The 119,703-nt window shown below is 41.1% G+C and overlaps 2 protein-coding genes across 2 annotated transcripts; one reads left to right on the forward strand and one right to left on the reverse strand.

Moving 5' to 3' along the window:
• Positions 1 to 5,160: 5,160 nt before the first annotated feature.
• On the forward strand, positions 5,161 to 28,137 carry CEP83 (centrosomal protein 83). The gene is made up of 16 exons (XM_081878343.1): positions 5,161 to 5,490; positions 7,292 to 7,550; positions 8,885 to 9,035; positions 11,045 to 11,137; positions 13,135 to 13,266; positions 14,004 to 14,255; positions 16,182 to 16,313; positions 20,562 to 20,676; positions 21,591 to 21,735; positions 22,139 to 22,288; positions 23,662 to 23,737; positions 24,734 to 24,891; positions 25,887 to 26,016; positions 26,896 to 26,999; positions 27,179 to 27,356; positions 27,931 to 28,137. The coding sequence occupies exons 2-16, from the start codon at positions 7,402 to 7,404 to the stop codon at positions 28,120 to 28,122; spliced, it is 2,157 nt and encodes a 718-aa protein (XP_081734469.1). The 5' UTR covers positions 5,161 to 5,490; positions 7,292 to 7,401; the 3' UTR covers positions 28,123 to 28,137.
• A 2,532-nt stretch (positions 28,138 to 30,669) lies between these two features.
• On the reverse strand, positions 30,670 to 91,250 carry PLXNC1 (plexin C1). The gene is made up of 32 exons (XM_081879444.1): positions 90,161 to 91,250; positions 76,419 to 76,547; positions 75,071 to 75,205; positions 72,655 to 72,755; positions 71,482 to 71,596; positions 69,610 to 69,855; positions 69,328 to 69,451; positions 67,444 to 67,519; positions 64,734 to 64,821; positions 64,561 to 64,623; positions 59,604 to 59,740; positions 58,355 to 58,534; positions 55,922 to 56,009; positions 52,875 to 53,075; positions 52,557 to 52,748; positions 51,104 to 51,197; positions 50,282 to 50,383; positions 49,200 to 49,303; positions 48,494 to 48,541; positions 47,205 to 47,329; positions 45,634 to 45,832; positions 44,051 to 44,197; positions 42,756 to 42,933; positions 42,042 to 42,145; positions 39,303 to 39,354; positions 38,169 to 38,212; positions 37,961 to 38,068; positions 37,354 to 37,517; positions 36,979 to 37,126; positions 34,976 to 35,116; positions 34,400 to 34,474; positions 30,670 to 32,446 (listed from the first exon to the last, which is right to left on the reverse strand). The coding sequence occupies exons 1-32, from the start codon at positions 91,151 to 91,153 to the stop codon at positions 32,312 to 32,314; spliced, it is 4,836 nt and encodes a 1,611-aa protein (XP_081735570.1). The 5' UTR covers positions 91,154 to 91,250; the 3' UTR covers positions 30,670 to 32,311.
• Positions 91,251 to 119,703: the final 28,453 nt, after the last annotated feature.

Here is a 119,703-nt window from a genome sequence, read left to right on the forward strand (position 1 = left end):
TGTTTACTTGAAACTTTCTTTAGACTGACATCTCTGCATTTTCTGTTCCTGGTCCTATCTCAGTTCCATACCAAACAGCTAAGATAAATCTAACATTTAACAGCTCACATTATTTTAGATTTTGATGCCACCGAAACACCTTCCAAACTGCAGAACAGAATTATATTCCAAAAATCTATTATCTGGCCTAGAAGAAATTAATCTTCAACATTTATCCAAATACACTGTCATTATTTCTGTGTCAGATGTAGCTTGCTGTATTTATATTGCTGCTGTAATTAGCTAGCATCTAAATGATAAAGCAGAAGAATTTAGCAGTGCTGAACAGCAGCAGCAGGATGTACATTCAGGTTTGTAAGGAACAAAACCATCACTGTTAATTAACTCCGTGTATAATAATGATCTTGCCAGGTTTGTATAATCTCACAGCATTTAACTGAGATTGCACAGACTTGGTCCAGGAATTAAATGTAGCTGCATAAAAATATTAGGTCACAACTTGCCAGCACAGTTCACAGAACCCTAAAGTCCCTTGTAAAATTTAAAAGCACTTGCAGACCTGGCTTTAATTTATTGCAATAAGGACATGCCTAATTGAAACCAATGTGATCATTCCAAATGTAGGAACAGAGGACTCCTGAGTCAGAGGTAAGCCACTGTAGGAAGGGGGTATAGATAGATAGACATGCAAGACAATTGCTGGGTACCTGAAGAAATCCATTACCAGATTTCTTCTAGACAACAACTTGGATGAAGGAAAAAAGTGAGAAGTGGGAATCCAATAGAATTCATGCCCAGATACAGATTATAAGCAGAAGTTGGGAGCCATTGTAGCCAATACTGACTTGGCTAAGGGGAAAAGTGCATTGCAATCTGAAGAGGGAGAGAGCAGAACACTTTTAAAGCATTAATATCTTAAAAAGGAGAAATACCTATTGCCCTTTGGCCGTTGTTGTTTTTTAATAGAATCTTCAGTTACTTTAAACTTTCCCAGGCCTTTTGCGGTAGCACTGATTTTGCTGGGCAGTTATACTGATGCCAGTGGAAGTCTCCCCAAGTATTACTGGAAATTGGTAAAGAGGCTTTGACAAGTACAAGGACCATAGCAGACCATTGAGCACAGATGCCCCCTTCATTCCCCTCCCACCCCCCCAAAAAAACCCTTTGCAGTTTTTCATGAGCAACTTCTGCAACTGCAGAGCATGCTAATAAAAGGCACAGATGAATAAGGTGGTCGTAACATTCAAATTGTTAGAGGGATGCAATGCAGAATTTGAAATTCTGTGTGCAAGCTTTCAGTGAAATTGATAACTCTCCTTAAGCCAAAATAATAGTATATAAATCATTTTGTTTCAATTGACTGAAATGGGAATCACTTGATTTTTAATGGAGTGCTTGAATTTACACCTGATCCTAAGTATATTTATTTTGAAGAAAGTTCCAATGATGTCAATAGCAAACCATTCCTCTTACAAACACAATTTATGCTGATTTGTTAATCAGATTTTCACTTAAACAAACCAACCTGGAAGTTACTTTTCCAAAATATTAAAATAGGAATGACCGCACCACCATCAAATAATTAATCTACTATATTAGTAATTTGTTTGGTGGTATTGCAGTAACCATAACTGGCACAAAACCAGTTGGTTCTAATCAAATTTGTACACATCAAAACAATGATCTCTCTTAGAATGTCAGGTCCCACATTTTAGGATTACTTCATAACAAAGCTTTGTTTTAGCCAAACCCAGCTTCTTTGTGGGTGTACTAGTCAGAGGTTCACTGAAACATCCAAGGAACCAAAGTGAATTAAGAGTATACTCCCTTGGAACTGCCTTTCGTATTCACTTTGTGACTTCTTGTTATCTTTATAAGACTTGTGTCTGCAAACATGCATGTGTTTGCACTCATATCCTGTTTATGTGTATGTGTAAAACTGTAATGTGTGATGCAGATCTGAGTCAAAAGATTTAACTGCTACAATTTTTTTCCACAACAGAATCATGAATTCTCATTTACCTTATCATCACCATCATTATTTTGGCCTTGTATAGTGTCTTCTTCATGGAACACAAAGGTGCTTTTACTTTGTCAAATTCTCAATTATGCTAGGTCTTGCTACTTCACTACTGAATATATTTATATATAATTTTAAACATCAAAAATCCATACTTTATGTTCTAAATATAAATCATCAATGTATTTTATAAGACTGTTTAGCTTCTTAGAAAGAATTTAATGCTAAGAGTTATATATTGCACTGTGTCAGTGTCTGCCTGGTTTGGTTATAAATGAAATGATGTGGCTATAGAATAAGGATGTGCAAAGTAGAACTAAGCAGATAGCATGTTTACATGTTAGCTAATTCTGCGTTAAAAAAAGATTATAGATTTCAGGCAGAACCTTTCAGGTTCCTGAAATACTCATGGAATCTTTCATGTCTTGAGTTATCGTACAAATCTAGGTTTAGAATCTTTGTTCTCAGTATGAATTAAAACACTGTACATACTGTTTGCATGGTGACTGGTTGAGCTGTCATGTAAGATTTTAATTTATTGCATATGTTTAGTGAATTAAGTTGTTCCTCAGACTTTTCCTTCCTCTTGTTTTTGTAAGTAATGCCAATTAGGCACTGTGGGGGAAGTCTACTTAAAAGTCTTCAGAACAATCCATTTTCACTGAATGACAATTTTGTCTCCGTGTATGTAACATACAGTGTAACCATACCACTTACATTTTGTGTGGCACTGTGTAAATATAAATGTATTTGCATTCTTTATTGTGTTCTGTAGATTTCATAAGGTGATAATGACTGACCCAAGGAGCCACCTTTTAAAAAAACAAAATAAAGGTTTTTAAATTTAGTTGTTATTATGCTGGGTTTATTTAAAATATGTCCACTATAAATTATACCACTGTACTGGTTTCACATGACACTTTCACAATGTCATGTGAACATCCACGTTCACATGACATTTTCTAAAATGCCTATGTATCCTATACTTTGTTATTAAACACTACTGTTTGAATGCTATTTCTCAAACTAGTTTCACACCAGTTGGAGTCCTTAAGCCATTTCTAACTCATTTCTAGCAAAAGTGTTAACACCTTTGCATAGGGTGTTATGCTTTGTCATATGCCCCCAGGTGTACAGTGGTACCTTGGGTTACAAACACTTTGGGTTACAAACTCTGCTAACTCGGAAGTAGTAACTTGGGTTGAGAACTTTGCCCCAGGATGAGAACGGAAATCGCGCACCGGTGGTGCGGCAGCAGCAGGAGGCCCCATTAGCGAAAGCACGCCTCAGGTTAAGAACAGTTTCGGGTTAAGAACGGACCTCCGGAACAAATTAAGTTGGTAACCAGGGATACTACTGTATAAACAAATGGAAACTATTTGAAGTCAGTGCTGATGTGAACAGTTGGGAGGTGGGGGAGTAGCTGTGGTCCCTTGTACATGGCACACTATCTGGCCACCATGGTTACTGGCATATCTCCATGTATGTTTCCCTCCAAAATATAGGGTGTTTTCTATATGGGCACATCATGGTAAGCTCAGAAGAAACAGGTCTGAGGGTCTTACATTTTATGCACGTTGAGATCAGGAGCATGGGTGTAGCGAAGGTGGAACAGGGAAGGGCAGCTGTCCCCTCTAGAACAAGTAAAACAATAGAAATACTTAACTAACTAACCAATCAGGTAGGTTCCGCCTCCACCTAACAAAAGTCCTGCCCTTACTAACAAAAATCCTGGCTATGCCCATGATCAGGAGTAGGTTATCTTCAGACTCAACTAGATTTTTAAAAACCAAACACACCCTCGAATTCTTACAATTGCTCTCAAAATGGCTAGTTCGAGCGATCCACTGGTGTTTCTGAGAAGCAGTGCCCTCCATGCACCTGCTCAATGAATAGTGTAACAAACAAAAACCTGCCCTTATTCCCTTATGGGGAACACAAGAGCCCTTAATAGAGTCCTTTGTAGGTTCTCCATCGGTCGGAGAAAATAGCAGGCCAACCAGAGAATATTGAGAAGCAAAGCAGCTGGTAAGCCTGATCTTTATTGTACTGTTGCAACAGGGTGCTCTCCTCACACGCAGGAAAGGAGGAGGACCCAGAACAAAGGTGTGCCTGCCCTTTATATTTTAAATTGCCCGCCCTTGAGTCCAAGACCACCCCCAGAAACATCATACATACATCACAAGAAGGAGGTAACTCAAGACCACCCCTCAGAAACATCATACCTACATCACGGAAAGGGCTGTAGCTCAAGACCACACACCCCCATACATCATAACTACATCACAGAAAGGGCTGTCTACAACATAAATTTGAGTGCATTGTTTATCTCCTGTCTGGCAGACCTGTTAACGTTCACTTGTTTGGATACCCTGGGGAGCCTGGCCAGTCTTTTGTAATAACAAATACTTAGTTCCTGAGCCAGGTCACAGGCTCACCCTATTCATACACAGACATACCCTTAAGACAGGATTTGTGAAAAAAAAGACAATGGGGAGGCTTTTCCATTTTCCTTCGACCTTGCAGAGAAATATTTGAGGTCAATTTGGGAGGGACAAAATGGTTTCAGCACTTTTTCTGTGGGGTTTCAGACATGTGGTTTATATATGCAGTTATGAACATTTTATCTATCTATCTATATCTATATATGTATATGTATATATATGACCTTATTTTTTTTTATTTCAATAGTTTGATCCCTACTAACATTATATGGAAACAAAAATTTTTGACTGCATTATTCATGTTTGGGGAAACATTGCAGTATACTTTATAACTACTGTACATTCATTCCAAAACGACCTTTTCCATATCTGTGGCTAGAGTAGCCTAGGGGGACTAACTGTAACTACAAATCTGTATCTCTGATTAGTACAAAACAGGTGAATGGCGTGCGTTCTTCTTTTCATGAGATCTGAAAACGAGTTAACGTTGCAGGATGAAACATGTACAGCTCTTTTGTTTTTCCTGACCACTTGAAACTTAGGAAGGCGCTACCAAACGGGAACGAACAGATTTGTTTCAAGCATTACAGCTTCCTCTCAATTTGTGGGATGTTTCTGTGCCTGCTGGGAAGGAGCTCCTATTTAATTCCATGGGGCTGACTCCTAGGAAAGCGGGGTCGGTCAGGACTGTACCCTAAAACTCGTGCCCCGCCCCGCCCCGCCCCGCCCCGCAGTATTGGTTCCCTCTCATCAAAGGTTAGTACACTTCGTTTTTAAAGAACGCAAGAACCGCCTCCTCCGATTAAGAACGGTCTCTACGTCGGGCGTAATCAAGCAGCGCTCCTGAGAAACGGACAAGCTAAGGGTTAACACAATTAGCCCCGCCCACTTTTGCCTTCGCGCGCCGCCTCCCGCCTCTTGCATCTATTGCACCGTGGCAACCACGCTTCCGCATTCCCGTGCTGCCCCGGGGCTGGCGAAGACATTGTCCGGTGGGTTCCAGGCGCCAGCTGACAAAATGGAAAGGTAGGCGAGCATACGGGTCCCGGGAGGGCTCAGCGGAAAACGAGAGGGGCGGGGCGAGCGGAGCCGAAGCGCCATTTTTAAACAGCCGAGGCAACCGATGCTCGCCTGAGGAAGAGAAGGAGGCAGGGCTGGGCCGGCGGGGCAGGGCTGCTCCTGAGGCGGTTGGCGCTGCCCGTTTGCTTCGCGGTTCTCGTTCTTTCGACGTGGGTCGGTCAGCCGCTTTCCTTCGTGGGGGCTGGAGGCTTCCCTTCCCCGCCCGCCTTTCGCCTTCGCGACGGCCCTCTGAGGTAGGCCGGTGAAGGAAGACCGGCGCCTCCCCCCCAAAAGCCCAGTCCCAGTGAGACGAAACACGGAATATTGCCATCCAGGGCTATTTCTTTTCTTTCCCCCCCGAGCAGGAACTTTGTTCCCGCACCTCTCAGGTGGGCGCCATTGCCTTTATAAGGGAGCAAGGTCGGCGTTCACGGTGAGTTCCTCTTTTTCTACTAAAAAATAAATAAATACTGTACAGTAATGCCACTCCAGATAGTTTCACCGGCCAAAGGGATTTTTTAAAAATACCGCCAAGGTGCTCGTAAGGTAATGCTGGCTAACCGCTCTAGTTCTGCTGCTCTTAAAAGTTGCCTGCAATTTAGCTGCACTGATTTAAGCAGCTCTTTAGAAATAACCGCTCACAGTTTTATAAGCATTTGGAAACTTAACCACAAGGGGTCAGTATAATCCAAATGTATTACGGTCTTCTATCTTGCACAATTAGCATCTATCCTAATATTTATTCCGGTATATTTTATCAAGGCTGTTAATAGTAATAATAAAACACAAATAATAAAAGATATGGTTTGAAAAACGAATCTTTTAAAAACAGGGTGAGATCCAATGAGGAGACTTAGTCTCCCCCCCATCTGTTTTGGGGAGCTGTGCAGGGTAGGAGAAATCCCATTGTGCAAGCAGATTTACACTTTTGGATGTCACCCAGTAATCATACAACAAATAAAACTTCAACACCTATACACACTAGATGTGTAGTTAATTTTTTAGCATGTGACTTTATTATAAGTATTAAAATTTGTGTTTCAAATCCATTGACCTTTTAATTGCAAGACATTTTCTGGCAACCCCAGCTCCTCAAATTTTATTTAGTGGGCATGCTTTAAGCTCTGGTGTAAAGTTCTTTTTACTAGTTTAATGTTTGTGCTTAGTTTTGATTTATAGCCTATCCTGTGCCAAAGCCTGAAGGCTTGTATTTTTACTATTAATTATTTTCTCTTCCTCAATAAGTTTAGGCATCATGTGTCAAATAAACCAAATGTTAATTGTTTTACAAAACAATATTAGTCATATCGCATAGCTAAAACCATTGGTAGCTTCAGTTTAGTGCCTAGCAATGGCAGGGAAGATTTTAGCAAGGCATTCAATGCAGGCAAAGTGTTGAATATTATGCTGGTTGTAACTTGCATCTGTCACAAAGTGGGATGCATTATCCTCAGAGGATATTGCACAGTTTGGCTGTCTTCTGTATAATCCTTCGGAGTAAACAGTCCTGCGGGAACAGAACTTTTGCACCCAAAGAAAAAAATGGTTTAGGTAATGGGGAAGTTTATGCAGTGCTTTCATAAATTAACTTTGTTTAATGTGGTTGATTTGAGAATGAAATCAGATTAAAACACACACACTATATATATGTATTTTCAAAGATACCCTTGTCAGAGAAATAATGAAGCTTTTGAACATGTATTCAAAGCAGAGCCTTTTTAACCATGAATCCATTGACTACTAATTGGGTGCTTTTCTGTTTGTACAGGTAATTTGGCCTCAAGGGATTCCCTCAGGAGAGAAAGAGGTCTCTATGACGGTGGCAGGCTTGTGCTGACAGCTTTATTAACATTGTCATCTCATTAACATTCAGTCAGAATGGACACTTTTCCACATATCCTTTCATCAGTCGGTGGAAGTGGAGATCTTAGCTCACAAGCAGAAGTACAAAAACTGTTAAATGATGAAAGAATGCGGTGTGAACACCATAAAAACAATTACCAAACTCTTAAAGCAGAACATACAAGGTATAGTATGCTTTCTTTCTTTTTGATGTTGAGCTATTTAATTAAATGTTTTGATCATGAAAATAAAATATAAGTTTTCTATAGCTAAACTAGTTGCAGTACTAATCAGATGTTAGACGACTAGTATTCAAGTTTAGCACACTGCTACAAACTTTTACTGGGGAGTAGGGGCTAGTTTGGAGGAACTTGATGACAACAGGTGGATTTGCATGGTTATGCCACAACCACCAAGGATGGGTAGACAATTTTTGGCTGGTACTCCCTCCTCAATGTGGAAAAGGCACCATTGCCCAAAGATACACAATGCACCTTCACACAGTGACGTCCTTTTCTGTGCCCTGGTATTTCCTGAGGGGACATACTGGGTGGGCATGTGTGCTGTTGGACGTTGCCTTCAGGCAGTGGCAACCAGCTCTTCCATCTGCCCAACATTATTTCTTTGGCTGGTATGGGCAGTGTACTGTTGAAGCTTGGCAAAAGCACACAAACTATTTGCCAAATGGAGCAGCCTCCATGCAGTTCTGTTTCACTTTGCCATTGTATTGCTTCTAGTTTCTGTGAATTGGGCCTCAATTTCTTGGGATGTTGAAATTTCAGTTATTTAGGGAACAATTCTATCTCTTCTCTGCTTGGTAGGGCTTTATGGAGTAGCAGGTTGGCAGATACAGCTCTCCTGCACAGAAGGTGGAGAATTGGCAGATTACTGTGCCAACCTGGAGGTGACCGTCATGTGACTGTAGTAGGGCCTGCTTAGGATCCAACATATCCCAGGCCAGTTCAGCCCTGCCCCTGGAAAGTTCTGTTTTGGAGATCCACTGGTTGCTGCCAGTAGGAATCCTACTAATGGCACTTCCACATTTTTGGCAGGTGGGAGTGGAACTCTGTGCCAGATACAGGCTGCCAGGACTAGGTAGAGGGGCACTTGCACCCAATCCACTTCCCCCCAGCCCACCACAAAGTGGGGGTTGTATTGTTGTGCTAGTGTATTTAAAAATATGTACAATGTTGATTTTTTGTTTGTGTGTATTGGCATTTTCAGTATAAAAAACTTTCTAACAGGAAGAAAATGTCAAAGCTGCCACCCAGAACACCTCCATGGTGTTGCTGCTCTTACTTCTTTCAAACCTCTCCTTTTCTGTGCAGTCTTTTGGCACAACTCCCTATGTGTCATATTAACTGTAATTAAGCCTAAGTATGTGTAACTGAAATGAAATGATATGCTTCCCCTGTTTATCCTACTTCCCCTTTCCTCTCCTTCTCTGTTATCCTCAATGTGCCAAGATATAGATCAGTAAACTGAAAAGCAGATACATTGTAAAATGATTTCTTTTCAGGCTTCAGAATGAATATACAAAATCACAAAATGAGCTCAAACAGTTGTTACGTGAAAAGCAGACAGTTCATGATAAATTTCAGTGTCTGCTCAGTGAATTCCGAGATGAATTGTTGGATAAATCAAAAGAAGTAGAGGAGTTAAAGAAGCAGGTACGGCCACAATTCTTTCTGTTAAGTTACGTTATTCATACACAGTATCTTAATCCACGTTGCTAATTATGGCTGATGTTCCTGTTAAACTGTTACTGGTATCTAAAGAACTGCAATTGGGGATATAGTTCTTACTTTTCTTACCACATATTTCTTTTGTGGTAGTACTGCTGTTGTGACCTACCTTAGATCAGCCATGACCGGATAGTGAGTCCCAGCCCACCAGTTGAAGACTGGCTTCGATCATGTAGGAATACTTTGTGACTATTTTTCTCTTCATTCAAAATATCTCCATGCCATACTCTGCTCAGTTTCAAAAATTAATTTGACATGAGGCATGAGAGGTGCCATTTCAAAAGAAGTTTAAAGACCCCTTTGACTCATGTAACTTGTTTAACAGTTGTCTGGAACATGACATGCACTTTTACTACAGTCGTACCTTGGGAGCTGAATGCCTTGGCAATTGTACATTTTGGCTGCTGAAAGCTGCAAACCTGGAAGTAAGTGTTCCAGTTTGCAAACATTCTTTGGAAGCTGAACATCCAGTGTGGCTTCCGATTGGCTGCAGGAGTTTCCTGGAGCCAATCAAAAGCTGCGCCTTGGTTTCCAAACATTTTGGAAGTTGAATGGACTTCCGAAACGGATTCCGTTCAGCTTACAAGGTATGACTGTAATAGCTTGCAGGGAGCATCTGATCCATTAGATGATTTTGCCCAGTTTAAATTGTTTTTCTCAGTTGATTAGAGGAAGGGCAGGGTGTGTGAAATATAATCTGTCAAGAAATTTTATGTCTCCTGGAATATTGTACACTCTTATTTTTCTTCTTTGGCGATCACTCGTAGCCGAGTAAGATTGTCTTCCATGAACACGGTCTTAACTGTGACTGGAGGCCAATTCTAGATCCACACGTCCTTCCACAGTGGGGACATAGGTTTCCGGACAGGACATTAAGAAGGAGTGATACTGTATTTACTTATTTGTGTATATAGTTTATATCCAATTTATTCTACATAGATATATGCTCTTAAAGTGGCTAAAAGAGTTGTAAGAAATGAAGTACAATATAAAGTCATAAATAAAGCATGCAAACTAAAACAGCAATAGCCAATTTAAGTAGAAGGTAAAATCATTCATGTCTAAGTTAAATTAGTAGTCCTAAAATGCCCAGAAAACCATGAATGGCACTTAAATTATAATAATGAGATGTTTTTGGTCACTGGTAAAAAAAATATGCCTTTCTAAAGATTTCATCCATATTAAAATGTTTCCCTATCACATGTTCATGAATTTGAGAATATTATTTATTAATAACTTAATTCCACTCTTCTTTCAAGCAGCTCACGGCAGCTATGGCGTTTATTTATTTATTTAATTTTTACACCTCTTTATTTCATAGAATTCTATTAAGTGGTTTCTCTCCCCCCCACCACCACCCCCAGCATTTATCTTAATAACAACCATATGACTTACAGTAGGTTGAGAGACAAGTGCCCAAGGTCATTCAGTCAGTTTCATGACTTGAGTGGGGATTTGTACCTGAGTCTCCATAGTCCTAGTTATTCATACTGTGTCTCAACACTGAATTTTTATTAGTTGGGTAGACTGTATACTATAACAAATATGCATCTATCTTTGATCTGTGTTAGGAATTGTGCAGTGCCGTTTTATACATGTCTATTCACAAGCCAGCTGCATTGAGCTGAACATACCTTACTTCCAGGTATGTTTAGGCCTGTAGATTTAGTTTGTATTTTCCTTTGATTGAGTCATTTTGGCAGTTGCCCAGTGATGAAAACCTTGTTGTAATAGCAGTGTTCAAACAGATCCTATACCTTTTTATTTTTGCCAGTTCCAGTACTTTAGGAATATATGCAGCATAACAGGATAATATTGGAGTGTTTCCATCCTTAGGTGGGGGAACGCCAGGTCTTTTAAGTGGCGGCATAATCTTCATAGAGGCAAATAATGAAACTGTTGCTTTCTTTTTATGCATTTCTTCGGACATGTAGGTAATTACTCCACAGAAGTTAGAGTTGCTTAAAACAGAAATAAGAGACAACATAGAAGCACCTCTGAAAGAGAACCTTCGAAAGCTCGATAAAGTAAGTAGAAACAAAGTTTTCTATGAAATGAAAGTTTTATATCCAGCCTTTTCTTCAAAGTATAAAAATATTTTTAGTTAGCTGGCTCCATAATTAGTTACAATTTTTCTAACCAAAATATATTTTCCTATCTACTGTTACTTATATTTGATGGACAGGAGAGGTCAGTGTTTATCTTCTTTCTGATAACATTTAAATACAAGCTGATTAAATAACAAGGTGAGCTTAAAGACCCATGGATCAAAGTTATCTTGCCATGAAGCATAACAGTTCGTTTTAATTCAGCTTCCCTGGTTGAACACAACAGCAAGCATATGTCTGTAAAAGTGAAATTAAATTCTGATAAAGTCCTCTCCCTGGCTACATAGGAGAGGGAAAGTGTAGTGTGTAAGCCTGTTTTGCTCAGGCACCTTCTGGCTCACTTATGTCATGCTAAACTGGGTTAGTGCAAATGCAACCATGGAATGCCTCCTGTTTTGTGTTTAAAGAGGCTGGAGATAGGATCTTACCCACTGCACTATTAAGCTTTTGGGCCCATGAGCATCACAGAGGCTGGTACAACCCTTCAGTGACTAAAGGTAACAATAAGAGAAAGAACAGGATTCTCTTGACAGTGGCTCAGCTATCTCAACTAGGGCTGGGCGATATCTGGTTTTCAACTATTACCAGTTAAACATTGTGATATTTCGCTATATCACGATATGTGAAATAAGGCTGGAGCTATGTAGAGGTGAACATGGCAATGTCCTGGCAGCTGCTACTACTTATGGGTCTAACTCTAAAACTGAATTTTTTTTACTTAACATATTGTTACAACTGTTATGTTATAGTACTACTGTACCAATAGTAGCACAGTTTTTGTAAAATTAAAGTTATAGAAGTAATTATTAGCATAGATATCAAAGCTTCCCTAAAAATTTAATTACATTACTAAACAAGAAAAAGCAAATTCAGTGTCACACTTTTAGATATTCAGATACCCTTGGTTGGAAAACCCAGTGTTTTTTGCCGACTGGTGGCTGCTGCTTCACAAAAACAAATGCACCACATACACCACCAACGGATGGGGGGGGGGAGATATACATAGACACTTGCACACCCACAAGCAGTATGCACATGCAGATGGAGGGGGGAATGACAGAAGATGGTCAAATGCCAAAGGAAGGTGTCTGTTTTTACTAACCCCAGTTTGTTTTTTACTGGGGGGAAAGGGCTCCAGAATTCTGAACCTTGCAGGCTTTCCCTAAACCAACTACCAGCCTGGTGCCTTTAAGCAAGAGCCTTGAGGGAAGAAGTCCCTGCTTGCTGGCTGGATGGCTGGGGAGACAGAGAGCTAACCATTTCTCAAAGTTCCAATTGGCAATATCTGCTTCGCGATACTTGACTCAGCCTGTAGTAATTTGTAGTGAATTGCTCCTCCTGCATGAGACAGGGAAGGTTGACTGACAGTGACTGTCAGCTTTGTTTGGTGATATCTGCTGGGCAATATTTGAGTCAGCCTGCTGTAGTGATTTGTAGCTATTTCTTGTTGCTGCAGGAGGCAGGGAATAGCTGACTGAGGTGGAGTTAGCAAGTGCTGCACACACAGGAAGAAGCATTGGCTTCCTGGTTTTTCCAATATTGTGATTTTTTTTAATACCACACACACACAATATGTGATAAATTGCAAAGTCATTAAAAAAACCTGTTATCATGATTTGATATATTGATTTATAGCACAGCCCTAATCTCAGCTGTTCTTCCTGGCAATATGACTCCATTGCCGCAATGGTCACTGGCAAGGAGCATTCACCGTTGCTTCTGGAGCTTAAGCCAAACAATAGTATTACTGTATTTCTTTTGATGCAACTGTAAATGTTGCCATCAAAAACAATTAACAATTGTTGACCTGTTTTCAGTTTACACCTGATACTTACTAAACATCTTGTGTGTTCATTTTTTTCTGCATGGGTTTGCATTTTTTATTCACTTTAGTCACATATGTTCTTCTTAATTAGGAAGCAGAAAAATGGAGAACAGAATATAACAAACTTCGCTATGAACATACTTTCCTTAAATCAGAGTTTGAGCATCAGAAAGAAGAACATGCCCATATTTTAGAAGAGCACAAATTAAAATATGAATCTGAGGTAAGGAAGAATATTTTAATATAAGAAAAACCATAACATTTGAATATGAATTTAATCAACCGTAATAAATTTGAACCCTGCCTAAAGCATAATCAGTCAGGCCTTCTGCTTCATGAATGTCTTAAGAAAAAGGAGGAAATATGCAGTTTACCATATGTTAACTTTAGAGTAAGTCTTGCTGCATTCAGCCAACTTACTCCCAAGTAAATGTGTGTAATTCTGCAGCCTTACAGTTGTGATAATGAACTAATTGCATATTTCATTGTTCTACTGTTCTTAATCAAGTGAAAACATCTTAGAAAATGTGTTGATATTTTTCCTGACTAAAAAATTACCTCAGGTGTGTTATTGGTTCCAGTTTTATGGGGGACACATTTCTGTCACTTTAATTTTTCTGTGAGAAAAGGGCCTATAAAACATAGTGCTCGTTTTACCAATGTATTGCTTATTTTGAATGAAATGAAAATGTGTTTTCATTTTAGAACAAATATATTTACTTTTATGTGCTTTTCTAGTACTTCTGGGCTTATCAACATAATGTTATATTTAAATACACTTTGACCAGTTCCAAGCGCAGGAACACGGTTCGCGCACGGTGGGTTCTCATTCCCTCCCTCCCGTCTGCATACACGGTTGTGTGTGGACCTGGTGCAAGGAATCATTGAATCTTTTGGGTTTTCTGAAGTCACACTCAGACTGGAGTGGGCCCATAGTGTTGTCTGTTCATTTACTCATAGATAACGAGACTTGGCAAAGATAAAGAAGAATTGCATAATCAGCTGCTTAATATTGATCCTACAAGAGATGGCAAGCGCGTGGAAGCACTATTAAGAGAAAAGGCTCAACTAGTTCAGAAATTAAAGGGTTTTGAAGCAGAAGTAGCAGAACTAAGAGCTCAGAGGGAGAACTCTGGTATGCAAGCAGAAAATGTGCAAAGAATACAGGTGCGACAGTTAACTGAGATGCAAGCTACAGCGCGATCCTTGGAGGTAGGAGATTCTGATTGTTCTTCCTACAAGACATAGTAAAGGTGTACACTGTGTGTTAACTTAAACAATGAGAAACTCACATCAAGCCATCAATGAGCTTGATTCTTCCTAATCAGATTCACATTTCCCTAATAGTAATAAGATTACTTCTTTGCAAAGTAGTTCTGAAAAATATGACAGATTTATCTACAAAGTGGTTTGAATCATGATATTTTGAATAATCATTGCGGAGTCTACAAGTTTGAACTTTTTACATAAGATTAAAAGTGGAAGGATATTTTACTCTAGTAAACAAACCTGCCTGTAGAAACAATAAATAAATATATAAGCTGAATAATACACTAAGGTCCAAAACATTCAATAAGCAAATTCTACAAATGGGTCCAGCAACAATATCTTATACAGCTGTTCAAACTTATTAGGAGACTAGAGGTTGTGAGGGGGAATTTCAGGAGACTTGTATAGTACAGGAAGGTAAGTTTTTGTTTTATAAAAAACCCCACCTCCCTATTCTAATCACCCCTCGCCAGATCACCATATTTTTCCACCTATAAGACGCCCCCTTGTATAAGACTCGGGGACTCGGATTTAAGAAAATAGGGGAAGATGGCCCAGAGTATAAGATGCCCCCTAATTTTTGACATTTTTTGGGGGGGGAAAAACCTAGTCTTATACAGGGAAGAATACAGTACTTTCTATAAGCTGTTTGCAGCTTGAGTAGACCAATTTCCTCTTCCCCCACCTTCAGTTTCCTATTTTCTTTTTCTTCAAAGGATCCCCTAGCATTGTGTGTGTCCAGGAAGTTCACAGGTTATTGTCAGGCTTTAAATGCAACTTGCATATTCTGTGAAGCTGGGGAGATGTCTGGGTAAATAGAAACCACTTCCTTATTTTTTATGACCCTGTTTTGCTTGCCAGCTGATAGCAAATTTATATGTCTGAGTGCCAATTAGAGAGAATAAATGGGGTCTGCAGGGCAATGCTGCAGTGTTATCCCCACCCATAAAAGCAGTTCCATGATAATGGCTTCAGACAGGACCACAATACCTCAAGAAATGCATCTTATATGAACTGACCCCGACCCTGAAATCATTATCTGAGGCCCTTCTTTGGGTGCCTTCCCCACATAAGGTCTGGAGGGTGGCAACACAAGAACAGGCCTTTTCTGTGGTGGCTCCTTGTTTGTAGAATGCTTTTCCCAAGAAGCCTCACCTAGCACCTTCATTACATATCTTTAGGCGGCAGGTGAAAATGTTTCTCTTCAGCCAGGCATTTGGCTGATTAGTATTCTATGCCCTCTAAAATGTCTTTGTGGGAGATGATCATTGGTTTGTTTTTGTTTTTAATTATGCATTTTGTGTTTTCATTTTGTATTTTTATGTTGTGAACCTCCCTGTGATCTTCAGATGAAGGGCAGTATACAAATTTTAAAAATAAAATAGGTGCACCAGCTTTATATTCTTGTTCAGGTCTGAGAGGGAGAGAGACTGTTTTAGGATAGGAGATGAGAGGACATTCCCTTCCCCCTTTCTGCTGCTGTGCTGCATGTTGCTGAAGAGCTGCCAGCCCCAAACCTGAGCATTTTATAACTTTGCAATATTGTGATGTAGTTCTGGTGCTTGAACTAGCCCTAGCTTCCTAGGGGAGCTATTTAACTTCAGAGCAATAAGCTCTGAATAAGCTAACCATCTAAAATATGTTAATGCAAAATGACCCAGAGAACTCAAAAAGATTTGAGACCTCAGACGCTTACTCACTAGAAGTAATGGCACTGATTTTATTGGCCTCTTGAAACCAGTTCATCAGTCCCAGACAGGTGGCAAGGTTTTGAGTGAAGGAACCTTACTTTTGTGCAAATAGGTTTAGAACTCTGCTTCAAGATTCATTTCTGTGAAGCAATTTAAGATTTCCTTTCTTAATTTTAAGGCTGAAAAACAATCCCTTAAGCTGCAGCTGGAACGCATTGAAAAGGAACTGCAGATGAGCAATGAGCAAAATACGCTCTTAAGAAGCAAGCTACATAAAGCTGAACGAGAGATCAGTGCCTTGACAACTAAAGTAAGTATTTTGATGCTTTCAAGACAGTTTTTTTGGAGATGTTACCAGAACCATTATCACTAATTGTATCTTTGGAGACAAATTGTCTCTATTACACGGCTTTATTTCTCTCCTTTTTCATAATTCAGTGTTTGAAAGCCATGTTCTTATTGTCCTTGGATTTTTCTGTTGGCATGAAAACATAGCATTTTGTTTTTGGCACTGTTCCGTAAAGCAGTAATGACATCCACAAATCACATTTAATAACACTTACTATTGTGAAGATAGGAGGTTGTCTTATGCCACATCAGACTGTTGGTTGGTCTAGCCCAGCGCTAATCAACTCTGAGAACTAGTTACTTGAGGTAGCAAACTGGACAGAGAACTTCTGGCCTAATCTTTTCCTTGACATGCTTGTTCTCTGTGTGGAGGATAAATGTGCTGCGAGCTTTTAGTCATCTACAGACTGAAGTGATAGTCCAGAAGCAGTTTTACTGTGACCAGTGATAAACATGGCTGCATGGGCATTAGCACTTGCATGAGTGGAAGTTCCTTGCATGTGAAAGTGGGATCAGTGACTTTTTAAAAAATCCACCTTGGTTTTTAAGATGTAAGGCATGCCTTCTCAATAGGTATATAAACAAGAAATTGCTGGATCAAGTTAATATAAATAGCCAGTTCTTTCGCTTGCGATCTCAAGATTCTCACTCTTTAAATGATAGTGGGCTTTTATTTCTTGGATGGGGAGAATTGTAGTTTCATGTTCTCAGCCTGAAGCTTGTGCCAGATCTCACCTGTGATAACAGCCTATTTCTTAGAAAGCACCTTCCCCCTCCCTCTCAATTCTGTTTGGGAAAGAGGGAAAAATAAGATGTCTTGCAGCGAGTCTAAGCTGCCTAAAGAGAAGGGGTGGAGATGGGATCCAGATTAAGATAGTAGTGCTTAAGTCACAATGGGACTTGATTTTAGTGGGAACTAAGTGCAATTGACTTTGTCTGGATCCAACCAAGGACAAGTAGAAAAATGCAAGTAGAAGCAAGAGGTTATGGAGACATGGGTTAATGGAACCTGATATATTCAGGGTCAAAGACTGTGGCAACAGAGAAAAAGTACTGGGGGGGGAGTAGCTGGTAAAGTGAATGGAAGTATTTGCTTTCATATTATGTTGTGTATTTTGCTTTGCCAAATTTCATATTGTTTCCTGTTCTGGTGGAGCCACTTTAAACCTGATACTTACAACAATATAGAGATAAACAGCATTAATAGCTGCTGAGTGTCATGCGCCCAGAAAGTGGCTTTCAAATATTTACATATTTTGAGCCTAAAATAAGTATATTCCCAAATAATTTCTTACGTTAGAGCAGGACACTTCCCCTGCAGCTATGTAAATGGCTTAGAGAAATTGTTCCTCATATTATTCTGTTTTCTTCCTTCCGTGAGGGCAATAGAAACTATGTTTTAAAGCACAGAAGTACGAAAATAGAAACTGGGTAACCACAAGATGACTGTTGGAGATTGTAGAAATGATAAACTGTGATCTTTCATCTTAACGGCCTTCTATGTACGCTGATACCTGCAGCAGTAGCTATTATTAAAGAAGCCAGGGATCCATATGATAGAGAATGGAGCTGCAACTTCTTCAGTGTGGAATAAGTCTTATTGTGAGAATTAAGTATAAAGGAAGTATAATAGGGACGCGGGTGGCGCTGTGGGTTAAACCAGAGAGCCTAGGACTTGCCGATCAGAAGGTTGGCACTTTGAATCCCTGTGACGGGGTGAGCTCCCGTTGCTCGGTCCCAGCTCCTGCCCACCTAGCAGTTCGAAAGCACGTCAAAGTGCAAGTAGATAAATAGATACCACTCCTGCGGGAAGGTAAATGGCATTTCCGTGCGCTGTTCTGGTTCACCAGAAGCGGCTTAGTCATGCTGGTCACATGACCCGGAAGCTTTGCGCCGGCTCCCTTGGCCAATAAAGTGAGATGAGCGCACTGTAATCTTGAAATGTCACTGCCAATTACTGTGGACAGTTCTGAGCTAGATGTAGCAGTGGTCTGACTTGGTTTAAGGCAGCTTCATATGATCCTGATCAGCAGTGATACAAAAACTAACATTTTTAACTAGAATAACCATTGATGACAGATAGACCAAGAAGGTCTAACCTTGTGATGTGTAAGTGACAAATGGAGTTTCCTTTTTACTTTAAGAAAATCAGTGTCTTAACTGTAGTTGCTTAATCAAATACTAATTCTTAAAACTTGTGTAGCTTCTACACTAGCGGTTGTGATTACATTTGACATTGAAAAGCGCTTTCTCCTACTGCTTAATTCTCAACAACCCTGTAATTACTGTACTAGGAAAGTTTAAACTAGAATTTCGGTTCATTTCAGACAATGATTGTCTTCAATGTTTTGATTTTTCTATTGAAAAAACATTCTTACTTACAAGGCAGGAAGACAGCTGCTTCGGTTTTACATTGTGTTGGGTTTGTGATGAAGCACGTTGAAATTTCTTCTCCAAGGTTAGCTATTTGCAAGTGACATATAGGAGATAGATGATCTGCCACAATACTGAGCCAATTATACCAGGCCAGTGATTTTAATGGCATAGTTAAGACTAGCACTTCTCTAGCATGAAGGGTTATGTTGTCAAGGTGACAGATTGCCTCGCAGAACATTGAACTCAGTAAAAAGAGCAAGTTGCCAAATTGTGTGCATCCTCTGTGTGTCTGTTTTAAAATCTCTTAAAACACTGTAGATGTGTTAGACATCTGAATGCTGGCTTTTAAGGATGCTCTTTTATGTTAACACCTTAATGATAGTAGTACAGGCAGGTCCCAGTTTCTGAACAAAATGTGTTCCCAGGAAATCACTTGTTAGAAAGTATTTGCATAACAAGCTGACAATTTCCATTCTTTGCTATGGAAATATTTCTAATCTGTGGTGTCTCTCCCTGTTCTGCTGTGGTTACTTCCTAAAATGGCTGCTGCCAGCTAGCAGAAGAGAAACAAAGGAAAAATTGAATTGTCCAGTCTCTCTCTTGATTTGTCCACTCTCCCTCCTTGCACCACCACCACGGTTTCTGCCTGAAAATGGCTGCTGCCGACCAGCAAAGCACAAACAAAGGAACTAGACAAACGGCCTGTTTGGATATCTGAATCAGCCGTTCACATAGTGAGGTTTGAGCATAATTATGTTCAGATAACTGAATTTGTTTTGATAGCAGTATCTGCAGGTATTGTATCCCAACTGATCAGCACAGCTTGGAATGGATTGAGTGCATTTCTCAGCAGTGCTCATAAATGAGCATAGCTGTATAGTATTTTTATTAGAAATGAGGTTGACAGTTTCATTTAAACATTGACCTAAATGCTTAAGCCACTTGGAGCTAATTTGCATGGCTCCAGGAAATAGGTTTTTCATGTGAAATTGGTTTGCATGTGTCTATGTGCACAAGCATGTGCATGCAAGCAAGCCCTGGTTCAGACAAAAAGTTTTCATGTGCAGAGGTATCTTGTTACAGGTTGTATATATGTATCAGGTGTACATGTGTATCAGTTATTGCCTAGTCTTCAGTTCTTATTAATATCTGTTGCAAGTTACATAATAGCAGATTGCAGTATTCATTAATATTTGTTTGAAATTTTATCTAAGAATTCTCAAATAATATTTGTGTGTGCAAAAGAGAGATGGAGACCCAGCTTCTGTCAAATTGGGTTTAAGGAAGTTGCTGATCAGATGAATGCAGTCTGTTACAGGTACATGACACTAGATTCCCCTATTTGGTCGGACATTGATGAACATAACCTGAAAGCTTTTATGGTCTATTTTTAATCCCCCCCCCCTGTAATTCCCTACTTTGGGAATTAATTTATTATCTTTAATATACTACCTTTCTACCAAGGCACCCAAGATGCCTGAAAGAATATAGTGTTGGGGTCTGACAGACCTCTATAGGGATGGTGTTCCATTGTATGAGTGCCGCTGTTGGAAAGGCTCTGCTCCTAGTGATTTCCCTGCCACGTCTCATTTGGCGATGACACCCAGAGCAGACTGTGTATTTTAAATGGTTACCATTTTAAAAATATTTTTCATAAATCATTTCAGCTACCATATTTCTAGCTCGGGGAACTTCCTCCTATGGAAGTAGGAGAAAACCTCAGAATCTTTCATCCAGAAGAAGATAGGAGGGATTCTTGCATGATTTTATCCTCCTTGAGCAGAAAAACTGTTCTGATCAAAACTGGAAATTGATAAAACATTATCTTCTATAGGTTGAAGAACTTAAGCATTCACACAAGTTAGAAATAACAAACATCAAGCTGGAAGCGGCAAGAGCTAGGACTGAGATAGAAAGAGAAAGAAACAAGATTCAAAGTGAAATAGATGGTAAAACTTTATTACTTCAGTGATTTGTTATTGCCACCAATTATAGATACAGATTTTTGTCTTGGAGAAAAATTTAGAACAGTCCAGTAAGTACTGTTGTGCAGCCATATCCCTTTCACTGGGATACTTTCATTTTAATGTGTCACTTTCAATAAGCTGCCATGGTTTTTGTCCAACATGTAGCCCCACTGCACCCAGCTATGTGCTCATATACCTGTAAGCTGACATAACAGAAGTAATCATGGATATAATTATTGTAATTCTTAAATTCAGTGGGGGCTTTTCGCCATAACTGTCATAGCTTTGTGAATATTTAATTTTTAATGTGATCTTTTTCTGGGGTTGGAGGGATATTGTAGCATTTTAATGATAAAGTAAAACATGAATATATTCTCATATTGCAATAATTGTGTGAACCCTCTCTTAAATGAGAATTGTCATCTTGTAACTATCCATTCATCATTATTTATACTTAGATGCTCCCATTAATGCCAGTAGAAATAGCGTCTAATTTTAATTCTGTAAATGCATGTGGAATGCATTTCTGGTGAAGTTTGAACACATTTAAATGTCATTGATTTTCCCACAGGTGAAAGTTAAACAGAAACTTAACCTTCCTTCTGAAACTTGTGGGACATAGGCTGCAAAGGAGTGTGCGTGTACCTGGGAGTAAATTTCACTGAACCCAGTGGGATTTACTTCTGAGTAAATATTCATTGAAGGTTCTTAGCCTAATTCTATAATACTTCCCTAAAGCTACACTGCTTTAAGTAGTGGGAAAGTTGTGGGCAAAGTTGTACTTGAATGTAGGAAAAATGAATGGTGGCTTACGTGAGTGAGCAACAGATTCAGTTTTATCAGCTTCTGTGTAGTGATTTTCAGAGCTTTCAAATACTGTAAATGTTTAAAAACAGGTTTACACTCAGATAATGAAATACGTAAGAAAACACTTGAGCAGCACAAGATGCTTTTAATAGAAAAGGATCGTGAATTAGTACGCAAAGTACAAGCTGCAGAAGAAGAAGGCTTCCAAAAACTTGCAGCATTACAGGAGGAAAAGTAAGTATGTTCTTGTATGTTTTCTTCTCTTGCTCAAAAAGAGTTTAAAATTGTAGCAACTTCCCTGCCTATGAATATAGTCGTTGTGCATTATGTTCCAGCTATAAAATTGCTGCTGCTAGTTGCTATTGCTACAGTGGACAGGGTGTTTTAAATGCATCTCACATTGCTTCAGTATCCTGAATTCACTCTTGCCCTGTCCAAGGAAGCTGCTGAATTAGTTGTGCCTGGTTATGAAATCTGTAGACGGGAGCTTGTGCTGTTTCTGCACTAATCATGGAACACTGAAGCTATACCAGCCGAATAAAAATGTTCTCTCTCACATATATATGTTTGTTTGTGATATGATTTAAAAAACAAAAATCTGTTTTTCACAGCTCTTAAACACTCCATAATGTTTCAGGTTAGAACTTGAAGCCAGATTATCTGAACTGGAGAAAATCAAAGTGGAGCAAGATACTCAGAGGCAGTTGGAAAAGGATGAGTACAAAGAGAAGTTATCTGCTCTGCAGGTGGCAGAAGAATCCAGCAGAAGGGAAATCAAGGATCTTAGGTAATTTGTAGAGGTTTTAATTCTATTTAGGAATTGGAGTTTTTAACACTTTATCAGAAAGTGTTATTGCCTGCTGAACAAAGCTCTTGACACTTCACTGCTTGTGTCTAAGCTGGGCTGATGTTTTTGTTTCTCCAGAAATGGGTTTATAGAAATAGGTATTTAATTGGTAGACCCTTGTTTTGCACCATTTCTTTGCCAGCTGAAGCATGCTGTTGCCTAAAGCTATTCTTGAAACTTCTACATTTGTTCACAATTACACAGTATGTGCACAATACGCTATAAAATACAGTGAAGAAACATAACTATTGATTAGATTTTTGGGGGCATTATATCTTATACAAACATATATTGCTAAAAATTGTTTGGAACCAGTCCTCAATACATGCATTGTTACTTCCATTTATTTCCTCAACATCCTTTCTCTCCTGCCCTTCAAGTTTGTCTTTCCAGTTTCAATATTCTCTAAACATTCTATCTGTTAAGAACTTTGTCTTGTGAACTTTTTATATATTCAGCCATGAATTCATACCCATTTACACTCTGATGCACACAACACAGAGAAAATCAAATGTGTCAGACAAGGTCACAAGGAAAAGGAAAGGAGTGATTAAAAGAAAAGTGGGAAATTCAAGTCAAGCATAGCAGCAGGTGGTCTTCAGTTTTGTGGCCTTTTAAACTTTTTATCTGTCAAAAATGTCTATACCTCTTCTTTGTATAGTCAAATCCATTTAACTCTTAGTGTCCAGGTATCAATGTATGTTTTTTATACTATATTTCCAATATGTAATAATTGCCTTAATTTAAATGCCAGTTTTACCGTTCTAATCTTAAGCATTTTGTACCTTCTTTAAGTTTGAAATTGCTGGGATGTTTCATAATATCATCACTCCATAAGACTACTTTCTACATTTTCCTAGGAGACTTAGCATGCTTAGCCAGTTCTCAAAATTCAGCAGTTACTGGACATTTTCATTATATATGTTTCAAAATGTTTCCCTGGCCCCCATACTTCCAACAGCTATCAATATTAACCCACCATTTATTAAAACATTCCATTGCATGCTCAGTGCATTCTGTGTAGAATATTCTGCTGAATTCATCTTAAGTATATATCCAAGCCTGAGAGAGGGACAGTCTTCTCACATCCATAAGCTATTCTGGTAACCTCTTTTCACAGAAGAGCAGGATAAAAAAAAATTCAGTGATAAATATAAAGTTAATGCTGGGGAGTCTCTTTCCAAAATGCTGGAAATTAGTTTTTCATTTAATTCCATAGTTCCACTCTTGTGTCAGATTTTGTTTAATTTAAAAATGTCCATCTAGTGTAGACCTTTTAAAAATCACAAATCCCACTTTGTATTCATTTATAGGCTAAAGATTCAACAGCAAACTATTCATTCTGAGGAGCTTGAAAAAGAGAGAAGTGAAAATGCTAATCTAAAGGGGGTAAGGATCCAACATCATGTTCTGTCATCTTCTCAAGATAGATCACGTTACTTTCCTTCTTTAATTGTAGCAGCTTGTACTGAAACCAGCATATGATAACAGGTTTGCTTGTCAGTAGTGTCTGGCATGCAGATGTGCATTGCATCTGAACAGACTTCTTTCGTTATCATGCCAAGTAGCTGTTGTCTTATTCTTTATGAATCTCTCCTGTTCCTTTTTAAAGTGACTATCATCACATCTTATGGCAGTGAATTTTGGAAGTTAGCTATTTATATGCTGTGTGAAGAAGTACTTTCTTTGCCCCAACATGTCTGCCAAACACTTAACACTGGGTGACTAGAGTTGTTTTCCTGTGGGACTAATTTGTATAGGTGACTCCTACTTGCTCCAGGCCATGCTAGATTGTCTTTAATGCACCTTCTGTGGAAGGCACTAACTTACCTCCAGTTCTGCTCTGAGGAAAACAACTTCCACAGCTTATTTAATATGCGAACTTGCAGCTGTGTGCATATCACTGAAAAATAATAAAATACTTTTAAGAGATGCAAAAATGGCACACAGGGAAAGAATAAGAAAATGGCACAAACATGGCATATGCGAGGAGGGGTGCAGGAGAGCAGGAAAAAATGACCAGCAGCCTTCATGAGAGTGTTTGGGTGCAGAAGAGGTGGTTGGAGAGGGTGATTAGAGGAAGCAGAGAGACTTATGGAGAGGGTTGGAGAAACGATGGAGGCTTTTCAAGTGGTGCTCAGGGTGGCTTTTTAAACTGACTGCAAGTAGGCACTCATTTGTAGACGTCTTCAGTAAATGCACAGGTGTTGAGGGAGTAGGATCTATGGCACATTGGGTTGGATCCTGTAGTATGGCTCCACTTCCTATGTTCACATGTAACTGCTACAGTTGAGTGATGTGTACATAGGGCTTATATGTTGTTTGGTGGGACTTCTAGAGCTTTGATAAATGATTTCATCAATCATTTTTATGTTTCTTTTGCAGCGCATCCAAGATTTGCAACTCCAAGTGGCTTCTCTGTCACAGTCGGAGAATAACTTGCTAGTTTCCAATCAGAAACTGAAGGAAATGGTGGAGAGATTAAAACATGAATGTCAGAATGCGAGAAGTCAAGCAGAAAGGGCTCAGTTAGATTCAGAGAAGTATGATTTCATTTTTAATATTTTGCTACTGTTGTCTCAAGAAAGTAAAGTTCTGTGGAGAGTAAATGGCCCCAGATGTTTATCTTGGGTTCAGTTGCCTATATTGTGAATTTTCTCTATTATGATAGATTTGAAATGTGAATTAATTATGTCTTGGTTTCACTACTTATTTGATAGCACTGATAGCCTGGATGCAATCCCATGTACACTAATGTGGAAGTAAGCCTAATTAAGCACAACATGCATAGGAATGTGCTGCACATTAAGATGATATACATAATGTTGCCATAAAAACACATAGACTGTCTAGGTAGAATTGTGACATAAGGATTTATTAACTAATTATGTCTTTTCTGTAGCAGGAAAGTAATTTACCTTGTTCCATTAAGTGTGAATGTAGCCTGTACATATAGCCATGTACTTAGTTACCTCTTAATCTATCATCTGCCTCTCACAGCAACTCAATAAATACAATACCGTACGCTCACATCTTGCACACAATTAACTTGCACAGTTGTAGTCTTGCATGGTTGAAAGTTGGCTGGTTGAAACTGCTTTTGCATTGGGCTTTCCTGGTGCAGAAAGAGCTTTTAAAATCTCTGGATGCTTGCTGGGCTCTGGGATGCTCTTGCAAGATCTCACAGGAACTCAGGCAGCTCTGTGAGATCTCAGGAGAGCATCCCAGAGCCTGGTAAATGATGGTCAATTTTCTCTCACAGGACTCACAGGGGCCTTTAATTACTTCTACTAACTAATTTATAAGCCCATATAGAAGTACCCCAACATACAGTTTTGTAAATGCTGATTTAGCACTTGACATAGTGCAAGTTTCAGATCGCCTTTCCCATTGTTTATGGAATTGTAAGAAACATACCTTCTAGGTACTCCTGGATTTCATTTAGCCATGTGAGATATACTCAGCACATTCATGAATGTGGTGATTAACTGTGGATTTGATATGCAAGAGCAACCATTGCTTTTTTTTCCCCCTCCAGAAATTTGGAAGACAAACATGTCGAATGGCTAGAAGAAAAACATAAACTTATTCAGCGTATTACAGAGGTAGAACAGAAGTATAACCAGATGAAAGAAAAATTGCACCGGGCAGCAGTCGCTCAGAAAAAGGCATGTCACTTACAACATATATCTGAGGGAAACTTTTTCATTCTGGGTTAGCTAAAATTATGCTTCTATAACAGGATTCTAATTGTAGCCAACATAATGTTTGTAATTTGTAAAACAAAATATTGACCTCTATTGCTAAAAGCTTTTGTGTTTTAAATGGCAAAAAAAAGCTGTGATAGCACTGAGAAATAACCCTAGTTGTGACATCTACCGGTAATTTTTGTTTGTGGTTAGATATTAACAGCTACACACCAAAGCTAATTAGATTTTTAAAATATGTAGCTATATTTTTTTCCTGTGGAAAAATGCAAGTGTTGCAGAAATATTTTCACAGCTTTACAGAATACCAGCGACCTTTCTTTCCCTCTCCCCTCCACACCAAATAAATTAACAGGGAATTTCAGTGACTGAGGAGAGAAAGAAGCACAAGGCTTTGTCCCACTACTTGATGTCCTAGTAGGATGTGTTGCTCTTTCTGTTCCTCTTTCCAAAACATACCTTTTCAGTCAGGGTCTCTGTTTGCATCATTCCTGCTAGCCTTTCCCACTATACAAATGATGTTTGTAATAAAAGGACAATAATGTCTCTCTTTTGGTAATCATAGTTAATTCCAAATGGATATGTCCCCGCCCCCCATAAAAACACCAATTTCACAAATGCTTCCTCCTTTATACTTGATTATTTTTCTTATTGTAACCAGGCTGGTGTGCTCAGTATTAAGTACCTCCATCCCAATGAATATATGTACCTAATTTGAGAATTTGGGGATAAGACTCCAATTAGAGCATATGGGTTAGAAAATGGTATGCTGCATTGGAGGTCAACAATCAAATGAATGTTTATTTCTCTAACTATACATAGTATTTGCCCTATTTGCAGAGGAAGACACTTAATGACAAAAAGCAAAAGAAGTTACTGGAGAAGATAGAGCTGTTGGAAGCCAAGAGAGAAGAACTGGAAACAGAAAACCAGGTGTTAAATAGGTAAATTGAGATATTGCTTGCTCTTGAATTTTGTTATGTTTCAGAGACAGAATGACTGTCATCATTACTTAATAAATTCCAAAATAAATTCTTTGCTGCATCACTTGAGATGGCGTTGGTGGTAAAGTTTGCATGTTTGAAGACAGTGTCCTATTTGTTTCACGTCTTGACTATTTTAGGCAGAATGTTCCTTTTGAAGAACATATTCGCCTTCAGAAAAGGCTAAAGGATTTGCAGCGGAGACATAACGAATTCCGCAGGTTAATTCTGTTTCCCAACATCCCAGTGCTGAATCAAGTAGGCTTATTGTCTTCAACTCCGATACTTGGAGCAGAGGCATCCTTCCCTTTCTTGCCGGTAGGTGCAAAGTTACATAGGCATTCTCAAAGAGATGGTTTAAGATAACAAGAAAATGAGCCTGTAAAACAGGAAGAAGTGTTGAAAGCTTAAAATTCAAAGCAGGTTTCTGAAAGTTTTGGATATGAGAAGATATATAAAACAGCCCCCTGTGGTGGGCTAGACCCAGAATTCAAAGAATTACCTTAAGCAAAGCCAGTAAGTTTTTACTTCATTGCTTTAAACATCAGAGTTCTGTGTTCTATTTATAAAAAAATGCTTCGGGAAGACTTTTGCTTTCAAAAGCTGTTTGCCATATGACATGGATATCTGCTGTTTGAGAAACAGAATCCCAACACCCTCTCATTTGGATTATGGACTATTTCATACACAGGTTATATACTGTATAGGTTTCATTTAAAAAAAAAATTCTGAAAGCCACATTCTCTTTTGACTTAGTGAGCCATACAAAAATATCTAAATAAGTAAACAGAAGCCAGAAAGGCACAAGCACAACATCAGATTGCAATGAAAGTGTTAGTCATAGAATATCTCTCTAAATGTTAAACATAATGGGTTGCTTCTTAATTTCAAGGAGGAACAGCATCAAAAAGAGCTTTCCCTGCTTCGCAAGCGCTTGGAAGAACTAGAAACCACCCAGAGGAAACAGCTGCAGGAGCTTGAGGCCTCTACTGAACGAGCTCGGTCAGTAATAAGCACGGACTCGAACTCTGATAGACATAAGCTTGTTGAAGAGTATGGTCTACCAGCTGGGGATGCCAAATAAACCCTTGACTCTAAAGCATCATATGCTTTTTGTCCTTTGCCAAAAACACACCCAGAAGTGCCTTGAAGTAGAGGATAGTCTGTATCATTTTCTATATTTTTAATTAATTGTTTTTTAAAAGCAACAACAGCAGTAGAATTCAAGAAAAAATGTGTGGTTTTTTTGTGCGTGTGTGAGAGAGCTCTTCTAGTTTGGATTATAGGAGGAGATCCATCATGTTGCACTAAAGATTTTTTTCTGACAAGACTTTTCTCAAGTCACTTAGGGAGTGTAGTAGCTGTGTGGAAAAATCCCCCTTTCCAGTTTGATCATGAAGTTCTCCATCTTTCATCAGTACTGTGAGCTTAAGACTGGCATCATGTAATTAACAAGACTGAAACAACCCAAAACATTATTGGTTGAACCCTAACAACCCGAACAACTAAAGGCCGGTAAAATTCTGGGAATATGATCTCTGCCTTTATAAAGTACTTTATTATCTGCACTTTAATATGATTATAAAGGATATCAGAAGTAACAATATTTTAAAATGATTATGAATTATGAATATATGCTTTTTACCTTTATACAGAGAGATGTGTGCGGTGCAAAACAATTTTTGTTAACAAAAAAGTGAACAAATCTATTATAATATATTTTTGTAAAATCTACTTCCTTGTTGTGTGTTATTTACTTGTAGCAGTGGTGTAAGAGCACTGATTTTCTTATTTTAATATAGGGGTAGATAAATATAGGTGTAGATAATTAAAATATAGGGGGTTTTTGTTCCTACCTAAGTGCCCTTGATTACCATGCAAATAAATAAAAATGCACCTAGTTCCTTTTCTTCGTGCAGCAGTGAAAATACTTTTGTGGTGGCATATGTATTGGAAGTTGCTCAGAGTTTCATGCTGTTCACCTAATGCCAACCAATTTTGGGTTCTGTGTCTAATGGGGAACAAGCCATGCAGAAGAATGGTCATTTTTCTGGTGGTTCTAGATATTATTTCATATCTGAAATAATCTCCTACTGTTTTGGAGACAGACTCAACACTGATTGTAGATGAACTATGGTGGCTCTGCCCCTTCCTGCTCTAATTTAGACAACTCTTGTCAAGCAGTCTTGCATCACAATTCATTAAATTAGTTTTCACAAGCAGTTTGGTTAATCTTAAAAATATCAGGTAATCACAGAGAATCCAAAAGCTATGGTTATTGTTTTGGGCTGTGGTAAATTTTTGCTGTGTCTTGAGTAATTGGGTATAGGGAAGAAGTGGAAGATTTCCTCAACAAACTGATGTCTGGTGGATGAAGAGATCACCTCAATTCCCGAGTCATCGATGAACAAGTAAAAGGAATATTCACAGGTAATCTCTGATCCCTTCACAGGTTGTCTGTAACTTTAATATCAAAGTGCCATGTATGTTGAACTGCAAATATTAGAAGGCAGCAATAAGGTCTAGAAAGCATGCAAGGTATACTTAATGCACCAGGATATATTATTTTAGAACAACTGTGTCACTATACTTGTTTGGCTCTGAATAAGGCTGGGCCTTCTTTCTCAGGTTATGCATATAAATAGGGAGTTCTTTCCCAACTGGAATCTTAAGTCAGACCATGGCTTTGTATAGAATACCAGCCAGATTCCAGAAATAAAAAGGCAAGGCCACATGACCTGGAAATTCCAGAAATAGCAGGCCTAACAATGCTAAGGATGTGTTATGTCTCATATTGTAAACGACATTCTGTGTAGCAATTTGATGGTAACACCACAACCCACTCACTGCATTAGATGCTTTACACTTAAGTAATATAGAGGCCTAGCATGAGCTGATATTAAATGCTTATACACTTCCAAGGTAGCAAAGGGGCAGTGATATTACCAACTTGTCATTGTGCCACATAGCTTGGGACCTGCATGTTCATTGTATACAGATTCCAGAGTCTGTATTTCACTCTGATTCTTTTGGTAAAACAGAACAATCATGCTGGTGGCTGCCAAACCTAGAGCATAACTAAATGGGTTCACTAGTTATTTGGTAAGGACCACATTTTGATGTGATGTGTACTGTCATTTCACAGCCTCACATGGCAAGATCTTCCAGCCTCTCTCGGAAATGGCTGTTCAGCTACATGGAAGAATTTGGCTTCAGTCAGTGATTCCCTCCTTTGCAATTTGGCAATCTGGTAGGGGAAGAAGGGAGAATATGTGTAGTATAACTTCTCCTGAAACTCCCAGTACTCATCCAGAGCTGCCACAACCGAAGGGGAGGAAGGACAAAACAAACCTTAGGCTAGTGGGACTTCTCTTGCTAATGGCAATGACCTGCATTAGCAACTAAAGTATTCAAAAATTGTGATATAAACCTCCAGCTGAGAGACCAGAGAGGTATGGAGAAAAGGTCATTTCATGCCACTCTAGCTGAGTAGAGGTACACTGTTCTTTTCCTTTTGTAAAGCAGGGGTTTTGCTATAAAAGTCTGACATGTGTTCTCACTTTGAGTTGCTTTGAAATGTTGTAGTTTTAATTATATATACACTTCAAGTTAGCAAGACAAGTTAGCAAAGTAAACAACAAATACTTTGTATTTGAAATAAACATCTCATGTAAATATCCAATGTATTTTTCATCAATGCATTTTTATACAAACGTCATTTTCATAGAAGAGGAGTTATTAGATGTATCATGATCAGATGAAATATTTACCTGCATACGTCTGAAAATAAGTTTTGATTGTTTTACGCAGTTTACAATAAGTGTTATAATATGCTTTCATCTGCAGATTGTCACAAATATTCCGTTTCATTTCACTATTTAGTTCCTCTGACTGATGCAAGATACTACGGTTATCAAGCCAATCAAAGGTTCTACAAGCAACAACACAGCTTGACACCTACATTAGTTTCATAAGCTAAGGTAGAGGTTAATATCAGAGGTGCACTTTACAAAGCAGTTCCGTCATGAGAAAATACCTGCATTGTTCCTGGTAAGACAACTATCCTATAATGTTGACCACTGTTTGTGACTCTTCCCATTCATTTGTATTGCCTGCAGAAGTGACCTGCTAATTTGCTTCCCAATGCCAAGATAGTTGTATAATTTCATTGATTGTCACAGTCTGCACTTCTAGCATTTCTAACCTGCCAACTCGGCATAACACTTCATGCTTCTGCTAAAATGGACAGTGGGCCATGAAAGCTTGTGTGTTAGTCTTTAAGGTGACCAAAGACTACTGTAGCTACCCCAGCTGGAAAACGTGATGCATGTACTTGCAAAGCTATGTAGAATTTATTTTGATAATCCTTCCATTTATCTACCATTTAAAAAAATATAAACAACTGCAAGTACAAAATAAATCAGAGCACCCTTTTCTGCCTCAGAAGAAGAGTCAATTAAAAATACCTTAATACTTAGTGGTCCCTGAGTTTGTTTTGAAACTTGTCTATTGTCTATGCAGGGGGAAGAAATGTTTAGAACATACATAGTGCTGGACACAGCTATAGCAATTGAAAATTCCAGTGGGATGTGAGCCAGCCAATCCATTCTGCGTGCTTCTCCACAAGAAGGTATGGAAAGTGTCCCATATCATTCCACGTCTGTTACAAACTATTTTCTTGGAAAGCTGCAAATGACCTCAGCAGGCTGGGCCTCCTAGATCCAGTGGTTATGCTTCTTAAGGCTGCCGCACCCAAGCATCTGGAACATACTGCATGTTTGTGCTCTTGTGGAACTTAGAGAAGGAGGCTGTCTCAGTTCAATGAGGTAAGGAAATTATTTTGGCAAAGTGGGCCTTTGGAGCACTGTGCTGAAAATGAAATGCAAGCAGGTTTTTATAGATTTGTGGCTCGGGGCATTTTTTCAAAAAACCAACAACAAAAACCCCCACATCAAAAGTGGTTAAAACACTGCCAAAATTACTTAATGCTCCCTGGTGCATCAGACCGAAGGTCTCTATCGAGTGCAGCATCTTGCTTCCCATAGTGGCTTTGATCTGGCAAGGGAAATCTGCACATGGCAGCAAGCTTCCAGTCCTATGCGCATGGCTGCATATTTACATCAACAATGTAATGTTTATCCAGACTTCTCTGAGATGTGTCTTGAGTGCAGCTAGGGATGCTCATTCCCATCTGGACTTACAGTTGCTGTAGACGACTAATGCTTGAGGAGAACTTGATGCTTTGAATGCAGTAGCAGTTTTTTAAGTTCATACTAGCTTAGTAAGGGAGCAGTTGATTCATCTGAAATCCACTTGCATTTTTTCTTTTCGTCAGCTAAGGCTTTTATATACAGCAGCTGCTTCTGTGCTTCTTCCAGCCCTCGTTCATTCTCCAATTTATTCAGTATCTATGGAAACAAAAGAAATGTGTGCAGCCTTATTTTAACACATTTTTTTCAGTGTCACAGTAGCTCTGCTTGAGCAAACCACATTCCTTCTAATGCTAGCCTATGCATCTTGTTGTTTATAAGTTTATTGCCAATCACAAGATAAAACACTTCCTCTGACAAGAGCTATCTAAATTAAAAACCACAAACATTTAGTAAATGCAAGCCCAAATTTATGAAAGTAAGCATATCAATGTACAACAGTCATGAGGAAAGATACAGCCAATATGGGAAAGCTGTCCTGTCCCCGTCCTCCAGTGGCATAACAAGGGCAAAGCAGAAATTTGTATCTATAAAATGACCACATCCTTTATTCCAGAGCCACAGACTGAAACATTTTCAGCAGTTGTAATAATAGGGTGTGATTTGAAGGGGCATGTTTATACTAAGATGATTAATCAGTCACACTTTTGTAGCTATGAAATGGGGAGGGGAGTGGCCCAGTTATATGTGGCATCAAAACTGTTTAGAATTTGGATGAGTAAACAGGTATTTATGACAATAAAGTTTAGTGAGACTTGGTCACTCCTTTTTTTATCATATTGTTTAACTTGGGTAAAGGTTCTTGTTTCAGGTCCCAGGTAGCCCTTCCTCTGTTCTCATCAGGCTAATCCTTAGTTAACTCTGTTCAGCTCTGACTAGCCTGACACAACACATTCACTACCCCTGACATGTGGGATAGTTTGTGCATTATTAAAATTGCCATAAGTAAGTTTTATTTTACCTTACATAATTTGACAGTACAGTGGTACCTCGGGTTAAGTACTTAATTCATTCTGGAGGTTCATTCTTAACCTGAAGCACCACTTTAGCTAATGGGGCCTCCTGCTGCTGCTGCACAATTTCTGTTCTCATCCTGAATCAAAGTTCTTAACCTGAGGTACTATTTCTGGGTTAGCGGAGTCTGTAACCTGAAGCGTCTGTAACCCGAGGTACCACTGTAGGTTTAAATAGTAAAAAGACATGCCTTACATGCAGTGGCAGTCCTTGGGGTCTCAAATTTCAGCAGCAACCTGTGCAATGCCAAAAGTTGGCAAGGTCAATCAGCTCCTGCCTTCCATTCTACATAGTTTTAGTGACCTTAAAGCTCCATGCCCAGTGTGACTGAACTAGCTGTACTCCCCTAAATCGGCCTCTGATATATGGCTTATTAGGATGTAATGTCAAACAGTGGCTTGGTTAATATGTGGTCCTGTATGCTTTCTACTTCACCCCACTTCTTTTGTGGCAATACATAGTTTGTTGCTACTTCCAAATTATTGTTTATATTTTCCCTGCAAGTGAGAATTGCGAACCATGGTTTGATCAAGTTTTGCAGTTCTGTTTTGTAGGGGAAGTGCAATACATAGTTTTCTATTCCATCTGCAATGTGAGCACTTTCTCCTCTTGTACAGTAGTGCCCCACAAGACGAATGCCTCGCAAGACGGAAAACTTGCTAGGCGAAAGAGTTTTCCGTTTTGGAGGTGCTTCGCAAAACGAATTTCCTATGGGCTTGCTTCGCAAGACGAAAATGTCTTGCGAGTTCCTCCGCTTATCCGCTAAACTGCTAATAGCGCTAATCCGCTAAGCCGTCAATGGGCTTGCTTCGCAAGACGAAAAAACCGCTAGACGAAGAGACTCGCGGAACGGATTCTTTTCGTCTTGCGAGGCACCACTGTATATTGATTCATTTCCTTTTGTGTCAAACCTGAGGCCTGCTCATGTACGTGAACCAAGCTGAATATTTAGGTCCTGATCAAAAAGTATATGTGCACTGTACATGCTCATAAAGTGGTCTGAATATTTACAGAATTCCTCAGTCAACCACTCAGAAGTTTTGCAGCCCCAGGCACAGTGTAGTATAGATAAAGGGCATACTACTAAACATTTTGGTAACTAGAGAAAGAGAGGGAGTGAAAAGAAGAGGAACTTACATCATCGTAATATCTTGCTATGTAGTGGTAAATTTTAGTCAAGGCTGCAGACTCATTAAATTCATTTTCATGTTTCTGCGAGGGGGAAAGGAAAACTGGTGAAACAATGCTAATAGCATATGAAATAGTTAATAATGACATGGCTTGCATACAACATTGAGCCAAACCATGGCTGCGTGCAAGCAAGCAGATATATGGCTTTCTGGAGTGAAGATCACAGCCACTGTGATACTCTACTGGACCTGCTACTGCACGGGTGTTATGTCCCAATCTAGGCTCATGGTATTATCTATAGGTTTGGACATAAACACTGTGCCAAACTATGGCTTAATGCCTCAGTAGCATTGTGGGAGAAACACAGTGGCCACAATCTTTGCTCTAGGAACTCATGTGTCTGGCTTAGCACTAGGTGTGAACTGGGTTAATAAATATGCAAGGTGAGGGAGAAACGTTACTAGTGTCTGCAGGGCACCACTGGGATGTTTCTCATTCAAGAGGCCAGTTCTTGCTTTACAGCCAAGGCACAGCATGCCGTCATACCATCTGCATAGGTGGGCAGAAACAATGAAATGATACCTTAGATTCCTGAGTTAAAAATTCTTCTAGCTCCGAAGTGGACAATGAAGGTAAATCCCTAATTGCTTTATAGAAAGCTTTAACCTCTTCTTTGTAAAGTGGAATATCCTTCGCGTAGAGAAGTTTGTTTGTTGGTGCTTCCTTTAAAAAAGAAAACAAAAGACAACTATTGTTATTTCTACACACTATCTTTCAATATAAATAATGTCAGGCTGCCTTACAGTGTCGAACAATTAAAGCACAGAATAAAATGGCAGGTTTACAGCATTGAAACTGTACAGTTGTTAAGATTTTAAAGGCCCCTTTTTGGTAGTGAGGGTTAGAATTATAGTGTTACAGTTATTATCATTTTTCTAACAAAAATTGTCTCTGAATGCTGCAATGGATTGATAGTTTGTTTTAGTTACATTTTTGGTGGTGTATTTTTTTATTACAGTATGATTTGGTGATGGCCCTTGGCTAAGCAAGAAGGATATTAAAGGCTGGGGGGAATAAAAAGGTCTGGCACTGAAAAGACAACCATCTGTGGGGTGAACATCAAGAAGGGCAACTTCCCATTCATCACCAGCTTCACCTCAGACAGCTGGGTCCCTTGAAGGAAGGTTACCCACAGCGTATGGATAGGGGTGTGTGTGGAGTAATGAAGACTATGCCTCATGTTTTGTTCTCTGTTGTCATTTCCTTTTTTAATATTGCAGGTGTTGAATAGGTAAAGGTAAAGGGACCCCTGACCATTAGGTCCAGCCGTGACCGACTCTGGGGTTGCGGGGCTCATCTTGCTTTATTGGCCGAGGGATCCAGCATGACTAAGCTGCCTCTGGCGAACCAGAGCAGCACACGGAAACGCTGTTTGACGTGCTTTCGAACTGCTAGGTGGGCAGGAGCAGGGACCGAGCAACGGGAGCTCACCCCATCACAGGGATTCGAACCGCCGACCTTCTGATCAGCAAGTCCTAGGCTCTGTGGTTTAACCCACAGCGCCACCCGCATCCCACATGTGGAATAGGAGGGTACTAAAAAAGGCTTCCAAATTAAAACTGCATTATACTTGCACTGCAGAACAGTTTTACTGTATATCCTAGCCGCATGCAGTGAGACGCCATGCCTGTGACAAGCCTCCTGTTCTTATAGTCCTAGGCGGGCAGCAAAGAACAGGAGGTTTATCCAAGCACTTAGTAAGCCCCAATTCATGGCTGGTAGTGGTCTCTGTTCAGCCTTGTAGGTTACATAACTTTTACCCACTTTTGGTACAGCAACCAAAAGAAAAAGAAACGTTACAGGAAAACAGCGTTGCCAAGTTTTCAAGGTGTCACAGAAATGTGTCATTCAAGAAACCACTTTATCGCACCCTTTCATTACAAGTCAATAAGGAAAGCCTCTTGGTAGCTTTGAAGTTTCAACCACAGCCACTTGCTCAGCTGCAAAGGGAACTGCATCTTTGGATCAAATTTTAAACTTTCAATGGGGTTAAGCATTAAAATATAACAGAGCACAGCAGTTGCTTTTTCATGAGCAGTGTTGTGGAAGCCTGAAAGATAAATCTAGCACTTCTGAAATTTCCTTTATTATTTCCAGTCTGACTTTTTTTGTGCACTAACCTAAAAAAACTTTAAAATAGGAAATATGTTTCCTGTAGGTTCCATTATCGGGTGTGTGTGTTAAATGTAAACTACTTGATCTCCCACAGCTTCGTCTATTGAGTGAACCTGATGCAGCAAGGATTGTAATACACACAACTCCAGATGCCAGATATGGGCTCATTAACTATGTAACTCCCTTTAGTGTGCATGGATCTAATCCCACAAAGCACTCTGAATGTGAAAACCTGCACACTGAAGTTCTTGCAAGTTTAGGGCATGCATGTGAAGTGGAGTGAATGTTGAATTACAGAAGTAATTCTGGAGTAAAATGATTGCCTTCAATAGGGACAGTACTGTGGAAAAATTGGTTTGGAAGGTATCGCCTAAGGAAAGAGTATGTAAAACATGAAATCGAGATACTACCTTTCCCAGTTGTTGCTCTGATAGAGAAAAGGCATCCATAAATGCTTGTGCAATTACTGACAAACAGCCATCAAGATGTGGAGTCTTTTTGATATCAAAGACAAATTGAGGGTTCTTCAGTATATTCACCCAGAAGCGAAGAGGAAGACTGGCAAGAGAAAAGGCAAACTTCAAATTAATAATGTTCCAGGAAAAGTTTATTAATCCCACTAAAAGTAATTTAACATCAGTGCTTCATGCAAGTTAGCAGCATAATAAATAATCATGTCCTCAGGTGATAGTATAGACCCAATGTGACCTTCACTGCTGAACATACTGCCAGTTCATGCATTATTATGTTTGAGTTTTACATGAAGCACATTCATAAATATATACCTGTTAGTTTTCCATATATGGACCACATCAGGGTCTGTAATTTTCTTATTTTCAGCCTGAGCATCCAAGAAGTCAAAAAAATACTTGACAGCAACTGGGGCTTTATTGTTTGGTAAAGTCCAAATGCTCCTAAACAGCTCTTCAACAACTGAGTGAATTGCAACCTTTGAAAGAAATAAAAAGGCAATGTTTTATTGCTTAGACAAAAGAGTTTCTGAGATGTAAATTAACAAAACAACGAGCTCCATCTATCAAGGACAATTTGTGCAACAAGAATGGAGCTGAACACTTTTCAGTCACCCATTCAAGACTTGCACCATCACTATGTATAAAAGCCATTTCTCAGTGTTCTCTTATACTTCAGATCCATCTCAATGGAAGGGGCAGCTCTGAATGCATCTACGCAATAATTCTCTTTTCATGTAAATGAATGGGGAAGCCCAGTTGAGCTCCATGTGCCAAGAAGAAAAAAAAGATCTATAGGTGGTCACTAGGTTCTACAATCTCATTCTGTGTTTTTAAGTCACATCAGTTAATTGCTGCCTCTTTGTGAAGCTTCTTAATCTTATCTTTTCTGGCCTAGCCTTAAATAAAGTTCAGCACTTACCTTTGTAGAAAGAAGTTTAGTAAGATACATTTCCTTCACTTTAAATTTTTGTTTTCCTTTGTGTTTTGCACCCTGTGTATCTTTGGCTGCTTCAGAATCTGGTATTATCTGTAAGAAAGGTATACACAAATGTGCATGCAGATGCAGTGGTTAAGGGAGGCAATAATATATAACAAAAACATCTAGTTGTCCGATATTGCTGACTTACCAGATGGCAATAGTCGTTTGGGTATTCCCCATCTGAGAAACATGCTTAAAGGGGGAAAGAGAGAATGAATGAAATGCACACAGTGAAAGGGATTAAGCAGTTGCCAAGAAAAAACATCCAGGTAATCCATGTTTAATTATATTCCTGTGCAGGACCCTGAGGTTGTGTAATTGCCACCCTGTGCTCCTTTGGGAGGAAGGGCGGGATATAAATGTAATAACTACATAATGTAATTCCCACCACTCTGTGCAGTAAGAAGACAGGCCAAATAAATTATCTGTATCATTGGCTTTACTGCTCCCTTTTGCCAGCTTCTGTCACAAAATATCATCCCAGCCCTCTGGGAGCAGTAAGAAAAGCAGAATGAAACATCTGCTGTAGCATTCTGTTGCCTTCGTGAAACCAACCCTGCATCAATCCGAACTATGAGGCTGATTTCACAATGTGCAAAATTACAAATTTCTCTTGTAATTTGTTTGTGATTGTTGTTAGCCGCCCTGAGCCCGGCTTCGGCTGGGGAGGGCGGGATATAAATAAAATTTATTATTATTATTATTATTGTGCCTTGTCTACTTTGGGCTTAAAAATGGAATCTCCATATTCTCTGCAAACATACGAAAAAGGGTAATATTATCTTTATGACCTACATATAAGCTTCCCTGAAGCATCCGGCTGTATGCTTAATGCTCTTTTAGACTAATCGGAGCTTATTCCAAAATGGGGAGCCTGTGGCCCATTAAGTTGAAATCAGTCCCAGCCAGCATGGCCAATGGTTCAAGATGGGGGGGGGGAGTTGTGGCCCAATAACATCTGGAGGGCAACAGGTTCCCCATCCTTGTGATTTTCTTCAACTTACTCTTTTTATAGATCATAAAACTGGACCCTTCGCATAAACGGCTGCTTCAGAACTATGGTTCAAATGGTCTGCTATATACTCCTAGCTCTATAAAACCCATTACAGTGGGGGTGGGAAACCTGTGGCTGTTCATATGTTGCTGGGCTACAACTTCTGCCATCCCTGACCATTGGCCTTTCTGGCTGCTGCTGGTGGGCGTTGCAGTCCAACAACCTGTGGAAGGGTCCCCCATCCTGCCATCACAATGATATATATCAGGCTTATATTGGTTTCAGTACCTGATAGATCCGTTTTTTTCTTAAAGATTTTAATAGTCGCTCCATCTGAAATCTGAAAAGGAAATAAAACAGCTTTTGTAATATGCATTTTCCCCCTAAAACTACACGGTTCCTCAAAGTTCACATGATCCACTGCATGTGACTTGTTACTTTGTTCCCAGCTAGCACATACACAGCACAGGTCAAAGAATGCATTATGTTCTGTGTTCATTTCCCCACTCTGAGGCTTCCTAAGTGCAAAGTTAAGAGTAGCCATAGGGTTTTTTCCTATTCTAATGCAGCCAGCCAGCCATGCTATAAAGGCTGACGTTCCTAAAGGGCCTTATATTTTGGGATGTGTGCAGTACTTTTTTTTTTAATGTAATGTGACATGCTTATCTGAAAGCACATGTATCATAATGACTGTTCACATGTCCTGCTAAGGCATAAACTGGTCACATTACACTATGCATGAGCTACGTGCTGAAGCATGCAATCCAGGTTTTCCCATTAATCAAGTGGGACAAAAAACCTTGGAATGGCTGGATTAAGAGGTCCAACCAAAACAGTGCTCAAAGGCTGTTAAAACCATAAACATTCTGGTGAGCCAGGCTGTTACCTATATAATAGGTCCAAAAGTAACCCAGCTGATAGCTGCAGTGCTCAGCAGTTGAATGCTGTGTGTTTGAAAACACAGTGCTTCCCTATTGCTACTCAGTTACTGAAATGACTTGCACAGAATAGGATGCCTTCCAAAAATGGGGAAAAGTGAAACTGCAGCAGCCGGCCCACTGTAAAGCTTATACTTTGCCAATAGAATCCTGCAGTTACACCAAGATTTAGGAAGTGCAAGAAAAATAGATTTTGTTCAGCTGATGAAATGTTTGATGACCTGAAACAAGAAATTTACAAAAACTGAAAGACGAAGAACAGGAAAAACTGGGTTTGTTTTTCTCTTTTACTATCAGATTATTTATCCATCCAGCCAAATATTACCAAGGCCAAATGGCAGTGTCTCTTCCAAATCACAGGCAGCTGTGACTGAAATCTTTTTAACTGGAGATGGTCGTGATTAAAACTGGAACCTTATGCATGCACAGCATAATCTTTACTACTGAGCTATAGGGCTTTCCCCAAATACAAATAAAAGAACACATAGCACAGCCAAGCAGAGGCAAAATGAAGATAGCAAAAACAAAGTAAAGATAGCTCCAAATAAAATCTAATCAAGGGGCATAGGGCTAACAAAAGGGTAAATAAAAATTTAAGTACAAGAATATACATTGTGTATTTTGTGGGTGAGTACTTGAGATGAATTCAAACGGATTTATGGGGAAAGAGCACGGCAACAAATTTCACTTCCCTCTGTGATGACGTGCTAAACGTCATTGACAAAGTGTAAAAGGGAATATACTATATTCAGTAAGGCTTTGAAAACATCTCAGATTACACAATCAAATCAAAGGGAACATAGGAGAAATTTTGTCATTCTGTGTACTTGGCAAGACACCTGGAAAGGCAATGAGTAGATGCAACTCATAGGATGCTGCCTTATACTGAGGCAGACCAATCGTCCATCTAGCTCAGTACTGTCTACACTGATTGGTAGTGGCTTTCCAGAGTTTCAGGCAGGGAAGTCTCCCAGCCCTACCTGAAGAGGCCAGGGATTGAACTTGGTACCTTCTGCATGCTAAGCAGATGTTCCAGCACTGATCTCCTTCCCCAAACCACAGTAAGAAAGAACACGGTAACACAAAGTTCTGCCTCAGACTCAGTTAATTCTAGTGACCCCAGTCCAGCTAAGAGCAGCTATAACTAAGAATGCTGAACTTGGTGGGACTTTGACTTGTGCTGCACATACAATTGAAACCATTTCAGTAACTTGATTGTGACCAATTAAGTCCCTTTGATCATGCTTGAAACTGTTTAGGAACAAGTTTGGCATGCAAAGGTTTCCTTTTTTTCTCATTTTGAATTTACTGTTTATAAACACTCAGTACTAATGCTTTTTCATGGAAATGTGCATGGAAATGTAGCTAGGCTAACAGTGTAATCCTGTGTCTCACAAGTACCACCCCCATCGTTCTGCCCGGACGCTGAGGTCCAGCGCCGAGGGCCTTCTGGCGGTTCCCTCATTACGAGAAGCAAAGCTACAGGGAACCAGGCAGAGGGCCTTCTCGGTAGTGGCACCCGCCTTGTGGAACGCCCTCCCATCAGATGTCAAAGTGATAAATAACTACCTGACATTCAGAAGACATCTTAAGGCAGCCCTGTTCAGGGAAGTTTTTAATCTGTGATATTTTAGTGTATTTCTGGTTTTTATGGAAGCCGCCCAGAGTGGCTGGGGAAACCCAGCCAGATGGGCGGGGTACAAATAATAAATTATTATTATTATTATTATATGGGATTTTCTCCCAGGAAAGAATGTACAGGACTGCAGCTTAAGTGACTTCCTATAGACCCACATCAAGTATGTGATGGCATTAGCAATAGAATCCTGGTCCAGTCTTTCAGCTAAACCATATGACAACTATTAGATACAGTATTTGAGAAGATCGTGGAAGATCATAGAATTTTAGAGTTTGAAGGGACAACAAGGGTTATCTAATCCAATTCCCTGCAGTGTGGGGATCTTTTGTCCAACATGGGGCTTGAACCCATGACACTGAAATCAAGAGTCTCATGCTCTACCAACTGGGCTATCCCAGATTGTCCTTACAAAAGAGAGATCTTCAAATTATTAAGGATTTTTGTTCTTACCGCATAATGTCGTATGGTGTTCAGCTTGGTAATTCCATTTTCCAGAATCTCAGAGGAACTATCTATGTCCAAAAGTTCAGTTGTTTGTACACCTGACTGAAGAGCTGCCAAACAATTAAAACAGTTGCAATTCAAACATATTCTGTGCTTAGATTTTTGATATGCCATTGGTGGCTTGCAAGGCAACCCTATCATATTTTGCCAGTCTTAAAATTCTCATAAGAGGTCAAGATGCTAAAAGTACTTGCACTGATGATGCTGGATTTGTGAACCATTTGAAACCATATTCCATTCCTTCATGGCTACATCAGCTTCTGTATCACAATAGGGTTTTGTGAGCAGCCATTGAGGTGGATCACTACTACCAGTGCTGTACTGGCTATTCCCAATGGATCATTCTGCTTCAGCTAATACTGCAGCAACAGCGACTGTGATACTGTGCTTGTCAAGCATTTAATTTGCCCAGTCCTCAATAGGTTGCTTCATATTACATAAGCTAACTGTAATCCACAAATGACAGAATTTATTTAGTTAAAACAGATTGGTTTTAATGAATTCATAGTAATTTGTGGGTCTCGTCTGTTAACAGCAGAGAAATCTTCAATTGTGGTTTTTCAAAAACCCATTATTAAATTCTGTTCTAAGAGTAAACAAAGGAAAATAAATGCCAGATTATAAATTTTTAACAAATATAGGGCAGTGGCAATGCCTTACCCAAGGCCATTTCATTGAGCTGAAGATCATAAAGAGAGCCATTCTTGTTCAGAAAGACTTGCAAGATCTTCTCTTTGGCTTGCCCTATGGTGTCACAATCCAGGACGTTAACTTGAATTGTCTGAAAAGTGCCTTCACACTCACTTTGTGGGATATTTTCAAAGACAACATTTAATTCCTGAAAGAGAACAAATGTTTAAACACAATGTAATTTACAACCCAGACTTAAAGCATATAAAAACCCTAGGTGAATAAAAAGATAACCATCTGCCACTGAAAAGACCTTATAGCTGGTGCGAAGGAAGTCTTTCTGAAGAGCCTATTTCATAGCCGAGGTGCCACCACTGAAAAAGCACTCTCCTTGAAGAGCCACCTGACTCACTTCGCTTGGAGCAGGGCCTCCAAAGATTATCTTAGTGCTCAAGCAGTGATATGTAAACCACTTGTATGCAAATCTGTGTTAGCAAAACTTGTATTATGTCAGAGGAAATTAATATAGATCTTTCAAAAACATGTTTTCACACTTCACAGTTACTCAATCCCAACTGAACTAATGTGCTAAGTTTGGGCCACAGACCCAATCTCATACCCAATCTCATAAGTTTGGGTTCAATCTCATACCCAAAAACAAGCTGAGTCGACTCAGGCAAGTCAGTAACCTGATCTAGTCATAATGCTAAAGCATAGTTTTCATGTATGAAATAACTGCCTCTTATCTGTTCTGATGCAGGCATGAAATTGTAAGTATCTGCTTCCAGATAAATAAATTAAACAGTATTTTATTTATTTGAACTGGTGTTTTTAGGTATGGCCTATCCAAATAAGCTAGGATCAGAAATCACAATTTTATCTTTGGTTGTTTGGACAAACTATAGATTAAGCTACAGTTTGTCATGGTTCATATAATAAGATAAACTATGGATACTTGGAAACAGAAGTGGGTGCTTCTGATTTTGCAACCATACTGGGAAAGTTGAGGTGAGAGTGTATTAGCTTGAAGCTTGTTAACTGCAGCCAGTATCTCACAGCCTCAAGATAATCCATCTCTAAAAACTAAGTGACCTATCTCACGAATTATAGGTGGTGTGGAGAAAGCAATCTGGCATTTTCTCTCTCCCTCTCATAACAATAGAATCTTTTATGAATGTCAGTCTATGAAGAACCACAATTCGACCGTAGACTACATATGTGAGACCACTTCTTGATCTAGAATTCCACCCCTGCTTAGCCATATAGTTTTTACCATACAAGACTTGTTGGTTTCATTTGCTGGACACACAATTAACAAGACATACCACTGTATTGAATTCAGTTACTTGCCACAGTAACCAGTCTTCATTTAGTGTGTTCAAGGCCTTGCAGGTTATTACATCCACAGGGCCCCTGTTTATTCTTTGATTTAGGGTTGTCACAAGCATATAGAATGGATCCCCAAATGTCTCCTAAGAAACATAATGAAACACAATGTTATTGAAGAAGAAGAAGAGGAGGAGTTTGGATTTGATATCCCGCTTTATCACTACCCGAAGGAGTCTCAAAGCGACTAACATTCTCCTTTCCCTTCCTCCCCCACAACAAACACTCTGTGAGGTGAGTGGGGCTGAGAGACTTCAGAGAAGTGTGACTGGCCCAAGGTCACCCAGCAGCTGCATGTGGAGGAGCAGAGATGCGAACCCGTTTCACCAGATTACAAGTCTACCGCTCTTAACCACTACACCATACTGGCTTATAGTTAAACCCTCTTTTCTTTGCATTTTTCTATGAAGTACAACTTATTTGTTAAACAGGGGAAACAACCAGAAAAACTGTCCTGCTTAAAGTCTGCTGCAAATAATAGGCATTTCCATGTAGGGAAAGACATGAACCCCACATATACCGTATTTTTATTTTTCACCCTATAGGACACAATTTTTCCCCTCCAAAAATGAAGGGGAAATGTGTGTGCGTCCTATGGGGCGAATGCAGGCTTGCTGGAGAGCAAGAGGGGTCGGTGCGCCAGCCCCACAAGCTCGGGGGACAGCGAGGAGGTGGAATGCCGCCATCCCGCTGTCCCCCGACTTTGTTAGAAGGCTGGCGGGGGGGGGGGGGGAAGAAGCCTGCTCCTCCCCGTCGCCAGCCCCACAAACTCGGGGGACAGCGGGAGAGGCGCAGCGCACCTTTCCCACTGTCCCCCGACTTGGTTAGAAGGCTGGCGGGGGGGAGAAGCCTGCTCCTCCCTGTCGCCAGCCCCGCAAACTCGGGGCTTCCCCCGCCCCAGCCCCGTGCGTGGGGGGGGAAATAATTTTTTCCCTTTATTTCCTCCCCCCCCAAAAAAAAATCTTGGTGCGTCCTATGGGCCGATGCGTCCTATAGGGCGAAAAATACGGTAGATTGCATGCTCATCTATTTCTTCACATCTACATATAATGTATGTGTAATGGGAAGCGGCAGCCAGCTGCAGGATGCAGTTATGCATACATTTAGTGGAAGAGACACATGTGCAATTGTCACAAAATATGTTCTACCTGTATGTTTCACATTTTTGCCTATGTACATGTGGCTTCTCTAAAAAAGTATGAAGCAATGTTTGAAATGGTAGGTGCCACAGATGAACCTGGAAAGGCTTCTTCCTTCTCTAAACAGCTCATTTTCCTACTCCTCATCTTTTACCCCAAATATTTATGAGTGCTCAAATGTGGGGTTCCCATTCATTTAATGATTCAAAATAAAACCTGTTCATGCAAATGTATTCCACTGAACTGAAGGGGACTCTTCGAGTGCATGCATGTTACTAAGTACTGAACAAACTGCTAGGCAAGAAAGCTGCTGTACATGCACATCACAAGTGGTTCCTTCTGCATGAAAACAAGCAAGTATAATGAAAAGATACATTACTTGCCCGAAGAAAACTGGAGAGGCAAACAGACATCCAGTTTGTCAGCAGTTTTTCTACCACTGACTCTGTACGCCTTAGCAGCAGCTTCGGTTGTATATTGCTAGACTGTTCCATCAAATCCCTTGTCAAGACCTCTAGAATATGGGTTAAGTAGACTAGGTTTGTTTGTAGTGCGATCGTCAAGAATGATGCAAACAAGCATCTGTTTATAAAGAGAATAATAAATTTAATGACAAAAAGAGGAAGAACTTGAATATAAGCTAATATGTAATTCTGCCTACATCATTACCTAAGTAATAGTAATACTAACTCAATCTATATGCTGCCACTCTCATCTTGGCAGCTGTCACATAAAGTTGAAGGAAATACCAGCACTTCCAAAATAAAACAAAATAGGAGAACTACTAAGAAAACCTGGAGAACAATAAAATGGAGGATACAAAATGCATGATCGCTTGTTAACATAAGGCAGTGAGTATAAATGGTCCACATGACAAAGCTCCAGGAGTAGGTCTCAAATTAAAACAAGACTTGTACTGTCCATAGACCTAAGAACCAAAATGCCACAGTTTTAAACTCTGTCCATCACTCTACAAGTAACCAAAGAAAAGGACACATGGCAGGAACACTGTAGTTATTTTCTAGATATTGTTGGACTACAACTCCCATCATCCCTGACCACTGGTCCTGCTAGCTAGGGATGATGGGAGCTGCAGACCCAAGGTTGGGAAAGGCTGGTCTAGACCATTAAACACTGCTGCCAACTTTTTGTATTATTTCAAGTGAAGGGAAATGATTGCTGGAAGCTCCTATGAGATGAATAACTAACTTGTGTAAATTATGCAGCTAAAAAAAGTAACCTCCAGCTATCTTCAATACCTGGAATTTCACTTCAATGGAGATGAATCCTTAGCTTGGCCTGCCACTTCAACCCTCAAAACACCCCAACCCCATAATTGCAAGGGTTGGAGAGAAGTGAGTTAATTATCTTACTGGGTGCCCCTTTGTATTAGCATTGCCTTAGCTGTCCCCAGTTTTGGTTTCTAGCTATTCCAGCCAGTCAATCTTCCAAGTCATTTAATCCAATAAAGCCCAGAATGTCTATTAGTATTCACAAAACAGAATAACTAACACCAATGAATATGTTGATTTCATTCTACAGAAGAGTGCCTTATCTTAGTGCAATTTGGTCTGCATATTCTGTTTCAATATTCTAAGTTACTGAACTCTTAGCAAGATTCCAATATGTTTCTTTCTAATTCAAGATAATTACACAGACATAACAGTGAAAATTCCTCTGTAAGAATCAGATACAGGTTGTATTCAACCAAGTTTTATTCAGAGTAGATTCACTGAACTAATGAACATGACTAAGGCAGCTCCATTAATTTCATTAAGTACTCTGAACCAAAACTTCATTGCTTACCACCTACATTTTCTTTCCAGAAGTTTGACTAATGAGATTTTTTGGAGCAGCGTGAGGGATCAAAGTCAACAGAAACACAACATTTCTATATGTGCAGGTTGTTCTTTCATGTTTCTACAACTTGAAGAATCTAAGTTCTGTAGCATACCTGTCTTTTACAGAGAAGGTTTTCTGTTTTTCAAGCGTATGAATCAGAGTAACAAGAAAATGCTTATTACAAATTAAGGCGTACAATGCTGTAATGCTTTCATCCTTCTGCTCAGGATTTCTGCTCTGAAATACATGAATTGTATGTCTGTTTCTTTGTTTTTAATATGTTGTTCGTTTTATTATAAATTATAGCTGCAAGCATCAAATACAAAAAAAAATTGTTGTTGAATACAAAACAAACAAACAAAAAGATCTTCAGGCAGGCAAGGTAATATTATATTATTTTAACCAACCACTGCTAGGAACTGCTAGGACAGGGATGGGTTGTCTCCAAAGGATGTTGGATGCCAACTCCCATCAGCTCCAATGGGCATGGTCAGTGCTCAGGGAGATGGAATTGTAGTCCAACAACATCTGGAGGGCCACAGCTTCACCATCCCTGTTAGCAGGTCTTTTAAGATTCACTGTATTCTTTGTTCTCTGAAAATGAAGAGAGTGAGGATTTCAAACTTCATTAACTCCCGTACAGCAAGGATTTATAAGTATCCCTATCAATAACAGCTCAGAGCAGATAGCTATGAAAGCTGTGCAGTGGATTCAGTTTTGTCCCGAGGCAAATTGGGCCTATTTGGAGGGACCTGAGCATCAACTCGGGTTCAGACAGACATGGATCACTAGGAGTTGGGTGGCTCACATTGATCCAATCTGTGACTGTCAGCGGATAGGCAGGTAAGAGGCGTGGGAAGACCTGGCTCTTCTGTCCCCAGACTGCCCCCTGAGCGTGCAATCCTAGGGGAAAGGCACTCCTGGTCTTGGTAGGAGGAAAGAGGCACAAGGACAACTTCCCCCATCCGTCTCCTGGATACATGTTTAATTAGTGGTTTAAAACCCTAATTAAACATTAGTTCTACCTGTGAACGTATTTGAGAATGGATCTGGGGAGGGATAGCGTTCCCTAGGTTGACAGAGTCTTACAATTCCCGAGCAATGCTGGGCACAAGGCTGCCAGTGACATATAGCTTGCCACCTGCCATGCTAATGAACATAATACACACATCCTGTGAACATCTCTGTATGGAAATTAGTTACAGCATTCAGATTTGTTTTTTCTTATTTATAAAAGTTATCTGTTGCATTCTCTGTATAGGAATTGAAAGCAAGATGCAGCATAAAATGACAACAGAAATTCGCTAGAAACACTAAAAGAATCATACTACCCAGTTTTTATTTCTGTTAAACCAGTTGCCTCTTTTGTAAGAGAACTAAAATTATATGTAAAACACTTACAAGGGGTTCACTGGAGTCTTCAATCAAGATAAACGACGTGCCTCCAGCCTAAAATAACAGATTGACGACTATGATGTTGACAGAAGATTGCAAAACAAAAGATTGCAAAATAGATAAGGCATTCAAATAAAAAGCAGTGGTTTGGATTGGCCCATATGGTGAAGCTGCATGCACACAATAACCAAATGACTTTTCAAAGGAAGACCTTTGCATAAACTGCCCCATATTTTTATAAGCAAACTGGATTCACGTAATAATTTTCTGGGTTGAAGTCAACTTTGGTGAACTTTTTAGTAGAATGTCACAGCACCTGAGGTGACCTGGCAGCAAAACAACATGCCCTGAAAATACTTTGATGAATGGCATCTCCCCTCTGCTCCTGTGCACTGTTCTGGGGTTCTCCTAACCCTTCAGAGTGGATTTTGAGAAGGTGCGGGGGCACATGGGGAGAAGAGAGGAAAGTCCCATTGCAGTAGTGTGAGTCTTTGAGTTAGTTGAGTTCAACTCAAAAAATCCCACAAAAGCTCAACAGCAACAAAAACATAACCAAACCCCAAGTCTTAAAATCAGCAAGGTTTATTCTGTCAAGCGCTGCCCTTTTATTATAAAGGTCATTTAACTGTATGCAAAGCCATGAGACGTTTACAACTTGGGTGATTTCAATTACTGCAAAAGGTTTATAACAAATACATAAGCAGTCGTTTACCTCCGGGAAGGAAGTTCGAATAAGAAAGTGTTTGTAGTCAAGGAAGGGGATGGTTCCAAAACTATCAACCACATCCAATTTTTCCATCTGCAGCTCTACGAAGCCTGCAAGAAACAAAGATCCCCTGGAGTGCTGGTTTTTGTAATATAACATTATCTTAATTACAGCTTTCAAAGAGATATTGGAAAGTAGCTATCATGAGACAGTTTTCACAGTATACATTTATCTCTGTACTCATTTTTAATGCAATGGGAAATGTTGATCGCATATGATTTTTAATAGTTATTTATTCATAAAAATAGCAGAGCAGTTTACATATATATATATATATATATATATATATATATATATATATAAAATCTTACAGTAAATGTCATATAAGAATGTTAAAAGCAGAAATTAGCTAACTGCTATGGAAAGATGTATTCTTAGCTGCTTGCATAAACCTGATGGAACTGGAAAGTTTTAAGAGTTGGAACAAAAGGTGCCTGCTGAATCTCTGTTGGCAGAGCATTCCACAATACTGGGCAAATGGCACTAAAGGCACTTAAATAAATATCCCATTTACCTGCACTGTTGAACATAATGTAGCGGTACAAAGAAGGTGGGCTGGCAGTAGTAAATGGCAGCTGCACCGAGGTCAAATTGGGGCCTAGATTCTTACAAGGGGCAGTTGTGGGGCAGCAGTGGAGGGAGAGACACAACACTCTTAGCTATGCCAGTTTGTGCCCATACTAGGTGCCACTGGCTAATCAATACCTGCACACATGGTGCTGACCCAGCCACTTTCTGCTTCCAAAATCACTGCATTATATTCCGCTTGAAAGCAGCTGATCTCTCTTCCCCTTGGCTTCTAGAGAATGATGGCAGCCAATTACTACCATCTGCCGCACCACACAGGCCATCCCTGACATAACCTCATGCTATCACAGAACTGCTAATATTAACATGAAGAAGGAATTCTGTGTGTTATGACTATGGGAAATCACAGAATGGTGATCTACTTGAAGGAATACATGCACTTGATAGATCATGAGGCGCCTCATCCACAAAAGAGCTCTAAAAAAAAATTAAACCCTCACCTTCACGTATTTCTTTGCGGAGTTCACATTCCAGAAGCTCCAGGTGTTCGCTCAGTTTACGATTCAACTGCTTGGATTTTCTTTGGGTCATGAAAATTGCAACTGGGGGAAAAAATTGATACAGTCATACCTCGGGATAAATACGCTTCAGGTTGAGCGCTTTTGGGTTGCACTCCACGGCGACCCAGAAGTAACAGAGCACGTTACTTCTGGGTTTCGTCGCTCGCGCAGACGGTCAAAATGACGTCACACGCATGCGTAGAAGCAGCGAAACACGGCACACACAGACGTGCTGTTGTGTCTTACATTCTGTTCGGGATGCGAACGGGGCTCCGGAATGGATCCCCATTCGCATCCCGAGGTAGCACTGTACTCAATAAAAAGCAGAAATAAGAACCATCAAATATACTAATTTGCATTCTTTTTATCAAAACAAAGGGCAAAAACAGGAATCTGCAGTACTTTGAAAACAGCTGTGTCTCAGAATAGTCACCAAAAGGTAGTAGTGACTGCCACCATACAACACATTGTTACAAAGAAGTTGGTTGCCCCAGTGTGGGTACTGGCTGCTGATGTTATTAGGGAATGACCATCTATGCAAGAACTGTAAGCTTGCATGTATTGGCTACTAAACCCCCCCTCCCTCCCTCCCTCCTCCTCCTCCTCCACCACAAAACAAAGGCAGAAAGTCTCATCCACCACAGATTGCTGTGTCAGGGCTGCTGGGTCTTTCACTTAAGAAACCACCCCACTGACCACCACTGCATGCGCTTACTGGTTTTTAACAGATGGAAAACTGGACACATGAATAGTGCTACTTACCAGCAATGACTACGGGGATTAACAAAAGAAGGGTCAAATATGAATAGTTGTGTGCTTCTTTTGGAACTTCTTGCTTAAAGTTTCCCAGCTTGACCTAGTGGATTGGGGAAGGGGAAATGAATATGTAAGAAAGACCTATATTGATATGTAGTTCTTGGCCCTGCTCGCTGAGTTGTTATCCTTCTTCTGTGGCTGGAAAAAACAGCACACTGCAGCTGAGCTAATACTATGTGTTGAAATCAATAGACAAAACCATAGACACTATTACCTCTCCTTCTAGCACTCTGTTCGCACAGGGAGCTGCAGCTCCAAGCATGACTGAAATAACAATGACTGAGCTGCTATATATAGAAGCGATACAGGAAAGAAGGAAACTCAACAGTGCTATCTAACCCAAGATTAAATCAATTGTACAACACAAGGGAAAAAGGGGGGAAACACCAAAATAATGCTCAACATTACCAATCTACTCCCCACAAAAGACTCAGGGAAAACTAAGATGCAGAAATATTTGCCCCATATTAATTTTGGAGCTATTTCTTTGGGATTTTTTAATGTAAAATCAAATCATATGGTTTTATACCAGCACTTCAGTTTCTAAATTATAGTTACTGCAAGATCATGTTGAAGGAGTATAACACATCAGTATTTGTGCCTGGCATCTGGTTACCTATATTTTGCACTGCGTATTTATCATACAAGTATTGATATAGAAAAATATAATGCCCAAGCGTACCTGTTCTCATACAGTTTTGATCCCCTTTGTTCTCAGTTTAATTGATTTTATATTTGATTCTTGAAAACTGGGCTTTTCTGCCTTTGATGATGAGCTGTGCGCATGCGCGCACACACACCCTTGATACAGCAGGGTGGGGGGACTCTAGCCCAAATGCATTCCCTCATGGGGGAACTTTTGGAGGTCATAAACACCCCCCACTCAGGTTAGTTTAAGTCTCAGTTTTACTGAAGTCTAATCTTTGTTTGGAGTTTACCGCTTTTTGTGGCAACTGGCTGCCCTTTATTCTGATGGTATCTTTACACGGAGAGTCACCCAAGTGTTCAATAATTTCGGGCGGTGGATGTAGGGTGCTCACATTGGTAGTCATAGGACCTTTGCTTTGCGAGACACCCTCTGGAGGATGTTCTGTCTGACTAACCCATGGAACTTATTGTTAGTGCACACTCATAGCTTTGTGCTGATACTCTCTTAATCAAGCAAGAAATTAAGTTAAGGTATTGGCCTTACCGTTGCTAACTGCTATTTGGTAACTGTGAAGGTCACACTGAGAATAATATATTAAAGAATTGAAAATTTTGGTTAAGACTATAAAGTACTTATGTTTCTTTGTTTATTTAATCTCATGGCAGTATTTTCTTCTTTGTTTTATGTTAGATTAAATAGTATATTCACATGTAATAAGAAAAAATATAGAGCCCATAAGCTTTTACTCACATAAACCTTCACACTGGATGTATCAATCTCGTCACTGGATGTCTGTTGGGCTCTGCAGTAGATAGTGCTGCGACTTTCAGTTTGCGAAATATTTTGAACAGTGAAAGTTACGTTTAGCAATTTCTCAGCAGCCATGCAGGACATAAAAACGTCAATCTCACGTTTAGAAATATTTAACCCATCGTTTTTTTTCTGGAAAGAGATGAGAAAATACTATGAAGTGTGAAATACGCACCAAATTCAAAGAATTTTAGCATGTGAATGTTTAAAATAGAAGATTTGTGTTTTCTCTTTATAAAACCCAAACCAGCATCTTACATGTATTTTTAACTCCAAGACAGGATGCATATCAGTTGTCAGTTCATAGTGAATAAATTCAGGGTCAGGTTCATATCGAAATTCAATGCAAGGTATATTTTTCGTTTCAACTTTTAGAACAACTTTTACATTACTTTTCTCAGTATTAACAGCTGGTGTTGTAAAATTACACTCAGATCTGTCACTGCGGCATGTAAATTTCTAGAAAAAGAAAAAGGGGGAAGGGGGGGGGAAATGAGAAAACTATAAAGCACTGCCAAATTGTATACAGTGGTAACTCGGGTTATATACGCTTCAGGTTACAGACTCTGCTGACCCAGAAATAGAACCTCGGGTTAAGAACTTTGCTTCAGGATGAGAACAGAAATCGCGCGGTGGTGCGGCAGCTGCGGGAGGCCCCAATTAGCTAAAGGGGTACCTCAGGTTAAGAACAGTTTCAGGTTTAGAACGGACCTACAGAACGAATTAAGTTCTTAACCCGAGGTACCACTGTATAGTACACATTGTTAAATTGTAGCCCATATGTTGGCTGTAATTCTATGCACAGTTATGATGCTTACATCACAGAATTCCATAGAATTTAACTTAATATTTTCATATACAGTGGTACCTTGGTTTGCATATGTTTTGGATTACAAACACGTCAAACCCGGAAGTGCATGTCCCGGATTGCAACCTTTTTTGGATTACAACCCATTTTTTTGGATTACGAACCATTTTTGGGGGGAGGCCCCATTGATGAAAATGCACCTTGGGTTACAACCTGTTTTGGTTTACAAACGGACCTCTGGAACGGATTATGGTTGTAAACCAAGGTACCACTGTACACAATATTCCTTAAGTAGGATTGCCATATTTTGTTGAGCTTTTTTTTTTTGGGAAACCTCCCCCCAAAATAGTGATTTTAAGCTTTTGGAGCTGTTTACGCTGATTCTCTCCCCCCCCCCCATTCCATTGCCATACAGCCAGGTTTTCTCCTGACATTTTGCCAATTTGGCAAAACTCCCTCCTGACACCATTTTTACACCCAGAAACCAGGAAATGTCTAGAATTTTTCTGACATATGGCAAGCCTACGTTAAGACACTTTGTGCTGGATTCAGGAGGTCACTTTTGTGAACGGAAGGGCTCTTTCATTCACAGAAGCAACTGAGATCCAATGGAGCCTCTCCAACGGAACATAGGTCAGCTATTTTCACGGATTCCGCCCCCCCCGTCCTTCCCCATTTCTCATGCTGTTCTGGACAGTCACCCAACGCTCTGGAGATGGTTTTCAGAACTGGAGCAGGGAGGAGGAACTGGCTTCCTCCAGCATGACTGGAACTCCACTAAGCGGAAGTCTGAATTCAAACCTTATGGTGGAGTACAGCCCTTAAATTGCTTACTCCTACAATAAGCTCATTTATTTCTGCAGAGTAAGCAGTCTAAAAGCTGCAGCTTACTTGCATTTAAAGCTATAAATGCCAATCACATCACAGTCCACTAGACAATTGGACTAAGGCCCATAAACTTTGGTGATAATACACTCGTGTAAAAATCTGGTATTTAGTATAAAATCCCAACAATTATATGTGTGTCTGTTTTTTTAGCTTTTACACATGTGCAGGCATGGGTCCCCAAACAAACATTCTCTCACAGGTTAAGTTCAGAATAAAGCATTCTAGCTAACCAACTGTATGACAATTCTAATTTTTTTTATTTGAACAATTGAATTCCTTTCTGCAGAACTTGGATATTTGATACAGATTGTGTACAGCCTTGCATTTTCTATTACTCCCTGAAAAGGAATCCTATGGTTGATAAACGGGGCAAGCCTGTAATGTTACGCAGGGGTAGACAGATTTCCCCTGTTCAGTCTCTAAAGATATTAATATTGCAATACAGTGGTACCTCAGGTTACAGACGCTTCAGGTTAGACTTCGCTAACCCAGAAATAGTACCTTGGGTTAAGAACTTTGCTTCAGGATGAGAACAGGTGGTGCGGCAGCTGCGGGAGGCCCCAATTAGCTAAAGGGGTACCTCAGGTTAAGAACACTTTCAGGTTTAGAACAGACCTACAGAACGAATTAAGTACCTAACCAGAGGTGCCACTGTAATTGGCTATGGACAGGAATGGTCATGTACTATCTGGAATAATTTCTGTAATTTCCGAATCAGAACATGGATTGTTTGCTCTTCTTCCACAGCTTTGTTTCTTCCCATCCACTATGCCTCATGCACCAAAAATCATGTACATTAAAACAATGCACTTTGGGGGGTGGTGATTTGAGCATGCTAGTATTCCCAGGAAGCTCCAGTTGAACCTAATCTTTCCACTGACTTGCTAATGTTCATTACACTCCCCATTTAGCTGAACACTAGCAAGCATGAGAGGGCTTTATAATGGGAGCTAGATATACACTCTAGCAAGCCAGTCATTTGAAAGTTGAGATAAAACTGAAGCTGTGAAGGAATTCAGGTGAAATTGCGGCGCAACTGCTCCCCTGGAGCCTTCTCTATAGCATTCTTGGCAGCAGGATTTTTTTATTCACTCAGCCTTTTTAATTGCGTTATAAATCCATGCCGTTTTACGCGTGCTCTCCCCTGTAACGATTTTTTATTTGCTGCCTTTTATGGTTTTTTTGTTGCTGCTGCAGTTAATCATTATAACATTGTACTTTCATCATTGTACTTTGTTTGTTTGTAAGCAGCCCAGGAAATATTTATTGATCAGCAAAGCTATATAAGTTCAAATGATAATAGCAGCAAAAAAAAAAAAAGGTAATCAAATTGGCAAAAACCCAAAGACTCTCCAAAATAAGAGAGCCTTTATCCTTCATTGGAAGCCCAAAGGGAGGGGGGTGGGAAAGGGAAAGGGAAGCAAGTTCCAGCAATATTATCTACTGAAAAAGAATACAAATAATACAGGACCAAAACATCATGACACTTTTCAGGAAGGCACTCATTTACCTTTTATGGCAGTTTGCAGAATTGTGGCACTTATAATTAATATAGCCAACATTTTTTTGGGGGGGGGGAGGGGAGGGGAGGGGAGTTCACAACACTTACTGCCAAGTTTTGTCCCCCTCCATCTAAAACAGAAACCATTTCTGTGACATTTAGATGTCTCCCACGTATAGTCATGTTGCGACCTCCACTGCAAAAAAAGGGAAAGGAAATAAGCTTGGAACTTGGGTCTACTTCAAATTTTTTTAAAAAAACAAGTTTGCAGCTCAGAAAACTTTCTACCTCACAGTAAATCAAAAACTACAAATAAAAATAATAATCAAGTTTGCAGCTCAGAAGACATTTTGTTGTTGTTGTTTAGCCGTGTCCAACTCTTCGTGACCCCATGGACCAGAAAACGCCAGGCACTCCTGCCTACCACTGCCTCCTGCACTTAGGTAAAGGTAAAGGGACCCCTAACCATCAGGTCCAGTCGTGACCGACTCTGGGGTTGCAGCGCTCATCTCGCTTTATTGACCGAGGGAGCCGGCGTACAGCTTCCGGGTCATGTGGCCAGCATGACTAAACTGCTTCTGGCGAACCAGAGCAGTGCATGGAAACGCCGTTTACCTTCCCGCTGGAGCAGTACCTATTTATCTACTTGCACTTGGACGTGCTTTTGAACTGCTAGGTTGACAGGAGCTGGGACCGAACAACGGGAGCTCACCCCGTCGCGGGGATTCGAACCGCCAACCTTCTGATCGGCAAGTCCTAGGCTCTGTGGTTTAACCCACAGCGCCACCCACGTCCCAAAGCTCCTTCTCTTACCCCACAGTAAATAAAGAACTACTATTCTCAGTGTATGACTGCAAAGCAAATTTATTCACATACACAAATGTCAATCTCAAGCCTGGCTTAAGGAATGAGTATTTGTGTGTCATGCGTATGACAGTATGATCCTACAGTACACTGCCTTCTCTTGACAAAATTCCTATCCATACTGATTGTGATTGTTCACCTCTTTTCGGAGACTGCCTAGTAAGCAATGTAATCTCCAGTAGGATCTCGTCACATATTTCAGTAGGATTTAAAGCTAACAACTATAGACCACTGGTTTTCATTGTTCTACTTAGGTTTCCAATACAGTGGTGCCTCGGAAGACGAAAAGAATCCGTTCCGCGAGTCTCTTCATCTAGCGGTATTTTCGTCTTGCGAAGCAAGCCCATTAGCGGCTTAGCGGCTTAGCGCTATTAGCGGCTTAGCGGCTTAGAAAAAGGGGGGGGGGAAGTCGGAAAAACTCGCAAGACATTTTCGTCTTGCGAAGCAAGTCCATAGGGAAATTCGTCTTGCAAAGCACCTCCAAAACGGAAAACCCTTTCGTCTAGTGGGTTTTTCGTCTTGCGAGGCATTCGTCTTGCGGGGCACCACTGTACACACACTGCATATATAAGAATGTTTAGCTCTTACAATTCTACTACAAGGTTTGAATGGACTCTTAGCATAATGACTACCAGCTGTCTTCCCTTTCCCTAGTGGACTTCTTCAGCAGTGGTTCTGAAATGGTATGGGAGTCACTCATCGGAGTGGTGATGGCTGGGATGAATGAATTACTGACTGACTGACTGACTGAATCTTTATTTGCATCAGCCACCAACCATCGCAATAAAACAAAATGCAGTATACAGAGGATAAAGGTAAACAGTTAATTACATAAAATGCATTTGGGGGGTTTGGATCAATAGTCCAATAACGGATCTTATTCTAATTGCCTTGTAACTTTTGCTGTTACTTGTTCATCTTGATCTGCCAAGAGAATGGACACTGTAACAGTGGCTGGGCGACCCAGAATGGACAATAATAGAGGGGTGATGGCTGGAAGCTGCTGTCCTTGAGGTACTGTGGTCCTGAGCCATTTAAGGGTTTATAGCACCAGCACTTTGAATTGGGCCCAGAAACTAATTGGTAGCCAGTGCAGTAGGACCAGCATTGATGTAATCTGCTCAAACTGTCTTGCCTCAGTGACTAACCTATTTAGTGAGCTGAATTCTGTACTAGCTGAATTTTCCAAACTACAGAGGCAGTCCTACCTATAATGCATTGCAGTAATCTAACCTAGAGGTTAACAGAGCAGTTAGGCTGTTCCTGTCGAGATAAGGGAACAGCTGGACTCTTTAACTTGGCCTTTGACTGACTGACATCTAATGCCCTTCTAAAATGTGTTGTGGAAGGGGGGGGGGAGTAATGGGTTGTCTTTGTTTTTATTTTATGTTTTTATATTATGTATGTCGTGTTTTTTTCAATTGTAATTTTATGTTGTGAACCACCCTGAGACCTATGAGTACTGGGGGGTATACAAATGTAAATGAATGAATGAATGCTGAGCGGATGGGTGTATTGGTATGGCACCATGAACAGCTGATCTCAATGCCCAGCCACACCCTATAAAACTGAAGGATCTACAAGTGACAATAAGGTCTGTTATGATACTACGTTAACTATTTCACAGTCATATTCAATGTACTACTTTTTATAAGAAGTAAAATAATTTAAGATTACCTCTTCCAGGTGACATTTGGAAATATTCCAGTACATGCAGGGAGAGAGACGTAAGACAGTGTCACAGGGAGTGAACATGGAAAGCCAATTTTCTTTATACATATGCTCTTGGCTTCTTTGCGACTTGGTGGTAAACAGAATTTCATGTGTGTGCGATTTAACACTTTAGTGACAAATATTCTGAAAAGAAGAACAAGATCTCTCAAATTCTCCCCAAACCCAAATGCTGTTTAATTTTAAAGCAGTTTGCAAGCCAACTCTCACTGGAATTCAATATTAACAACATATGGAGCCCAAGGATTCAATCAAAATTCATATTGTAATGTGATTTAGAAGAGGAAGAAAGCATCTTAAGAACTAACATTGCTTTTAATTCCATTCACAGATGTAGAAAATTAAAAAATAAGAATAAGAGTAATCTAGTGAGGGGAAACAGAGATTAGACTATCTATCAAGGAATAGGAGGACAACCTAAAACAACTGGGATTATTACAGTGATTACTAAAGTCAGCGGTGTAGCGTGGGTTGTCAGCACCCGGGGCAAGGCAAGTAATTTGCGCCCCCTAACCCGGGGCAAGGCAAGTAATTTGCGCCCCTAACCCCTAACCTGCCGCCGCTGCCAGCTTCTTCTTGCTGCTGCCTGGGCTGGGGTATTTACGGTAAGGTAGCCACGACGGCGGCGGTGGGTCCGTGTCAGGTGATCTGAGGCGAGTTGCCGCTGGCGCTGCCGCCCAAACTACGCCGCTTGCCCGGAGGAGGAGGGCAGAGAGGCGAGGAAAATGCAACATGGCCCAGCAGCTGCAGCAGCAGTGGCGGCGGCGGGGCTGTGAGGAGGGGCTGCCTGGCGCGCCCTGCGGGGACCGCGGCGAGCGCTGAGAGCCGCTGCCTGTCGGACGCGCGCACAGCTCGTCGGTTCCGCGAGACATGGGGCTCTGCTACAGCCTGTGCCCGAGGCTCTTCAGCGACTCCAGAGGCGGCGAGCGCGCCCCCCCAGATGTTGCGCCCGGTGCGGCCGGCCCCCCCTGCACCCACCACGCTACGCCACTGACTAAAGTTTCACTTTTGGAACTAATGCGACAAAAGAGCACATTAGTGCAGTGTGAATAAGCAAGTCTAAATCACACAGTTAAAAGGCTCCATCTTGATTATATAGTTTAATCACGAGTCCAAACATTTCCAAGATAAATGTCTATGCGGTACAGGTGCATGTTAATTCAAAGATTAAATAATTGATTGTATTTTTACTCACTCCTCTGATTTGCAGCTACTGGTTCCAGTCATTTCCATCAAAACATCTGCATTTGAAAAGTTTTCTCCTCTGACTAGTACTTCACTGCTGCCTAATGTTGATATCCACACTGGTTCAATGGACGTAATGTGCATGGGCTGTTGGAAACAGAGTAAAACAAGATTTCAATATCCAGTCATGCACTTATAAACATGTTTAACTTGTACCTTTCTTGTTAATGGGTGATATTAAGTGTTGTTCCATGCTCCGTAATTTCCACTGGTTTTCATATTCTTCAGGATGGAATATAAAAACCAAAGATAGAAGGGCATAACCAAATCCACAAGCGCCTATGGCCTGGTGGAGACATAAGTCTACAGTATATTGGCCCAGATGAGAGATAGGAAGGAATGGATGGGATGAAATGAATGGGTACAAGCACTGGCGGAGGAAGAGGAGTGCGGAGCACGCAGCCCCTGGCAGCGAGATCCCGGTGGAGTGCCATCGCAGCTACGCCCCTGCCCACTCTGGGCACCACACCCCTGCAGGCAACATGCCCCACCCCCCGGTGCCAGAGCATGAAACTCCACCACTGGGTACAAAAAGACTGTTGGGTGATTGCACATATGGGGACTACATGTTTATATCAGTATTGGGCAGTGTGAATGTGTAGGTTAATAATTTTTCGGTGACTGTATTATGTGATTTTTATAATATTATTTGAGATCTTTTAATGATATGTCATTATGCTACATTTGGATGTTTTTGTATATGATTTGCTTTTGTGGTTCTTATTTATGTTTACAATTAATTATGCTAATTAAAATGTGGAATTGTTTTTTATGGTATTGGTAGTATTGTTTTGAATATGGAATTTGTATTTTTGTATTTTTTTTATATTGATTGCTTATGGTTGGAATTTGTAAACTGCTTAAGATTTTTTGTGTGTGAATATAAACTGGTGTATAAGCTAGCTAAAATAAATTATTGCCCCTACAAACTGTGGTCAAAGAGCTAGCCTTGGTAACCCATGAATTTCCCCTCTCAACCCTTGTCAGCCTTGGCAGTATTGTTCTGCCCGGACACTGAGGTCCAGCACCGAGGGCCTTCTGGAGGTTCCCTCGCTGTGAGAAGCCAAGTTACAGGGAACCAGGCAGAGGGCCTTCTCGGTAGTGGCACCTGCCCTGTGGAACGCCCTCCCACCAGATGTCAAAGAGAAAAATAACTACCAAACTTTTAGAAGACATCTAAAGGCAGCCCTGTTTAGGGAAGCTTTTAATGTTTAATAGGTTATTGTATTTTAGGGTTTTGTTGGAAGCCGCCCAGAGTGGCTGGGGGTACCCAGCCAGATGGGCGGGGTATAAATAATAATAATAATAATAATAATAATAATTATTATTATTATTATTATTATTATTATTATTATTATTATTATGTTTAGTGTCACATATGTGCCCTAGTTAATGCCAACCACAGTTCCCATGAATCTGAATAACCCAGATAGTAACAATGTAGGTGTAATGATAAAACACACCTAAGGCAAGCAAAAAATGGGCAGGAGAACTTATAGTGGTGCCTCGCAAGACGAAGTTTTTTCTTCTTGCGAGTTTTTCGTCTTGCGAAGCACAGTTTCCCATAGGAATGCATTGAAAATCAATTAATGCGTTCCTATGGAGACCGCTTGCCAGGCTGGCGGTGCGGAGAAGGGCTTTTCTCCCCACTGCAAGCCTTCAGGACAGGTACGGGAACAGAGGGGAAGGCGCACAGCGCTTCTCCTCTGTTCCCGGGGCTTGCGGTGGGAGGAGGGTTTTTCCTCCCCACGCCAACATTCAGAACAGCATTCTGAAAGTTGGCGGTGGGAAGGAAAACCCTCCTCCCACCGCAAGTCTTCAGGACAGCCATCCGAAGGCTGGCGGCGGGAGGAGGTCTCTCCGCCCCACCGCCAGCCTTCGGAGGATGTCCGATGACAGTGGGGAAGACGCGCTGCGCTTCCCCGCTGTCCCGGAGATTTCCCTATGGGCTTTCGTCTTGCGAAGGAAGCCCATAGGGAAATTCGTTTTGCGAAGTGCCTCCAAAACGGAAAACCCTTTCGTCTAGCGGGTTTTCCATCTTGCGAGGCGTTCGTCTTGCGGGGCACCACTGTATTCCAGAAAGAAGAAGAGGACGGTGTATGACTGGCATGCTTTGGGTTGCATATAGCTAGCATTACTTATGTTTTGGTGCTAAAAATCCAAAGCGCAACAATAATTTGGAAATGTTTATTAAAACACATTCACATCTATATCTATCTGTGAACATATATTCCACAGAGTTTCAAAAGTACAGCAATTCACCCAGGGCTTATGTACACACACACACACACACACACACACACACACTAAAAAAAAAAACAACCACCCCAAGAAATTAAACGGAGGCTCTGATTCCTCCATTAAACAGAGTGGGAAATCCTAAAAGACAGATTTCCATGAGAACACAAAAACACTCATACCCACAAAATAGCATTGCAATAAAATCACAATGAGAATAATATAGGCACTGCACAAATCATAGCACAAATTTAATGGTATACTTGGATACAATGTAACAATCCTTCATAGCAATATCTATAATTAATGTTTCTAAGTTGCATGAGCCCTCTTTTGAACGACACAAAAAGTTTATAAATTATTAGTTTGGTTCTTTGAGTCTTTTAATCCAAATATTTCATCTATATTTCAAAAGGACTCAGCAACAGTAGCTAACCTTGATGTTAGCTGCTAAATTGCATTTGCTGCTGAAAAGCTAAAACTACCAACAGGAAGTCCAATCTGACATGTGCCTATTGATATGCATCTCTCACAAACCTTAAAACTGCTGAATATGTTCAGTTTTCATAAGAATTAGCAAAAGAACAAACTAAATATTACAATATTCTTTTGTAAGCTCCTCTAGGCAGGGGACTATACTCGTATATGAACACAGATGGCTTTGGACTTCTGTTTCCTGAACTGCAAGTCCCACCTAATTCCACAAAACAATTTAGCTTTGAAACTGGGAAGAATTTAAAATGCACAGTGCTCTAAACAGCAGAGGGAAGAAAAGTGCTATCTGAAGTTTTAAAAAGTAAACAATTTTACTGGGAATGCACAGGCCTATGGGAAAACTTCAGGAAGTTCTTTGGATACTAATAATGTGATAACGTTAAGCAAAAAAATGATATTTATGGATTAAGATTAGATACATTTTTGTTGACCTTACTGTTATTTTGGTATAAAAGATACTAAATCATACTTAAAATGAAGTGGTATGGTAGTAAATGGCTGCTCAGCCCTTTCCCGGGTAGGTGGCATTGCGGCCCCTCACTCTCTGCCACCAGCCCCAGCAACCAGATCACAGGTGCTTGCTGGCCATTTGTGAATTCCACTGGCCAGCAGGATCACAGCGTGAGACTTCCCTCTGGAAAGCTAGCTTCAAATGGGCCACTCAGAGGCCCCCACCTGATGGGGAGTGCCTTGCTGGCTGACTGCTGCCATGCCTGGTCAGGCAGCAACACTTAGAAAAACCCGCTGCATTTGCCACCGTATTAACTAGAAACCTGAAGTACTATGGGAGTACCAAGGGGGGTGAGGCAAGCAGTTGGTAAGTCTTCTGCCAGCGAACTAGGGAGGGAAACCATTTTCAGTGAGTCTCCCATACCCAACAGCCCCCCTTCCTTGTTCCTGTGGCGGAAATCTTACCATCCAGCTCAGAGATTAGTTCGATTAAATCCTCCAGTTCCCCCCATTTCTTAAAAGAAGCAGTTCAGTTTTAATTCACTCCACCCAACACAACATTTGCTTCTACAGTTTCAGCACCATCTAATGCATAATGGCTTATCAGTTTAGCACAGGAAAGAAATCTGATTTGGTGGTGGGTAGAAGAGAACAAGGAAATAGACACTTTCAATAATAACATGTTTAAGTCAGATTGAAACTATGGTGATTGCCTAAAAATACACAAACCAAGAATTGCAAAACTTAATTTATACTATTCACTACTAATAATATAGTCAACTCACTAGCATATTGCAATGTACTTCTTCCCTCAAACAACAGTGTGCTCTTTGGGCAACACCTGTGCTATCCAATAAAGTTTAACGGAAAACACAGTTACAGTTACACAGAAAATCAAAACTACATTTTGACTGCTTTTTGTTCCTATGTATATTTCATCCCAAATCATTGAAGAGGAAAACACGTACAGCAGATAATTGCAGCAGTATGTATTGTACTGTATTCAGCTGTGTATTGTTGTTTTTTAAGCTTGATCAAGCCATTTGCTAGCTGGATTTGGAGAAAAGTGATCCAACAGGATTAGAATTCAACCCAGAGGGTAACTCTGTGAAATGAAATCCTTCCACTAATTATATTAAATGACAACTACTGATTTCTCATAGTGTCGTGGTATCTGACCCAAACACAGCATTGTTATTCATTATAGCACAAATTCCCATGAGCACAAAGGGTAAAAGCAGAAAATGTGAAACACACACACACACACACACACACACACACACACACACACACATCTCAACTATCTATATTTCAGCAGTGGAAAGCGAAGGCAACACAAACATCCCATGGTATTTTACTAGCATTGTTGCTACTGCTCCTAGTCTTATGAGTTATGCAAAGCATTTCATAGCATAAGCAAGAGAGACTAGAGAAGCCAGTGGAATTCTCCTGAGCTTGGACTTGGGAAAGGAATACAGGAGCTCATAAAGGTCCTGTACTGAAGGGGGAATTAGTGTGTCCAATTGCCAACCATCACCCTTCAATGCTTCCCCTTATTTTCCATCATGTCCTTTTAGTCTTCTGCCTCCTTCACACTTGCCATCATATGATTGACAGTGAGCTGGATACATTATAGGAAAAGGTGGAGATGGTGTTAACACATGAGTGAACTCCCCTCCCAATCAATTGTGCTATAACTTATCAGTTTCAGAATATCTGCTGACCTCTGGTCTCTGTGAAATATCTTTCCCATCTGAAGCACTGGTAGTAATTGAATCACAGTCAACCTGAAAAAATTGAAAGCACTTCCTTAGAATATTTTTTAAAAAAACACCATTCGTCAAATAAAAAACTTTCCATATAGTGATTTAAATTCAATACAAGCCAGAAAAATTACCTTTTGTGTACAAGTCATGGTAGAGGAGACACATTTGTTCTCTCTAGTAGACCAGGTGCAACGGGCACGAGACAAACATTCTGAACATCTAGAAATATAAAATAATAGTTTACACAACTGCAGGGATTGGTGAGATCCAGCAGAGAAGGTGTGTCAGTATATAATTCTAGGTCTTAACTAGGGGGCTTACATGTCATAAATATTTATTTAGCTCTACTCAAGCTAAGGCTTTTCATATAGTGGCCTCAGTAACTCAGAACGCTGGTCCTCTACAATTCAGATATTATACTGCCTGCTGAAAACTTGGAAATTTAATTGTAACATGTAAAGTCAATTTGGATCAGCAGGAGAACTTCAAGGGCACCTTTGTCATATTAGGCATGGGAAAGCAATGCTCCATAATGATACTCCTGCTGGATTAGATTAAAAGACCATTGCATTCTGCCTTCCAAAGTGACCAACCAAATGCCCCTGGGAAGCCCAAAATCATTGCATGGAGGCAACAGTCCTCCTTTGCTGTTGATTTTGAGTGACTGATTTCATGCCTCTGAACATGGCAAGTGAAGTGGTTCATTTCTAGAGCATTGCTTCAACTGCTGGCAAAAGTAGATGGCTCATACCATCTGATGTAAATGTTAAGTTGTGGGTGAACATATCAGACGACACAGCGATTCTCCAAACTGCTCTTGTTTATTCACAGGTCAGAACAGAACTGAACTGAAGGGTTCAGCCAGCCTGCTTATATAGAGCTCCAGTACAACATAACTGTAACAACTTTCTGTAACTATCCAATCACTGAACATCACTATCGATCCCTTATATTACTGTAGATAGTATCCCCCTGATGGCCCAGGGTGAGAACTTCAGTACATAACAGTAAAGGTCATATGTTATGCTAAGGTGGTAGCGCAAAAAAATCACACTGTCCATTCCTCCTTGCTATTTAAACTTCCATCATCCCTATGATCTCACTTAAAACTGTAAATCCGTTGAAAGGGTTTTGCCTTGGGGCTAGAGGTTGTTGTGGAGCTGTTCCAAAAACCCTTTGGTTAACACAAAAGGAGTCATGAGTGGCAAGCCTTACTGCACCAATTAATTAGAAATGTAAGCCTTCATGTTGGACCTGCCTTGCCCCCCTACTCACCAACTTCTCAATTCTGGAAAAGACGCTTCTGTGTGAAGCACACAGTAGCTTAGATAGAGTTAATGCACAACAGAATCGACAATGGCTCTTTTTCATCACTATCTGGAGGTTGGCTATGAGTGCTATGAGTTCAGGGAAACAGAGTTGAGATCTAAAGTGATGCTTCAGCAAAAGAATGTATCATGGGCCAAGTACGGTTATAAATCTATGTGCTAATAATAGCTCCAAGCGAAACAACAAGTCTACCCATAAGGCTTATTCATTGCTAAGGTTGCTTCCAGACTGACAAGTGTTATATAAAGATCGCACTTCCTCTACCCTACATGCAGAATGGCAAGACTCTTCAGGTAGTCTCACACTTTGCAAAAAATGTACATCCTGTTATACATCATCCATACTTTTGTGTGTTATATACAGCTATGTAGGTGGGTAGGTGGCATACCCTTTTATCAGGATGTTTATTTTCAAAACACACACACACACACACACACACAGGTTTTCATGTTTACCAAAAAGAGCTTCCCCTTCCTTAACTGCTACTGTGCTAATAATTTTTAAGCTAACTGAAATGGCACCAACCAGAAAAGCAGTGTGATCCTTTTTAATTTATTTAACATTTTGCACTACATAGTTTAATTACATGGTATAATTACACAAATCTAGATTTAAAATGAGGGACGCGGGTGGCGCTGTGGGTAAAACCTCAGTGCCTAGGACTTGCCGATCGTATGGTCGGCGGTTCGAATCCCCGCGGCTGGGTGAGCTCCCGTCGTTTGGTCCCAGCACCTGCCAACCTAGCAGTTCGAAAGCACCCCTAAGTGCAAGTAGATAAATAGGTACCGCTTTATAGCGGGAAGGTAAACGGCGTTTCCGTGTGCTGCGCTGGTGCTGGCTCGCCAGAGCAGCTTCGTCACGCTGGCCACGTGACCCGGAAGTGTCTCCGGACAGCGCTGGCCCTCGGCCTCTTAAGTGAGATGGGCGCACAACCCTAGAGTCGGACATGACTGGCCCGTACGGGCAGGGGTACCTTTACCTTTACCTAGATTTAAAATAAGGGTGAAGATGTTATTTTGACTAAAAAAAAAATAACATTACTAAAAATAGCAAGGTCTATGTACTGAAAAGTAGAGACCTGGGAATAGGCTCAGCTGCCTGAATGATCACCACTGACATTGTTTGCACCAGTCTTCTCCAATCTGGTGCTGTGCAGATGTTCAGCTCCAGCTGCCACACTCAATATGGCCTGTGGTCATCACACAAGATGTAGACCAAAACATCTGGCGGGGAAGGTTGGTCCTACACTGATTGGCAATAGCTTTCCAGGGTTTCAAAAAGGATTTTTCCAAGCCCTACCCAGAGATATAAGGGCCTGAAGCTGAGACCTTCTGCATGCAAAGGGTGTACTCTATCACTGATCTACAACCATATTCCTTCAAAAAGACAGAAGAGTATTTCAACTTAGCACTGCATCTACAGATATGACAATTCAAGAGTGACATGCTAATGTGAAAGCACCCTAAAGAAGCTGTTCCACAACCCACAAAAAGATATGTAAACATCTCTTACGTTTTCTCAAATGAGCAGTCATATTTAAATATTTCTGATAAAGTCTGTGAACCAGAGATGAGTAATACTTGAGCAACTGGAAAGAAAAAGAAAAAGAAAAAGAAAACATTTTGATATATTGGGTACAAGCATATATATGAGTTATTTGGATACAACTGATTTTAAAGTAGACACAAGAGAGTCCCCAGGAATTTTTCCAAGGACGGAAAAGAAAATACTCCAAATAAATAGACAAACATAACTAGCATCAGAGAACAGGTCAACAATTTCTGGCAGTGCTGGTGACTCTGCAATGGCAAGGCCTAGTTAGATTTGGTCCCTGAGCAACATGTATGTCAGGTCTACCCACCTGTTGTTTCTCAATGAGTAAATATGGCATCCAGGGAACTTCCTTCCACTCACTGCTGAAAGTCTTAGTTCTTCGCCTAGCTGCCTTCACCCCCTCTAGCTTTTAACTGTACTCCTCCTACAATCAATTTCACAGTCCACTCACAACTTAAAAAACACAGCCTCCTCCCTCCTTTCAACAAAATGGGTGTAACAAGTCTGGGCTGCTTTGTAGGGTTGGCGTTCCCCATAATAGCTCAGCCATAGTCCTGCCCTCTGCAATATAGCTATTAACATTGATTGACTTTATCTGCACTGGTATTAGCAGAGTAATTTTTAAAATATTTACAAACTCACTTCATATAAAACGTTATTTTATTATTATATCTGTGATAGAAAAATCATGAACTCCTTCTTTGCTGTTATCTTTTGTTCTTGGGCTGGCACACTTGTCCCAAATCACAGCTACCTTAAAATCTTGTATAATCAAATTGTTTTCTATGAAGCAGCAATCACTTATTTACCAGGGAATACCAACAGAAGAAGATTAACAATAAATCAAGGGTTTTGATTATGGGTGTTTTACTCTTGCCTTCTCTTTGACTAATTGGTTAGGTCTCCTTTCTTAAATTTCATTGGCTACACTGGCAGAGGAAGAGGAGTGCGGGGGGGAGGGGAAGCACACCGCCCCCGGCAGCGCGATCCCAGTAGGGTGCCATCGCGGTTGCCCCTCACCCCTGTGCCGGGTGCCACACTCCTGCAGGTGGCATGCCACGCCCCCAGGATGCATGCCACGCCCCCAGGATGGCGCCCCTGCCTGCTCTCCGCCCCCGGTGCCAGAGCATGAAGCTCTGCCACTAATCGGCTAGTATTTTTTTCTTCTTCTTTGTAAAGTTTGTGATTATAATTTCGTTTTATAATGTGTATAAAATAGAGAGAACAACTATAACACCAGATTAAAATTAAAACATGAAAAAACAAAACTAAAAAATAGGCATGTGGAATGAGTAGTTGCACATAAGTTAAAATAACAAAGTCCAAGTAAAGGCTATCAACTTCATCAGATCATCAACTATAGTTCCAGATTTGCCATGCTAGTGACAAGGGACATCTTGAAAATATTTTTTCTGCTGAGTATGTCATAAAGGAATGCCAAATCATATAAAAAATGTCTGAAGAAGCAGGTAAGTTTTTCACAAACAAATGAGAATAGTGCCTGCAATGTCTAACTCATCAGTCAAATTCTAAAATGCCAGAAACTTACTACGTTTTTAATTTTAAAAAATGAAAGCCAGGAATATGTTGATTAAGATTCATTGGGTGAAGAGGCTATCCCCTTTATCTTCCTGCAGATACCCATGCATAGAGCCCACATAAATGAAGAGGTTATGCCACAGATAATTGTATTACTTAATTATTTATTCTGTTTATGCTGCTCTTTTCAGTGGAGTTTCCAAAGAGCTGATAACATGGGTCACGTTCCTCTTGCATGACAATTAGTCTTCAGTCTTCTATAGCAACTTTTTCCTAATGTAGTTTAAATAGTTGAAAACATACACACAAATGCTCTAATCTTGTCAACACAGGATTTGGGATTCAGGGCTGTTTTCAGGAAGTGGTCTTCATCTTGGTGCCAGACAATTAAGACTATCTTCCCCAATCTTGCACACGCAAGAAAAGACTGACAAGTGTGACATGATAAAATAGTAGCCAGGCTTACACCAACCACAAACAACGGCCAACCTCTCTTCCTTTTTCCAACCATCCAACCACAGCAATCCATAACACACTTTCAAAGCTTCCTCTTTCAGAACCAACATGGCTTTATCCTCCCTCCGCCCAAGCACAGTAATTAAAAATCAGGCTAAATACATCCTCACACATTCCATACAACAATACATGACAGGTGTTGTAGGTAAAATATGAAGAAAACTTGCCTTTTCCAACTAGATCAGCAGCCTTAAGGTGACAAGAGCAGTTCATGACATCTTCCTTCACATTCTCACAAAGAATTTTTTTGGTATTCACATCTATCACTCTGCAAGTGAATGGCCCTTCAGAATTTCCAACTGCAGTTACAGAAATCTAAAGGAATGAGAAAATTGATAAGATTTCTTAACCTCTTAGATAGTCTGGAGGAACTTCCAAGAGAATCAGAGTTAAAACTCTCAGGGTAAATGTTGATAGGCTACTTAAAGATTAGATAAAAAGTGAATGGCAAGAAACAATTGAAAATATACAGCCAACTTTTAATTGGCTGAATAGCAGGAGCTGCTGCAATCTGCCCAACTCCATTCACCGCACCCAATGAAGCCATGAGATTTATACAGAACGATTCTCCCACTTCCTTCTCTCCCTAGAATGATGATGAATTGTTACACATGTAGACCATGTTTTATGCAAACCAGAATTCATACCAACCAGTGTTTGTAAATCTGCTTCAAACCTTAGCTTCAATATATGGTCAAGAAGATTCCTGGTTTGCATTAACCATAAACCATATCAGTATGTCTAAATGATGACTAACAACAGAAAGAGAAGAGAGAAATGGTTTCAGAGGCAGGAGGGAAAACAGAAAATGCTCAAGGCTGGCTCTCACTTTGTCACCCACAAGGATGCTGAAGAGCCAACGTTATGGGAGAATACTACCAACAGAAGCCAGAATAGTGTGTGTTTCTTTTTTGTCCCACTGAGTGACCCTGGCTTCTCTCTACTTTCCCTACACACTGCAGTGATCAATGCTTCAGGCAGACTGTCCACCCGGACATGTGAGAGTACTTCAAGCGATTAACAAATCCTGTTTTAAAGTATGTCCGTATTCTTTCTACATCAGTGCAACCCTTCAGAGGTAGAGCATGTTTACAGGAATCCATATCCAGCATAAGGGAACCATTAACCTCTTCACATTATACAACATGATCTAAAACCATTCCAAGCAGAAAGCGGGGAGCATCAGAAGACATCACCATTGCTCTAACAAGGATTCACCTGCACCTTCACAGCTTGGCCTTTCCTTTTTTTGCAAGGCACCAAACAACTGTAGCCACCCAATGAAGTTCGGTTAGGGGTCCCAATCCTGCTGGGTGCATGCAAACTGACACAGCGTGATCTGCAAGTATGGGAGGCTGGGATTCTACCAGTATGCCAAATACATTGGATTCATTATGTAGGATGAACTGCTTGTCTATAGAGATGGTTTGCAGAGAATGTGAGACATGGAAACTTAGGCCAAATACATGCTTTTGTGTACATAAAAATAAATAGGGTTTTGTTTACCCAGGTTCGCCCACAAAGAACCCCATTGTTACACCAGGAGAAAAGTACAGTGGTACCTCAGGTTAAGAACTTAATTCGTTCTGGAGGTCTGTTCTTAACCTGAAACTGTTCTTAACCTGAAGCACCACTTTAGCTAATGGGGCCTCCTGCTGCTGCCACCCTGCCAGAGCCCGATTTCTGTTCTCATCCTGAAGGAAAGTTCTTAACCCGAGGTAATATTTCTGGGTTAGCGGAGTCTGTAACCTGAAGCGTATGTAACCTGAAGCGTATGTAACCCGAGGTACCACTGTATAAGCAGCATAGGATTGGACTATTATGTTTCAGTCAGTGCTGAGAGAGCTCAGCACTGCCAAGTTAAATTCTCTCATTTGTAAAAACGATGTATTAAGTAGTGCAGTTATACTTTAAATGAAATGAAAATGATGTTTAACATACCTCACCTCTGTAATGCTTAGATGTGTAGATTTTCAGGCATTTATCTGTTCCATATGGAATGCTTGTCCAGTTCATTATGTTATTTGAAACTGGGCATTCCCCTTTTAAAGTGCAGCTGAAGAAAAATCCAAATATATGCATGAGAGAAATAGAGAAATCTCTTTCAATTATATATAAAAATCTGCATTATTTGTATCTCCTAGCCAAACTGTGGCCACCTTGACTGAACATTTCTAAAGTGTCTTCTCAGCTCTTAATAGGCTGAGAAATCATGTTCCAGATATTTAGATTTTAAAAAAGATACATCAAACAATGAACATCTATTCCATCATTTCCTTTCAATCAATTTGTTCCACCCTGTTGGCTAGCTATGCAAATTTCCGGGAGATAGAACTGATTAATCTAATCAGATTTTCTCACTTTATTGTTGCTTCATTTCTGTCTTTAAAACCATAAAAATCCAGTCATGCCCATTGATTCTTTCTCATGGCTTGTGATGCCATTGTCCCTTGAAGCCACAGAGTAGATATGAGTTTTGAGAGTCAGTGTTAAAGAACATTTATTTACATTATTTTCCTTGGGACCACTCTATGACTTTTTCAATCTTATGAGAATATATCATTATGTCTTTCTCAAATTTCAAATTAAAAACAGGGTATGCGAACTTAACACAACTATCCAAATATCTGCTTCCTGCTAACTATAATTATAACCACAATTATAGATGTCCTTTTAAGAAGAGCCTTACTGCATGCTAGCTTTAATTGCTAAAACACTAATTTCTTATTTACTGCTCGGCTACTGGCTTGTCACTATTGTGTCTTATCACTCTTTTTTGCTCAAACTTTATAAAAAGATAATTTAGTGCAAATAAATAAATGTTATGGTTTTCTTGTGTTTTAGAATTTCAAAGTTATTTGGCCCCAGGATTCTGTCTTAGACCAGTTAGAATACTAACACAAATATCCTGGGAAGGTTAAGAGAGAAGCTTGAGTTGCCTTTACATTAATATTATTAGCAAGTGTCATTATAGGAAGAGTCACTGCAGACTTAAAACTGATCCAAGATGGCTTTGTAAAAACAACTGTGGATACAGACTCAAGGTATCAAGAATGAAAAAATACCAATAACGAAGCAGTTATTCATATGAGCCTAAGAAGCAAAAATACATACTTGTTATATGAATAACACCATCCACAGTGGGGGTCCATGGCAGTTAAACATTCTTTACAGGAAATATACTTGCTACAATTGGCAACCTTTGTTCTCCAGATCTAAAATAGAAAGGGGGAAAAATCACTCTTGCATGTTTCTAGTAAACATTTTCAAAAATGCAAAATAATTTCCATAAACCCAGGAAATAGAAAGAAAAGCAAATCGGTAATTAAAAAAGGAATTCAAAGGAGTTTCTTACAATACTGCAACAACCTTCTGCTGTTCATGTTACTTCAAGTTAACCTTCTATGGATCCATCACACCACTTTGCTAATTTGGGGGTGTATAAGAGATCATTTGCAAACTGGGCCTGTGACAAGACCTTTGCCAGCTGTGCTCACTTGTACTTAAATTCAGAGCCAACAGGGTGGCATATGACTTCAAAAATAATTTGCATGCAGATTCCCTGCCTGTTACAGCCTTTGTCTCTAAACTTCCGTTTCTAGGAAAGGCTGCTGAATGTGTGCTTGCCCTTCAGCACTTTAAAACCACCAACTTTCTGCACACCTGTTAACATGGTTTTTGGTCTGGAAGGAGTGTGGTCTCTCATAACCATTTCTGCCTGGTTGGAGATTGCTACGGGCAACTGCACTCCACTATTAATCCTATTAAATGCTGCTGCAAGTCTTCGATGCTAAAGTGTGTTCTTGGCAATGTCATTGTGGGCTCTTCCACTCTGGAGTTTAATGTGGATTTGAAGCTGCTTCTCTCTGTCTCTCACTTTTGCAGTCTATATACAGCGTCCTCCTCATCCAAGTGACAGCCTGCACCTCTCCTTGCTAAATTAAGTTTATTTTCTGTCTTGTTCTAGCTGGGTCCCTGGCTGCAAGTAGCCTTCCAGATAACCATGGCTACTGCAGACCCAGAGCTGCAAATTCCAGAGCCAATCCAAGGTCCAATTCCAGGCAAGCAGTGATTTTAACAGAGTTGAGGGGAACCCAAGGTCCAGGTAAGCAGATGGTCAGGATCAGGTGCAAGAAACAGTGTTGGTTAGCAAGCCATTGTTCCAGCAGTTCTCTCAGCCTTGCACTGAGGCTCTTAAACCAGAGGCACCAGAATCCCACCCTAGGCACAGCTGCAGCCTCTCAAGACATCTCTGCAGAATCCTTCTCCTGAGGAGGGTGCTACACCTGAGTAGTCCTTTGCTTATGAAGAAACCTTCTCTACAACCAATCACTCTTCTTGACTAGGAGACAGCTGGTGGTGACATAATATTTGCCAATCTGTGGATAATCCAATAGGAGAAGAAAATGCAATACAAAAATGTGGATATTATGAAGCTTATCATGTGGGAAGTGTCATTGCTTTTAACATATATGGTGACATTTCACTGGATGGTTTCTATTGCCATGTTTACTTCTTCCATTTTGTTTCCATCAGCCCCAAAGACATGTTCATGGCATTTTTATTTTTAACCCAGCTGTTTTTCACAAAGCAGCTATGTTAAAATATATAAATTGCCCTTGCACGTAGATGGCAAAGGAAAAGGTAGGAAAGGGTGTAGGAGTCTTTCGTATGAATGATTCCTAATCTTATCTGGCTTGGAGTATTATACTTTATTTAAAAATTACTTTTACAGTTCTGTACTTTTGCGCAATTCTGAAAAAACTTGTATTCCAGATTTGTACTTTTTTTTAAAAAAAGTGCATACACAGGCAAGCAAATAACTGCACACATATCCACAATGGACCTCAGCGAAGTAATAATATTTGAGGGAAGGAGACAACACTACATAGTACACCTACATGCATCCTAACAAGTACCACCCACTAATGTGCACAAGAAAGGAGATGGTTTTCGGAGCCGTAAGATTGAAAGTACCTGTGTGGATAAAAGTGCCCGAACAAGCACATGCAACAGTGAGCCATGTATGAATTAATGCCCTAATCTGAACAGAGACTGAAAGGAGTTCTCTTATAATAAGGAAATCTCATGTGTGGTGATTACTCATCATCCATCCAAACATTCCTCACAAAGGCTTATCGGTGCTTCCTGAATTCAATAGATAAATGAGAGATGCTGAGAGAGAGATCATATGAAGGTGTGCACTTTGATGCCATCAACAAGTTTTCTCTTGTTTCCATCAACTCAGTTCTGAAAAGTCTCTGCACTCACGTAAGACAATGTAAGTCAGTTACGCAACTGTGAACACTAAATGCGATAGCTAATCTCTAAAGTTACACAGAACTAATCAAGTCAGTTGCATAGTTTAGAATCTCTGTTGACTAGAAATCACACCTACTCATATTCAGGGTCCTGTTCTACAACCGAAAAGTAAAGTAGGTTGCTGGACTTCAGTTAACAAGGACTTTGCCAGATGGCTGAAAGCCAACTTCAGAAGTACTATTTGTGCTGACTGCTGCTCTTAGCTCACCTTGTTACCAGATGGTAGATAGATGTAATCTTTATTCACAGGGTCAAGTTCAAGTTTGTGAAAAATTGGTGTTTCTTCTTCAATTTCATATAAAATGTCTGGGCAATTTGCTTTCATGTTTTCATCAAGAATAACCTAAAAGCACAGGAAACAAAAAGAACCACTATCATGTTATCATGGGCAAATTTATCTGCCCTATTTGAATACACTATGGTTCCTCTATTCCTCCCCATCATCAGCTATTTGGAACAGATTTTTTTTGGGGGGGGGGGAACAACATGTTTGGGTGGAGGAGGTGGAAGCAGAAGTCCCACTGTGCGAGCAGAACCTCAAATGAACAGATAAGAAGCAAACTGCATAATCTAACAAATACTCTTACCTGGAAAGAGAACATGTTCTTTTACTTTTATCTCAAGAAAGATACAAGGACCTATTTTGAATGCATATTCAGTGACTAACGATCAGGATTTGTATGTTTTTGATTTGGTCAGCTATTCTTTACAAATACCGTTTAAAACCTTGATTGCACAGGGTCTTAAAATCATACAGGCAGCCTCCATGAATAGAAGAGCTTCCTACTTTAGACATTCATCCTCAAACTCATGGAGCGGTCTCAGCTGAGTACAGGTAATGTGTTGGAAGCAGAATGTCTGGACTGCATGCCTCTATTTCTCCTAACATGTTTGGTTCTTCAGCTGCTTTGTATAGCTATATTAGCCCTATGTGGACTAATAAGCAATCAATAAATACATACATACAATAAAACAGTGTAAGATGACAGCAATAAAAGCTTTTCAAAAAGCTAGACAAATTAACAGCCTAAAAAATTATTTTGAAATTACATTATTTAAGTTATTTCACTGAAAACCAATCCAAGGAAATGTTGAATAAAGGCCAACATATATTTTTGTTTAATTACGTAGAAAACCACTGGACTTGGGGGGAAAGAAACCATCTTTCAAATATTATACAAGAAGAGAAGTTACAGTCGTACCTTGGAAGTCGAACAGAATCTGTTCCGTTCAACTTACAAAACATTCGAAAACCAAAGCACAGCTTCCGATTGGCTGCAGGAAGCTCCTGCAGCCAGTCAGATGCTGTGGAAGCCCCATTGGAAGTTCGGCTTCCAAAAATAGTTTGCAAACTGGAACAGTCACTTCCGGGTTTGCGATGTTCAGGAGTCAAAACGTTCGAGAACTAAGCTGTTCAAAAACCAAGGCACGACTGTATTTGCCAATATAGCAACTATCTAGCACTTTTATATGCAAAATGCCAAGAAGCTTCTATCAACTAATGCAACAGCAATGATTCATCAAATAAACCATGAAACAAACCATAAGCCACATACTTTCAGCAACTGTCCATTTCTTGTTCCCAAAAACAAAACAATCTTGTTCAGAACCACAGTGGCATAAACTGACACCAAATCAGAGTGGCTCAGCAAAGTTGCATTGTTGATTGGCCAAGCTATCTTGTTCTGAAAAATCAAATACAGAAGCAAAATATGAGTATACATCATTTTATCAAATATGCAACTTGTTATTTTCAAGCTACCTTAACTACAACTTGTTGCTGAAAGCTTCTTTATGGGAGGTAGCGTTGCACTTCAAGCAGGGCTCCACACAGTATTATTGCAAAACTTTGGCAACTTATGGGTCAGTTTAGATACAATGCTAGACCACAGTTTAGTATTACGAGAATGATTCTAGGCTTCTCCTGAACTCACATGACCACCCCAATACGGCCCTAAAGTGAAGTTTGGAAGCTTCCAATTTTCTCCTATCAGGATGAGAAATAATAATATCTTAGGTGTAAATGTTGTGTTTTAAAGCAGAGTATGAATCAGGAGACCAGAGAAAAATCAGGAAACAAACAGCATGTATTACTTGAACACTGGAAGCATTCATACAGATAACAGCTATGCCTTCTGGCAAACTTCTCATCAGTCATGAGTTTAGCTGTTCCTAACTGTACAACTACAGCAGCATGCTCTTTAGTCAATATTTACTGGGAACCTAGCTAAAGGTTACATGTTGGAAGCTATAGGAAAGAATGTAACACAAGGAGGAATAAATAATAATAATTTTATTTATTTATACATACATACATACATACATACCCTGCCCATCTGGCTGGGTTTCCCCAGCTACTCAGGGTGGCTTCCAACAAAATATTAAAACTACATTAAAACATCAGACATTAACAGCTTCTCTGAACAGAGGTGCCTTCAGATGTATTCTGAAAGTCAGATAGTTGTTTATTTCCTTGACATCTGATGGGAGTGCGTTCCACAAGGTGGGCGCCAATACTGAGAAAACCCTCTGCCTGGTTCCCTGTAACCTGGCTTCTCGCAGTGAGTGAACCACCAGAAGGCTCTTAGTGCTGGACCTCAGTGTCCGGGCTGAGCGATGGGGGTGGAGACCAGTTTAATTAATTCAGTTAATCATTGCAAACACAAATAAACAATTAGGTGGGAACCTGAACTATAAAATCAGGAAAATGTAAAGGCCAAAAACCAAAGAAATGAAAAACTGTGGTGCAATTCGATATTTTTAAATGATATTAAAAAATTGCGACAATAAGCACTTATTTAACTGGGCATGATGGGCCCCATTCAGAAATCATGATCTTTGCTTTAGAAGCTATGATATGCAGCAACTTAATACTCTCTCATGCATCCCTTTTCTCCCATTTCACCCCTCCTTTAGCACCAGCTGGTAAACAGGCCAGGAAGTCACAGTTAATCATAGCTTCCTTTTATGTCCAAACTGATAGGTATTATTAACAGCTTTCAAACAAGCCAGGATTTGGAAGCAAATGTTGGGAGCCATTAACCATAGTTCCCTGGTTCAAACTGAATGTAACAAGAAGCTGTGGTTAACTAGGCTTGCTGGCTTGTGTCCCTGCTCATGTGACGGGAAGAGCAAAGGAAGCTACAAAAGTTAACCATCTGAAGACAGTCAAATCTTCAATCCAAGAGAGTTTATGCAAAGCAAGGGGACCACATATTTTTCATAGAATCATAGATTCATAGAATCATAGAGTTGGAAGAGACCACAAGGGCCATCGAGTCCAACCCCCTGCCAAGCAGGAAACACCATCAGAGCACTCCTGACATATGGTTGTCAAGCCTCTGCTTAAAGACCTCCAAAGAAGGAGACTCCACCACACTCCTTGGCAGCAAATTCCACTGTCGAACAGCTCTTACTGTCAGGAAGTTCTTCCTAATGTTTAGGTGGAATCTTTTTTCTTGTAGTTTGGAACCATTGCTCCGTGTCCGCTTCTCTGGAGCAGCAGAAAACAACCTTTCTCCCTCCTCTATGTGACATCCTTTTATATATTTGAACATGGCTATCATATCACCCCTTAACCTCCTCTTCTCCAGGCTAAACATGCCCAGCTCCCTTAGCCGTTCTTCATAAGGCATCGTTTCCAGGCCTTTGACCATTTTGGTTGCCCTCCTCTGGACACGTTCCAGTTTGTCAGTGTCCTTCTTGAACTGTGGTGCCCAGAACTGGACACAGTACTCCAGGTGAGGTCTGACCAGAGCAGAATACAGTGGCACTATTACTTCCCTTGATCTAGATGCAATACTCCTATTGATGCAGCCCAGAATTGCATTGGCTTTTTTAGCTGCCGCGTCACACTGTTGGCTCATGTCAAGTTTGTGGTCAACCAAGACTCCTAGATCCTTTTCACATGTACTGCTCTCAAGCCAGGTGTCACCCATCTTGTATTTGTGCCTCTCATTTTTTTTGCCCAAGTGCAATACTTTACATTTCTCCCTATTAAAATTCATCTTGTTTGTTTTGGCCCAGTTCTCTAATCTGTCAAGGTCGTTTTGAAGTGTGATCCTGTCCTCTGGGGTGCTAGCCACCCCTCCTAGTTTGGTGTCATCTGCAAATTTGATCAGGATGCCCTTGAGTCCATCATCTAAGTCGTTGATAAAGATGTTGAATAAGACTGGGCCCAAGACAGAACCCTGTGGCACCCCACTAGTCACTCTTCTCCAGGATGAAGAGGAACCATTGATGAGCACCCTTTGGGTTCGGTCAGTCAGCCAGTTACAAATCCACTGAGTGGTAGCATAGTCAAGACCGCATTTTACCAGCTTCTTTACAAGAATATCATGGGGCACCTTGTCAAATGCCTTGCTGAAATCAAGGTAGGCTACATCCACTGCGTTCCCTTCATCTACCAGGCTTGTAATTCTGTCAAAAAACGAGATCAGGTTAGTCTGACATGACTTATTTTTCAGAAATCCATGCTGACTATTGGTATCACAGCATTCCTTTCTAGGTGCTCACAGACTGTTTGCTTAATGATCTGCTCCAGAATCTTCCCTGGTATTGATGTCAGACTGACTGGGCGGTAATTATTTGGGTCCTCTCTTTTCCCCTTTTTGAAAATAGGGACAACATTTGCCCTCCTCCAGTCTGCTGGGACTTCGCCTGTTCTCCAGGAATTCTCGAAGATGACTGCCAGTGGTTCTGAGATCACATCTGCCAGTTCTTTTAATACTCTTGGATGCAGCTCATCTGGCCCTGGAGACTTGAATACATCTAAACTAGCCAAGTATTCTTGTACTATCTCCTTAGTTATTCTGGGCTGTGTTTCCTCTGCTGAATCATTTGCTCCAAATTCTTCAGGTCGGGCATTGTTTTCTTTATCGGAGAAGACTGAGGCAAAGAAGGCATTGAGGAGTTCAGCCCTTTCTGTGTCCCCTGTTTGCATTACACCATCTTCTCCTCTGAGTGACCCCACTGTTTCTTTGTTCTTCCTTTTGCTACGAACATACCCATAAAAGCCTTTTTTGTTGCTTTTAACCTCTCTAGCAAGCCTGAGTTCATTCTGTGCTTTAGCTTTTCTGACTTTGTGTCTACACGTGCTGGCTATTTGTTTGAATTCCTCTTTGGTGGTTTCCCCCCTTTTCCATTTTTTGTACACATCCTTTTTTAATCTTAACTCAGTTAAAAGTTCTTTAGATAGCCACCCTGGCTTCTTTAGGCACCTTCCATGTTTCCGTCTCATTGGTATTGCCTGAAGTTGTGCTTTTACTATCTCCCTCTTAACAAACTCCCAGCCATCATGAACTCCCTTTCCTTTTAATATTACTGTCCATGGGATCTCACCCAGCACTTCCCTAAGTTTTATAAAGTCTGCTTTCCTAAAGTCAAGAAATTGAGTCCTAGTATGCTTGGCTGCTCCTTTCCGCTGTATAGTAAACTTCAGAAGAGCATGATCACTCGCGCCTAATGATCCTTCCACTTCTACCCCACTAACCAGGTCATCAACATTGGTTAGGACCAGATCTAAAATGGCTGTTCCTCTTGTTGCTTCTCCCACTTTCTGGACAACGAAGTTGTCTGCAAGGCCAGTGAGGAATCTGTTTGACCTTATGCTCTTGGCCGAGTTTGACATCCAGCAAATATCCGGGTAATTGAAGTCCCCCATTACTACTATCTCCCTTCCTTTTGCATGCTTGGCCATCTGTTCCAGGAAGGCATCATCTATGTCCTCCGTTTGGCTTGGGGATCTATAGTAAACTCCCACAATGAGGTCCCTGTTATTCTTCTCTCCCTTAATTTTGACCCAAATGCTCTCACTTTGGCTTTGAGGTTCTAAATCTTGGATCTCTTCACAGGTATACACATCCCTGACATATAACGCCACTCCTCCTCCTTTCTTGTCTGGTCTGTTTCTCTGAAATAGATTGTAACCCTCCAGTCGTGGGACTTATCCAGTCGTGGGACATTCCAGTCGTGGGACTTATCCCACCAGGTTTCAGTGATGCCTATTATGTCATATTTAGTTTGCTGTACCAAGAGCTCAAGCTCATCTTGTTTATTACCCATGCTTTGCGCATTGGTAATTGGTAAGGGGACCCTTTAGGGAAAAAGTGTTGTTTAATAATTATTTATTAATTAAATTTCAATCACATTCCTTCTTTCCAAAGGAACCAAAGTACAGCATACAGCAAAATGGAAAACATTCAGAAACGATCAAATATCCTCACAAGTATATAATTTCAAGGTTGTCAGGAACAATATATTTCAGCAATCAAATGCCTGGGTGAACAGAAATGTTTTTAAATTCCACCTAACAGTAAAGAGGGAGTACAGGAAATTGAATCCAGCCAGCTTTCCCCTATGTCATATATACTCAATTTTATTTAAAGTGGCTCAACTCAAAACAACACAAACACAAAACACTAATATATATCAAATGATGCTATACTATACAAAAAACATCATGATCCATTTATATAATATTTACAAAAAGATGTATGGTGGATTATCATGTTTGTGAGTACATAAAACACCATTTTATATATTAGGTTCATGGGTATGTTTGTGTTTTGGATGCTGAAGAAAAAACTTTTGTATACAGATTTAACACAAAATATAATTTGATGTTTTGCCACTCAATCTCCCATATTATTGAAGCTCCAGACATTAATTACATGTGTGCATGAAGTTGTGCTGTACTTCAAGAAAATATATGCTGCTATTGCAGCATCTGCCAATGCTGTTTGTGGTCTAAAGTGTTAGGGGCATGGAATGCTGAGCGATCAACATATGTGGTTTGTCAGCTCTCAACCCTGTACAAAGTTGCACAACCACTTTTAAACAAGACAGGAAAACAACGTTGTAACACCAGGAAAGAAAGAAAAAGTTTTGCCATCTTATCCAAAGAGGAAGTACTTCAATATTCCTTTGCTTTTTCCATAAAGCAGGAGAACACATTAAATAAGGCATATCTACAAAGGGATGCAGGTGGCACTGTGGGTTAAACCACAGAGCCTAGGGCTTGCTGATCAGAAGGTTGGCGGTTCAAATCCCCACGACGGGGTGAGCTCCCGTTGCTTGGTCCCTGCTCCTGCTAACCTAGCAGTTTGAAAGCACGTCAAAGTGCAAGTAGCTAAATTGGTACTGCTCCGGCGGGAAGGTAAACGGCGTTTCCGTGCGCTGCTCTGGTTCGCTAGAAGCGGCTTAGTCATGCTGGCCACATGACCCGGAAGCCGTACGCCGGTTTCCTCGGCCAATAAAGCGAGATGACCGCCGCAACCCCAGAGTTGGTCACGACTGGACCTAATGGTCAGGGGTCCCTTTACCTTTACCTTACGGGGGGGGGGGGAGTGTGACTACACCAGGTTTCCTCAAACTTGGCCCTTCAAATGTTTTTGGCCTACAAAATGATCCCTAGCTAGCAGGACTAGTGATCCCTAGCTAGCAGGACTAGTGGTCAGGGATGATGGGAACTGTAGTCTCAAAACATCTGGAGGGCCAAGTTTGAGGAAGCCTGGACTACACCATCAGCAACACTTGTTGACAGAAATTAACAGCCAAGCAACCTAAGCATCTATGGCCTAAACTACACATAGTGATAACAAAACAAATTCCTTCCAGTAGCACCTTAAAGACCAACTAAAGATACCTGGTATCTGAAGAAGTGTGCATGCACACGAAAGCTCATACCAAGAACTGACTTAGTTGGTCTTTAAGGTGCTACTGGAAGGAATTTGTTTTGTTTTGACTATGGCAGACCAACACGGCTACCTATCTGTAACTACACATAGTGATGGCAGACTTAGGGCATTGACACTGGTGAGATAATTCAGCCTTCCCAACTGTATGCTTTTTTGGACTGTGATTCCCATCAGCCCAAGCCACCACAGCCATGGAGAGGGGTTCTTATTTTAATTAGGCATTTTTGATCACCTTTAATGTGGCATCCAAAGGTGGTGTACAAGAGATATAAAGCATTAACCAATTTATATCATTAATACATTAAAGTTTAAATACAGAAACATTCCAGGGCAGAACTTTAATTTCTTGTCCTCACTAAAACCCAGGTTGGAATTGGGTGTGTGTGTGTGTTGCAGTAAGAAGAAAAGTCCCATTGGTGTCAGTGGGACTAAACTGCATGACAAATGTCACACTTAGTTAAAAGAGGTATGTTTTAAAGCAGTGTTTTCTTCAACCTAATCCCCAGATGTGGTTGGACTAAAATTCTCACCACCCACAGCCAGCTTAATACAATTACTGCTTTGTATTATTGTAATTTATTTGACTTATCTCTCACTTACTACAGAGACAACTTACAAAGATTAAGAACCAAGAAGAATTCCACAAAACAAAAACGATGTGGTCAATAAAACCATTTCAATAACCCATACAAACTGTTCTTAACCTGAAGCACCACTTTAGCTAATAGGGCCTCCCGCTGCTGCTGTGCCGCCAGAGCACGATTTCTGTTCTCATCCTGAAGCAAAGTTCTTAACCTGAAGCACTATTTCTGGGTTAGCGGAGTCTGTAACCTGAAGCGTATGTAACCTGAAGCGTATGTAACCCGAGGTACCACTGTAATTCAATTGATAAACCACCCTTTATCAAAAGATCCCAGGGTGGTGTACTACATTAAAAACACAATACAGAGCATCAATGATAAAAATATATAATAAAAATATAGTAAAAAGCATACTGACAAAGAGCCTCATAATAAAATAACCATCCTAATAACAGTCCTGTTCTCCACACTTTTACAGGCCATAGATTATTTAATAGCCATAGACCTGGGTAAAGACATGTAATGATGGGGCCAGGTAAGCCTCTCTGGGGAGAGTATTCTACAATCAGGGAGCCACCACAGAAAAGGCCTGTTGTCTTGTTGCCACCTTCCAAACCTCTCTGGGAGTAGGGACATAGAAAAGAGACTCCGATGACAAGTGGAGGGTCCAGGTCGCTTGGTATGGGGGAAAGGCGTTCCTTAAGGTATTGAAGTCCAGAGCCATGTAAGGCTTTGTAGTACTCTGAATTGGGCCACACAGAATTCACGAGAAACGTGTTAACCTTAACACAACTCTGTCATAAGACCAGATTGTGATAGAGAGATCATCCCTCCTTCCAGCATCATTCACTGTATTGCCTCTCTTTCTGTAGCCAAATACCCCTCTCATTCTCTGAATGTACATATACACAAAACACCTGGCCAGGCCAGATGGCTCACTATGCTAATCTTTCATCAGACTTATTTATCTGAAGGCTTATAGAACTTCTGTGACTTAATTCCTATTTAAAAGAAAGCTATGCTTAAAATGCACCCCATTTTGAAAACAGCTAGATCTGACACAGAGTATGTTAAAAAGAAATTAATTAACTATAAAAGCTAACATTCTTGTCAGATTACAGGCATACCCTTTATATTCATGTAGTCTGCATAAGGCAGTCCAATAAATTATTTTTGAGTTTTGTTCTTTTCACATAACTCTTGACTAAGCCAAAACAACAGCAACAGCAGCAGCAGCAACAAGAACGAAAACTAAATTTGCCGTCCACAAGACAAAAGCGCTGCTCTGGTTTGCCAGAAGCTGCTTAGTCCTGCTGGCCACATGACCCGGAAGCTGTACGCAGGCTCTCTCGGCCAATAAAGCAAGATGAGCGCCGCAACCCCAGAGTCGTCTGCTACTGGACCTAACGGTCAGGGGTCCCTTTACCTTTACCTTTACCTTTATGGGTAACATATAAGGTGTAGAACACTTTATGGAGTTTTTCCCAAAGCAGAATCAGTGCAAGAGACTTCTGCTTTCTACAAATGCCATGCTAGAAAAGAAACAAAACTCACTTCTTCCCATATCAGTCCTCTAGCCCCTGCAGAAGATTTGTGGAAGAAGGGGGTGTTGTTTTACCTCATGTGGGGTTTAGGAGAAAGCAAGATATGGTGCAAGTCCCTCTTAGGTTTTCCTTCTCCACCATGCTGCTTCTTGCCTTCATGGATGTGAAACAAAGGCCCCTCAGCATCCCCTAGTCCTGTGCAAATGTGAACTAGACTACTAGGGACTTTTGCAGAAGACAGAACATCCTTGCACAACTTCTATTTTTGGCAGAACCCTTTCCCTTTTTTTCCAGTTTACAGAGAAGCCAGGAAAGGTATGCTCACCACATAATGAGGAACACTCACCAGTGGCAAGAGTGTGAGAGGAGGACAATTGTGGAGCTCTACCTCATAGTCACCATGGCAACTTGAACAGCCGTAACAATAAGTGCTAAAATACCAGAAGCAAACATGTTTTTAATTTCCTTTTGCTTCCAGCTTGTTTTCAACTTTTTATTATTTTTTTGTTTCATTTTATGTCTTCATATTGTTGTAAACTGCTGTGATATATTCTTTATGATTTAATGATATATAACAGGCACGTCCAACTCCCTAAAGACTGTGATCTACTCCCACTATTAAAAAAAACTGGCAGTGATCTACCCATTGTCAGAGTTATCGAGCTTTTTTTGGGGAGGACTGTCAAGAGTTGAGCTTTTAGGGGGGGTTGGCAAGTGTTATTGAGCTTTTTGGGGGGAGGATAGTCACTTGACGCTTCCAGGAAACAAGGGTCAGGCGACAATACTTGCGCTTCCCACCTGCCTCAACTTTCCTTGCTGTGGAGGAGGTGGAGGAGGGACATAGTGCCTGGGGCGTAGGGCCAAAACATTTCCGTGGTCGACCAGGGTCACCCCGGCGATCTACCTGTACATTGCGGTTGACCGGTTGAACATGTCTGGTATATAAAAATAAAGTATTTAAACAACCAGTGTGCCAATCTAAGTTTCTGAATAGTTGTACAGGTCCTTTACCTAGGGGTTAGAAGTACAGTTATACGTTGGATCTCGAACGCCTTACGAGTTGAACGTTTTGGGTCCCGAACGCCGCAAAACTGGAAGTGAGTGTTCTGCTTTGTGAATGTTCTTTGGAACCCAAACATCCAACGCAGCTTCCAAGGCTTCCAAATGGCTACAGAAGCTTCCTGCAGCCAATGGGAATACATGACTTGGTTTCCTAACATTTTTCAAGTTGAACGGATTTCTGGAATGGATTCCGTTCGACTTCCAAGGTACCACTGTAATCTGAAAACAAAAATATCTAGACAAGGCACAAAATATCCGCCAAGTGTGATTTCCCATTCTACAAAATTCAGTCTCATGGTACACATCCAAGGCAGCAATCCCAAATACATCTACTGGAAGGACGCCCATTGAAATACTTCTGAGAAAGCCTGCAGAACAGAGTTGCTCATCTTTATAAGGGCTCTCTGCAGAAGAGGCTTTACTTTTCCAAACATCTCATGCTGCCTGAACATTTCCCATTTGCAGCAAGCACTGCTCCCATTCCTTTCAGGTTCCTAACCTCTTAGGGCCAAAGCGCACCAATGTAAGGGACAGTCTTGGGCGCTACAAAATATGCAACCAGCCCACAACCAAAAAAACAAAACCACACCTCAATTTAATGTAAAAATTGGAAGGTGCAGGGGGCCTTGGTGGGAACCAAGCAGGGTTCACAAGGGCACCATGTTGGGGGGCCCATCCCTAGGTTACAGCGGCCAGACTAGTAAAGGCCTGAGGGACTCTTCCTTACACTTTAAAATAATGATGATGATTTTATTTACTTTTCATGATACAGAAGACACATTTTGAGAAGAAAATTGTTACAACGGTAAAAACAAACAACTTGTTTTCCTATTTATTAAAACAGTTTTATAGCCAGAGTGGCTGTTTGGGTTACAGATGCTCATTTTATTATCTTTCCTTTAAATATATGTTATTTGAAGTCTGCTGGAACACGTGTTGGAAGGGGATTCACTGCAGGGAACTCCATCATGCAACCTACAGCAAGCTTTGACTCTAACTCCCATCAGTTGCTGAGTGGTAGAGCCAAGACTACTGGGCTGGCTATGCAAGGTGTTTTTAAGTCCTAACTATGTGATGTCCTGCCCACCTGCCAAATAAGGTCCACATAGCCAAAAATGTTCCACAGCACAGGTTTAAAATGTGATTCTATGCATACTCAGTGTATTTCTATTTTTTTACTAGGTTGGCAATCTATTTTCTTCTTGTTTTTCATACTAATGTATCCAGAATGCTGAACCAGCAACATCTAGGCTCATCATAGGTTCTCTTGAGAGCCAGTGTGGTGTAGTGGTTAAGAGCGGTAGTCTCGTAATCTGTGGAACCAGGTTCGCGTCTCCGCTGCTCCACATGCAGCTGCTGGGTGACCTTGGGCCAGTCACACTTCTCTCAGCCCCACTCACCACACAGAGTGTTTGTTGTGGGGGAGGAAGGGAAAGAAGAATGTTAGCCGCTTTGAGACTCCTTAAAGGGAGTAAAAGGCGGGATATCAAATCCAAACACTTCTTCTTCTTCTTCCAACCATAATCTAAATCAGGGTTTCTCAAACTTGTTTTGGACTACAATTCCCATCATCCCTGACCACTGGTTCTGCTAGCTAGGGCTGATGGGAGTTGTAGTCCAAAAACAGCTGGCGACCCAAGTTTGGGAAACCCTCATCCAAATGATGCATTTTTACCATTGTGTGACTTGAAGTGCCCACAGAAAAAGGTTTTCTCCCTCTCTCAAAGAATTAAAGATTGTGGATAAGTGAATGTTAGATGATTCGAGATAAGGGAAAAAGTTGCTTCACAGAGCATATCATTAAACTATGAAATTCACTCCCACTGGAGACAACCAACTTGGACAAGGTTTTTAAAGGATTGGACAAATGAATGGAGGTAAAGCAAAGGCTACTAGCCTTGATGACCATGCTCTGGCTGGAGGCCACGTGAAGGGACAGTGTTCTTGTACCTGGATCCTGCTTTATGGACTTCCCATAGGCATCTGGTGAGTCTGGTGAGAACAGGGTCTGGACCAGATAGGCCATTGGCCTGATCCAGCAGACTCTTCTTATTTCCTTATGATACCAGCACCAAAAAAATGCTGTTCTGCCTTGCAAGCTGTTTTAGATAATGGACAACACTACAGCAAACTGTTGTTTTTTCCCCCATGAGTGTTTGCAGAGATTTATATGTCAATGCTTAATAAAGGATGCACTTAATGTACAAGAAGCATTTTTTTAAAAAATTGGTCACATGCATGTAGTGAGCTGACTTGCCATTTCAAATAGAAAAGCCTTTCTTTGCAAAGCTGTTGAGTAACTTTTTTGCCACTGCAAACCCAACTTTCTGCTTCCTATGTTGAGCAACATGATGAGATCTTCTTTTATATATGCTCAGCTAGCAGGACATCTTTTTTTTGCCAACTCATCCAACAGTAAGTGCGCTGGTTGCAGTGGGAAAGTGAAGCATCTCTCTGAAACCAAAGGGGGCTTGACAGTAATTCATGTTGGCTGAACTTCTTCTACAGAGTAACATTTGCTCAGCCTTTCAGCAATTGCAGGTGATTACCGTACTTTGTTTTTAACTGTACAGTGGTACCTTGGGTTACATACGCTTCAGGTTACATACGCTTCAGGTTACAGACTCTGGTTACTATATTTTTATTATATATTTTTATCATTGATGCTCTGTGTTGTGTTTTTAATGTAGTGCACCACCCTGGGATCTTTTGATAAAGGGCGGTTTATCAATTGAATTACAGTGGTACCTGTAATTCATTCCGGAGGTGCGTTCTTAATCTGAAACTGTTCTTAACCTGAAGCACCACTTTGGCTAATGGGGGCCTCCTGTTGCTGCCGCACCACTGGAGCACGATTTCTGTTCTCATCCTGAAGCAAAGTTCTCAACCCGAGGTACTATTTCTGGGTTAGCAGAGTCTGTAACCTGAAGCGTATGTAACCTGAGGTACCACTGTAGCTTTTACTTTGTTGTTGTTGTTGTTGTTGTTTAGTCGTTTACTCATGTCCGACTCTTCGTGACCCCATGGACCAGAGCACGCCAGGCACTCCTGTCTTCCACTGCCTCCCGCAGTTTGGTCAAACTCAAGTTGGTAGCTTCGAGAACACTGTCCAACCATCTTGTCCTCTGTCGTCCCCTTCTCCTTGTGCCCTCCATCTTTTCCAACATTAAGGAAGCTTTTATTTTACTTTCATTAATTTGTCTAACTCTTTTTAAAAGCTCTCCAAATATTGGAATTTCTGGGTGCTTGGTATAATCTTTTTCTTCTTCTACCAGTCTTTCTATTTCAGCGAAACTTGATGACAGCTGTTTCACACCATCATACAACTTTTTGCAAATGTGGAAGATACACCTGTTCACTTTTGACATGTGAAATGTATATTTTTAGGACCTAACTTGTTTTAGTAATTTTAAGTTGTTGAAAAACAATTTTATATTGTGTTTTAATACTAATGTTGCATTTTAATTGTTGCAACCTGCCCTTGAGCCTTAGGGTGAAGGGCAGATAATAAATTGGAATAACAGCAGCAGCAGCATTCATTAATATGGAAAACTTCAAACTTATGGTTAAACCTACACAGAAAGCTTACACTCTTTCTTGTTCTGCCCTATACTATTTAGTATTTTTTTCTATGTATCTTGAGTTACAAATATTGACAGTGAAGACAGGAATATTCTTAAGAGTCACAGGGTACATGCAAGCTTTTTATTTACTGCTCCCTCCATATCTAGATTAGGGGATGGGAGAGAGAGTAACTGAACAGAAAATGTAGGTGTTACTTCCAAATGGTGGTACTTCCAAGATGCTTAGGGTATTTTATTGTGGGATCAGTGCAGCGGATTTTTGCATTTTGGTGGTTTCCTTAAAAAAGGTCAACAATTTTGGTGGTGTCCTAAAAAACAGCTCAACAATTTTGTAGGTGTCAGGAATTTTACTCTTTGAAATATGGCAACCCTATTTTTGCAGCATCTACACAACATCACTGCTGTACATGCCAGCCTGTATTTTCCCTCCCCAGTTAATGCAGATTTGCCTTTTGGGTGGGGAGATAAGTTGATAAGAAAAACGAAAGCGAAATCCTGTTGCGGACTGCCTCTTTGTGACATTAAGCCACGTAAGAAAAAGAAAATAGTTAGGAACCCAGGCGAGTAATGCCCCAATGTGTTTTACTATTGACCTAGAAAACTCACTGTGTCTCAGCTGCTATTAACTCACCCAGTGGGCTAGACAGCGCGACCGACCTTATGGGGTTGTTGCAAGCGCAAAGGAGACCGCAAAGTTATTTCACATCTTTAAAACGGTCTGCCTTGAGCATCAGACCAGCCGGCAACCACGACGGTGCGCTGTTCGAGCCGGCCCTCTGGTCTCCGCTTCCGCAGGGCAACAACGCTCAACCCACAACCCAACTACTCACGCATGGCTCCGCAGGCTCGGGTGCGCAGATCCTGTTCGAATCGCCAAAGGCGCATCCCTCCGAAACGCTCGACACCTGGCTGAGGTTGAAGATGCAAAGGGCCGTGGAGGTCGGAGTGGCCGGACCCTCGGCCGAGCCGAAGACGCCGACCCAGAGCCCGCGCTCCTGGACGTAGTTGGAAGAGAGGATCCTCCGGGTCAAGCCGCCGCCGCCGCCGCCGCCGCAGCGCAGGATGGCCTGGCCGTGGCCGAAGAACCGGTTTGCCGGCATCTGGTTGGCCACCAGCATCTTGGGCTCCGTGCTGAGGCTGTAGTGATAATAAGGAAAGAAGAACTGCCCGCTCCACGGGAACGCGTCCGCGAAGTGCAAGTAGCAGCCCTCGCCCACCAGCAGCCGGTGGTCCTCCGGGACCGGCCTCTGGCGCTCTTGGAGAGCGACGGCCACTCTGGAGTCGCCCTCGGCCAGGCACTCTGGATCCGAGTCGCCGGAATCGTTCAGTCGGCGAGACGTGGCCACCACCAGCCGCCACTCGGAGCCGCGGGCATAGATCCACCCGGCGGCGGAGCCCTTCCGCAAGCAGGTCACCACCTCTTCCCCAAAAACGGTGGCGTTGGCGTCGGCGCCCAGGCGCTCCTCGTAGCAGGAGCCCTGCGGCTGCGTCCAACAGGTGAGGAGGCGGTCGTTGCCGAAGGGCAGCAGCAGCTTGTTGACCGTCGTCCCCGAGTCGAGCGCCGGGCTGCTGCGGTGCTCCTTCGCCCAGGCCAGCGAGGGCTCCACTTCGTACCAGCGATTGCCGCTGGCCACCAGCAAGCGCCGCGCGCTCGCCGCCAGGTTGGAGAGCGGCTGAGGGAAGGTCTGCGCGCGCGCCGCCGCCGCCGCCTCCTCGGCCGCCCAGGCCAGCGCCGAGGCAGAAAGCAGCAGCAGCAGCAGCAGGCAGCAGCAGGCGAGGCCGCCGCCCAGGCGCCCCCTCAGCCTTCGCCACCAGCCGGCCATGGCCACACACACACACACACGCCGCGCTCCGGCTACCGAAGGCGGCTCTGCAGGCAGCGTGCCGACAGCTGCCCCATGGCTGCGCGCTGAGGGCGGGAACCTCCCCCTCTCCTTCCCCTCCCACCCCCACCCCCGCGCTCTCTGTGGTTTCCTCGGTGCCACCCAGAAGACTGGCGCGCAGAAGTTCCTTTTTCCACGTCGCTGGGAAGCACCACTCGGCTCGCGCGTGCGAGCTTTCCCGCCTGCCCCTCCCCGCCCACCCTCGCCAATGTCTCGCCCCGCCCCCTGAAGGCGCGTGCAGCTGGGGCGCTGCACGTGTTGGAAACTGGCCGGCCTGCTGCTTCCCGTCACTCCCCAGTCTCCCCACCCCACAAACGCTACCCCCCCCCCGCGCCTTGTTTAGACATTGGTGAGGTCCATAGGGGAGCAAGGCGCTTCAGCGGGGTGGCTTAGCTCCATGGCCGATTCCAAATTATTGCGGGGAGGGTTGCTTGGGTTTGGTTATGGTGCGCCACGCCCTCTTCCTTGCCCCCTCCGCCAGCTGGTTGTCCTATCCTCCTCGCCCCTCCCATCACGAGACCCTGTTCGGAGAGAGCCAGAGAGCATGCGCAAACGACAAGAGGGAGGGGGTCGTAGGGAGGACTGGGCCAAGTTGGGAGAAAATAATTCGCTTCCTCACCGTGACCCTATCCCAGAGTCTGCTTTGACCACGCCCCTATCTGTAGGACACGCCCCTTTGTAGCCCTTGCTTCATGCCTTCCTTGAGTGTGCTTGCCTGGCTGGAATAAGTCCTTGAGCCGTGATCATGCTTCCCATGTGTGTGTATGTGAACTGTGGAAAGATGCAGATAATATTTGTTCTTCATCGGCTCTACCCATCACTGTGGCCCCCCATAAGGTTGCCCAGGAGCATATATAGGGAGTTGGGGGGGGGGGAGGAGTTGCCTGCTGAAATATACTCAGAGTCGAGTGGGGATTTCATGCTCTTTATTCAGCTCATAGTGGCAAGGAATGAAAGTTCCCCCAAAGTATCTGCTTTATATACTTTATTTACACAATGGGCCACACGTGATTAGTTAATTCCGGGATTCTCCTGTAGGCCATCAGGTTGCGGATTCACTTCCACCTGGAGCTGGATTGGGTGGCTCCTGTGGACCAATCATACTGCTGCATTGTTCTAGGACCAATCAGACTGCTGCATTTTGGATCCTATTGTTCTAGGACCAATCAGACTGCTGCATTTTGGATCCTATTGTTCTAGGACCAATCAGAGTGCTGCATTCTGGATCCTATTCAACTCAGTACACAACACCTGCCCTACAGACTTATTTACCTGCTCCTCCTTAGCAGCACAGTGGGCCCAATCTTAGTAGCTGCACTACTCCAAGGGAGAGCACAAGTGAGCAAGGGGAGACGCTCCCTCTGACCACACACTGGCTGGCACAGCAGCGGGAATCAGCCCCTCCACGTGGCAACATTCTGAGGGAGAAAGCAAGCATGAGAAGGTGGCAAGTGATGTCCTGTCTCTGTGTTGGCCAATCCTCCCCCCTGCACCACCCAAAGATGGAGGGAAGCAGGCAAGAGCAACTTCCTCTTATTTGCCACTGGCCTGCGTTTCCTCTGTGGGTGGCCCATCTCCCAGGGGGAGAGGCGGCTTGAGCATTCTGAGGCAGCAGAGGTGACTGTCCCTGGCAACCACCACTCACTTGTTCTTGCAGCTGAGCAACAGACAGCTGCCCAGGACTGGCTGCTCTCTCTGGGCCAACAAGATGCCAAGAGGACATTCTTCTCCCCTTCAAGTAAACTGTAGTTTCAGAAGCGTGGTTTTTCTTAGGACCACAGCAGGGGCAGGAAGAAGGTTAAATTTCCCTTCCAAGCCGACTCTGGCCCTGATCATTGCTATGTATTAAATTTGTATGCTGCTCTTCAACCAAAGATCACAGGGTGGTTCGCAACATACAAAGACAAAAGGAGAAGCACAAAATACATATAATTAGAAACAAAAACAAATAACTCCCCTCCCACAAACACATTTAAGAGGACATAGAATGTTAATCAGCCAAAGGTCTGGTTGAAGAGAAACGTTTTCACGTAATGCCTAAAGATATGCAATGAAGACAACAGGCCGGCCTCCTTTAATCACCAGCTTCCCTGCCACCTGATGCCATTTTCATTTTGTTGTTTTTTAAAAAAACTTGCATGATGCTCATTTAACATGGTGTCAGGGGTACCAATGGACTCTCTCCAGGCATGGGGGCCTCTGTAGCTACTACATTCCTTCTCCCTATCTGGGTGACATCTGTTAAATTTGTTGAAGTGCAAAGCGTTTGTGGTGAATCTATTAAGACTATATTTTGCTGACGCAAATGCATGACTGTGGTTTTTTAAATGGTTCTTGGGAATCCTGAGATCTCTGTTTGAAATGTGAACTAGCCCCCAAATGGTTAGTACTGTCAGCTTTGACAGCATCAAATACCTTCAGGGGCAGGGATTAATCTAGGCACCCTTTTCATCTAAGAAATTGTGATCATCACCTGTCAGAGCAGAAGGTATTTCTTTTCTAAATGCTGCCAGCTGGTTAATTTGCAACACACGCAACAATTGGGTTATAGCTGATATCCTCGCATAGCACCATTATCATTTTTAAAAATATGCTATCGCATACCCTGCCCTGTGGAATGTGAGTGGACAGGGAGGTATTGATCAAATTCCTAAACCAACTGTTTGCATTCTGAACAGTAAAAAGTGTCACCGCTATATTCTACTGTACATAAAAAAATATTGGAGGGAAAGCAGTATTGCCCATCCATAACTATGGTATACTTTGAAGTAAGCCCCATAAAACTTATTTCATGCAAGCTGGGGCTGATAGTCCAGAACATCTGGATGGCACCAGACTACATCTGTAGTCCAGAACATCTGGACGGCACCAGATTGGCAAAGCCAGGATATATGGCACTTTCCTGTTAATAAATCCTATTGAATTCAGCAGATATTATTTCAATGTGCATAGCAGTGGAGTGTAAAAAATCAGAGAGAGAAAGAAATTTTCCCAATTTATCTCACCTCTCTGCAGAATAACAGTGGCATGCATACCTCTTCCTCAAAACAAAAATGTAAATATTGCCTCTCACTTAAAATAGAGATATTTGCTAGACTGCTTTAAATATGGCGCATGGTAGTTCTCTTTCCTGTAAGCAAGCAGCAAAGTAGAACAAAATGCTGCACACTCAGCAAGAAGGGTAAAATTCTCCACTTAGCGGAAAATAAAAGAGCAACTAAGCTGGATGAAATATTTTCCTGGAGCAGATCAGTATCTTCTGCTGGACGTGACTTTGAAAAAGTGTGGGAAGGAATATCGACTCAATGGCAGGATTTAAATGAACATTCGCAATTTTATGGATAGGGAACAAATATTGTAACAAAGGGAAAATACGATATATTGTAGAAAATAGCAGAATATAATAATGAGGATTAAAAAATCAGAAATGGAAGTTGAGGGAAGTCCAAAGGGAGGGAGGGGGAGATGTGATGCAAATTGTATATTATGGATATAAGTATATTTGTGATGTGATGAGAAAAAAGAAAATCCATTAAAAAAAAATTGTTTAATAAAAAGTATCTTCTGTGAAACTGGATAATGACAATATGTAATGCAACATTGTTAGCAAGGCATTTCATCCGGAAGCAACAATGTGGCAAATAGCAAAAGCAGGACACAACCCACCAGGAGGTTATTTTGCAGAAATTCTGTGGCTCATGCAGAAATTCTGAGTGGCTTGGGTCCCGTAGTATAAACATGTGGCCTATTCAAACCGAAAAATGTTACTATTCTCAATCATATTCCTACATTGCAGGGGTTGGACTAGATGATCCTCAGGGTCTCTTCCAGCTCTACAATTCTATGATCTATGATCCACTGCCCTGACTACTTCCTCTTCTCCACTCCATCAGGCACTACCGGAACAATTATTTTGGTTTTATGGCTTCAGAAGAATTTTGCCAGCACTTTTCTGTTCTCAGCCATGGGAATTTCATTGTTATATCCCATTCTGCAAACGAGATGGCTCATCTTCATATTGCTTGCCAAACACTCATTGACAAAAAAAGTATGTACAGTGCAGCATTGCATGGGTTGTAATTTTGGAAACACATTATTTGTTGTTCTTTCATGCCAGAAATGTTGGCAAAGGGTGTTTTGGGTTTTTTTAGACAAGGGCATGCTACTTGAAATTGTGGGTAGCTGGATACAAGACTGTGCTCTTAATATACATGAACATTAAGCTTCAAATAATAACATATTGTCAATGTGGAAAGAGCTACTTATATATTTATGCAAAGGTCAGCAGGCTAGTTTTCTACTTTACATTTCTTTTTAAAATCATTATCTTAATAAAAAGTGTAACAAATAAGACTAACAAAGTATTCCAAAAATTCAAACGAAACAAGAAAACAATTGAAGGAAACAAAAGATATATAAAAAAATCATTAAAAGAACCTTGTACAAAAGAGGAAATATAGCAGTATTTTATTACAATAAAAAAGAAAATAAATTTTATCATCTGTGGAATGCTGTCCCTAGCAAACTCTCTACCTGGAGCCTTTGCTGATAGCTTTCCTCCCTGCCCTCACCAGGCTGGCTGTTGGCAGACTAAGACTATATTGTTTGTTATTAGTGTGCGGACAAAGCTTCCTGTGGTGGTTATGGGTTCCCCTCCCTTTGTTTTGTGGTATAATCTATTTGTGTTTTTAACAGTACTGCAAGCCACTTGCAAAGCTTTGGCTAAAAAGCAACTAACAAATCTAAACAATAATAATCGCCATCTCTTTGCATCATCACAAATAGCTTCAGAGAAAGATAACACCGAACCAAAGCCTCTATGTGCATTTTTTTAATTTAACATTTAAAAGGTATGTATGTTTTCAGCACATAAGATCTTTATAAGCCTTGCTGGAAATTTTTTATCATCATTCCCAGACCTTGAATATAGAATAATACACTACAAGGAATATCTGGGTTGCCAGATGGCAAACCCAGAGAAACCCCCCCATGGGTGTGTGTTTTTTCTTAGCATGACAAGCTACTATCTGTTTCCTATATTTAATTCTAACATGGGAATTTATCTGGCATAGCTGTTTTAACCTGTGACTTGCCCCATATTTCATACTTTATAGGCACATTCTTCCTTCTTATCTCAGTGTACAGGAAATATACAATGCAGTTCTATACAGTGGTACCTGGGGTTACATATGCTTCAGGTTACATACGCTTCAGGTTACAGACTCCGCTAACCCAGAAATAGTGCTTCAGGTTAAGAATTTTGCTTCAGGATGAGAGCAGAAATCATGCTCCGGCGGTGCGGCAGCACCAGGAGGCCCCATTAGCTAAAGTGGTGCTTCAGGTTAAGAACAGTTTCAGGTTAAATACGGACCTCCGGAACGAATTCAGTACTTAACCTGAGGTACCACTGTACTGATTTCTCTGCTGGTGATGTTTATATAAAATCAGGAACTATCTCAACATTTTGATGCAAAAGTTCAGCTGGCTTAAACCAGTTCCTCACACCTGAACATTTTAGAGAATAGTTGACAAGCTGTTTAGTTGAGGAACGATTGGTATTGCTTTCATTTCATACTCATCATAGTGCAGCTTGGTTTACTGGCAAAAGATGTGTGTGAAAGAAGCACAGAGGTGCTCAATACACAATATCACATGTAAATGAACTAAAAAGACTGAGGGAGGAACAAGGGAAACAGAGGCTAGGATATGTGGGCTGTGGGAAGGTGATGCTTGCAGAATCATAATATGATATTTGGAAAGACAAATTTTCAGCAGCTATTGATAGAAGGCTAATAAAAGTTCCACCATATTTCAACTAAATATCTAAATTCAATTTCTTACTACATTTTTTTTTCATTTTTTGCACTTTTAAACAAATCTTCATTTGTCAAGATCCCAAGGCAATTTACAAAATAGATAAAATACAACATCTAATATTGATGAGTATAAGTCACAGGTATAAGGGCCAGCCCAAGACATTTTGCTGCCTGGGTACATGGCCCAAGATAAAATGGAAGGGGTGACCTTTGCTCAGCCCATGTTTTAGTGCATAATACCCAGGACCAGACACGTTATTTTATCACCAAAGTTAGAAAATCCGACAAATACTTTGACTTAGCAGAAAACCCCCCACAGCAACAATGTTAAATAGCCATTTGCTGGCCTTTCATGACAACCCAGAATCAGCTGCCAGGCAACTGCCTAACTTGGTAGAACTGACTAGTGGAAACTTAAACAACAACAACAAAAATGGTTTTTCAGTGTCAGCAGTTTCTGTTCCTGATTGTTTACTGCACACTTTGCAAATCCACAGAATGAGACACTTTGCAAATCCACAGAATGAGACACTTTGCAAATCCACAGAATGAGAGAATAATCAGACTAATATTCAATGCAGTTCTGTGTCTGTAGAGATAGAACAGGGTGCTTTGAAAGTCACTCTCTTCAGATGCCTACAACTGAACTATATTGTTATACCATTTTCATTCATACTGTTGGACAAACTGAACTGGTAAAGCAAGGCACCCCAGCTTCCACACTCACAGCATAGTAGAGCAATCTTAATCCTCTTGATCCTGCAGCAAATGCCACTAAGTTCAAAGGACCTTACTTCCAAGTAAGTGTACAGATGACTGCAGCAGCTGAGGCATGCATTTATGTGCATATGTATGTGCACGTGAGATTGGGTGGTGAGATTTATGGGGGTGAGATAAGATAATCTCAGGACTTGAGCCACCCTCAGGGGAATACCAGATGCACTTCCTGACTTTATGTATTTCTGTAGCAGCACTAAGAAAAAAAGGGTTGTAGAAAGCTAAAAGAGAGAGACAAAAATAGCATAAACGTTGTTCTCCAGGCAACTGCTTAACTGAGTTCTGGTGCCTTTTGAGTACACCAGTTCTCTTTGGTTTGCTCAAATTAGATAGCAAGTCAAAGCATACTACACTGGTACCTTGGGTTAAGTACTTAATTCGTTCTGGAGGTCCGTTCTTAACCTGAAACTGTTCTTAACCTGAAGCACCACTTTAGCTAATGGGGCCTCCCGCTGCTGCTGCGCTGCCGCCGTGTGATTTCTGTTCTCATCTTGAAGCAAAGTTCTTAACCCGAGGTAATATTTCTGGGTTTGTGGAGTCTGTAACCTGAAGCGTATGTAACCCGAGGTACCACTGTACCTCTATGAAATAAATCACTGCCACTTACAGTGGACAAGTTTCATTCTTCATAGCTGTCAGATGATAACTTTGGTTAACTGGTAACGGTGTAGCACTCATTCCCCTTTGTTCTAAGTCCTTGTATAATATCCCACCAGACCGGGCAGTTGGTGTTACAGTATTAGTATTTTAGAAAAATTGTCACCCCCACCCCCACCTACCATTTGTGTGTTTGGAAGGAAAGTTTTATTTGGAAAACCTTTTTTAAAAAAAACCGCTGCTTCCCTTGCCCCTTCTCTCATGTGTGGTAGGAAATAAAATAAAATAAAAATGTCAACAAACGAGGTACCCAACTTTGCTACCCAGGTAGTCAGTGAGTTGGACATCTAAAAGAGAAAAAACAACAACAACCCTGATTGTTTAGGGGGGAAATCAAGTGTAAAATAGAGTCCAGTTGTTTCTTCAAGATCAGGATGGTGTAGATGGAATTAATCCAATTTATCTTGACAATATCCCCATAAAGTAGAAGGCTAAAAGATGCTTGCTGCTCCAAGGCCGTACACTGAGCTCCACTAATCCAGAACTTTCCAGTCAAAGTTGACATTCTGTCTCCTACACCACACTTGATCTGAAGGTTCAGATTGTTGTGTCTAAGCACAGTTGTGCAAAGGAAGACTTGTCTGAATTTCCTCTCCAAAAATGCAAGTCTTGCACAATTATTTTGTGCTAATCAAATCAGCTCAAGCTACTCACTTATCGAGTGAGAGATAAAACAAGAGCGTTGCCTTCACTGCATTCTCACAGTCCCACGAGAAATGTTTGCCCTTCTGAGCCTCTCCACTGAACTTTTATTGGGCTAATGTAATGCCATCCAAATCCAATAGCATACACTTCATATAATGGACAATGTGCCTACAGCAAATAATCTCTTGGGACCCATAGAGCTGGATTATACCTCGGAATATCTGTGGATGTTCTTGGTGAAAACTATCCGTTAAGCTAATGATAAAAGAAAGACAGGCCAAAGAGAGTGATCATATTTCGCTCAGCTTCCCAACTTCAAGGATTTTATTTTTCTTCTTTAAAACAAACAAAAAAAGGTGCTCTCCATCTAATGTCAATCACTCACAAACTCCAGTGATGTCACAATGGTAAGCATTATATCTAATGGATTAAACACAGGCCAATACTCTCTTCCTGAAATCAATGAGCGTTCCAAACACTTGAGGAATTGGAACATCAAGCCGGCTCAAGTTTCCTTAGAAGCTACTTTTCTGCCATCCACAAAGTGGTTCACAAGAAATAGAAATGTTAGCATGAGTATCACGTCTAACAATATATTCATATCAATCAAGATTGTGCCCTGAATGTATGCACTTCAGCTTTGCACAATCTGGTAAATCTCAGGTAGTTTGCCAAAGAATAAACTGCAGCACAGATTTACTTCATGAAGGAGCCAAGTTCTGAAGACTGGTTTACTGTATTTTAATAGGCATTTGGGAACTGACTGCTTTTAATCAAAGGGCTTTTAATAGTATTTTCCTCTTTTTCCTACCCATATTTTAATAATTTGTTTTTATATAATTTTAATTTTATTATAGTTTAATTACTTTTAAACTATTATCTTCTATATGTGTTTTTTAAAAAGCTTTCTGTGTTTTATTCATGTTTGTTTTAATTTTTGTGAGCTGCCTTGAGTTCCAGTTCTGGGAGAAAGGTGGAATATATATAATTTTTTGTCAGAGATACATTTGTTTCCATTTATTCTTTCCCCTGGCTTTCTCTTGATCCATTCTACCTGTCTTTTTAATTCAAGCAGGAGGGGGATGAGATCCATAAGGCATGAATCTTCATCTGCAAATGCCAACTTTTACCACTGGGTGCCACTAATTACTCAGTTTTTGGAAATGTGGTTTCTTTACTGCAGCCTCACAATACGTATTCTTGGATTGTAACCTTAAACACATTTACTTAAAATAAAGACCTTTTAAATGCAAATTTTAAGTACTGTGGTACAAATTATTAATTAAAGCAAGTGATTTTTTTTTTAAAGAGTAAAATGGAATGCATTTTTGAATTAGCATACATTGGATTTCAGTTTTACTGTTTTACTGTAAATCAGGGAAGGCTTTCTAGGGTTTAGAAAGCCGTCTGCAATATTAACAAGCTTAAGGCTAAGGCTGCAGCCCTATGTACAGTTATCTCAGGTAATCTCCACTGAATATAATGGGACTCACAAAACAATTCTAGGCATGTCTACTCAGAAGTAAGTTCCACTGAGTTTACTGGATGTTTCTCTCAAAGGTGCAGGGCAATTGATTCCTTTTTCCTTAACTGCATCGCAGGTTAAGGTAATAATTCAGAGATGGGGAACCTATTGCATCTCAGATGTTGTTGGACTACAAATCCCATGGTCCCATGCTGACTGGAGCTGATAGCCCTCCAAATGTTGATGGATTCCAAAAGTAATTTGTAGTTGTTAAGGATGTTGGGAATCGTAGCTCTGTGGTGGTAAAAAACAACAACAAACCAGTTCCCAGGATTCTTTGGGGGAAGCCAAATTCCTTAAATGTATGGGCTGTATGCAGCCAATGCCACACTGAACATAGTAAGATTCACTTCTGTATAGGATTACACTGCAAGTGTAGTAGAACTTTAGCTGTTAGCAAAATCACAGTTCATAAGTTTGGGAGAATGACTTTATAAACATTTTGTTTATCAAAAAAGAAACAGGAGCAGGAATTAAACTCTGACATCTCCTATAACAATGTAAAATAGAGGCTGATTACATACTCCCATATAATCTGAATCCACTGCACTCTCACCACTGGTTTGGAAAGCAGTGTACACAGGATATTAGCCACAATTCATATCTATCCTGTTGTTTCTTATGGTTTAATGCTCCTAAATATACAAACAAAAAACAACAACCCTGCAGGGTTTTTTTTTTTAACCCTCATATATCAGTGAGAAAGTTTTTTTAGCTCAGCTTGCATTTTGACACAAGGGAGAATACAAGAATACTAGAAATAATTAAATACTAATATGCTGCCTAAAGTGGTATGATCCATTCTATCAAGTCAGAACTTTTCCATATAATGCTTACCTAGTACCTCATCCGGCGAAAGGTGTAAGGGAGGCATTAGTCTGCAGTGTTTTAACCAGGATGAACTTCTGTGACTCATCTTTTTTGTAAACTGCCTGAAGACAAAACACTCTGGCAGGTTCCTGCAAGAAGGGATTAATGTTCACCCCAGACAAAAGTTCAGCAGCTCTTAGTTAGGCTATGAACTTACTGTTTGTTAATGCAAAGTGTCTCACTTGCGAATTGAAGAAATACATCTGTCTATCTATGAAGTCAAAGAAACTGCAAGACATTAACCAGTTCTGATGCTACAAAAACAGGAGGCATCTATCTTCTCCTCTCCCTCCTGGAGCCTTTAGAGCAGCGATGACTATCCAGATATTGATGAACTCTGACTCTCATCATCCCAGACCATTGGCCATGCAGGCTGGAGATGATGGGACTTGGAGTCCATCAACATCTGGGGAGCCACAGGTTATTTGTCCCTGCTCTAGGGATATTCAATACATGATGTGACATCATCACTCTGTGAGTTCCATGTTCTTCCCCTCACTGACTGCCATGTGTGGAGGCAGGGAATCTTAACAGGAGCTGAATATTATGTCATGTGTTGAGTATTCCTAGATGTTATCAGAGAGCAGGAGATTTGAAGCTGCTGTTTTTGAGGCAGCCAATGCATCTGCTGTACTAACAACACCATCTTTTACAGCCTAATTTCTCCTATTAAAAATCTACACATTTTCAAGTGCACAAATGTCCTTCCATGGTGAGCGTGCTGAGCATAATTAATCCTGGCCTGGTAGATGTTTTAAAATGAAGCAGCATTATGGTATTACAGAGTCTGTTGTTTGCTTTCCCTGTTACGGAAGCGTACTTTTCACATGATGTGGAAACTACTACTTGAATAAAGGATTTTGAGAACATTGCTTGAGAATTTATTTATGCCTCCGTAGAAGATTGTCTTAAATCAAACTGCATGTGTATTACAGGAATACATCTTTCTGAGGTACGTATTAGCTTGAGGCTTTCTGCTCTTCTTTGTTTTTTTCTTTGTGCATTTTCCCTCCATGTGGTGAGCAGATAACATGACTCACTCACCACAAGCAGATGTTGCCACTTTTTCACATCACACCCACATTTAAGGTGGTGTGTGGCTGTATGCAAAGCTAGCCTGGTCTGCATGTGGTCGTGAATGAACCCTACATTGTCTTAGGGCAAATAACAGGGCAGCCCTCTTCAGAATTGGTAGATGCATAAACTAGCCAGTTCCCTTTTTCCATTATATATAGAATGGGGAGAAGATAATTCCACAGAATAGCTTTTTTTTATTGAACCCCTATAATATTATTCTAGTTTTAGCCATGAATATTTCAGTGAACAGTATATGAGTAAGCAGTAATAAATTGTGCATTTGGGAATGCTGTTAGATTAGACTCTCACTTTGGATGCCTTTTACCAACACTGTATAGCAGGGTAGGCCCAGAGACCAGGTGTGGCCCTTCAGACCTCTCTATGTGGCCCTTGAAACACACCCTTGGCCATACCCCTCACTGGCCATGCTTTGTGACCTGAGCTCTTTTGCCTGGGTGCAACGCACTGTTGTTAGTTGGTTGTTGCTGTTGTTGTTAAATTATTGTGTACCCTTTACTAGAAGGTCCCACTTATGGCTCCTACTTGCCTAGTTGGACAATAACAGAGGGGTGTGAGAGTGTGTGTGGAAACTAGCGCAAATGAGTAATTCCATAGTGACCAGTGTAGCATTTGTAAGCTTTACAAAAAAAACTTGTGTTTTATATAATTCTAATTAACATTAATTAACATTAAACTGTTTGTTAACTGCCTTGTTTTCCCCTCTAAAAAAAATCAAGAAGTATGCCACAGGTAGTTTAAATGCTGTATTTTTTATTGTGCTTTTGTAAGATGTGACCAATGCAGCAGTCTTGCAACTGTAAGAATTTATCTGCAACTCGGGCATTTTCTCCATCGGTACAAATCATTCCCTCACGCTGCAATCTGTGGCAATATATATAAAGAGCTGAAGTCTCATGGGCAAATGTCAGTCTTATGGTAATATTTATTGGAAACTCCATTAAAAAAACGGTTTTCTAGTGTATGACCTGTGACCAACGTAATGTGAAAACTCACATGCCACCAAAGCAAGACCGTATGCAATGTGGGAAGTTGCAATGTCCACAAGAATTTACACTTAGCTGTGGCAACACCCTAATGATTTTTTTTTTAACCCATCATCTATCATTTGCATAGAAGACCAATGTCACAGAAGTCCTCCTTTCAAAAATGGGGATTTCATACTAATGAATATCATATTGCATCAGGGCTAACAAATCTTCCTTTCAATTTCCCAGTTATTCTCAACAACAAAGTTGCCAACTGACAGCAATACTTCAGTGGTCGTTTCTGCCTCTGCACTTGATTTCAGTACAATCTCATTCCCCAGAGGGACATTATTCCCTATGTTTGTGGTGTTTATTTTGAATTATGTTAACATAAATTTGCACTATGTGTTCAAGGCTGCTTTCAGCCACTGACAGACAGGGTCGTACTGTTCCCTGAGGCAAGACAAGAGGCCTTCAGCTCCTGAGGTAAATTTTAGAATCTCTCGATCAGGGGTGGGAACCTCTGCTCTGGGGGGCCGATCTTGGCCTGCCAAGCCTCCCCATCTGGCCCGTGGGGATGTATCTGCTGTTTCAGCATTGACAAGGAGTGACAGTTTTCCCGCTCTCCCACAGACTTGAATGGGAAAGGGAAATAAAGTGCAACCCTAACCATGTCTCCTTAGAACTAAGTCCCAGGTAAGTGGATTTGGAATCGCAGGTCACACCAGTTCATGCTGGAGCAATGAAGGGACTTTCTATGTGATGCACCCATGCCTATACTTTGAGAGCGTCTGGATGCCCTCAAGGCACCCCATTCCCCCTGCTCCTCTGGCAGAATAGCTGTGTAAGCGGAACATTATACTGGCATGCCTGGGGCATAAGCTGTGTCCCGCCAGCAAACTCGTTCTCCATTGGTGGAGGCTCCTCATCCAGCCATATGGAAAGCATAGGACAGCATCCTTTATAATACTAAATAAATAAGCAAGTAAATTGGGGGGGGGGGTAGAATTAGCCCAGGTAAGTAATAAACTTATTTTTACTGAATGGAGGACTGGGTGTGTGTTTTTTTAGATGTCATTTCAGAATTTCATGCAGTGCTCTCATCACATATAAACCTTTTGTACACCCAGTATGCATTCTAGGCTGCTCTGGCTTTTTGGGGAGAAACTTAAGAAGGAAGTCAGTTGTCATACAATTTAGATAAACAGGCTATTCTGCAGGCAGTCTATATTCTTGAAGAGCAACCACCACTTTGAAAAGCTAAATATTCTATCAAAAAAGAAGGTGACAGGTGGGCAGTCTGGGGTTTTTTTTCACACTGTAATTATCCACTTTCAACTTCAGGCCTCCCCCCCATCTCAGTTAAAATTATCAGGAAAGTTTCAGGACAATTTATGAAAGCATGTAGGGAAATATATTTCTGCTGATGTTAGGAAAGAATAGAGGGTAAACTTGTTGAAATTAATTGGTCTTAACTAAGAAAACATATCTGTGTCTTGTTCTTAAACTCAGATTCAAATAAGCATGACTAAGTCAGTTTATGATTTAAAATTGTATTATTTTTCTATTTTTGTGCTTGCCTTCAGAAGATTAAATATTATTTCAGGTTCACATACTGTAATATTCTTTTTCAAAAACAAAAACCTGAAGCCACTAGCTTCCAGTGAATGTTATCTCTTTTCAGTTCTAAGAAGTCTATGAAATAGCTGGACCTGTTCAAAATAATGAGATTTGGCAACTTTAAGCTAGTAGAAAGCCGGACAAAGGTACACAAATTTGGGAATGTATCCATCTCACAAAGTGCTGTTCAAATGAGCAAAGCAAGAACACTTTAAAGCTCTGCCTCGTCAGATGACTACAAGGTCCTAAAATATGTACAATGTGGTTTTGCTGTTTCTAAAATATGCTGAAAAGAGGTTCACAGACAAGCGCTTATTTAAAATGGTCTGCATAGTTTTTCCTCCTCTCCTTCCTGCTCAAAAGTGTCCAGTTTAAGCCTCCCTTTCTGTCTTACCTGGAAGACCCTGTTTTCACACTTTTAACCAAGTAAAATATAGACACGGCTTGTCTGTTCCCTTGGGAAAATAGATTTGTTCCAGGATTTGTCTTTCCAAGCCCAAAAATCAGGGTTGGCCAGTGTGATGCCCTCCAGATGTTGGATTGCAGCTTCCACCATCTCTGACCATTGGCCAAGCTGGTTGAGGCAGATGTGAGGGCACCATATTGACTACTATGGAACCAAAAACGTTTAGTGCTGTCTGTGCCAGAGCTATATTGTTACCCATAGTTAGATTTCAGTTCTATCCAGGACCAGCACTTTGTCAGAATTTTATTTGCAGCCAATGAGCACCTGCTGCAAGATGCGCTTCCAAAATACCTTTGTGTCAAGCTGGAACAGAATTGAGAGAGGCAGAAGAAGTAGGTCTGGGAGAGACCAGGAAGGTGGACAGAAAGGAAGGCTGGCACCCAGACCCAAGACTTCCTCAAAATACTGAAGAATCTGAAGAAGTGTGCATGCACTGAAGAAGTGTGCATGCACTGAAGAAGTGTGCATGTATCTGAAGAAGTGTGCATGCACACGAAAGCTCATACCAAGAACTGACTTAGTTGGTCTTTAAGGTGCTACTGGAAGGAATTTGTTTTGTTTTGACTATGGCAGACCAACACGGCTACCTATCTGTAACTCAAAATACTGGTATGCCTAATTAAGATTTCTGATCTTTCATCTTCTGTTATGCACACATTTGGTGTGACAAGCATATAAAACAAGATTTCCAGACTGCAAAAAGCATATCAGTGAGATCTCATTACAGTGATCCTCCTAGGTGTGAAATTCTAGAGAGAGCATCAATGTTAATACTCCAGACTTCATTTATAATGTATAATGAAATGGAAATTCACAACGAACTCTTCTTTTATAACCAGATTTCATCCTTCTTCCCATGGAGAACCCAAAACTCAACGTATCCATTAGAACTACAAGATACATTTGTACCTCAAGAGAGTTGCCAGAGGCAAGACATTGTGGCCTTTTACACCTGCAGTGTATCAAACATCCCATTGCCAAAGAAGCCAATAAAACTGGTCCTATTATTAGGCCAAGGGAATTAGCTGTCATGAAATGGCAGCAAATTGTTCATCTATCTAATTTATTATTAATCTTTAGTGCCAGGGAGGAGGAGAGTCCTGTGTAGGGTTTTTTTTGCTTCAGGTAAGAAACAAAACCCCTTTGATTAGTCTTGAGGTGCTATGGACCTTGACTTTGAGAAGTGAGAGGAAAGGTGTGCAATGGCCAAAAGAATGCCTTGAAGCTCCTTGGTCACAGCCGATGGTTGGTGGAAATGCCTTATGGCCACGTATGTTATATGGTGTCACTCTGTATCTGGGCATGTAAAGGTAAAGGTAAAGGGACCCCTGACCATTAGGTCCAGTCGTGGCCGACTCTGGGGTTGCAGCGCTCATCTTGCTTTATTGGCTGACGGAGCTGGCGTACAGCTTCCGGGTCATGTGGCCAGTGTGACTAAGCTGCTTCTGGTGAACCAGAGCAGTGCACGGAAATGCCATTTACCTTCCCGCCAGAGTGGTACCTATTTATCTACTTGCACTTTGACGTGCTTTCGAACTGCTAGGTTGGCAGGAGCAGGGACCGAGCAATGGGAGGCCACCCCGTCGCGGGGATTCGAACCACCGACCTTTTGATCGGCAAGCCCTAGGCTCTGTGGTTTAACCCACAGCGCCACCTGCGTCCCCATTTGGGCATGAATCTCATGTTATATCTTAACACTAAGTGGAAGCACTGTTTTAGCTGTTCCTGGCACTGAAACTTATAAACAAGAATCAGAGTTCTGGTGAGAACTCTCAAAATACCTAGAAATGGTCAACATACAATTTAAACAATAGTGTGTATTCAGTCACAGATGCCAAAGAAGTTGGTAGGCTTGGCAGCATCTCCCTTTGCTCAAATAACTATTGTACAAGGCTTTTCTTCTCAAATTCAAAGCAATTTCATTGCATGTTGATACCATGTTTAGAGCCTGTGTTTTAGCTTCAAAGTATAATTCAAATCAATGCAAACAAAATATTCCACCATAGGCACTAATGCAGTCAAACAACCTATAAGTAGCTTTTGCTACAGAGAGACCAATTAAAGTGTGCAAGTTTTACAGCTGACCCAAATAAATGGTTAGTATTTCACATAAATTATATCATGGAAAGAAGCAATTTATGATGCCTTCTGCAATTTATCTAGAGAGTAACGCCTATTACAGAAAACGAAAGATGTTACAAATTTTCAGGCCTATTTTTGTGAAGCAACACAAATACTGTCTCTATAGAAACACGAAACCCCACAGCAAAATTCCTGGAAACTGAAGATCCGACTGCATCTTAGCTTCTGGATTCAAGCCGGTGTTACACAAAATAATAAGTATACTGTTCATTAATTATACATGGTGCTTTTGCCAAGAGTGCAGTGAGAAACCCTCTGTGCCAACATGCAGTTGTTTAGTAAAATAAGTATTTTAATTACCAAATCTATGCTTCATCATAGTTTGAAGCTAATGACCTTGGATTTCTGCACAAGGACCTACTTAAGCAATCATATACAGGACAAATAATTGAAAGTGCCCAAAGCAGCCACATAAACATCAGTGGATTAATCAAATTCGAGTGACTACAATTATGTTGGAAAAAGAAAAAAGAAAATTATGCATCAAATTCAACCAGCAAAGAATCCTCATTTTAAATATATATTATGGCACCATGGTTTGAACTAATTTTCTGTATGGAAGCCACTCAAGCTATTAAAGTTTTCATACCATGACAATTCAGGCAGACATGTGCCTACCTCAGATTTATTTATTTTCCTATATTAATACAAGGGCAGATAAATAAGTGGGATCTGCAACAAAATCTTGCAGTATGGAGTGCTACGGTTCAAGATGCTAGTCACCCCATTCCATTCCCCCTCAACCCACCCCAGTTTTCTGTCATCTCCTGTCTCTGCACAACAGACAGGTAGTATTCTGTGGACACAGCAGTCTGTGGACCTATTCAGTCCTTATAGGGCTCTTTTGGGAGGAGGTCCTCCTCTAAAGGTCACCCCTCCCACTTGCAGAATTTGTACTTCTGTAAACTAAGTTTTCCTTGATGCCATCCTATAACGAATGGATTATGTCATTCCAGCTATGTAAGGACCATTCACTGTTTCTAGTATAGAGGGAATGGCTTGATTGTTGTTGTTTTTTATAGACTGGGCTGTTGTTGTTTTTTGTAGTTTAACCAATTAACTATTTTACAGCTGGATAATACATTCACACACACACATTGATTTACAATGCAATTTCAATTCTGAATTCAGTTTTCCCATCCATCTATCTCAACATAGTTGAAATCTTGCTTCTTTTGATATTGCATATTTTATGCTGAGTTCCTTTGAAGAGTAGTATTGGCCTGAACACTGCGGGGCAATTCTAGCAAGTATACTGGAGCTGGTGTGTGTGTGTGTGTGTGTGTGTGTGTAGGACAACAAAATCCTCATTACACAGAGGCAGCAGACAATAACTTATAGCCCAGATTTAAAAGCCTCAGTACTGTATTTAATGGGTATTCCCTTGGCACTGGAAATCTTCCCATTATGTTTGTAATCTGGTTGTGTATTCTGATCTGGATTCATTCTCCCATCCCCAAAGCAAGAGGAGCCCCATAGAAATCAGTAATTAAATTTTCCACATGGAGACAAAAGTGGCCTCTGGAACAATTCAGAGAGGCTGTTGAAGGGGCAATTACATGCTAATCCTCCAGCCCCGATCAACAGGAAGTAATAAAAATGGGCTGAAACTATAAAGAGGAAGTGTTTAATATAAAGCACCCTGAAGGCCTTAATACAGCTTTCTCACTCCAGCCTGCATAGGTTGAAGCTGCAAGCGCATTTTATTTCAAAAACATTTGCCACATAGCAGGTCTGGAAATACACAGGAGGGGGGAAGCACCAAGCAGCCAGTGCCATCTGGATGCTCTGTAAAATGGAAACAAACAACCATAGAGTTGCAAGAAGTCTTGCAGGCCACCTACTCCAACCTTCTGCTCAGTGCATGAAATCTATAGCTACAGCAAACCCCAACATTGGCCTGTCTGGTCCCAGCTTGGAATGAGCAAAAGATGGCAATTCCAGAAAAATATACTGTATATAACATAGAAGCAACCCCGGATGGCCAGCAGTTTCCTGGACATTGGACTCAAACAGAGAGAGCCAGTCAGCTCAAGTAGGCTAGCAGCACATGGTGAAGGAAGAGGTGCTGAATCAGGGCAGTGTCAAGACCAGCAAGCAGGGAATGCTAGAGCCTTTGAACCAGAGAGCCGTAAGCCAGAATCCCCAGACACTGCAGTCCTTAAGCTGGAAACTATCATGGTGCAGGGGTGGTGTCCTCACTCCCAGCATTCTCACACTCCGCTGAGCCTGCTTGCTACTACAGTAAAAGTCAGTGCTGTAATATGGAGTTATTACAGGCAATGGCCCTGTAAGGCATTTCGCAGCGAGGAGGCGGAGTCTGCAAGGGGTAATCAGGCCCAAATGAGAACTTAACATTATGCACTTGGAGGAACAAGCTGCCTGATCCCTGGGACCTGTCCAGGGTTCTGAAGAACCTGTCTCTGAGCAACTTTGTTTCTTGATTTCATGTTCTTGTCCCTTGAAGGACTCAACCTTCCCAACACCGGACAGAGTGCTTTTGAGCATGTATAGAATGCCCTCCCTCTCAGCGGAGGGTTGTCATTCCAAATTGTCCAAACTGAGCCATCCCAGTTCATAAGGACATAAGAAAAGCCCGGTGGATTAGGCGAGTGACCCATCTAGTCTCATATCCTGTTCTCACAGTGGCCAACAAGATGCCTGTGGGATTCTGAAGGCATTTTATTCAACCACCATTCCCATATCATTTAATGCATGAAAAAGGTAAAGGTAAAGGACCCCTGGATGGTTAAGTCCAATCAAAGGCGACTATGGGGTTGCGGTGCTCATCTCGCTTTCAGGCCAAGGGAGCCGATGTTTGTCCACAAACAGCTTTCCGGGTCATGTGGCCAGCATGACTGAACTGCTTCTGGCACAAAAGAACACCATGACGGAAACCAGAGCGCACGGAAACACTGTTTACCTTCCCACCTCAGCGGTACCTATTTATCTACTTGAACTGGCATGCTTTCAAACTGCTAGGTTGGCAGGAGCTGGGACAGAAAAACAGGAGCTCACCCTGTTGTGGGGATTCGAACTGCTGACCTTCCGATTGGCAACCCCAAGAAGCTCAGTGCTTTAGACCACAGTGCCACCTGCATGATTAACCAATGGGCAATGAATATGCAGGCTCATGGGAACAGAGGAACCTGTCTTCTTTGTTGAGCCGGGTCATTTGCTCATCTAGCTCAGTATTGTCTACAACAAGGGTTGGCAAACTAAGGCCTGGGGGCCGGATACAGCCCCCCCGGGCTCGTAAATCCAGCCCGCGGACCCTGCTGCCTGCTCGGTCAGTCCCTGCGCACTGCAGACACCTCGCTGCGCGGGGACTGATTTCCATGAAGCTGGCATGGCTCTGGGTGGGCAGCAATGCTGGTGCAGCTTTGGATTGGCTGCAGGAAGCTCCAGCAGCCAATCTGAAGTGCGGATACCTCTGGGCGGGCGGCGATGCTGGCATAGCTTCGGATTGGCTGCAGGAAGCCACAGGCAGATCTGGGCAGGCAGTGATGCTAGTGTGGCTTTGGATTGGCTGCAGGAAGTTCCTGCAGCCAATCTGAAGCCTCGCCGCCCACAGTTGAGGTAAACCTGGCGCAGCCATGGGCAGGCGGCAGGTCTGGGCTGCACCATGGGCATCATGATGGGTGTGTTGTGGGGCTTCAGCCAGAGCTTGGCATGCCTGCTGGTCCCATGCCTGGCACCTGGCCTGGTGCTGCTGCTGCTGCTAGTGCGTTTGGCGGCCACGCTGGAGCAGCTGGAGGGCGAGCTGTGCGCCGCCTGCCCAGCACTCCACTTGCGACGCCTGCCCGCTAACCTGGCCTCCATGATGGGCCAATGAAGCAGCTGCTGCTTGTCAACAACGCCGGTGAGTGGGCAGCGCTGTGACGTGCTCCTGAGCGTGTGCAGAGTGCATTCCTCCCCCGGGTCCGGAGGCAGCTGCGGGACCGGCTTGCAGGGTATTTATATGTTTCAAAATATAGTCTGGCCCCCCACAGGGTCTGACGGACAGTGGATCAGCCCCCTGATGAAAAAGTTTGCTGACCCCAGTCTACAATGACTGGCAACAGCTCTTCAGGGTTTCCTGATGGGGATCTTTCCCAGCTCTACCTGAACCTGAAAGAGATTGAATTTGGGGCCTTCTGTATAGCATGTGTTCTGTTGCTGAGCTATACCCCCTCATCAGTGAAATGTTTTCAAATTTATGTGAGGTTTTACCAAATCCAAGCCATGCAATGAATCTGGATACCTTATCGCTACTAAAGATCCTACTGATCTGTGGAGATTTTTGCATCTTTTGCATTTAACTGGAATGGAGCCCTCTTGGAGAGCATCCATGTCGAGTGGATGAAAAAGCTTTTCATCCCAAAGAGCAGCAAATTGCTTGAACTTGCTCCAAATAACACAATTTGGGAAGCCTCTCAGAATTACGAGACTCCTGTTTCAGCCAGTAGCTAATTGTACCAAATTATATCTTTATAGTAATTGGCATAGATATTGTTTTAGGAGAAACAGACAGGGAAAGAAAGAAAGAAAAAAAAATGAGCAAGATTTGCTGTACAAACTAAGGCTGTGCACTGGATTTGACCAAGTCCTGAGCAAAATGGGGTATATTTGGAGGGCCTTGGGTGAGAAGGGTATACACAACCATGGATTGCTGCAAGTCAGGTTGGATTGGGCCAGGGCAATCTGTGATTTCAGGAGGCAGAACATCAGGGAGGAGGATCTAAAAACCTGGATAAGTACCTCCCCAAGGAGAACATTCCACAGCAAGTTACAGTTTCTGAACCCTCTTCAGAGGCAACTTGGTATTTATTGCACCACAGTATTCTAATATGGTGGTTTCCAGGGCATGGATCCTTGAGGCCAAGCAATCTCTGTCCAGGTACAGTCATCATTGGGGTGCCAGCCTAAGCTGGTAGAAAATGCACCATGCCATGGAGAGGTGTTGCAAAGATGGATTGCTGAGCATTCTCAGACTGCAAACTTGTTTCTTCAGGGGAGTCCAGCCCCATCCAGAACTGGGTGAACCCTACTCATCTGAACAACTTAACCACCAAAAGAACCTCCATCTTGTCTTGACTGAGCTTCAGTTTACTGGCAAATTTTCAGATCACATAGCATTGTAAACGAGAAATCAGACAGCTCATATTTGACAAAAGCAGTAAACACGTGTTCATCTATATGACTTAATATGCATTTTGATAACTGAAATATATTCCTTTCACAGTCTAATGCACACAGATGGTCTATTTTGCCTATAGGAAGTAGCAATCCAAAGAATAAACAGAAATGATTCAATGTTTCAAAATTGCCCATATACTTCAGTGTTATACCACATGAGGTTTTCACTCATATTGAAAGAAATGTAAGTCCACAAATGACAGCCCAATGCCTTTGTTTTGCTTTCTTCCTTGTCTAAGAAACACACAAGGTAACCTCTGGCTGACATGTTGAACACAAAGAGTTATTTTTGGACATTCCTCTCTGTACTTACGCATCCAGCAGAGGCAGTTTGAAGAATATTTGGGAAGCCAAGCAAAAGATTAAGATGTAAACTCTGATTGCTTTTGCTTTGTGTATTCAATTCATTTCACATCATGCTGACAAGACATTCAAAGAAGCAGCTCTATGCCATCCAGCAAGCACTGTGCATTATTCCGCCTTTGCACTAAGGGCTCCTTCAGTGACCTGTTTATTCAGCCTTCGTTCTGATTTGCTTGCACAAAGCTTAGGTGGAGGTTAGATTTTATGTCTGGTCTTTATTGAGCATTTGTTCTGCTTGCAGAGAGGTTATTCAACAACAAGCATTCAACCTGATTTGCTTGTGGAGTGTTCATAGTCTTCCCAACAGTCATTTGTTCCTCCCAGACTTTTCAATGCAACTCACCAAATGTGTGTTGTTGCTAGTTAGATCTGTTAAACAATACTGGCAGCAGTATTATAGTTTCACAGAGCAAACCCACACATGTCCCCTCAGAAGTAAGTCCCAGTGCCTTCAGCAGGGCTTACTTCTAGGGAAGTGGGCACAGCCTCATAGGCTAAGCCTTGTAATTTTTACCACCTGAGGACATTTGAGTTTGCAACTAAATTAATTCAGGATATGCAGGCCAAGTATAATGCTACTAGTCTTTTGCTTATGAAGCCATAATAGCAGCCATCTGGTAAAATACCAATAAAGAAATAATTACAGCTAAATTTATTTTATCCTTAGGGCTTTTCTAATTATAAAATATGCTAGAAACTCAATTAAAAAACATAGCTGGCTCCTCTGGGCTGGCCTTGTGTTCCAGTACAAGGTTCTTTAACATTAGCATTTTAAGTCATCTGTGGCATAGAAATTTCCCATCAGATCTGGCTTTTGCAAGTTTGTGCAGCCCATGAGCGTAGGCAAAGAAGTTCTTCTTTTCTGAAAATAGAAACCATATTAAGCCACATCCACAATCCATGCTCAGGTTGGATATATGTGAAAATAAAACCATATATCTTAAAGACGCCATGGTCTCCACTGACCTTTGTTCCAAGGAAACTGAACTCTGGACTAGCACTGGAACCCCTGAAATCTACTGCCGGTCAGAGATTGGAGTGGCATGTAGCAGGGGGATCACACACAGAGACACACTGATAGGGAAGAATCAGAACTGCAGTACAGAGTGACTCTTCTGTTCTGGTATAGTACCGGTATATTTCTGTGCCCCTGCCTCAACACACTGTGTGCTCACTGTATGACTCAATTGAGTGGTGCATTTAGGATAGAACGTTAGGGCAGAATGGGCAGGTTCCCCCTCACCAAATGCAGCAAGGCTGGTTACCGTGTTTTGAAGTAAGCCATACACATAACCATCTAAAGACACCCACACCCCCACACCCCCGTCCACGATCTCCAGAAAATTATCTAACGGCACTACTGGCTACACTTGCTCTTTAAAGACAAAGACAGCAAAATAAATAGTGGAAGTGAAGTTCTGTTGAAAGCTTGTCTAAAAATACACGGTTTTAAATTCCAGCAGTGGAACATGCCTAGAAGCACTATTGCTGTAAATAGCACAAATAATTCACTTACTGTGTGCCGACTGGAAACTGTTTTTTAAGAGATTTGATCTAACTCAGAACTAATGCCTGCTATTCTTTTTCAGATCAATAAGATAATTTATTACTATGTTTATTATTATCATCACACTAAAACATGGGCATCTTTAAATAATAATAAAAAGCTTTGCAATACAAACTGTGCACACACAAAAATGCCAGCAACATACTTGTGATACTGCTATTTTCAAAAGGAACTGGTGTTCATAAAGCAAAGCAATGATGTGGATATTGTTATATTGCTCAAAACAACGTGGAAGTTCCAGGTGAGCAGTGCTCAACTAGGTTTCGTTTCCTTTAGAATAAGTCACTGGAGACTAATGGTGTTTAATAATATTTGATTTAGCTTTAAATATACAAGTTGAACAAGCATAAGTGGAGAGCTAGCTTAAACACTCCTCCAGACAACCAAATCCATTGTCCCACATCAAATTCGAGAATATTGTTCTCCTACATGGCAGGGAGGTGAAGAGGGAGAAACCCCACCCATTTGTCCTATGGCATGGAGCACAGTTGTGTGTGGGACACATTGATGAACAAGTGAAGCTGCCTTATAATGTGTTAGGCTATTTGAGAAGTGGAGAGAGTGTAACAATCAGGGCAGGCCTTTGGGTCATAAGTCCAGGGTCTCATGCAGAAGAAGGAGCAGGAGACACCCCAAACGCAGCAGGACTGGCTTAACACATTTTTTTGGAAGAAGTCAAGTACATATACACATTACTGTGTGTTCAGGAGGAAGGCAACACTTAAGACCATTTGAAGTGATACAGATTATTCCATCCTCCCCTCCCCAAGAGTCGAAATTTACTAAGTGCACTTCTGGTAACAATATTTTATCATGAATATATAATAGGAACTTGAATCAAGCGAGAGCCAAGGACAGAGATGGCTGCAATGTTATGATCAGGAGAGCCATTTGCACAGCACTGTCAGTAAGAGACTGCCCCAGTGTCAAATGTACTAGGTGTTGTTTGATCGGGGCTGCCAGTTACATGTGAAAAGCAAGATGGGAGAAAGAGGCAAAAAGATTCAAAGAGATGGAGTGTATTATAAAATAAGTCCAAAGCCTGAAGTGTTTTGCCTATTTGGTTGTTCAACATGCTGCTCTTCTGTTCCATAAACAATCTGAAAACCACCACTTTTATCACTCATCCAGGCAGCTGCTTGTGAAATATTTCAAAGACTGTGTATGATCATAGAGTTGGAAGGGGCCGTGAGGGTCATCTAGTCCAACCCCCTGCAATGCAGGAATCTCAGCCAGAGCATCCATAACAGATGGCCATCCAAGATGGTATAATTGTTCTGGAAGTCAGTGTAATTTTTATTTAAAACTCATATTATGGCTTAAAAAAAAAAAGTCGAATGAAAAATTCAGGTGTAGAAAATGAATAATTGCTGTGACAAACTCCTATCCAGTTATGATTTGTCTGTAACAGGAGCCAGATTTTCTATGAAAAGACCACTGTTAAAAATACTCACCAGCTCCATATTGTCTGTTGTCTGTCGGTGTAAAATTATTTTGATAAATGAAAGCTGAAATGCTCAATGATAAGCCTCTGGGAAATGGAAAGCTCACAACCCTACCCTTCTCAGGAACTATTCAACTGTTCTGCTTTCCAAATATCTGAGCATCTTCCTCCAACTTTGGAATGCTTACTGGGAAGTAATATTATATGAAAAACATGTCTACATGACTTTTCAATTATTCAATTAAGACTGGAATAAGTCTTTGTTGGACACTGCAAATCTTGTGAGATCGTGGGCTTGCCAGCAGACAAATCATTTTTATTTAATGTGCCTTTAGTTCATTCATTCACTCAAGTCCCCCCCCCCTGCCCTTTTTTCCGGCTTACCCTCATCCAAGTGCTGCAGGGTTCATGCTGTAGGCTGTAGATGCCACCTATCTGAGCAGACATCCTAAGAACCTGCAGCAGAAAAGCTAGGAGTCAAACCCATAGTTCAAATCTGATCAGCTTGACATATCTGTTAAGTTCTTTTTTTGTGTGCGTTGTATCAGTCTTCAGATTCCCAGGTAGAGTTTTTTGTTTTTTTATGGGCAAGGAGCTCAAAAGCACAATGAAAAATCCCACAAGGACTTTCCTGTTTACGTCAGGTGAATATTTTTGTAAAGCTGCCATCTTCAAAAGTCTACAAAACCCACAAGCACACCAAAGCACCCACCAAATCTGCAGGTGTCTACACTTGCGAACTACATTATTTTTCTGAAGAGAAACCAAATCAATAAAAAATCAATATGGGTGGAGTAGGAAGATGATAGTGAACTGAGGAGGAGCTGATAGTGAGCTGCCGGGACATTTATCTGCCATCTACTGCCAAATAAATGTCTGCTGTCCAATGTCAGCAATTAATTGGTTTCTAATTATTTCCACCAAGTTTAGTTTGCCCAGATGGTAAGGTTGTACATTTGGTCTCAGCCCAGACCACACAATGATATCAACAGTGGTACTAAATCGTAGTGAGGAGTTTAACAGAACCTGATGTTTGTATCCAATGCATTGATCATTTACAACCCTGCTGACTGAACCTCTCTTAACATTTCATATTTAAAATTCTGTTTTTAAGTGTTTGAGTTATTGTGAGCGTGTATTATTGTATTTGCAAATACTGTATGTGAATGTGCACATTCATGATGCAGCCACTTGTTTAGCAAGTTTTCTGTTTAGTGTTTATTGTTCTTCTTGATTTCTATATTGTGTGTGTGTGTGTGTGTGTGTGTGGTGTTCTGCTCTAAGCAGCTCTAAGAATTCCACTGAAAGGCAACCTAGACTCAGTTACCTCAAAATCATTTGCACTGAACTCAGCTGAATAGACATGTATCAGATTGCACTGCAAAAATAGTTTAACTAAAATCTACTACCTTTTCTATATATAGGCAAATGCTAAAATACACTACTTCTCTAAATTCATTTAGAATGAGAGAGCAGCACCCTCATTCTCCAGACCTTGGTAAAGGAAATGTTCCTTCTTTTGTCCTATCTCCATGACAAAAAAACCCCCTCCATAATAAACAATAAACAAATAATTGCAGCGCAGCAAATATACATGGAAGTATGAAATTTCTGAATCCTGAAACAGCAGCTATGAAAGGCAGACTTCTCTCCATCTAAGTATAGTGCTCGATCCAGTCCAGGATTTCTGTACATCTCTGTTGGCCTGAAGCCATTTTTCTTGAGTGCATTGCCAAGAAAGCAGTTGAGAAGCTTGGCAGGGCTATTCCTGGAAATGTTCAATAGGTCATCTTCTGGAAAAGAGTGTTGACTGATAGAGCTGAACAGATCTTGTTCCTTGTTCTGCACAATATGCACAACCTCCAGTACAGCTTATTTCCTTAGATTCTGTCATATCACAACCTCAAACAAATGACGACCAGCAGAATTTGGCCTGTGCCAATCAGCATTTCTTAAGTCCTATTTCCCTTCTGGCTGCAGAACTACGACTGCATTGCTGCCATCAATACTCAGACATTTAGGTGAATATACCTCATAGAGCAGATCATAAACACATCAATCTGCAATTAGGTTCTATCAACAACGTTAAGGTTAGTTGCTAGAGTGTAAATCACTGTGAAGAAAGAAAGAAAGAAAGAAAGAAAGAAAGAAAGAAAGAAAGAAAACTGCAAGCACTCATAAACTATAATACTTCAGAGCAACAATGATGATTCAGTTTATTAATCAGTGGCAGGTTCTCTGTTCCTTCCCATGTGGAATGGATGTGTCACTGTCTCCACTGCTCCCAAAGGACTGTAAATGTTATGTTCGAGCATATACTTCTGACATTCTGACTCGGAAGGAGATAGATAGATAGATAGATAGATAGATAGATAGATAGATAGATAGATGATAGATAGATAGATAGATAGATAAGATACAGATGCCATTTCTCAGAAACCATGAGAGGATTTTTTTCTGCCATTAAAGACAACAGCTTGTATATCAGAATGAATAAGTAGATAAATAAGCTTTGTATCTTAGTTGGCCACATCTGTGAGACAAATTACTTTTCATGCATAGGATTGCACTCTGAATGATGGCTTGCATTTGCGGCACAGTAACACCATCGTCATTATTTTAACATTTGCATAGCACCTTCAAATGTTCAGAGTGTTTCACGTAAATTATCTTCTAGTATTCCTTACAACCACTAGCATTATTATAAGTCAGAATTATTATAACCTGTGTTACATACAGCAGGAATGTCTCTTATGCAAGCAGCACTAAATGACATGGGAATTATCAAAGAGCTGAAGAAACAAAACAAAACGGCCTTCCATGCTCTTTCTGCATGCCTTCTGCAGAAATTCACTCTCCATGCATACCAAATAATACTTTTGACTAAATGTTTTGATTTTACAAAAGAGTCTTCTAAAGAGTAAAGATAAAAAAGCACTAGTGATTTAAAAAATAATAATCAGTGGCATCAGTTGCAGCTGATGCTTATTGGACCTGGTGGGGTGGAAGTCAGGGAGACCAACAGAAGGTGGAGCCAGAGCCAACTAATTATAGTTTCCCTCTGCTGAGTTCTACCAGGGCAACACAAGGAGGCAGCTGACAGCAGCTCAACCCCCTGGACTGGTGAAAGTAGGCATCTACTCTAATGGATCTATCTCCACTGAGTCAGGTTGATCAAGCTTGGATAGCTCATTTGGTTAGAGTGTGGTGCTGATGATGCCAAGATTGCAGATTTGATCCTCGTAAAGGACAACTGCATATTCCTGCATTGCAGGGGGTTGGACTAGATCCTCAGGGTCCCTTCCAATTCTACGATTCTATGATAGAATACATTAATTACAGATTTAAAAAATGGTA

The sequence above is a fragment of the Podarcis erhardii genome (genome assembly GCF_964252035.2).
Source record: "Podarcis erhardii genome assembly, chromosome: 10".
Taxonomy (NCBI): domain Eukaryota; kingdom Metazoa; phylum Chordata; class Lepidosauria; order Squamata; family Lacertidae; genus Podarcis; species Podarcis erhardii.

Excerpts from the sequence above, each read along its gene's own strand:
- PLXNC1 (XM_081879444.1), bottom strand. The coding sequence starts at position 91,153 with ATGGCCGGCTGGTGGCGAAGGCTGAGGGGGCGCCTGGGCGGCGGCCTC. Across the intron at positions 67,520-69,327 it reads CAAGATTAGAGCATTTGTGT|TTGCTCAAGTATTACTCATC; the intron begins GTATGTTTTCAA and ends TTTTCTTTCCAG. Across the intron at positions 42,146-42,755 it reads GCTCAATGAAATGGCCTTGG|CTCTTCAGTCAGGTGTACAA; the intron begins GTAAGGCATTGC and ends ATTGTTTGGCAG.
- CEP83 (XM_081878343.1), top strand. The coding sequence starts at position 7,402 with ATGGACACTTTTCCACATATCCTTTCATCAGTCGGTGGAAGTGGAGAT. Across the intron at positions 9,036-11,044 it reads TAGAGGAGTTAAAGAAGCAG|GTAATTACTCCACAGAAGTT; the intron begins GTACGGCCACAA and ends TCGGACATGTAG. Across the intron at positions 22,289-23,661 it reads AGGGAAATCAAGGATCTTAG|GCTAAAGATTCAACAGCAAA; the intron begins GTAATTTGTAGA and ends ATTCATTTATAG.